At 40.6% G+C, this 144179-nt stretch overlaps 2 protein-coding genes and 1 pseudogene across 5 annotated transcripts; 2 read left to right on the forward strand and 1 right to left on the reverse strand.

Moving 5' to 3' along the window:
- Positions 1 to 8646: 8646 nt before the first annotated feature.
- On the forward strand, positions 8647 to 88067 carry NVL (nuclear VCP like; the record flags this gene model as incomplete). Of its 3 annotated transcripts, none has more annotated exons than XM_079696826.1 (23): positions 8647 to 8703; positions 12520 to 12593; positions 14308 to 14360; positions 14447 to 14546; positions 18103 to 18160; positions 19880 to 20152; positions 23019 to 23151; positions 23345 to 23421; positions 23952 to 24086; positions 25524 to 25625; positions 28703 to 28820; positions 34125 to 34269; positions 38700 to 38949; positions 40663 to 40881; positions 41701 to 41805; positions 45940 to 46002; positions 50863 to 50982; positions 54378 to 54477; positions 65599 to 65705; positions 78960 to 79036; positions 81724 to 81812; positions 84962 to 85032; positions 87786 to 88067. In XM_079696826.1, 23 exons carry the CDS (start codon positions 8647 to 8649, stop codon positions 87828 to 87830), a joined length of 2571 nt encoding a protein of 856 aa, XP_079552952.1. In that variant the 3' UTR covers positions 87831 to 88067. The 3 variants fall into 3 exon arrangements, with proteins under 3 accessions (XP_079552952.1, XP_079552953.1, XP_079552954.1); XM_079696827.1 differs by having other exon boundaries at positions 19880 to 20146; XM_079696828.1 differs by lacking the exon at positions 19880 to 20152.
- LOC307048193 (serine/arginine-rich splicing factor 3-like) lies at positions 61553 to 62641 on the forward strand (annotated as a pseudogene). Its single transcript has 3 exons — positions 61553 to 61766; positions 62005 to 62083; positions 62452 to 62641. The product of its transcript is annotated as a serine/arginine-rich splicing factor 3-like (transcript).
- Positions 88068 to 118030: 29963 nt separating the features above from the next.
- DEGS1 (delta 4-desaturase, sphingolipid 1) lies at positions 118031 to 126666 on the reverse strand (the record flags this gene model as incomplete). The annotated part of the gene is made up of 3 exons (XM_079697592.1): positions 118031 to 118539; positions 121321 to 122063; positions 126585 to 126666. 3 exons carry the CDS (start codon positions 126664 to 126666, stop codon positions 118393 to 118395), a joined length of 972 nt encoding a protein of 323 aa, XP_079553718.1. The 3' UTR covers positions 118031 to 118392.
- Positions 126667 to 144179: the final 17513 nt, after the last annotated feature.

Genomic DNA, 144179 nt, shown 5'->3' on the forward strand with positions numbered 1-144179 from the left:
ATTTGTTCATGAATGAGGGAAGCACTGACAGAAGCAAACTACCAACTGAACAAAATAAAATATAAAGAAAAGACATTCGAATATCTGAGGTAATGTAATATTAAAAAGGTGCACTTTAAAATAGTGGAGAGGGACTTCTCTGGTGGTGCAGTGGTTAAGAATCTGCCTAACAATACAGGGGACACAGGTTCGATCCCTGGTCTGGGAAGATCCCATGTGTTGCGGAGCAACTAAGTCCGTGTGCCACGACTACTGAGCCTGCGCTCTAGAGCCTGCGAGCCACAACTACTGAGCTCATGCACCACAACTACTGAAGCCCACGTGCCCTAGAGCCTGCACGCCACAACTACTGAGCCCACACGCTGCAACTACTGAAGCCTGCGTGCTCTAGGTCCCACATGCTGCAACTACTGAGCCCGGGTGCTGCAACTACTGAAACCATGCACCTAGAGCCCGTGCTCTGCAACAAGAGAAGCCACCACAGCAAGAAGCCTGTGCGACACAACGAAGAGCATCCCCCACTCACTGCAGCTAGAGAAAACCCACATGCAGAAACGAAGACCCAACACAGCCAAAAAAAAATACACATTCAACAAGCACATCAAATACCAAGTAGAAACACTGAAAGAAAACTCAAAAGAGATTCACACCAAGAAACATTGTAATCAAATTATTTAAAGCCAAAGGTGGAATTCCAAAATCAGCCAGAGAGAAGTGACTAGTCTTGTACAAGGGAGCCTCAATAAGATGAACAGCTGATTTCTGGTCAAAAAAATCACAGACACCAGAAGACACTGGGATAACATAATTAAAGTACTGAAAGAAAAGAAACAAAACACAACAAAATTCTAAATGAAGAATTCTAGATCCAACAAAACTATCCTTAAAAAGTAAAACATAAGACCTAAAAATAAAAAATGCCTAGAAGAAAGCATATAGGAAAGCTTCATGACATTGGATTTGGCAAAGATTTCTTGCATATGACACCAAAAGCACAGGGAAAAAAAAGCCAAAAAATAATCAAATGGAACTATATCAAACTTTAAAACTTCTGTGTTTTAAAGGAAACACAGTGCATCAAAGGAAACAACAGAGTGAAAAGGTAACCAATGGAATGGGAGAAAATATTTGAAATCATATATCTGATAAGGGATTAACATCAAGAATATATAAAGAACTGCAAATCAACAACACAAAACCAAATAACCCAATTACAAAATAGGCAAGAACTCAAATAGACATTTCTCCAAAGAAGATATACAAATAGCCAACAAGCATATGAAAGGATGCTCAACATCATTAATAATCAGTATATGGCAAATCAAAACCGTAATGAGATATTTGTTCACACCCACTAGGTTGACCACTGTCAAAAAAAAAGAGAAAAAAACAGAACATACCAAGTATTGGTGAAGATATGGGGAAAATGGAACTCTTGTGTACTGTTGATGAGAATGTAAAATTGTGCAGCACTTATAAAAAATAGAATGGAGGTTTCTCAAAAAATTCAAACTAGAATTACCATATGATCCAGCAATCTCACTTCTGGGTATATATACGAAAGAATTGAAAGCAAAATCTTGAAGGGATATTTGCACACCATTGCAGTATTTTTCACAGTAGCAAAGAGGTGAAAACAACCCAAATGTCCCTTGACAGAAAAATGGTTAAAGAAAATGTGGTATACAATAGAACATTATTCAACCTTTCAAAAGAAGGATATCCTGTCACATGCTATGACATGGATAAACCTTTAGGATATTATGCTAAATTGAAATAAGCCACCACAAAAAGACAAATGCTGAATGATTCCACTTATATGAGAGACTCTAGCAGTCAAACTCATAGAAACAGAGAGTAGAATGGTGGTTTCCAGGGGCTGGGTTGAAGAGGAAATGGGAACTTTTTGTTCAATGCATACAGTTTCAGTTTTGCAAAAGGAAAAAGTTCTAGAGATGTGTTGCCCAACAATGTTAATATGACTAACACTACTAAAATGTACACTTAGAAATGGTTAAGATGGTAAACTCTGTTACACGTTTTTTACTGAAATTTAAAATGTTTTTAAATGAAGCAAGAATAAAGACATTCCCAGATCAACAAAAACTGAGAGATTTCTTTGCCAGTAGACCTGCCCTACAAAAAAGGTAAAGGGTGTCAGTCCTTTAGGCTGAAATAAAGGACATTAACTTGAAACCACATGAGGAAATAAAGAATTCCTCTGAAAGTAACTACATAAGTAAATTAAAAAGTCGGTATTAATTTAATTTTGGTTTGTAATTCTTCTTTCTTTCCTATATGATTTAAAATACAACTACATAAAACTATAATTATAAAGCTATTGATGGGCACACAATGTATAAATATGTAATATGTGACAAGGTAATGAGGGGGACAAAGCTATATATATAGTAGCAGCAAAGTTTATTCAAAGTAGATTGTTACAAATTAACATGTTTAATTGTACTTTCCAGGGCAGCCATTAAGAAATTAACTTTAGGGAAATGCAAATCAAAATCACAATGAGATTATCATTTCATACCCACTAGGATGGCTGTAATTAAAAAAAATAAAAAGACAGAAGAAAGGTTTGGGCAGGATATGGAGAAACTGGAACCTTCATACACTGCTGGTCGGAATGTAAAATAGTGCAGCTCCTGTGGAAAACAGTTTGGTTGTTTTTCAAAAAGATAAACATTGAACGCCCACATGACCTAGCAATCCCAATCTTAGGTATATACCCAAAAAAACTGAAACCAGGTATTCATAGAAAAATTTGTATACAAATGCTCATAGCAGCATTATTCTTACAAGCTAAAAAGATGAAATAATCCTAAATGTCAACCAAATGATTAATTGATAAGTAAAATGTGACATATCTATACAATGAAATCTTATTCAACCACAAAAAGGAATGAAAAAAAAAAAAAAAGGGATGAAGTACCAGTACATGCTACAACCTGGATAAACCTTGGAAAGAAACTCTGCTGAGTGAAAGAAGCCAGACACAAAAAGCCACAAATTGTATGATTCCATGCATATGAAATGTCCATAATAGGCAAATCCATAGAGATAAAAAGTAGCTTAGGGCTTCCCTGGTGGTGTAGTGGTTAAGAATCCGCCTGCCAATGCAGGGGACACAGGTTCGAGCCCTGGTCCGGGAAGATCCCACATGCCACGGAGCAACTAAGCCCGTGTGCCACAACTACTGAGCCTGTGCGCCAAAACTACTGAGCCCACGTGCCACAACTACTGAAGCCCACGCACCTAGAGCCCGTGCTCCGCGAGAAGCCACTGCAATGAGAAGCCCGTGCACTGCAACGAAGAGTAGCCCCCGCTCGCCACAAGTAGAGAAAGCCCGCGCACAGCAATGAAGACCAAACACAGCCAAAATAATAAAATAAAATAAACAAATTTATTAAAAAAAAAAAAAGCAGCTTAGTGTTTTCCAGGGGCTGGGGAAAGGGAGGAACTGGGAGTGATTGGTTAAGGTATATGGGGCTTCTTTTGGGGATGATGAAAATGTTCTCGAACTGTGTATTCATGATACTGGCCCAACACTGTATATATACTAAAAGCCACTAAATTTTATCTGTGATATGGTTTAAATGGTAAATTTTATGTTAATTTTACCTCATTTTTAAAAATATTGAACCATACACTAAAATGGACACATTTTATTATAGATAAAAGATACATCAATAGAGTTTTTTTAAAAAAAGAGTAATGATATTGAATTCTTATTCAAGAATCTTTTGCTCTTCTTGACCATTTGTTCTTTCACATCAATCTTAGACTCAACTTTTGAAATTCCTCCAAATTACCCATATCCACTCAAATTAATGTTGGTTGTGAATGACAGAAACCTCAAATACTGGTGATTTAAAAAAGAAAGAAGTATATTTTCTCTCTTTCTCTTCCTAGAACAGGTCAACTTCTTTCCTGCTTTAGGGACTTTGCACACTCTCTCTATCTGAAATTCTCTTTCAGCAACCAGTTCTGCTATCCTTAAGGTTCTCATGTCACATTCTCAGAAATTCTTCTGCTAACTACTGAGACTGAGGTAGGCTGCTTTTGCTATTCTTTATCACAGTACTCTGATTATTTATGTCACAATTTTCATTCATTTACTTAGCAATCATTCACTGAAAACCTTCTATATAAAAGGTACAGTTCCAAGGGCTATGAGATCCTCATTATTTGTCATTTTTGTAATTATATGTTAATTGTTTTGCCAGCCCACCACTTGACCCTCTCACTAGAACATAAGTTCCCAGACCATATCTGTTTGATCATCACTGTATCCTCTGACTTTAGCATAGTAACTGCTATATAGTAGACACACATTTGTAGATCGAATGCATAAAATGCCAGCTCAGATATTATTTTTATTTTATTCAAGATTAGAGACATGAATGAGGCATTCATCTCAAAGGAGAACAAACTTGATTAGAAATCAGAATTATTGGCCTTTAAAAAATAAATCAAATCAAAGATTTTTTTTTCTTAACCTCAGAAAACATGGATACAGACTCAGTCTCCAGCTCCCAGCAAGCAGGCAACCTCCTTTTTGAACCTTGGTAAGGAACCTTGGTCATGCACACTCTCACCATTTTTCTCCATGTTCCTGTTATACATTGATGACCATATAATTAATTGTCCAAACTGGAACACTTATGAGAGATAAAGATGAGAAACTGAATATACAAATGAACAACGGCCAGACTCTGTAAAAAAAAAAAAAAAAAAAAAAACAATACTCTGACTTATAATCTGCAGCAACCAGTCCAGGAAACCAACCTACTATCTGCAGGTACCAAACCAGGAAGCCAGCCTGCTATCTACAGGTTGGACTTGTAGGAAGGCCGAACAATATCTCTAGCAAACAATCCAGGAAGCCAAACAATAAACCCTGTAGCATTGGCCCCAAATGTCCAGAACTCCATTGACAGCTTCTCTAATTTTCGTCCCTGCTTCAAACTTAGGACTCACCAGAGAAAGCCAAATATACTCCCCTAATTAGTCACATAGGATGCCCTGCATTTAGTTAGCCCTCCTACAGCTTCCCCATACCAACAGTCTTCAATCAGGGCATATCTGAAACCTTCCCTTTTTCAGCTATAAAGCTTTCCCAATCCTTTACCTGCCTTTCAGTCTCTGCCAAAATGCAAGTGATGGTGGCCAACTCCCTTGCTATTATTGCAAGCTCTGAATAGTCTTTGCCTGTCCTCACTTGGGTGACTTTCATTTATTTCCACAAAAGGAATACTGTTAATAATTGTGCTTGATCAAGAGGCAAAAATCGGGACCGTCTTGAGTAAATCAGGACATAGATCACCCTAATTAAGAAGCACAATTAGGGGGCTTCCCTGGTGGCGCAGTGGTTGGGAGTCCGCCTGCCGATGCAGGGGATGCGGGTTCGTGCCCCGGTCCGGGAGGATCCCACATGCCGTGGAGCGGCTGGGCCCGTGAGCCATGGCCGCTGAGCCTGCGCGTCCGGAGCCTGTGCTCCGCAACGGGAGAGGCCACAACAGTGAGAGGCCCACATACAGCCAAAAAAAAAAAAAAGAAGCACAATTAGACAAGAGGCTGTTTGCTAGTGAGATACAAAATTTGGGAGGGCAAAGGTATGATGAACAGAAGGTGAAATGTGCCACTACCACTAGGTGGGGTTGCACCATTAAAGAATGGAGGACAATTCAATTACTGCAGGAAGTTCTTGAGATGTATATGCACTCAAGTTACTATTCGGTAATGTTTTTGGTTTAGGTGTATGGTACTGTAAAATCTAAACACTGGAATTAAGGTAAAATTGTCTTCAGGGCAATGATTACTGGAAATAATTCCAATGGAAAATGTTCTAGCATACAGTTATTGATGCCTAGTATTAACTTACTTTCAGTTATTGCCTACTGCACCTGATGCAGTAAATAGGTGAAAAACACACTCCTTGCCCTTAACAAGTTTGCATTCTAGAGTACTTAAGGTCCAAATGAGTTACATAATTTTCAGGGCCCAGTGCAAAATTAAAATAAGGGGCCACTTGTTCAAACAGTATTAAGAATTTCAAGATAGCAACTGCAGAGCATTAAACCAAGGGTGGAGCCCTTCTGAGCACAAAGCCCTTTGCAGCTGCACAGATCACACACCCATGAAGCTGACCCTAAGTGTAGAATAGTACTCTCCAACAAATTACAGACTAATACACTATGCTGCTTGGTATATGTTGTAATGCTGCCGGGCCCTTTAGCCTGTTTTATTCTATGTGGTACATTTGGTATGCACAGAATAGAATTACATTTAAAAAGTTACTGGAGGGGCTTCCCTGGTGGCGCAGTGGTTGAGAGTCTGCCTGCCGATGCAGGGGACAGGGGTTCGTGCCCCGGTCCGGGAAGACCCCACATGCCGCGGAGCGGCTGGACCCGTGAGCCATGGCCACTGAGCCTGCGCGTCGGGAGCCTGTGCTCCGCAACGGGAGAGGCCACAGCAGTGAGAGGCCCCCGTACCACAAAAAAAAAAAAAAAAAAAAAAGTCACTGGGCAATGAGTATATTTGTGCTATTTGCTGTAAGGAATCTTCACTAAAGTTTAATCAAGCACGTAAATACTTAATCTAATTTAAAATATTATAAAAGTTACAATTATAATTATTTTGCTTTTCCCCAGAAGACTCAAGGGCAGGGCAGGGACTTATACTGGTAGGTATTCAGTAAATACTTGTTGAATGAATGAAAGGAGGCTTCACTGGGTGGAGATTTTAATAAAAGGAAATATCAGGAAAGGCTGTAAGGGAATGGTTAGCTAGGATGCTGAAACTCATAGGCTGGCCAGGAAGGACATTGTAGATAAGAGGAAATGTCAGTGAAAGCAAAGTGCTGTGTATAATTTATTTATCTGTTTATCATTATTACCTTCCAATAGAACTATAAGTCCCATAGAAGCAGAAATCTTTTCTGTTTCTTCATAGCTGTACTCAGTGCCTGTGACATAGTAGGTCTTCAATAAATATTCATTGGCTGAATAAATGCAGGCAATGCTGCTTAGCTAAAAGCAGAGTACCTATATAGTGAAGAAGTAGGAAATGAAGTTGGAGCCACGTTGCCCAATGCTTTGAATATCAGAGTGAGAATCTATACTTCATCCAGTGTACAGATAACAACCATTAAAAAGAACAGTGTTATACTCTAAACTCTGAACAGAAAGTAAGTCAGTGGTACCCTGGCTAGAAGATTATCTGTTGTCGACTGAAAAAACGCATATCCTAAAAGCTGAGGATTATGTTTTATTTGGCAGACTTACTGAGGACTATAACCCTGGGAACCAGCCTCTGTGATAGCTGTGTGATCCAAAGAGGTAAGGGAGGAGCCAGGATGCATAGGAAGTTTCGCTGAAAACAAAAGCAAAAACCTTTAGTTGAACATCAAAATATTACTGCTAATCACAAAAAACAGACATCTCAAGTCAATGATTTTAGTGCTTTTTTTATTTATGGGAAGATGCAAGAGTCTGGCCTTATTGAAATTATACCTTTGATATGCACCTTAACTATCTCGGGTCAGTACCCTGTTTTTCTCCATCCTGAATTCCTCTCAGGGTGCACCACTGGGGACAGCAAGAGTGGCCGATGGCTTTATGGCCACAACATCCTTTGTTTACTAAAATGGCGGGCAACATGCTTTATCCACACTGTCAACATCTCACCATCTTCTCTTAATTCCACCTCCTCTCCACACCTCAACACACTACTTAGGCCACACTTAATATTGTCATAAGCCAAGTAAGACCTCAAATAAGAATACTGAAAACACGATTAAAACAAACAAACAAACAAACTAAAGCCAGTAAATTTTTTTATAATGGTTCCTTTATTTGTGTCTCCTTCGCTGCAAGATGAACTTCTTGCACTTCTTGCGGGCAAACACATACGTTTAATAAAATTCTGGGCTGTTTCTAAGCCAAGATGGAGTCTGCCACTGGATGTGCTCAGTGAATTATCTGTCGAAAATACCATAATAGCAAGTGATTTCCAAATGTAACAGATGGTTTGGTTATCTGGGTAAGCTAATCTTTCCTTCTCTTTTGACACCAAGCCCCTTTGTCGGGTCTCAGTAATGCCCGTCACTGGGTGGGAAAGCAAGCAGCAGGGTGGCGGTGTGTTTTTATCCTGATCTAATCGTCCCAAGTATCTAGTTTTTGTTTTGTTAAGATTCTAAGTCAAGATTAACTTTACATTCGCAAACGGTGAGCCTGGAACGCCTAGAATCTGACAACCGAAACCGGCTACAAACAGATGCGGGGGACCAGGCGTCCGCACGAACCTCCCCGCAGCCGCCTATGCGCCTCACCTCACAGTTGGGAACAATAAAGTTGAGCGTGTTCAAACGGGTCCTTGTCATCCAGGGCCTCTCGGACGAGCCTGTAAAATAAGACTCCTAGAAACTCCCTACTGCTTTCAAGTCTTCTCCGTGTGTTTTCGGTAGTTTTTTTTTTCCTCATTCGCCATACAAAACTCCTGAGGGGAACGGCACGGGCTAGGCCGGCTTGGGGAGCATTTCTGGGGGAAGTTGGCCCGGCAGTCGCCGCGGGCAGCCTCGGGGAGGCCCTCGGTTCACGTGAAGCCCAGGCTGCGGCGACGGAAGCAGAAGCGATGAAGCCCCGGCCCGCGAGGTTTGTGGATAATAAGCTGAAGCAGCGCGTCGTCCAGGTGTGTATCCCGAACGGCCAGGCCTCACAGTGGTCCGCGTTCGGGGCCGAGGGTCACCGCAGGCCCCTTCTCGGGGGGGGCTCCCAGCTCGAACCCGACTAGCCGCCTGCTCTAGTCTGGGTGCGGGCGTGGGGCTGTTGACAACTCCGCTTCTTCGCGAGCGGTTCGAGGCCTTCCCTTCTCACTGTGGCGCGGGGTTTCACGGAGCAGCCCGAGACCGTGGGAGGCTGCGGCTTGATGGGCCCCTGCCCGGATCTGCTTGACCTCAGTGCAGATCAGCAAGGAGAATGCAGATGGCCTTTGAGTTTAAATCTTCCTGTCTTGTGAAGTAGGGACGGAAACATTCTTCGAAAGCCCGTGTGGGCGAAGCGCTTTGGGGGCCATAAAGAATACGTTAATTTCCATTCTCAGGAAACTTGGGGTCAGGTTGGGACACAGTAAAAACAGGTACTCTGGATCTGACTTTATAATGGGCACTTTACCTACGTTTTTTTTTTTCATTTTCATAATCACCAGTGGAATGCATTGTGTGGTAAATGTCTTGGAATGGTATAGTCAGCACGCAATCTTAGTTAGAAAGAGAGACAGATACTTTAAGAGCTATATACTCTCCTTCTGTCTCTTTTACTTTTCCGGCCACTGTACAGTCTCCTTTTTGGATCTGTCTTTTCCTACCATCTGTTGGAAGCGCCTTTGAGCACCTGTGCTCTTACCTTCTCTTTCGTTAGCCTCGTACTTCTCTCTTATTAAATCCCCACTTCTAGGTGATCTCATGCAGTCTAGTACCTTTAAATACTATTTACATATTCATGACTTCTAAATTTATATTATAATCCAATGCAGATTTTATCTTGAATTCCAGATTGATATATCTAGCTGCCTACTCAACATCTCTTGAGTGTCTGATAGATATTTCAACTTAACGTATCCAAAGTAAACTTTTGATATTCTCCTCCAAACCTGTCCTTTCTTAGTGTTCTTTATTTCAGTAAATAACATCCATTTGTTAAGGCCAAAAACCTTAAGACTCATTCTGACTTTTGCTGCCTGTAACCAATTAATCAGCAACCTCTTTGGCTTTACCTTCAAAATATACTTCAAACCTAACCACTTTTTACCATCTCCTCCGACATCCTAGTCCAATACCACACTCCCTGTTAGAGTATTGCAGTAGCCTCCTAATTGATCTCTCTGATTCTGGTTTTACTTAAAGTCTGTTCCCCACAGAGCAGCCAGGGAGATCCTTTTAGAGGGAAAATTGGAGTTTGCCAGGGCCCTGCTCAAAAACCTGCGGTGGACTTTCAGACATTTGGAGTAAAATCCATCCTAAATAGCCCTATGTACTTTGGCCCCATCTACCTTTTTGTCCCTTTTGATCTCTCCCTTGATTACATTGTCTTATATACATAGACCTTCTCAGACATGCCAAGCACAGGACTTTCGCTGTTGTAGTTCACTCAGTCTCAATTACTCTTCCTCTGGATGTTTGCACAACTTGCTCCTTCACTTTATTCAGGTCTCTGAGCAGTGACTCCTAATGGCTAAATCCAGTGATCTCTTCTCAGTCATTGCCACACTTGACTGCTCTTTAGCATTTGACATTAGCGGTTTTCCTCTCTTGCTTTTACTTTGGTTCATTATAAAAGTAATAGGTTCTGGGCTTCCCTGGTGGCACAGTGGTTGAGAGTCCGCCTGCCGATGCAGGGGACACGGGTTCGTGCCCTGGTCTGGGAAGATCCCACATGCCGCGGAGCGGCTGGGCCCGTGAGCCATGGCCGCTGAGCCTGCGCGTCCGGAGCCTGTGCTCCGCAACGGGAGAGGCCACAAAAGTGAGAAGCCCGCATACCGCAAAAAAATAAAAAAATAAAAGTAATAGGTTCTTATGGTTTAAAATAAAAGGAACTGGAGGGTATAAAATGAAAAGAAAGAATTCTTTTTCATCTCCACTCCATTTCTCCACAGGTAATCAGGGAGAGTTTCTGTTGTATCTTTCTTAAAATTTTGTATGCATATATGCACTTATAGATGTATTAATTTTTTTTTAATCACACACATGGGCTCATCTGCATCTATTCTGCTGCTTGCTTGTTTCACTTAGCAGTATGTTTTAGACATCTTCCCACAGTAGTACACTTGCCTCCTTTTAACTAGCATATTAGTTATCTATTGCTGTATAACAAATTACCCTAAGACTTAGCAGATTAAAGTGGTTTTAGTTCTGTTGCGTTTTGATTTGCAGTGGGTATGAGATATACATGTATATGTATAATTCAGGATTAACTGTGGTAAATGACAGCATGTTATAGGAGTTCAGAGAAGGGGAAGATGAACAAGAACGGTCCAGCTTTGGATACCTAGTCTCTTGTCATCGGAGGCATTTATGCAGAGACTGTTCTTACGTGTTAGGGATCCTTGAGAAGAAATTGCTGTATGAAATGGGGAACCTAGACTGGATAACTAACAAGTAGTGAAACTTGGGAGTTGATGGTTAGACATTCCAGGTTTGAAATCTGGCCGTGTAACTTACGTGCTGGTGAGCAAATAACTAACCTTTTAAAGCCTCCTATGAAATGGGGGGAGATTGACATCTACCTTATAGCATTGTGAGTACTAAAAGAGATAATGTGTAAAAGGCCCCTAGAACAGGTTTACCAGGCCCTTAGTTTCTTAGTAATTTTTTCCACGATGCTCCTAGGCCCAAAGTAATACCTAATGGATTTGTTTATTAAGTAGTTAGGTTCAAGCAACTTAATAACTATTTAGTCCAAATAACTTATTAGCTTTTTGAACAAATAATACAAAAAGTGCAAGGAAAGTTCATGCATTTGTATTTCATTCTTAAAATAACCACAGTTATTTACTAGTGGGATTTGTGAGTCCATTGGGCACAGCACAACTTCTTATACCTTCCGATCAGATTGACACTGCTCCTCATTTCATGTTCTACCTTGATTTTTTCTTTTCTTTTTTAAAATTAATTAATTTACTTATTTACTTTTGGCCGCGTTGGGTCTTCGTTGCTTTCTCTAGTTGCGGCGAGCGGGGGCCACTCTTCGTTGTGGTGCGCGGGCTTCTCATTGCAGTGGCTTCTCTTGTTGCGGAGCATAGCCACTTTGATTTTTATTACAGCAAATTCTTAAAAAGCCAGTTTTACAAAGATATGACATCATCAAAAGGTGATTTAATATTGCAGCTGTGAATTGTCTCAGGCTGGTACAGTGGACCCTGGAACAATCCGGGGGTGTGCTGCTGACCACCTCCCCCCGCCACTCAGTTGAAAATCTGTGTATAAGTGTACAGTTGGCCCTCCATGTGTGGTTCTGCGTTGGCATATTCAACCAGCCCTGGGTCACCCAGTACTGTAATACGTATTTATTGAAAAAAATCTGCTGTAAGTGGACTGTTGCAGTTCAAACCCGTGCTGTTCAAGGAGCAACTGTAGTTCCTGCATTGTTGGACAGACACCGAATATTACTGTGTTCCCTCAAATTTAAAATATCCCTCGGTGCTCTCCGAAGTTGAGTGCTTTGTTCTGGTATATTTGGGAACCTAGGGTATAAGAAGCCCTCACCTACTTACTGCCTTATAGCTATCCTGGTTATTGTTGTGTTGTCATAGTGATTAATAATGTTAATTAAATTCTTTGATTCAGATTTGATAATTATTTGGTGATTTTTATTTATATTTCCAGTATACTTTATTAATGGAGAGTTTACATTAACATATGACATGTTTGAGTAGCTCAGTCGCTTACTTGTCGATTAAAATCACTGAGTTTGAACTACTCTCTTGTATTTATCATGTTTTCTGTTTTAGTACCTCACCAGTAACAGATGTGGCAAATATGTGGACACTGGAGTCTTAGCATCCGATTTACAAAGAATGTACAGGTAAAGAAATGTAGTCTCCAGATTCTTGCTTTTCTTTCCTACCATTTTTAAAGTTTACATCCTGCCTAAATTTCCAACCGATATTAATAGCCGCTGGCAGTAGTTCACCAGTCCATACATTTAGAATTCAGTTTATCTATAAAAACATTTATCAAGCACTTGTGATATGTAAGGAGCCGTCCTTGTTGCTAAGGAAAATGGCTGCTTCTTATGTTTTAGCACCCGACTCTCTGGTCAGGAGTATACTGCTTTTGCTGCTTCATTAAAAAATTAAAACTGTTAGGCATGATTTCCCTCAGTCTCCTGACTATCTAAAAATGTGTCGCTCAAGTAGTCTTTCCACTAAGATTAAATCCTCCTTTTGTGCCTCTAATCCCACTTCTTCTGCTGTGTCGCCTCTCTAATTGTCTCTGCTTTGTGTATCTCACTGTTTCTATTTTCTTGACTTCCTTAGTCTGTATATTAGTTTGCTAAGGCTGCTATAAGAAAATATCACAGAGTAGGTGGCTTGAACAACAGAAATTTTATTCCCTAATGTTGTGGAGGCTCCAAGTCCATGATCTAGGCATTGTCAGGGTTGGTTTCTTTTGAGCTCTCTCCCTGGCTTACAGATGGCTGTCTTCTCCCTGTGTCTTTACATGGTCTTTCCTCTGTGTGTGTCTGTATCCTAATCTCTTATTCTTATAAAGACACCGGTCATGTTGGATTAGGGCCCACCCATATGACTTCATTTTACCTTATTTACCTCTTAAAAGGCCATGTCTCCAAATGCAGTCACATCCTGAGGTACTGGGGGTTAGGACTTAAAACATACAAATTTTGGAGGGACACAGTTCAGCCCATAACACTCTGCCCTCTTGCCCCCCAAATTCATGTCTTTATTGTTTGCAAATATACTCCCTCCATCCCAGTGGCCCTGGAAGTCTTAACCAATTCCAACATCAACTCTAAATCCACAGTCTCATCTGAATATCATCTAACTCAGGTATGAGTGTGACTGGAAGTATGATTCCTCCTGAGGCAAAGTTCCTCTCCAGCTGTGAACTTGTGAAGTCAGACAACAAGTTATCTGTTCCCAAAATATGATGATGGGACAGGCATACGATAGACATTCTCATTCCAGAGAAGGGAAATTGGGAAGAAGAAAAGGGTCATGGTCTCAAGGAAGTCCAAAACCCAGCAGGGGAAATTCCACTAGACTTTAAGAATAATCCTCTTTGACTCAGTGCTCTGTCCTGTGGGCTCACTGGGATGACTGCCCTGCCATTGGGAACCGAGTGGGAGACTGTGCCTCTCCCTGGACCTGTGTCCTCTGGGCGCATGGTATCAGTGGCAGCCCTGCCACCTTCGGAGCCTCCTTTGTAGTCATTCTTTCCTTTTTCTTGAAGGATAAATGTGTTCTCAGCTGCATTCCTCTTTTGGCCTGCCCTGTGGAATCCAAGAAGTCCAGTGGCCTTCCTTTATTTCATCCCTTCTCTGTCTTCTTCAGTACAAGCTGGCAGTGTTGCTGCTGCTATAACCCTATTTCTAATCAAGAAAAATTACAATTGTAAAAATATAAACTCAGAAGTTGTTTGAAAATAGGTTTATGGTCAGTGTGAATACAGTGACATAATTATATATTCATGCAAGTTTATGTTCTCAATTTAGATTGAGCTTAATGGGAAAATATTGGTGGAGACCACTGTACTAAACTTCTGGTTATGTTTTTCAGTATAGACTATGGTCGAAGAAAAAGAAATGCTTTTAGGATTCAGGTAGAAAAAGGTGAGTCTTTTACTGTTAGAGCTGCATTATTAATAAAGCCATAGAAAGAATTGTTTTAGCTCATGGCATTTTTCTTTTCGTTTCAGTATTTAGCATAATTAGTAGTGAGAAGGAACTTAAGGATCTACCAGAATTAGAAGATGAACATCTGGCTAAAAGAGCAAGACACGGTGAAGAGGATAATGAGTAAGGATTATAGAATGGAGAGTTTTTTCCTAAAACAGGAACCTGATCACGTTACATTCCTACTTGTAAAACTTCAGTGGCTCTTCATTGCCAGTGAGGCCCGGCATAATACTTACCTGTCCAGACTTTTACCTCAGACTACTGAATGCTCACTGTTCCCCAGAGAGGTCAGCTTCTTTCTTTGTGCCTGTGTGTGGGTGGTTTTCTGTAGCTGGGGTGTTCATTACCCCTTTATGAACTTTCATTCAGCCTTCAAGAGTTAGCTTTCTGTTTTGGGGGGGGTTATAACATCTTTATTGGAGTGTAATTGCTTTACAATGGTGTGTTAGTGTCTGCAAGAGTCAGCTTTCAAAAGGCTATGTTATTGCCTTTTCACGCCTTTTTGGACTCCTCCTTTCTCAGCGTTTCCTTAACTCCTAGTTATAGATATTTAGTGTAGTGCCTCTGTCATATGTTGAGAGTATTTGTTTACGTGTTTGCGTTACTAACAGAACTGTCTCATTAGCTCTCTTTTTCTCTGCCCTAATACAATGCCACATACATAAAAAGGTGCCAATTAATTTTGTGTTTAAGAAGTAATATTGTTGAGTTTTTTATGACTTTATTGCAGTAAAATTGACATACAGTAAGCTGTACTTTTTTTTTAAGTTCCTTTACTCTTTTTTTTTTTAAATTTATTTATTTTTGGCTGCGCTGGGTCTTGGTTGCTGTGCGCGGGCTTTCTCTAGTTGAGGCGAGCAGGGCTACTCTTCGTTGCGGTGCGCGGGCTTCTCTTTGCGGTGGCTTCTCTTGTTGCGGAGCACAGGCTCTAGGCGCGTGGGCTTCAGTAGTTGTGGCTCGTGGGCTCTAGAGCACAGGCTCAGTAGTTGTGGCACACGGGCTTAGTTGCTCCGAGGCATGTGGGATCTTCCCGGACCAGGCCTCGAGCCCATGTCCCCTGCATTGGCAGGCAGATTCTTAACCACTGCACCACCAGGGAAGTCCTAAGCTGTACATTTTTCAAGTGTACCATTTGTAGGGTTTTGACATATGTATATACTCATTAAACCATCAATAAGCAAGTTACTGAACATATCCAACCTCAGGTTTTTTTTGCCCACTTGCAGTTTGTTTCTCCTTGCATCCCTGTTCCGAGGCAGCCGTTGATTTGCTTTCTGTCACTATATGTTTACATTTTCTAGAATTTTATATAAATGGAATCATAGAGTATGTACTTAAAAAATTTGGATTCTTTCAGGATAATGATTTTGAGGTTTATCAGTGTTGTGTGTATCAATATTTCATTGCTTTTTATTGCTCTGTATGTATGTATATGCCACTATTTTTTTACCCATCTACCTGCTGTTGGACAGTTGGGTTGTTTCCACTTTTTGGTTATTACAAATAAAGCTACCGTGATAACTTATGTCCAGGAATTTGTGTGGAAAGTGTTTTCATTTCCCTTGGTAAATACCTGAGAGTGGAATAGCTGAGTCACCTGGTAACTGCATATTTAACTTTATAAGAAACTGCCAGACTGTTTCCAAAGTGTTTGTGCCATTTTACCTTTATATCAGCAGTATGTGAGAGTTCCACTAGTTCCACATATTACCAACATTTGGTATGGTCAGTTTTTAACCTTAGATAGTCTGTAAGTATGATGTTAGCTGTAGGTTTTTTAAATAGGTGCCCTTTATCAGATTGAGAAAATTTCCTAATATTCCTAGTTTGCTCAGAGTTTTTATCATGAATGGGTATAACATTTGTCTAATGCTTTTTATGCAGGTATTGAAAGATTTTATTGTTGGCTTTCTCCCCTTATTAATTTGGTGAATTATATTGATTTTTGAGTGTTAAGCCAGTCTTGCATTCTTGGGATAAACCCTACTTGGTTCTAATATAGTATTCTTTTTATATATTTAAATTTTTTAAAATAAATTTATTTATTTATTATTATTTTTTTTGGCTGCATTGGGTCTTCGTTGCTTTGCGTGGGCTTTCCCTAGTTGGGGCAGGCAGGGCCTACTCTTCGTCGTGGTGCACGTGCTTCTCATTGCGGTGGCTTCTCTTATTGTGGAGCATGGGCTCTAGGCACGTGGGCTTCAGTAGTTGTGGCATGCGGGCTCAGTAGTTGTGGCGCAGGGGCTTAGTTGCTCCACGGCATGTGGGATCTTCCCAGACCAGGGATCAAACCCGGGCCCCCTGCATTGGGAGCACAGTCTTATCCACTGCACCACCAGGGAAGTCCCGATTTTTGCCAGTTTTATAGGCAAAAAAATTGATTGTATTATTTTTATTTGTAATTTTTTGAAAACTAGTGAGGTTAAGGTTTTTGATTGTTTCATGTTTCCTTTGTGAATTTCTTGTTTATGGGTTTTATCTCTCATTTGGGAGCTATTTGAATTTTCCTTATTAGTTGTCAGAGCTCTTTGTATAAAATAGCACCTCTTTTTATATGTATTACAAATGCTTGTCACAGTTTGCCATTTGCCTTTTATTTTTGTTTATGGCATCTTTTAATTAGAGGAGTTTTTCATCTTTACCTAGTCAAGTCTTTCTATGTATTTCTTTATGGTTTATGCTGATGTACTTAGACCTCTATCACAAGAGTGTATAGAATAATGACCTATACATTTTTCTTGTGTCTTTATGGTATTTCATTTAACTCTTTATAATTAATTTTGTTAACTTATAATTAATTTTGTTTGTAGGGCATGAATTGTAGAGCAAAACATTTTTTTCCAAGTATTTGAATAATCCACCTTTTTTAACTTGATTAGAAATGCCCCAGATTATACTAATTGAATTTAATGAATAACAAAATAATTCATGTCTTAATTATAAAGGTGGGCGTAGTATTTATATAAATCTTTTTACTTAGGAAAGGTCCATTTCTTGTTTATTTCCTAAAGAAACTATATTAACTAGTAACAGAGTCCTGTAGTTACTTGAAGCTATTAGATTTCAGCTGTCAATTATAATGAACTGAGATTGCAACTTCAGTTTGTAGTTACTAGGATTTATAGTTGTTTTTGGCCGTATCATATGAAAAACTCTTTGTACATTCATTTCTCATGAATGAACTTGGAGAAGTTGCATTTGGTTACATGGCTTGGTCCTGTTGAATTTGTTACTCAAACTGCTTTATCATGGCTTGCTGGAATATTTCTTCTACTGGCATCTCACATTCCTAAATGAGACCCTTGGATCTGATGGGAATTTGTGTGTCACTTTGCTAGAATAAAGATAACCACAATTTATTAAGCATTTACTATGTGCTAAGGACTTTGCAAGATTTCATTTAATCCTCTGTTAAGCCAGTGAGATAGACATTATTTATTATCTCCATTTTATAGATAAGGAAGCTGAGGCTCAGAGAGGTTAAGTAGAAGCTAGTAACTTCTAGAAGCTAGAAGCTAGTAAAGCTGGATTTTGAATCCAGATTTCTCTAATTCCAAAGCCTGGACTCTCACTACCACTGTATTTTGCCTCAGTATATTTTCTTGTTTTGGGAAGTAATTTTTTTGGTATGTGGGAGAAAAGCCTTTACAATGTTTCTTTTCTTCTTTTTACTGAGGTATACTGAAAGCTATTCTGATGATGGTTCAAATATGGAAGATTACCCAGATCCACAGGTAAGTCAGATATTTAATGGACCAACTTTGATTTTTAAAAAATCATTATGAATCCTTCTTAGAAAAGATCAATAAGGAATAGAATAAGAGACTTTGAACATCTTCATCAGTAAATAATTGAATATACAGCCTTGATGAACCCTTGGATTGGCCATCCTTCCAGTATTTGTGTGTATAGCCTATTATATAGTGGAAAGAAAGGAAGAGAATGGCCAGAAATATGGGCAGACAAGAAAAGAAAGGGCAATTAATAGTAAAAATGGAGAAAAGAATACCTTTTCTGCCAAAGGGCTGGCATTGCCAATAAATAGGCTTGGATTAAAGGGAAGTATGGGAATAATATGTGAAATTATTTATAATTTTCTTTTTTTTTCCATTGATAATTCAGCTTTTGAATTTATTAACTGTCATGATGATACTGTTATATTTGATCCAGTTTTTTTTTTTTTTTTTTTTTATTAGTTTCTGCTTTATAACAAAGTGAATCAGTCATACATATACATCTGTTCCCACATCCCCTCCCTCATGCATCTCCCTCCCTCCCACCCTCCCCATCCCACCCCTCCAGGCGGTCACAAAGCACCGAGCTGATCTCCCTGTGCTCTGCGGCTGCTTCCCACTATCTATCTACCTTACGTTTGGTAGTGTATATATGTCCATGCCTCTCTTTCCCTTTGTCACAGCTTACCCTTCCCCTTCCCCATATCCTCAAGTCCATTCTCAAGTAGGTCTGTGTCTTTATTCCCGTTTTACCCCTAGGTTCTTCATGACATTTTTTTTTTTTAAATTCCATATATATGTGTTAGCATACGGTATTTGTCTTTCTCTTTCTGACTTACTTCACTCTGTATGACAGACTCTAGGTCTATCCACCTCATTACAAATAGCTCAGTTTCGTTTCTTTTTATGGCTGAGTAATATTCCATTGTATATATGTGCCACATCTTCTTTATCCATTCATCCGATGATGGACACTTAGGTTGTTTCCAGCTCCGGGCTATTGTGAATAGAGCTGCAATGAACATTTTGGTACATGTCTCTTTTTGAATTATGGTTTTCTCAGGGTATATGCCTAGTAGTGGGATTGCTGGGTCATATGGTAGTTCTATTTTTAGTTTTTTAAGGAACCTCCATACTGTTCTCCATAGTGGCTGTACCAATTCACATTCCCACCAGCAGTGCAAGAGTGTTCCCTTTTCTCCACACCCTCTCCAGCATTTATTGTTTCTAGATTTCTTGATGATGGCCATTCTGACTGGTGTGAGATGATATCTCATTGTAGTTTTGATTTGCATTTCTCTAATGATTAATGATGTTGAGCATTCTTTCATGTGTTTGTTGGCAGTCTGTATATCTTCTTTGGAGAAATGCCTATTTAAGTCTTCTACCCATTTTTGGATTGGGTTGATCCAGTTTTGAATTGATATTTGATCCAACTCATTTTCATACTTCTATTATATTTTTTAAAAACAACCATTCTTATTTGGTTTTATTTAACTGCTAATTATGAATTTGTACATTAACTTGGAGTGGAGGGGGGTACATCTTTTTGAATAGTAAATGTTTGTGAATTATCCTATTGTAAACAGCTGTATTTTCTGGCTGTAGTTGTTTTGAGAAGAGGTGTTGAGAGGAAAATGTAGAAAGCTTCTTAATATAGGTAATCAAACTTTCATGAGTACCTATTGAGTAATTTATGCTAAAATCATGTTTCTACAGTTAGCAAATCAAATGAACAGTTCCCTGCTCTCCTTATATCGGAAAGGAAATCCTGATTCTGTTTCAAGTACTCCTGAGATGGAGCAAAGAGAAACCACCATTTCAACACCACGGATAACTTCCAAAACAGGCTCCATTCCTTTGAAGACCCCTGCCAGAGGTTCTGAAGGAGGATGGTTTATTGACAAAACCCCGGGTGGGAAGAAAGACAGTTTTTTCTCAGACCTATCCGATGAGAAAAGTAATGATAAGAAGCCGATCTCTCAGATAGAGGTATTTTTATAGTGGAATTTTAGCCCCACGTAGTTGGAGTACATTACACCCTTTTCATTGAACGTAATATCAGGCAGATTCTTGTGTTTTGTAAAAGACTTAGGAACTTTGAGATACATGTAGAATTTGATCACTTCCTACTACCGTCATCATTTTCATCCTAGTCCAAGCCTCTCCTCTTTCTTTCCCTAACTATTGAAATAACCTTCCAACTGGAGTCTGCTTCCATTCTTGTTCCCCTAGTTTATTCTTCACACAGAGATAACGTTTTTACAAGTTAAGTCCGATCATTGTCATTCTTTTATTAAAAACTCTCCAGTGGCTTCATTCATTCTGCAGTCAGAGATCTTGCAGTTGCCAGGAAAGCCCTGTATGATTTGGCAGCCCTGCTGCCCTCCTCCCCCACCTCCCAGCGTTGCTTCAGCCATAGCTGGGCTGTTTCTAGAATATACCAACCAGGGGACTTCCCTGGTGGTGCAGTGGTTAAGAATCCGCCTGCCAATGCAGGGGACATGGGTTCGAGCCCTGCTCCGGGAAGATCCCACATGCCACAGAGCAGCTAAGCCTGTGTGCCACAACTACTGAGCTTGTGCTCTAGAGCCCACAAGCCACAACTACTGTAGCCCGTGTGCCTAGAGCCCGTGCTCTGCAACAAGAGAAGCCACCACAATGAGAAGCCCGCAACAAAGAGTAGCTCCCGCTTGCCACAGCTAGAGAAAGCCTGCGCACGGTGACAAAGATCCTACGCAGCCATAAATAAATAAATATATATATATATAAAAAAAGAATATACCAAATCTTCTCGCACTTGGGGCATTCATACTTGTACTTTCTGTTTAGAACATCTTTCCTGAGATTCCTGTGGCTCACTCCATCATTTCTTCACATCTCTTTTCACATGTAATCTTCACAGAAAGGCCTTCCCTGACATGTAAACTAGCACATCATTGGATACTCTGATTCCTAACCCTGCTTTATTTCTTTTTTTTTTTTTTAAGTACTTAAAAAATTACTTACTAATCCCTTGAGGGATCTGACATAAATGGATACACTATGAAAATGGACAAAATAAGTAGACACTTTTAAAAAATCTTTTTAAATTGAAATATACCATATATAAAGAAAAGTAAAGCTTGATGGATTATCACAAAGCGAGCACAATTGGACATCATTCTTTTTTTTTTTTTTTTTTTTGTGGTATGCGGGCCTCTCATTGTTGTGGCCTCTCCCGTTGCGGAGCACAGGCTCCGGACGCGCAGGCTCAGCGGCCATGGCTCACGGGCCCAGCCGCTCCGCGGCATGTGGGATCTTCCCGGACTGGGGCACGAACCCGTGTCCCCTGCATCGGCAGGCGGACTCTTAACCACTGCACCACCAGGGAAGCCCACATTCTTTTTTTTTTTTTTTTTTTTTAATTTATTTTGGCTGCACTGGGTCTTAGTTACAGTATGTGGGATCTTTAGTTGTGGCATGTGGACTTCTTAGTTGCGGCATGCAGACTCTTAGTTGTGGCATGTGTGTGGGATCTAGTTCCCCAACCAGGGATTGAACCCGGGCTCCCTGCACTGGGAGCGTGGAGTCTTACCCACTGGACCACCAAGGAAGTCACCTGGACATCATTCCTACCTGATTCTTTTAATGCATGGCAGAGAGGGGGTTTAAGGTAATCTGTCTCCCAGTAGAGTGGCTGTCTGTGCTCTGGGGCTTGCTGTCCAGTGTGGGAGATGTTAGCTACATGTGGCTGTTGAGCCTTTGAAATGCGGTTAGTGCAAATGCGGGACTGAGTTTTTAATTTAAATTTAAAAACTAATTGTTCAGTTATTAGAAAACTTCTAAGTATACTTAGAATAACTTCTACTTTTTCAGCTGTAAATTTTATAAAATCTAAATACAAATCTAAATACAAAGTATTTCCCATGAAAATTTAGTGTCTGACTTGAGCTGTGCAGTAAGCATGAAGTATCCATTAGACTTTGACGACTTACTACAAAAACAATGTAAAACATCTCAATAATTTTTATACTGACTATATGTTGAAATAATGTTTTGAATATATTTGGTTAAATAAAATAGATTATTAATTTCCCCCCAAAATTATTTTCCCTTGTTTCTTTTTTCCTTTTTTAAATGTGGCTACTAGAATATTTAAAATTACATATGTGGATGGTATTATATTTCTGTTGGATGATGCTGCTCTAAGCAGTTTTCAAGCACCGAGCCCTTTGATTTGGCAAAACCTCTCCCCTCCCCTTTTGAATTATTAGTGGGCCTTTTCCAAATCTAATTACTTTAATCATGTCTCTAAAGAACATTATTATCATTGGCAAGGTCAAGGGAAAAGCTTGATCCTTATGTTGAATTATACTGTTTTATGGCTGTCAGAGCAGCTCTGTCATCATATTTAATTTAGTGATTGATCAGACATCAAATGAACACCAACTGTGTAAAAGGCTCAGTGAGAAATAAAAGATGAGTGTTAGTGTCTTAACTCCAACTCCAGAAGCACACAATTCAGTGACGGAGACATAGACAGGTGAGCCACTCAAATACAGGGCAGACTGTGGTAGGCTGTACTATGGTTGAAAATTTAGTGTTCTGAGTGTGAAGAAGAGATTAATTCTAATTAGAAGAATCTGCAAAGGAGGTTTTCAAATGTTAGGATATAAACTGAGCATTAAGGCTATGGAAAAGGACACCCCCAGCAGAGATCAGCCTTAAGCAGATAGGTTGGGAATAGCTAACAGGTGAAAGTGCTAGGGCAGGAATGATTTTTTAGAATAATGCCCATCTATTAAAAAAAATATTGGCATTATAATTCCAAGCATGGCACATTTAAATTTCCTTCTCCCCCCCACCCCACCCCCAGAATTCAAAAGATTCTTCTCTTCTGGAGAGTAATAAAAAAAGAAGAGGCAGGCTAAACAGCAAAAGAGGCAAAAGGAAGAAAGAAGATCTTCAGGAAGTAGATGGAGAAATAGAGGCTGTCCTGCAAAAGAAAGGTGAGACGCCAGTCTTGTGGGTGGCGGCAGCTGTGTTTGCTCTGAGAGAGGCATCACGATTCCAAGCTGTTTTGCATGGGGGACCTTCTGTGTGCAGAGACATTTACTAGAATTGTTTACTTAAAGATTATTCAATATAGTTCTGATTTGCTACTGAATCACTAATCCTTTCACCTCCTTTTTTGTTTACCAGCTAAAGCCAGGGGGCTAGAATTGCAGATCTCCAAGGTGAAGTTTGAAGATGTTGGAGGCAATGATACGACATTAAAAGTTAGTTCAAATTCAGAATTTCTACCTTAGATGGATATGGCCAATCAGTTATTCAAACAAAGCCTTTCTCTTTTTATCTAATAGGAACTGAGTATAGAAAAGGAAGCCAGGAAGATGAGAAGGGCAAGCCTGGCTGTACCCTTCAGGGTACTGAGGGATAAAAGAAACATGTCTTCAACTTTTTCACCATTTTAATTATAGTGTACATAAGATACATGCTTTATAAGGAGTATTACTTTAACAGTTGTAAAAGTTACTATTTTTTGGTGTTTGTTTCAGTTACAATCTAGTTACTATTCATTGTATTTGCAAGGTAGATATTATTACAGCTTAGGAAATGGAAGCTCAGAGAGGGTATTGCTAAAGTCACAGGACAGGTACTAGAGCTGGGATTCAATCTCAGGTGTAAGCCTAATGCCTGTTCTCTGTCTACTGTACTTTGCTGTTCCAAAGAATAGGTTCTTTCATTCCACATTGATTCTTTCTCTTTGGGGCTATGAAGGACATCGTTCCTATTTATTCCCTAACAGGAGGTCTGCAAGATGCTCATACACATGCGTCACCCAGAGGTGTACCACCACCTGGGCGTCATACCCCCACGTGGAGTTCTTCTTCATGGACCACCCGGCTGTGGGAAGACGTTGCTTGCACATGCAATTGCTGGGGTGAGGTTTGCTGACACTTGTTTGCTTTTGTTATTTTTGTTGTTACTCGTTTTTATTTTTTGTCTTTGGTCACCTTGAACCAGACTTGGCATATTCTCAGGAGGACTGATCCTTTCTTCATTTTTTTACCTCTTTTCATGCTGCTATTTGTGAGATGCTGTTTTCTTTTAATGTATCCAATTATTTATATGGCAGGGGTTGGGTGGGAAGCAAAATAATACAGCTGTAAACAACTCTTTTTTTAACACATAGTTTACATTTTAGTCACTTCTCTTTCTCTTTAAGCCAGTGGTTCTCAAGAGCAGTAAAATAAGAAAACTGAAGATTGTATTTTCCATAGAACTAAATATTCAGAATTTCCATTCAGAGTCATGTTTTTATCCTTTTTAGTGTTAAAATATCTTTTCTAAAATGGTGATAATAGGTACTCACTTGGCAAAATGAAAAGCAATCTTAATTTTAGTCCCATCAGATTTCTTGGAAACTGTGTTGGATGGTAAAATGCAAAATGTCCAGGTAACGTCAGTTTGAAGAATAGCATACTATGCGAATCATTAACAGATAGTGATCTATGAAAGCAAATTATTTTTATAGGAGAACTTGATTGATTTGCCTCATTTATTCATTTGTTGAATAAATCTTTTGTGTGACTACTGCATGCCAGACATTGAAATACAGTGATAAGTAAAACAAACTCGGTTTTTATCTTTAAGGAGTTTTTCAATCAAATATGAGAGACAGACATTAAACAGTCATTCACACAAATAAATGTTGCTCATGATTACAATTACAGTGAGTGAGTGGGAGACAAGTGCAGAATGCTATGTGGTATGTTGTTGGTATGTTGTCTTAAGCCAAGTTAAGAGTTAGGGTCAAAGAGAATATCATTGAGGAAGTGAAATTTCAAGATAGCCAGAAGAATAGTAGGGTTTAGGCAGGGTTGCTGCCATTTGTATTGGTGGGACAGTGGTAGTTTCTCTTCCTTTACTTTAAGAACCTGCCTCCTCTGACTAGTAACGGGCTATTTCTGTGGGTTCAGAGCGGGAGAAATGCCGGTGGGGTGTGTGGGAGACCACTGTGTCACACCCCCCTGCTATTTCCTTTCCAGCAGATAAATAACAGATGAAGTTGTTTTGGCTCAGCTCTAAGTGGGGGCAAACATATTTCTTAAGATTCAAGACCCTTTATTCAGAAGAGATAATAACAGTTTTATAGTGATATCTACAGAGTAAAAACCAGTAGAAGTTATCCAGTCAAAGTGTTTGGATTAAATTTTAGACTTTTAGGTAATGTTTTTTATTGGACCAACACACGATGAGGTTCCTCAGAAAATTGGTCATTTAAAAAAATGTAATTTTGAGAGAGGGACTGAATGAGGAAAAAGTAGGGAAGTGAAAATTTGACAATTTGGTCATTCTTTTATATATTTGTGCATAGGAACTTGACCTTCCATTATTGAATGTGGCTGCTACAGAAATTGTATCTGGAGTATCTGGAGAATCGGAACAGAAGCTGAGAGAACTGTTTGAACAAGCTGTGGTGAGTCAGCTAATGGCTCTAATTTTAGGTTTTCAAATCTTATAAGGCTACGTGGAAGATGCTGTTTTCTCTAAGCTGGTATTTGGTAACCTGTTCACTGGCCATTCTTTTCTAAACATGGTAGTTTGTTACTCATGGTGGCTAAATGTTTAAAGTAGATTAACTAACATAGACTGTTGGATAAAATAATCTGTTTAATCTGAAAATAACGTAATTGGTGAGAAGTTCTGGGCTGTCATACCCAATAGTGATATGCTGCAAGGAGATTGTCTTTGTGATATTTTTTTTACTTTTACTTTCCTTAACTTAGGTTTGACCGAACAACCTATTAAGCAGTGTGAACGTTTTTAACATTTAAGGATTATCACATTATAAAAGCACCCATGGACATGCCAGGATAAACCCTTCTCTGTTTGTATAATTGAAGCTGTGAAAAGAAAATTCTGTTACCAGAGAAATTACAGATTGGATTTTATTCTGATTATAATTCATGTTATTAAAATTTGGATGCTTAAGAACTTATGAGGAAGATGACATTTGTATCCCATTAAAGTTTTATCTTCAGTATAGTGTTATGGTTAAATGTACTTTCAAGTCAGAAACATGGGTTCAGATCCTTATGCCACCACATATTAATTGTGTAATCTTGGGCAAGAGATTTAACCACTCTAACCCTTAGTTTCCTTACTAGTAAACTGTTAATAATACTACTTAAATCTCATGGGGTTGTTAATTGTATTAAATGAGAGGGTTCATATAAAATCTTTAATGTAGTGTTTAGCACACAGCAAAAGCCAAAAATGTTAGCTATGACATGCTCACTTGAGCAGCCACTAGTCATCACTGGTTGAAAACTAAAAAATAGCAAAAAGTTTAATTTTATGTTGTCATCATTTGCACCCCAATTATATAGGGCCTGGTGAACATGGCCAATGCATCTGAAATGCAAAGCTGATGTGAAATTAGAAGAGAAAGTGTATTTTATCAGTACTTGAAAATGTTTTTTTAAATAGCAAGAATGTAGCAAAATTCATTACCTAGTCCAAGCTAGTATTGTTTGCTGCCGTAGGCCAATAAATGGAGAGACAAGTTGTTGGAGCAAGGAATAGAGACTTTATTTGGAAAGCCAGCCAACGGAGAAGAAGGCTTCTTTTATTCTAAAATGGGGAAGAGGTAAAGTCCTGGTTCTGGTCAGACTCCAGAAGGGATGTGTTGATTTTTTCCTTCCTGCAGTTATTCCCACAGGTGAGCCTGGTCAGGATGTTTCCTGTGACCTAAACATAGACTGGCATTGGAAAAGCTGTGGAGGCACAAGGAAGATGCAGAGGAAGGGTGGGAAGGGTACTGTGCAGAGCAAAGCGAAATTCTTTCAGGTGTTACCTGTTTTCCAAAATGAGCTTGATTTGATTGTTAATTGGCATACAGCTGGAAGACAAGTAATAACTTTCGTGTTTATGGTAAACACAATGATGAATGAGGATAAAAGAGACAAAGGGCAAAATTAGGTTGTTAGTTGTGTGTTTATATCTCTCTCTAACCAGTATTGAGCTGGTACTATGCCTAACAGCAGATGCTCAGTAAATGTGTGGTCTAGCTCCCCTCTTTCCTGGACCCCCTGTTTCCTAATGAAAGTCAGTACAATAAGGTATGTGTGGATCAGAGAACAAAAAGGTAAAATCAGATCAAATGGTTCTTTGTTGAGAACTCTATGCTTGCTTTAGGCTAAATTCTGATGACCATCATTTATTCTGTTTTCCTTTTTTTCTCATTCAGTTTTCCAGAACACTGACAAATACCATTGCCCTTGCTTTCTGAGACCTTTGCTGTCTGTAACTTTACTCTTTTGTAACTGGGTAATGTGTCGAGCCGTCAGAGGTTCTCCTTTGCAAGCATTATCATGAAGAGGATTGGAAAGAGAGCCAGCTAGTGGCAGGCCAAATTTCTTTCCCTTTAAAATGCAGTGGTTCACACACTTTTTAGATATCTTAGCCAGGCTGACAGTCTGACTCTTAGCATAATCAGTGTCGCTCCTAACTAAATAACTAAGGATGAGCTGTGCTTTAGATTATAAATCTACATCTTTTTATTTAAATTTCTCATTTTAACTGATTCTTAATCTGTTTTTTATTGTGGTAAAATATATTTAACATAAAACGTGCCATTTTAAACATTTTTACAGTTTGGTGGCATTAAGCACACTCATATTGTTATGTGACCATCACCCCCATCCATCTCCAGAACTTAACATCTTCCCAAGCTGAAACTCTGTACCCAGTGATCCCTAACTTTTCATTTTCCCCTGCCCCTAGCCCCTGGCAACTGCCGTGCTACTTTCTGCCTCTGTGAATTTGACTATTCCAGGTAGTTGTTGCTTATATTGTATCTTATCTTACTTTCTCTGAACTCTGTCTAGTTTATGTTTAAAAAAAGACTGAAGGTGATCGTTGTCCACACTGAATGTCTTCGAACTTTACCCTCCTTTCTTACTCAATGTAATCTTCAAACTAAGCCTCTGGTAGTTTCAGTTGGGGATGATGAAAACAACGTAAACGTATTTAATGCCACTGAACCATACACTTAAAATGGTTAAGATGATACCACAATAAAAAAAAATAAAAGCAAAGCCTCTGGTGCTTCTTAAATTCCTCTTATAGCAGATTCTAGGGAAAAGCTTGGATATTTTTATGTTGGTAGGAACATTCGTGAAACGTTTGTAGTGAACTTAGTTTTTCTAGTTTAAAATTTACAAACTTACTATTTTTAAATTTCAGAACATAGCAAATGTGCCTAATTTACAAAAGAATTTCAGTAGTTTTATCATCACAGAACATGGATTGATGAGAAGACTATAAATGTGTTATCCTATATGTAGTCTCTTACTGTTCTCTTTTAATCCTTTCACTTCTCCTAAGTCAGATAAAAATCAGAAGTAAATCACTGTGTACTGCCTTCTTTAGGGTTATTCTTTTGGTGAATGATCCTTGAACTTTAAGATTGAAAAAAATGTGTATACTTAACCATGCTGCAGTATAGGGAATACATTTATGATTGTCTTTTTGTGATATTCTTATTTCTAGTCAAATGCACCATGTATCCTTTTTATTGATGAAATTGATGCTATTACCCCCAAAAGAGAAGTTGCTTCAAAAGATATGGAACGAAGAATTGTAGCCCAGCTCCTAACCTGCATGGACGGTCAGTTTGAAACAATGAATTCATTTTAAGAAAATGAATTTTCTTTTTTAGCGTAAGATGTGAAGATATGAAACATTCAAGTAGCATAAAACTCAGAGTAAAAACAGAAATCTTTTTCTTTTCATAAAAGATTGCATCATTAATTTTTGGAGTATATCTTATAGTTATTTTTAATGCATTTACACACATGTATAAATACAGTAACATTGTTTTGCTTTTTACAATACTCTGATTGCACCATACACACTATTCTGTAACCTGCTCTTTGTATCTTAATATTTCTTGGAAATGTTGCCATTTTAATGCATTTATGTCTACCTCTTTTTAATTGCTGCTTGGTATCCTTTAGGATAAATTTATCATATTGTACTTAAGTATTTCCATTTTGATGGATATTCAAGTTGTTTTGGTTTTTGCTTTACAACAAGTTGTAGGGAATATCCTTAAATGGTCCTTTTTGATACACATGTATTTTTCTAAGACGAAGCAATGGTTAAAGAGTGTACATTTAAAATTTTTATAGGAAATGGCAAATTGCCTTCCAAAAAGACTTTGCCATTTACATCTTTACCGGCGCTATACGAGAGTCACTCTTTCTCCAGATCCTTCACAACATTGAATTGTTTTAATTTTTGCCAGTCTGAGGGATGAAAATTGATATCTTTGTTGTAATTTGCATTTCCCTGATTACCATTGATGTAGATCATCTTTCCATACTTTTTTGGCTATTCATATTATCTCCAGAGTCCCTTTTCTCTTCCTTTTCCCATTGTTCTATTGAATTAAAAAAAAATTTGAGTGAATATTATATTTTAATATATTATGGAAACAAATCTTTTGTTAAATATACTGCAATTACTTCCTATCTGTAATTTGTTTTTCAATTTTGTTTAATGGTTTTTGGATACAAATTTGGAGGAAAGAACTCAGCACGAGTAGAACTTTTGGAACTAAATCTTACCTATTGTGAAATAGCATGTTTTATGTACATAAGAAAATTTGAAGTAATAAATATTTTGCATTCCTTGGGATGCTAGGTTGTAGATTGCTTATTCTGCTGTTTAATTTTTATGTAAAATTCTCTTGCCATGTTTTAAGGACTGTATTCTTTTTTTTAAAATATCTGCACCAATTCTTTTTTTTAATTAATTTATTCATTTATTTATTTTTGTCTGCGTTGGGTCTTCATTGCTGCATGTGGGCTTTCTCTAGTTGCGGCGAGTGGGGGCTACTCTTTGTCGCAGTGTGCGGGCTTCTCATTGCAGTGGCTTCTCTTGTTGTGGAGCACGGGTTCTAGGCATGTGGGCTTTGGTAGTTGTGGCACGCGGCCTCAGTAGTTGTGGCTTTCAGGCTCTAGAGCGCAGGCTCAGTAGTTGTGGCGCATGGGCTTACTTGCTCCGCGGCCTGTGGGATCTTCCCAGACCAGGGCTCGAACCCTTGTCCCCTGCACTGGCAGGCGGATTCTTAACCACTGCACCACCAGGGAAGTCCCAGGACTGTGTTCTGAATTATCATTATTTTATTGAGGCTAATTTGTTATCAGTTATAAGGTACACCATTCTTTTATGTACCGCTGAGAAGGAAAATGGCAAAACACCAATCAAAGTATGACATAACGCTTATCACATTGATAGTATAAGCATTCTGATTTCAGAGATATTAAAATGTGGAAAAGTGAACAAGTACAGGAATTAATCAGACTACTTATTACTAGAACATTACTGAAAGTCCTGTTAGTTGGGATTTTTGGTGTGTCTTTGTGTGTGTTTTAAGTTTCCCCTTTACAAACCAAAATAGGGAAAACAGTAAATAATTCAACTTACATAGTCATCCTTTTACTGAACTGAACTTGGATCCAGTTGCCCAATGCCCAGCAAAGCCAATTGACTGACACTGGGTTGTGAAGGAAAGAACAGTGTTCCTTGCAGGGCAGCAGCAAGGAGAGTAGGCAGCTAATGCTTAAAAGACCCAAGTCCTGATGCTTTCAGGCAAGGTTTTTAAAGGCGATATCAGGGGAGGGTCGCAGGGTACATGATCAGCTCCTGGGCATTTTTCTGATTGGTTGGTGGAGAGGTAACAAGGTGATGTTTCGGGAATTTTAATCACCAGCCAGTCTGGGGGCTCTGTGCTTGTGGTCAGCATGTCTGAGTTTCTGTAGAACCACTGAAAGGTATGTGTCAGATTGTTATCTATACATCCCTTCTGGAGGAACTAGGAGTCCTGTGACTCTGTTGTAATTGTTAGCTGCTTGAGTTCACTTTTTAGAACTCTGCGAAGGCCAAACAAGAAGCAGAGGGCACAGAGGGGCTTGTACGCAGGAGGGCTCTGCAGAGTCCTGCTCGGTCTCAGTTCTCCCTTTTCTTTGATACTCCTTAATCCTGAGGGGAACAGGGGTGGGACAAGAAAGGGAATAAAGTTTTGGATAGAGAGGTTAATCATAAACTCAGTGGAGGGACTCGGTTTTACGGGGACTTGTTTCTTTCTCTCTCCCCAAATAGCCTGTACCATGTGGGCATTTTTTTCCCTACAGTTTGAGAATTTTGTAAAACCTTATTATTAAATCAGAGTTTATAAATCTGAAATTGTAAGAAGTTAACACTTTTAGGTAAATTAATATGAACAAGATAATTAAGGAGACCACTTAAAAAAAACTAATTTCACCTAATTTTAAAAACTTAAACTCAGACATAATTCTGAATTATTAAGAGCTGCAAAGGATCTTAAAATATCATCATTTGTTTATGAGGAAACTGATGCACAGAGAGCTAAGGGCCAGATGCATACAGTGAGTCATTAGCAAAGCATAGGCCAGAATCCAGATGTTTATTTATACATATGCAATTAATGAGCTACCACAAATGCTTTATTTATGAGAGCTGTTATCCCAGGAACACGTTAACTAGTTTTTGGGTTTTTTACTGTGTAAAAACAAGTAAAACTTCATTTTTTTAATAATCAGAAATTCATACTTTTGGCTAATGTAACTTCAATTTAAAATGATTGGATCCTCTAAAAGTGAGAAAAAGAATGGGATTTATCTTGTAGTAGGTGGCCAATCCTAGCTAAGGTCTGGTTTTTATCTTTCTAGCTTTTGAAGCAGCACTTGTGTTACTAAGTATTGACTTCCTGTGGAAGGATATTTTCATTACTGAAGATTTAACAGATTTCCATGATTGTTCTTGTTGAATTCTGTTATTAACCCTTGCTATGTTCAGAGCATATCACCAAGACTGTAGTGTCTGAGCAACGTGAACTAGAAAAAGGAAGCAGACTCCTACCCTTGGTCATTGTCTTAGCTGTGAGACTGAAAGCATCCCTGAATCAGCAGTGGAACAGCTTTGCCTCTATACCAGCGTTAGTGCAGGGAGGGTTCAGCATAGGAACATCTTCCTGTGACTGCAAGTTTGTGGCTAGTGGTGCTACGTCAATTCTGAGGTGTCACCTCATTTTCTGTAAAGTAGTTCTGCTTGTTCAGGGATCTCCTGTTGTAGCGTGAGTCTTTTTTAGCTGATTCCTTTTATTCAGTTTTCAAAAAGTATTTAAGAGCTTTCTTGTCTCGCTCAAACGTATGCCTTATGCCTCTTTTCTTTTCAATCCAAATTTATCCAAAGGATAGTCCCTGCCAATTAAATATGTTTCTATTTCAGTTCTATTCTGTAACCCCACCCCTACAGTTGTCTCTCTGCCTCTACCATTCCACTGAAACCGTCATAGAAAACCCGTTGATGATCACCGTTGGCCACATCTTTTGGTTTGCCCTTAGCCCTCACCGCTCTGACCCCACCTCTTACAGTTGTTATCTGGGGGTAGCGGTTGTACCTAGAGTAGTTCCTGGCACAGGGCGAGCACCCAGTGAGTGTTACTGGTGGTGGTTGAGAGCACTTGATACCGTGATCGCCTTGTCCTTGTCGTTGTTATCACACTTGGCTTGAGTAACACTCTCTGTCCTTGTGTTCTCTGACAACTCCCTACTGCTTTCCTTTACTTACTTGCCTCCTTTTCTCCATCCCTTAAAGAAAGATATCCCATAAGGTTTTACACTTGATCTTCTTTTCTTCTTGCCCTCCCCACTCCCCAACTATCTCCTGTTCAGTGCATTGAAAAACTGTCAAATTACATCTCTAATCTTCATTTCTGATAGGCTTGCAACCCATCTTCGCAGCTGCCTGTCAGATACTTGCAGGTGACTGTCCCACGTCCCCTCACACTCAGTGTGTCCAGAGCTCCACTGGCTTCCCCTGTGGCCCTTTCTGCATGTCTGACCTCCCTCCTGTATTCCATATTTAAGTTAACAGCATCCAAACTGAGTTGTCTTTGTCTCTTCCTTCTCTTCCACCTTCACATTGAATCATTTGCTCGGTGCTTTTGATTCTATTTACGACTTGGATCTTAAATTGGGCTTTTTGTTTTCATCTCCTATGTTCCTGCCTTCACTCATCTCTCACCTGATTATTGTATTCAAATCTCAACAAACTCTTTTTGCATTTATTCCTCTTTACTCGATTCAAAATTATTATTAGAGTTATCTTTCTGAAACACAAATCTTACCAGAGGACCCTTTCATGGCTTCCTGTTGGCAAGAGAATGTACTCTAAATTCCTCACGACTTGGCTGATAGAGGACTTAGTTACCTGTGAGGGGTGTAACCTCAGGCTCTCTGCTAGTCACCCCTGGTTCAGTTGAGAGAAATAATACTTGTGGAAAATACACTTTAGGCCCTGCATTCTGTCCATTAATAAAAATCTGTATCTGGATTAGGCCAGAGCAACTGGAGAATATATTGTGTTCCCCCATCTCAGTGCCGTGAGTCTGTTTTGAGATACATACTACTCTGTCCTGCCAAGGCTCCCTGTTGGTGGACCACTCACCTTGTCTTAACATGCCACACCTGTTTGTATCTCTGCTTTTCGCTCATTCCATTTCTTCCATGTAAAATTTCATTAACCTATGTTTCAGCTTATCAATATCCTATTTACCGTTCAAGCCTTTTCTGGAATGTTACCTCCTGCCTAAGTTCTCCCTGATTCCTCAGTCTGAATTCATAATATCTTCCATCGTATCACTGTGGTGCTTCGTTTATGCTTACTGTGCTTCAAATAGATTGAGCTGCTTGAGGACAAAGTTTGTATTTTCCTCACATCTTTCCCATACTAGACATTTAGTGAATGTTAGTTTTATATACATATATATATATTGCTGTCAGTGTGTAATTCTCTCTAACCACGTAAATGACTTGTGTAAGCATTATTTTCCTTAATGTCAAGTGTCTTGTTCACCACTCATCCTGTGTCTGGTTCTTACTAGATCTGAATAACCTGGCCGCTACAGCTCGGATCCTAGTCATCGGAGCTACTAACCGACCAGACTCCTTAGACCCTGCTTTGAGACGTGCAGGAAGGTTCGACCGAGAGATATGCCTAGGTATCCCAGATGAAGCATCCAGGGAAAGGTATACTCTTAGAGAATGAAGTTTATATGCCATTACATCATCTGAACTGAATGCTTTGAAAATGAGGGGTGAGAAATATCATGTAGCCTTTTCTTTCTCTCTCTCTTTATGTGTCAGTGAAATTGATTTGGAAAGGAAAAAGCCCACATTAAATTAATGCTTAAGAAGACAATTTACTCATTAATACGGCAGTTGTTTCAGGCTGCTTTTTTCAGTAGTGATATTGGACTTCTGTACCCATACTCATTTATCTGGTCTTATTAACAGTGTCTTGTGTTTTTTAGGTCGCCGATCAGCCTAGGGAGAGTGTTTAGAGCTATGGAATAGTGCTCACTGGTCCACATGCAGGCTAAATCTGAGTTTAACAAGTATTTTAACTTGTTGCACTAATCTGCCTAAGGTCACAGGTTCCCTGGCAAATAATTAAATGGTAGCCAGAGTTGAAAGCTGTCTGTTTGCTCTAGGACCAACCTTTCCTAGTAATTGGGGTTGAATGTCCATAGAGCAAAGAAACATCCACCAATATTCTCAGTAACAGAAATATCTCGGGAGGCACTGTTCAGGCAGTGGAGTAAAGAAAATCTAGTAATGTGCTGAAGTACTGTAATTTTTTTTTTTTTTTTTTAGCTGAGTTGTGTCTTCGTTGCTGCGTGCAGACTTTTTCTAGTTGTGGTGAGCAGGGGCTACTCTCCATTACAGTGCGCGGGCTTCTAATTGTGGTGGCTTCTTGGATTCTTAATCACTGCGCCACCAGGGAAGCCCTGAAATACCGTATTTATAATGACTTTCGGCTTAAGTTAATGACACTAAATTGCTGTACACGATCGCCAGTGGCTTTTAGAGAAAGTGGTATGTAGTGAAAGGATAGTTATGGGGACAGTGGAGAAGGGAAGAGATGAAGGACAGGAGACTTCACGAATGCAGGACATAAAAGTGATCAGAAGACACTTTTGACAGGAGAAAGCATTTTGAAGGAACAGGTCATCCTTACCTTCTTCCCAGTGATTAATGTGACTTCAGCTTCCCAGTGATTAATGTGACTTCAGCTTTTGATTCATTGGCATTTTCTTCTTCAGCTATTGTATTCAGTGTCATCTATAGGTATGCTCATTGCATTCTCACATATGTAATCTTTAGTTACTCAACCATTCAGGTTTCTTTACTAACATGTTTATACCCATAGCAAAATAATATTATTTAGTATTTAAGTTGTTTGTATTTATTGAGCAAACATGTATTGAGCATATAGTATATGTATATACCACTGCAAAAGAGTTTCAAATAATTTATGTGGTTGCATTGCCCTTAAGGAGGTGTAGTATAGCTTCCTATTTCTTAAATGTGAGCCAGGCATAAGTGTCTTACTTCCAGAGAGTGTAGTATGGAAAGGGAGGGAAGAGTAACTTCAAAGTGAAAACCCTTTCAAACACTGTCTCAAACCTGGTAGTCAAGGTTCACATCTACAACAATAAGTCGTGTTGACAGTATGTATCCTTGATAACGATATGATGAGAATGACACTTTACCTCTGTGGTCTTCTTCCCAAAAATGCTTTACCCTAGTCTAACCATGACAAAAATATCAGACCAATCCCAGTTGAAGGACATTCTACAAAATACTGGGCCAGTAATCCTGAAAATTTTCCTTAACGACAGGAGAGGTGTATGAGGTGTACAGAGTTCTCTGAACTATCTTTGCACTAATTCTATAAATCTAAAACTTTATAAAACAAAAGGTTTATTTTTTAAAAATTAGTTAAAACTCATCCCATTTACAGTCAAATATATTATTAAACCTGAGTTTTTATTCTGGGAATTCCTAATACTTGAATCTTCATAGGGATTTGTAGTTCTTAGGGCACCAGCTAGAGCTGACACGGAGAGACCCATGTTGGGTGGCCCTTCTCTTCTTTGGTAGTAAAATATGCATATATCAGCACCACCCCCTCCACAAATATCTGTTTCCTTCAATATCTCATATCAGTGTAGATACCTGTCTTTATTATAGAGCCATACTGAAGCCTATAGCCTAAGACAAGTGTTGATAGCTTTTTAAAGACCTCACGGAGATAAAGACTGATCCTCTTGTTGCAAATTCTTTGCCGTACTTCCAGGGTAGGGTGGGGGGGTCTGGGGGGAGGGAGTAGAGTACAGATAAGTTCCTGGGTTCTGTGACCTTGGAGTGTGTGTTCCTGTTCGTTGTTCTTGTTTTGTTTGTTTGTTTTTGTTTTGGAGGTGGGGTGGGGAGGAAATATTACTGAAACACTTTTACTCAACCATGTTGAAACTGGAAATCTCTTAATGGTTATTTTCTCCTCCTGGGAGTTTCCATAGTATGATGACCAAAATTACATTTTTTCAGGAGTAGACTGTAACTGAAAAAAGGATGATATTTATTTTGTCTTAGCTAGTTTTCTTAACATTCTAAATTTCTTAGTATTCTTATGCATAGCAGCAAATCAGATCTGGCTTCTCACTGTTGTGGCCTCTCCTGTTGCGGAGCACAGGCTCCGGACGCGCAGGCTCAGTGGCCATGGCTCACGGGCCCAGCCGCTCCGCGGCATGTGGGATCTTCCCGGACCAAGGCAGGAACCCATGTCCTCTGCATCGGCAGGCGGACTCTCAACCACTGCGGCACCAGGGGAGCCCCAGATCTGTATCTTTAGGAAGTAGTTCTATAATGGGACTTCTTCTCGGCTCCTATTGTTTTTTTGTTTTTTTTTTTTAAAGAAGATGTTGGGGGTAGGAGTTTATTAATTAATTAATTAATTTTGCTGTGTTGGGTCTTCGTTTCTGTGCGAGGGCTTTCTCTAGTTGGGGCAAGCGGGGGCCACTCTTCATCGCGGTACGCGGGCCTCTCACTGTCGTGGCCTCTCTTGTTGTGGAGCACAGGCTCCAGACGCGCAGGCTCCGTAGTTGTGGCTCACGGGCCTAGTTGCTCCACGGCATGTGGGATCTTCCCAGACCAGAGCTCGAACCCGTGTCCTCTGCATTAGCAGGCAGATTCTCAACCACTGCGCCACCAGGGAAGCCCCCCTATTGTTTACAGTATCAAAGTGAATTATTTTTCATTTGTCAGAAATGTTTATCTGCTTCTATTCTATTCACTTACATGATCCCAAGTGACATTTGTATAGTAACTTATTCTCCAGTAACTTGACACTTGAAAATATTAGTCTCCTACAAATTTGGAAATTTCAAAATATATTTTCTTGTCCAAGTTAATTTATAATAGCACAATATGTAAGTAATAACGAACATTTATTGGGCACTTCTTGTGGCTCAGTCACTGTTCTAGGAGCTTTGCATGTATTCACTTAACATCCCTACTATTAAGTGCTACTGTAATATATATTTAACAAATGGAAAAACGAGCACAAAAATGAAATAACAGAGAGTGGCAGAGCTGGCATTCAGACTCAAGTGGTCTGGCGTCAGACCTGTTTTTTTTTTTTTTTTTTTTTTTGGCTGCCTTGGGTCTTAATTGTGGCATGTGGGATCTTTCATTGCAGCGTGCGGGCTTCTCTTTAGCTGTGGCGCATAGGCTTCTCTCTGGTTGTGGTGCGTGGGCTATGTAGTTGCGGCATGTGGGCTCTCTAGTTGTGGTGCATGGGCTCAGTAGTTGTGGCTCACGGGCTTAGTTGCCCCACGGCATGTGGGATCTTAGTTCCCTGACCAGGGATCGAACTGGCGTCCCCTGCATTGCAAGATGGATTCTTAACCACTGGACCACCAGGGAAGTCCCTGGCATCAGACCTTTTGTCCTGAATATCTTTACTGCTTTTAAGTTTTATTCAGTAAATCTTACCAGAAATTGTTTAAGATATTCCTTTAATAATAATAATTATCCAGAGTCCATATTTCATTGACACATACCATGTTGCCAGTTCAGTTGAGCAAAATTTTTCACACATACAGTACAAAGGATGAGCAGTAAATAAAGATGAAGTTGGAGAAATAACTGTCCTAATATAAAATTGGATATTAAAGTTTGTATCAGCATAACTTTTAATGATGAATAAAATTAATGGTTGATTTTGAGTTTAGAGACTTTTTTATTGCTGGCAGATGTCCATTTAAACTATTCTAAAAGTAGAATTTACCTTATATCCTCATAAATCATTTGTCTTATTTCCTCTGTAATATTGTAAAATTCTTAAAGGCAGAATATTTTTTAAAAACCAATTTTTTATTCTTCACAGAATTTAACACAGTTTCCAAAAAAGCAGATATGTGTATACATTAACCCTATTGGAATAAGGTGGGATATATTATAGCAGTTTAGCATTTGCTGAATGAGTGAGCTATTTGATCTTATTACCTGTCATGATACCATTGACAGAGAGGAAAGGCTTCAAATAAATATATTCCGTGACTTGGTTTTACTAGTAGGTTAGGAATCTGAATTTCTTTTCCTTGTCTTTTCTACAGAATACTTCAAACTTTGTGCAGAAAACTACGACTTCCCGAAACTTTTCATTTTCGTCACTTAGCACACCTAACGCCGGGCTTCGTTGGTGCTGACCTGATGGCACTCTGCCGAGAGGCAGCCATGTGTGCAGTCAACAGGGTCTTAATGAAGCTGCAGGAGCAGCAGAAGAAGAATCCTGAGCCTGAAGGTTTGCCCTCTGAAGGAGGCCAGGAAGAAAGGATCGGAACTGAACCCACTTCTGAAACACAGGTGCTTTCTCTACGGGTACCTTAAACTGTCATTTAAACATCTTTACTATGTGTTATCTTACAAGCAGGCAAGTGTCAATATAGTTGAGGTTTATGAGTTTCTGTTTCATTGGCATTGTATCTTTAGAGTAATTATCAGTTATACCCAGAGTGTCTATAATTTCAAAAGTACAAGTTGTTTTACTTTTTTCAGTTGATTCTGAATAAATTCCTTTTACAATAATGATTATGAAATCTACAGCAGGTGTTGGCAAACTATGGCCCACCTGCTCACTGCCTGTTTTTGTAAATTAAAGTTATATTGGAGCACAGCCATGCTCCTTTATTTTTTATTTTATTTTTTAATACTTTTTTTTTTCTTTTTGGTTGCGCCAGGTCTTAGTTGCGGCTCGCGGGCTCCTCAGTTGTGGCATGCGAACTCTTAATTGTGGCAGGCATGTGGGATCTAGTTCCCTGACCAGGATCCAACCTGGGCCCCCTGCATTGAAGTGTGGAGTCTTAACCACTGTGCCACCAGGGAGGTCCCCATGCTCCTTTATTGACACGGAGTCTTTTTCTAGTTTCACACTTCACAGCAGAATTCGCATAGACGTCCATACAGCAGAGACCGCATGGCCCATAAAGCCTTTGGTGTTTACTCTAATTCTTTACAGAAAATGTTTTCCAACTCTTATGAGAACATTGGCATTTTGTTATATTTCCAGGTTACCTTTTGGTTTGATATACTAAAAGATAGTCCGCTGATGCAACCATATCCTTGTCCCTAGCTGCAAATGGTGCTGGAGGACAGTGCTGAGAACGTGAGAGGGACATTTATTATCCAAGATCTGTTAAAATTTTGAGTTTTGTGAGTCATGAAAACTCAGTATAACATTTATATAGCATTTTATAGCTGGCACAGGGCGCTTTTACATGTTATATAACTTGCTTCATATAACTTTGTTAAGTAAATATCATTACTTTTCCCATTTCATAATCAAAGAAACTAAGCTTAAGAGATTGTGACTTGCCCGAGGCCACACGGCCTCTACTTTCCAGAGCAGGAACTTAGATCCAGGTCTTTTGTTTTCAAATCGTTTGTTTGTTCCGTACTCATTTGGAACCACAATGATATCTGTTAAAAATAATAGTAAACTCATTCCTTTTATAATATTGCATATAAATTAGGCTTTTATAAGTTGAATTATTCAGAGTTACTTTCTACACCTGTTCTTTCATATTCCTCGCAAAGCAAGAAATCTGCCTTTGAAGTTCAAGATTCACCCGTACTAGGAAAATTGCCTGCTTTCTGTTTAGTTGATAAACTATCAAGGAGCCATATTATGAAATTAAACTGCCACCAGAGTAACTTTGTTTTAATTTCATCAAAATTCAGCTGTTTCATGAATATTTGTAAATGAAGAATGGAAATAACATGATCGTTGAAATGAATATTTGCCAACTGCTTATGTTTGCTATAGCTAGCCCTAGTAGAGTAAATAAAAATCATTCTTCTATATTTGATGATAGTCGATGTATCTTTGCTTGACTAAATCAAATGATCCATTTGGAGCAAAATAAATGACCTATGTCAATGGAGAAAATTATTATAATGCATAGAAGTTCGTGTAGTTTACAGAAATATTGCAGTAATAATTTTTTAAAGTACAAACAATAACGTTTTCAACAAACTTTGTGGTTTTTCATTTTTTCCCCCTCATTTGTTCCCTTTCAGGATGAATTGCAAAGGCTCTTGGGGTTGCTGAGGAACCGAGATCCCCTCTCAGAGGAGCAGCTGCAAGGGCTGTGCCTTGAGTTGAATGATTTCATTGTTGCTCTATCCTCTGTCCAACCCTCTGCTAAAAGGGAAGGTTTTGTCACTGTCCCTAATGTGACATGGGCAGATATTGGTGCCCTGGAAGACATTAGAGAGGAGCTCACCATGGCAATATTGGTAGGTATATCTGCCGCTAACTGTTGTTGGCGTGTGTGATGGGTAAACGACCATGTGTGTGTACTAGGTTGTATGTCTAAATTGGCTTACCTATATGTTTTCTTTTATCTGTTGTATTATTATTAAGCCCCCAATGATGGTTTTTCATTCTTCTGAGATCTGCTTTAGATTTTTTCTTTTGGTTGTGCTTGAATTCTATGGCAGTGAGTTTAAAGAAGAAAAGAAAAGAAAGTATTTTAGGTTTTAACCGAGAATAAATTATTTGAGAAATACTTTCTGAACTTGATCATGCTCATAAGGGTCAAAACCGTCTTAATGCCCATGAAACTTTGGATTTTCATTTACTCTTACTCTTCCACTTCCCTGATCATTTCGTGGTTCATTAATGATGTATGATCCGTTTAGAGGTGTGTAACTATTGAAAGAGAAAATACGTGGAGATGATAGTGAACAGGTGTCTCTTGCTTTTGGTTACATAGAGTACTGCTGCTTCTGATTTCTTAAAGGGGGCCATTGCTTAAAATCTTTATAACCTAGAAATCTAGATACGTTTTCTAAAAATTGAGTTTAAAATGTTGAAATACTGTATCTAAAATGTTTTCAGAACTTACATTTAAGTATGAATTTTTCAAGAGCATGGATTTTAAATTTATCACCACTTACCTCATGCTTGAAACAGAGGTAAGCACTCTGTGCCAGGCACTGTTCTTATCTTCAGGCCTCCCAATCAGTGTTGAAAATAGGCATCTAGAGATTATTTGAATATGCAGTAGAAAGTGGACATTTGTAACAGATTGACGTTGGGATTGTTTTTTCCAGGCACCAGTACGTAACCCAGATCAGTTCAAAGCTCTTGGGTTGGTGACTCCAGCTGGAGTCCTCCTTGCTGGTCCCCCTGGCTGTGGGAAAACTCTGCTGGCAAAGGTATGGAATAATTCATCTGCATGTATTTTATTTCTTACTATCAGTTAGGATAACATGAATTTAACTTTAAATGTTACAGTGAGATATTTTTGCATATTTTCTATTAGAATTTCATTTTGGAAAGACTGACAATTTTCTTCAGGAAAGGTTCCCACTTTTATTTTAATTACACAAGGTATATCACTGAAAATTTGGAAAAGAAAATTTTCAATCTACCATAACCCCATCGATTTTAACACAGAAGTTTTCATGTTTTCTGTGTATTATATTCTAAGTTTTTAATGCACATTATTGCATAGTTGTAGTTTGTAGCTGACCTTGTTTCCTGCTTTGATATAGTTATTATTTATAAGTTAAGTATTTTCCTCTACGTTCCTTATTACAAATGTTACTTTGAAAAATTAGTTTTTTACAATGGAAAATATAGATAAGCAAAAGGGAAAAGCATTACTTATAATCCTCTCACTATTGCCTACTAGTAACCACTGTTTCATTTTGTTGTTAGTCCTTCCAGATGTTCTTTTGTACATATATATCAAGATAATATGAATAACTTTTATACGTAAATTTACAACTATAAGGTTTTTAAACATGCGTTTCTCACTTATCAATATTTCTTGAACATCTTCCCATGTCAGTATATACAGATACACATCGGTATTTTTAATGCCTGCCATAAAGATGCTCTGTAATTGGGCTTCCCTGGTAGTGCAGTGGTTGAGAGTCCGCCTGCCAATGCAGGGACATGGGTTTGTGCCCTGGTCCGGGAGGATCCCACGTGCCGCGGAGCAGCTGGGCCCGTGAGCCATGGCCTCTGAGCCTGCGCATCCGGAGCCTGTGCTCCGCAACGGGAGAGGCCACAACAGTGAGAGGCCCACGTACCGCAAAAAAAAAAAAAAAAATTTGGATTACTTGTAAATAAGAAACCAAAATTAATGGCATTTTTAATAAGTTTCACAGCAGCCGAATAATCTGTGGCTCCTCAGTAAATACCAAATATCCACAGTGCCATTTGCCCATGTATATATATACATATATAATATACATGTAAATTTTTTAAAACTTATTTTTACTTATATTACTAAATTTCCTTGCTTAATGCTTTCAGTACTCTTACAAGGCATTGCTGTAAAGGAGTTTGGGAACAAAGGAGGGAAAGGAGAACACCACGGTTGCTGGTCTATGTTTTTTCACAACAGTTTTAGAAAACCGTAGCCAGAAAGAAGGTCCTGCAAGCTAATATGTGAATTCACTGGGTGGATGCAGTTCCCTTGCCTGAGTGCCTTGTAATGTTTGTTTGTTTTTTAGGTATATCTGCCTTTGACTAGTTCTGCTCACAGCAGAAGGAGGTAGCTTAGATCATTTGAAATCCCTAAATAATGTTAAGGCGTCATAGATCAAATTTTTCCTCTTCTTCCCACCCCCCACCTCCCCAAATTGCCAACATTTTGGTCCCTCTCTGTTCAGTCAGATTTCTGGTATCTGACCATTTAGAGCAGGGAATCTTACCTAGGACTCCATGGATGGACTTCAACAGCTCACTGGATCCATGAGCCCAGGCAGTATATTATGAGTATATGTATTTTTTCTAGGGAGAGAGTTCACACTTTTATTAGATTTTTCAAGAGATTCATGACTACATGCCCTAGAACCTAGAAGTAATAGAAAATGTCCTGGAATGGCAGAAGCAAAGTGTTACTGGAGTAAAGTTATGGAACCACTTATCAGTCAGAACCCGGCAACCTAGAATTGGTTATAAAGTTAAGATTTTGGATGACCTTGGTTGTTTTGTTTACTCATGATAACAGTAACATAGTGAAAAATTTCTAAGCACTAGCACATACTATATAAATAGCATCAAATAAAGTCATGTGATTGCTGGGGGCCAACACACTGAAAATTGGTGACTAATAAGAAGGAAACTGGAAAGAGAACAGTAAAAATCATTTAGTCATCTGCAACTACATTGTATGGAAGCAAACAGCTCCTAACACTGAGTACAAGATTCATGATGATATCCATGAAAAAATTAAATTATATTCACTGTATTTCATTTATCAATAGAAGACAAAAGATTTCTGATAATTTCAGGAACTCTGTTGGGTGTTTTAATGGGTGAAATCTTAGTTATCTCGCATATGGATGTTGAAAACCTAATGTAGATGAGTCATGCTTTATTAGATGTGTATCCTGACTCTACTTAGAGCGTGAGAGGTAGGAAAGCTAAGAAATTGGCAGCCGGAAAGACAGAGATTTCGAGATGTGGATAAGCTACATGTTGAGCAGTTTTTGCCTGGCAGCGCCTGCCTGCATTCATTTGTTCAACCAGTATTTGTTGAGCTACATACACTTTGCCAGAACTTGTGCAAGGTGCTAGGGATAAACTAGTGAACATGACACCTACTCTAATGGAATTTATTGTCTGTTTTAAAGAGGCAGGCAGTAAACAAAACAAAAAAGTTGCAGATTCAGCTAAGTTATGATGGAAATAAACAAACTGTTGTGGCTATTTTAGGTTTGGTATTCAGGAGATGGTGATATTTAACAGAGTCCTGAAGGACTAGATAGCCACGTGAAGAGGCAGGGAAAGAAGGGGAAGAGTCTTCCAGATAGAGGGAACAGCAGTTGCAAAACCCCTGAAGTGGGAAAGGGCTTGGTGAATTAGAGAACCAGAGAAAGATCTAGTGGCTGGACTAAGAAGAAACTGTCATGTTGCAAAATATAGGCTTGCAAGCCATGGTGAATATTTCAATTTGTACTTGAAAATAAATGAGAAACATAGTAAAACTATATGATCTCACTTACATTTTGAAAAAATCTTATTGGATTATAGTTGATTTACAGTGTTGTGTTTCAGGTGTACAGCAAAGTGAATCAGTTATACATATATATATATCCACTCTTTTTTTTTTTAGATTCTTTTTCCCATATAGGCCATTACAGAGTATTGAGTAGAGTTCCCTGTGCTATACAGCAGGTTCTTATTAGTTATCTATTTTATATATAGTAGTGTGTATACGTCAGCCCCAATCTCCCAATTTATCCCTCCCTCCCTCATTTACATTTTTGAGTTAAGTGGAGAATGGATTGGAGGAAAGCAAGAGAGAGAGGAAGCCAGTTAGGGGTTTTTTGGTTTGGTTTGGTTTGGGTTTTTTTGCATGTCCAGACAATAGGTGATGCTGGTCTGGATGAGGGTTGTGGTATAGTGGAGAAATAGGAAGTATCAGACTCACCTACATTTTAGCATTAGAGCTAATAGAACTTACAGATGGATTGGCTGACCTGACAAGACAAGAGATCAAGGGGAGACGCTGTGGTTTTCGCTTAGAAAATATATTTACTGGGTTAGGGAGAAAAAGAGTTTGGGGTGTGGGATTTGGGGAGAGTTGGGAGAAATTCAGGAGTCCTGCTTTGGAAACGATAGATTTGAAAATCCTATGAGCTCCAAATGGGAAATGAAAAAAAGAAAAAAAAAATCCAAGGGGAGATGCTGAGGAATGTGTTGAACATAAATCTTGAGCTCAGATATCAGGTTCTAAGAATAGGAAAGAACTTTATTCCCTGATCATTTTGAAGTTGTGAGTGATTTTATTCGGATTTCATCTCTACATTCTCAGTGTAATTTTTGTATTCTTCTACACATATAACCATATATTTCTCCTTTGTTATTCTCTTTGGCTTTCAGCCATGCAGTTTAATCTTTATTTATTAAACAAAATAACCTGTAAATACTGTAAAGACTGATACCGATGCTTTTGACTTCTGGTTTATGAATGAATGAATGAATGATTGCTTTCATTGGGCACGGCATTTGTTTATACAGAGATTATGATTTCACTAGGATTCTAAGCTAGGGCTACAAATATACTTACATATACCGTGTTTATGTAAACAAAACATTTACATAAATGTTTCAGGTCATTTCCATCTGATTTCTAGTCTGTGGAAAGTTTTAGGTTCACATTTACTTCCTTTGATTTTCTTTTTATTCCCATTTGTCTCCTCTCCTTCTAATGAGAAAGAGGCAGCTATAAAAAGGGGGAACTAGAGTATAAACCACAAAAAGTCCTTGCATTATCACAAATTATTGTTATTTTATTATATGTTTGTCTTGTGTCTTTTTTCTCTTACTAGGCTGTTGCAAATGAGTCTGGGTTAAATTTTATATCTGTCAAGGGGCCTGAGTTACTAAATATGGTAAGTTGTTGTGGCATTAGCCATTATTTTTGATTAGGAAAAGTAATGGTCATTCAAATTACAGGGTCCTCAGATCATTGAAACAGTCGGGTTTTTTGGTAAAATCACTGCAATAGGAGTGAAGAGATTGAGCTTTGCTCTGCTGTACTACTTACTGTGTATAAATGCTTTCTTAATTAAGTCTGTTAACCTCTGAGCCTAAGTTTTCTCACCAGCAAAATGGAAATAATCAAAATAGTCAACATTTAAAGTGTTAACTCTGAATTTGTCAAGCCCTTTATATATATTATTCTTCAACACCCTGTGAGATACAAATTGTTGTTTTCTCTGATTCACAGATGAGGAAACTTAAGTTTGGAGGGGTCATATAACTTGGCCAATGTTCAACAGCTTGGGGATAGTGGAGCTGACATTTGATCTGCTTTCCTTGTCCTGTTGTTGTATAGCTCAAATGAGTTAAGGATTAATAAATAAAAATACTTAGGGGGGAAGAAATCACTAAACTACTATATAATAACTTCTTTCTGCATTTAAGCAGCTTATATCTTAAATTTAAGAGACTTTGAATTTCTTATTTCTTGTTTATGCCTATGAAGAGTAAAATGCCATTCAATAATATTCAAACAAAGAAGAAATGAAAGTGGTATCATTTGTTTTAAAAGGCTTTTTCAATTTATCCCCCCTCTAATTTTTTTTGTTTCCTATTAAATATGTTACTTTGCTCCTAAAATAAGGATTTGTACTTTTATTTTTACTCTTCTTACACTTCATTTTGGCTTTCTAGTGGAGGAGGTATTCAAAATAAGCGCTGAGGGGAAGGGATTGATGGGAGGTGAAGGGTGAGGCTGGAAAAGAAATAATAGCCAGGCAGTGCAGGGCCTTCATACCAAGCTGGAGTCAAAATGTTACCTTTAGAATATTAGAGAGCTAACAGAGTGTAACTTTTTTTTTAAGAGTGTAATATTTTTAAAATTTTACTATGAAATATTTCAAGCATATAAGAAGTTATAAAGAGTAATATAATGACCCCTCCATGTAGCTAACATCCAGCCTTAAAAAAAAAACCCAATATATACTCGAAGCCCCCTGCAAACCTTTCCTAATCATGTCCTCCATTCTCTTTCCCATAGAATTTACTATAATCCTGAATTTGGTGTTTATTAATTCTGTACACTTCTTTCTACATTTACTGTATATGTTATATATTTATCCCTAAATAACATGTATTATTTTACACGTTTCAAAAAATAAGTTTATGAGAATTGGAAATGTGAGCATCTACTGGACATTTTATATTAAGAAAATAACTTTTAAGTGTGATAATGATGTAGTTATGTTAAAACCATTATCTTTGGACTTCCCTGGTGGCTCAGTGGTTAAGAATCCGCCTGCCAATGCAGGGGACACAGATGCGAGCCCTGATCAGGGAAGATCCCATGTGCCACAGAGCAACTAAGCCCCGTGTGCCACAACTACTGAGCCTGCACTCTAGAGCCTGTGAGCCACAACTACTGAGCCCACGTGCCACAACTACTGCAGCCCACGCGCCTAGACCTGTGCTCTGCAACAAGAGAAGCCGCTGCAATGAGAAGCCCACGCACCACAACGAAGAGTAGCCCCCGCTCGCCGCAACTAGAGAAAGCCTGCACATAGCAACGAAGACCCAACACAGCCATAAATAAATAAATTTATAAACGATGGGATTTTTTAAATATATTTTTTTTAAAAAACATTATCTTTGGGCTTCCCTGGTGGCGCAGTGGTTGAGTGTCCGCCTACCAATGCAGGGGACACGGGTTCGTGCCCCGGTCTGGGAGGATCTCACATGCCGCGGAGCGGCTGGGCCTGTGAGCCATGGCCGCTGAGCCTGCGCATCCGGAGCCTGTGCTCTGCAACGGGAGAGGCCACAACAGTGAGACACCCGTGTACTGCAAAAAACAAAACAAAACAAAACAAAAAATTATCTTTTAGAGACAGTGAAATATTTACAAATAAAGTTATGTCTGGGCTTTCCATCAAAATATCAAGTAGAAAGAAAAGTGGACAGAATATAGATGAAGCAAGGTTGATCATGAATTGAGCTGATAATAATGAAGCAGGGTGATGGATATGTCTGGGGTTTATTAAACTATTATATCTACTTTATTGTATGTTTGGAGCTCCTTTTATAAATGGTAAAGCAAAAACAAAGCCACTTTATATAAATGGTATGTGTTCTTTTGTAACTTGATTTTATTGTTATTTTTGTTGAACATTATATTTATAATATTTATCTGTGGTGATATATTTACCTCTAGTTATTAATTCTCTGTGCAGTAGTCCATTGAATGAGTATAACCACACTTTTTAAAAAATCAGTTTTTTTCTTTTTTTAAAAAAAAATATTTACTTATTTATTTGGTTGCACCAGATGTTAGTGTGGCAGGTGGGCTCCTTAGTTGCTGCTCGCCGGCTCCTTAGTTGTGGCATGCGAACTCTTAGTTGCAGCATACATGTGGGATCTAGTTCCCTGACCAGGGATCGAACCCAGGCCCCCTGCACTGGGAGCGTGGAGTCTTAACCACTGTGCCACCAGGGAAGTCCCTTAAAAACATCAGTTTTTTTCTTGATTCACGCTTAGGTTGAACATTATATACATATATCCTTACACATATTTGTGAGGTATTTTCACCCTAGGGTATGTACTCAACAGTAGAATTGCTGTATCTTATACAGTACATACTTTCAAAAATATTAAGTATTGCCCACTTTTTTCCTAAAGTGGTTGTTATTGAGTTTTACTTTCACCAGCAGTGAATGAAAGTTACTTAAGTTTTTGCCAGTCTGATGAGTATGAAATTTTATCTCATTGTCATCTGGTTTGTTTTTTAGAGGTAAATGTGGGAAGAGTTCTGTGGAAGAGTCCAGAATGACTCTGAGAGATTAAGTGATCTAATGAGGAAGATAGACATCTTGGGGTTAGAAAATGAGTTTGCTCTAGGACGTTTTAGATTTAAAGAGCCATTTGGAGGGATTCAGCAAACGATAGGAAATGTGAGTCTGGAGCTCTGAAGAGATTTGGGAGTAAGTATCCATCTAAATGGCACCTAAAACCTAGGGAATGGGAAAGGTCGAGTAGTGTTGTAAGGTGGTCTCTGACAGAACCTTGGAAGACACCAACATTTATGGGCCAGGGAAGGAAAAGCTGGCAAAGGAGACCGTTCCGAAGGCGGAGGACGCCCAAGACTTTCTAAGCCTGAAAACCTAGGGAAGATCATTTTTTCCACCTGTCAATGTAACCAAACAATAGAAAAGAAATTGAAAGTAGGACTCTGGGTTTAGCAATTAGAATGTCACTAGTGACTTTAGGGAAAATATTTTCAATAATTATGTTTGCAAAAGCCAGATTATAATGGTTGAAAACTGATGGCAAATAAGGAATTAGAAACAATAAGTATAGGATCCTTACTTGAAATAGTTCTTAAAGGCCAAGGTAGTGGGAATTTTAATCATTGTTACCTTTCTTAAGATGAATTGATTTTAATCTGTCCTTTTGAAACTTTAGGTTTACCTTCCCCTAAATTAAATTTCCTTTTACTTAGTCAATTTGGTTAGCTATATCCAAAGTCCCTTTGCCAGCTGTATTGATTCTTCTCTTTCATCCCTGTTTGAAACTCTGTCCCAACCCACTGATATCTTTGAAAATATCTCCTGAATGTCTTTTCAGCATTCCAAATATAATTTTTGCTGATTTAGATTTTTCAGGAAACTAAATAGGTCTGTATTTGTACACTGAGCAGGATGTTATGATCAGAGAAAAATTTGAAACTGTTATGACTTCTGCTTTCCAAGGACTTTATGATGTAATATAGTGAAGGTAGAATAGCTCAGAAGTTATAATAGTAGGAAGTGCTGTAAGACCAAAGCAGAGAGGGTGGTGGGAAGAAAGATTAGTGATCTTGATCTAGAATGCAAGAGCTGTTTTAGAGGTAGGCTGGAGAAGCAGTTCAAGTGAGAGAAGCAGAATAAGCAAAAGTACAAAGAAAAGTTACAGGACAGATCTGAGGAAAAGTTGTTCTACTCAAATAGAAAATAAAAATACTTTAATCATTGTCATCTGTGATGTATTCTGTGCCTTAATTACTTTATTATGACCATATAGTCATAAAAGAACATAAAAGATAACCTTATGATATAATTGGCACCGTAAAGACATTTTCAGATTGTCTTATTTAGCAGTATTATGAGAAACAAAGCTTTTCTTAGTTAACTAATTTGAAATTTTACAACAACAATTTCTTGTGCTTAGCTGAAAGTAAAGCTGTATTTTTACATATAACTGTTTATATTAATTAGTCCTAATGTTATAGCTGCTTGTGAATTGCTTTGTATTTTGATTTTACCATACATTATGCATTATGAAACCTGGTAGATGTCTAACTGGCTCAGTTTGCCTCCTCTGATGTTGTATGACCGTTAGCTCTTCCTTTAGCAAGATGACTTGTGTAGAAATGGCAGTAGAACAGTAAATTGTCTTGTTCACATTTAAAATACTGTTGAATTAATGAAAATTACTGCTGGGTATTTTATATGCATAAAGCTTTGATCCGTTCTAAAATACCATAAAATTGTGGAATTTTTTTGAGCTAGAGGAGACCTTTCATTCTATTTAGTCTTCATTTTATAAATGAGGAAATTTATAATAAGCTTAAGTAATAGCTAATCTTATTAAGTTGAACCACATATAACTGGCTATTTTTGACCTAATACTTTTTGGACTCTGACATATAAATGTCATTTAAAACTAGCACTACTATAATTTGACCCAAACTCCAAAGTTGAAACATCTCTACATTTTATTTCCTTTCTGTATATGGCTAGTATGTTGGTGAAAGCGAGCGCGCTGTGCGACAGGTTTTTCAGCGAGCCAAGAATTCAGCACCCTGCGTGATATTCTTTGATGAAGTGGATGCCTTATGTCCTCGAAGATCAGCCCGAGAGGTAGGTATCATAGTTTAGTGATTACAGATTTTTTTTAAAGCACCATAAACCTTTTGTAAGTTCTTACAAAGTTACATAAAGTTCAAATAGTTCTTACAAAGTCATTCATTGAGAACACTGAGACTCTTTAAGTAAAGAAACCTAGTAATTTGAAAACAGGGCCTAGGGATAACAATTGTATTTTTATTAGCCTCTGTATCCATTTTTCTTTCTGTGTATTATTTTGGTTGCACATATCTGATTCACACAAATGAGTTTTGGGGAATGGAAATGATTATTAGTTTTGGATAGCCTGCCTTGTAATCGTATGATTCTCTTCAGAGTTCTTGGAGAAAATATAATTTAAGACATCATGCACTCAAAGTAGGGTCAGATGATATGCTTTAAGACACAGCACCATTTCTATCTGGGGAAAATATAAATTGGTGTGCATTAAAGACCACTTGCATTACTACACTGAGTCACCATTCTTAGAAATTTTGGTACAGTGATTGCCTGGAAAACAGTTATCAGGAATACTGTTTGAATCATAGTGAAGCATAATATAAAGAATATATTTAAAATATATATATATAACCTTTTGAAGAGGATAGCAAAGACTGTGTAGTAAGTACATTTATTACAAGATGATTGAGGAAATGATTATATTTCTTATGTGATTCGTTTTCACATAGTTACTCTGTGTGTGTTCTTGGGTTGTGAAACATTTATTAGGTGCCTTGTTTTGCTTAAAATTCCCAGCATTCAGAAGTTGAAAAACAAAACTTGACTAGGATAAGTGTGCTTCATATCATAGCAATTTTGTTTCCTCCCCCAGCAGTCAGCAATATCACAGAAAATCCTTATTACAGTCTTATCTCTGATAGTGATGTCAGTGGCCAGGGCAGAGATCCTTCCCGGGTTCTCCTGCTGGCCGTCACGTTCCAAAATCTAATGTGGGATCCAGAGCAAAATCCTACACACTATATCCAGCTGGTGGGGGCATGGTATGCTCTGGATTTTACTCCTTTTTATTCCCTTTTGCTGTGAATTAAACCCTTTGTTCATTGATAGCCCATTTCATTGGTTTGCATCTCTCTGTTATCAAGTGGTAATTTAAATTAGGAGGTATATCCAGTCAACTTGCCCTCAGAGAAGTCTGCATTCTTATGAACTACATTTCTAACTTCTAGGTTATCTCTCTCGGCTGTCAGCTACCACACATCTCTCTAATCAGATACGTGTTTTGCTTTAACATTTTCACCTGAAGGGGATTCTGAAAATATTTTAAAATTAAACGTATTCTTTTTTTAATGATGCAAGTTATTCATGAATACATGCTTGTGAAAAATGCAAGTAAATACAAGAATAAAGAGTCAAGTCTTTCTTCCAATTCTCTCCCCTGTTACTCTTCTTGGAGGTTACTTCTGCTGACAGTTTAGTGTTTTGCATTTGTGGCCTAGAACTTTTTCTATAAGCTTAAAAACATGTATGATTTAAACTTATTTTTTTATATAAATGTCGTCATTCTATCTGACACTTTACCCATGTACTTAATAACTTATTTTGTAACTATTGAATAAATATTCCACAGTCTGGATAGGGAAGAATTAATTCAACAATTCCCCTGTTTTGGACATTTACATTGTTTCTAGTTGTTTCCCTTATAAACACAACTGTATTAAACATTCTTATCACATATTTTTGTGCACATGTGGGAATATGTGAGAGTTTTGGAAGTAGAATTTCTGGGTAGAAGATGTATACAAATATTTTGAAAGCTAACACAGTCATTTCTTCGCAAAAACTACCAGTTACATACATCTACCAACTAAAAATAACCATTTTCTACACCTTTTTCAACAATGGGTAATACCCATCTTTTTATTTTTCTCAATCTTATTGGCAAAACATGATGTTAAATTTTAGTATTCATGTCTCTGACCCTTTTGCTGTTGAAATGTTTTTCTGTGTTCACTTTGGCAGCACATACACTGAAAATGAAATGTTCCCCCCCCTTTTTTTAAGATTTTTTTTTTTTTGATGACCATTTTTAACGTCTCAGTTTATTGAATTTGTTACAGTATTGCTTCTGTTTCATGTTTTGGTTTTTGGCCCCAAGGCATGTGGGATCTTAGCTCCCGCACCAGGGATTGAACCCACACCCCCTGCATTGGAAGGCAAAGTCTTAACCACTGGACCACCAGGGAAGTCCCGTCTTCCCCTTTTTTTGTTGTTAATTTATAAGCGCTTTTTATATGTGATGGAAATTAGTCTATTGTCCGATTATGTGTGTTGATACTATTTTTCCCAGTTTTATCACTTACCTTTTTTTATTATATAAAATTTTATATATAGTAAAGTCTATCAGCCTTTTCCTGAATTGATTGTGAGGTTTTTGTCTTGCCTAGGTAGGACAGTGTTTTGGGGTTTTTTTGTTTTTTTGTTTTTTTAAAACCAGTATTTCTTTATATTTTGAGTCCTGATTATAATTCTTTTAATCTCCTAACAGTTAATACTGTGTCTCCAAGGGGTGATAATAAGGTGCACCAAATTTTTTTTCTGGGGAAATCAGTATGTTAAACTCATTACCACCTCTGTACATAAAATGTATGTTGAAGAAAGGCAATTAATGACAAAAACACAGCACCACTTTTCTCATTTCCTATATTGTACATTTTAAAAATTTCTGCATTTAAAGGATAAACATCCCTCTATTCACCAACTCCCTGAACGTCTTAGATATTGCCCTGAGGTAGTTCAACCTTGTACTGCATGCTTCAAGGAAAAGCGAAAAGGCCTCAGTGTCCCAGCTGAAAGCTCTGCAATATCCAGTATCCTGGGGAGTCTGATCTGGCATTCAAAAGCTGAGTCTAGATTTGCCCAAAGGGAAATTCATTGTGGCTATTAGATCTTTTTTAAAATTTATTTTATTGAAGCATAATTGATTTACAATGTGTTAATTTCTACCGTACAGCGAATTGATTCAGTTAGACACATATATATTCTTTTTCATATTCATTTCCATTATGGTTTATCACAGGATATTGAATATAATTCTCAGCTCTTAGATCTTTGAATAGCTCAGAGGCTTAAGACTGTGGGGTCAGCTAAACCTGAGATTGAATTTCATTTCTACCCTTATGTAGCTTTGAGACCTTGGACAAATAGCCTCTCTAAGCCTCAGTTTCCTCACCTGAATTGTGGATGATAGCAGGATTGCTGGGGAAGCACACTGATGAGAACATGTTTTGCACAGTGCTTAGATATAGTGACTTCTCAGGAAATAATTGTTATATCTTTTGACAAAAGCTTTCATTCAAGTTAGCAAATGTATTATTTTGCATGGAAAAAAGAAACGGTGATGTATTTTTCTTTTATTGGGAGCTGATGTAGCTGTATTTATTTGTTTTTAGACAGGGGCAAGTGTCCGGGTGGTAAATCAGCTACTTACAGAGATGGATGGTCTGGAAACACGTCAGCAGGTTTTTATTATGGCAGCCACTAACAGACCAGGTAAGAAAGAAGAATATAAAACAGATGAGTCTAAAAACTTACAGCATTTACAAACAATATAATTTATATACATCCTAGTAAAGGAAGAGTAAGTTTGGGAAATCCCTTTTTGGTTCAGAAGTTGGAATAAAACCTTAGAAAGCTTTTATGTAAGCTATAGTAAAAAAAAAAAAAAACAAAAAAAACCAGTATAACATTATTGCTTGGATTCTGTAAGATTTTTTTCTGTGTTGGTGCATAGAAAATTGTCTTGTTAGCAGAGAACCCTTGTAACATACACTTTTGACCACAAAGTGTTATCAGAATTTATGTCCTATGGATTCTCTCAAGCTTATAGGAGACAAGAACCAGTCTCTTTTTCACTGTATCTGAAGGTTAAAGATAGGTTTTTAAGGTTTTATACTGGAAGCATGTCCATATACCTACACTTAACTATTTTTTAAAATTGTTAAAAAGCCTAAGTACTAGTGAGGGATTTAGAAACAATCTCAAACTTCAAAAGTACCGAAGGTGGCTTTTACTTTGGGTCCTCAGTTCTCTTCATATTAATACTTTGCCATCCATGTGCGATGCTGTATCATAGCTGCTCCTGTGTTGATATTTGTGTTAACTGTGTCTACCGGCAATGACTTGGGACTTTAATTGCGTAAATGGATTTTTCAGTTTTCAAGCTGATGTAATTTTTCTTGTAAGTTAGTACAGATACTGAAACCTTCATGAATTATATACCATTTCATTTTAAAATGAAAAATCGAAAGGTTTGAATTAGACTCTTATCTTTGAATTAGAAATACTCTGAGTCAGGCAGACCTGGGTTTGAGTCCTGGCTCTAGCACTTCATATCTCACTAGCTGTTCTCTTTCAGCCCTAACTCGTGTATACCAACTGAGTAGATTATAATCCAGGTCTGACACTAACCATCTGGAGTTAATGTCAGAACCTGCAGGTTAAGGGGTCAGTTGTCTACAAGACTGCCCTACTTCAGATGCCAGATGCAAGTGGTGTCTCCAGGACACACGCACTTCTGACCAGCCTGCTACAAACTTGGGGATTCCCATCACCCCTTTCAGGTTCAGTAATTTGCTAAAAAGACTTAACAAAATGAAGAAAAGCACTATACTTACAATTACAGTTTATTATAAGGGGTACACTTAGGGCTAGGTCTCAGAGGGAGTGCAGAGCTTCCATGCCCTCTCTCCATGGAGTCAGGGCACATCACCCTCCTGGCACATCACTGTGTTCATCGGTGAGGAATCTCCCTCAAGTTTGATGTCCAGAGTTTTTATTGGGATTTTGTTATGTATCCATGATTGACTGACTCATTGGCCATGTGATTGAACTCAGTCTCCAGCCCCGCCCTACCTCCCCAGATGTCTGGCTCCAAGTTCCAACCCTCTAATCAGATGGTAAATTGTTCTGGTAACCAGCCCTATCCTGAAGTTATATGCACGGCCAACCTTGAGTCATCTCATTAGCACAACAAAGACACTCCTGTTACTCAGAAAGCTCTAGCCAGGAACCAGGGGCAAAGACCAAATGTATTTATTCCTTATTATGCCGCATTAATCCTGGGCATGTATTACTTCATCTTGCTAACCAGTACTTCTTCATCTATAAAATGAGGATAATAATACCTAATAGGCAGTATTGTCCCAAAGCTTAAGTGATATTGGTAATGTATCTATCATAGTGTGTGGCAAATAGCTGTTTAGTAGTATTATCAGTATTATGAGCACTTTTGGTATTAGCAGTAGGAGCAGTCATTAGGTCATAAAGTCAGAGAGTCATCCTCGAAGAAACCTTGAAGTTCTGTCAAATTTGGACAGAATCACATCCTGCCTTTCCTGAGCAGCTACAGATTTTTCTAGCAGATTTCAAGAAGACAGTCTTTGGTGTGCTCTAATAACCTGTTCTGTCTTTAACTGTATTCACCATTTTTCATATTTGTTTATTGTAAACACTCTTATCTTTTAGTTTAATCTCTCTAGATTAGAAAATAACAGGTCCTTCAGTGTTATTCAAATAATAGGTCCTTCAATGTTACTACTAGGTTTTACTTAAATCCCTTCCTTCAGAAGGGTGCAGGTACATTACCTTTCCTCATGGGTTTTTTTTTTCCTCCGATCTCTTTATTCATCTTTGAATTCCTTAGGATTCTCCAGATTCTCCTTAGTTGTAAAACCCAGAACTGAGCACAGTAGTCTCTTGAGTTTAGCCAGTGAATGACAGGATGAATGTGGTGCCTCTGTTTTGTTCTTTCCAGTGTTCTTGAGTATTGTCTTCCTCTCCACTGTACCTCACCCATCCCTTTCTCCCCATAACAAGTCCCATTACGTTGAGGATCCACATAAATTTAAAAATAGATGTTTTAGATCTTTTCACTTGTATTGATGCCTATTTGGCAGTTCTGTTCCATGGTATTCTATCCTGTGACATTTTGTTTGATTGTTTATAACTTGGATTCTGCTCAGCTTCAAGAAACCCCTTCTTGCCCCATGTCCTGGTCAGCTCTTGCCGCCTGGTGAACTACTGCGATACTTAGTGGCTTAAAATCACCATTTTTGCATTGTTCATAATTTTGTAGGTCAGGAATTCAGGGAGGACTTGTCCAGGTGGTTCATCTCTGATCCACCTGCCACCAGCAGGCATGGCTGGGCCAGAGGATCCCCTTTCAAGGTCACTTCTTTACTCACATGTCTGGTGCTTCGGTGCACCTCGGCATTCTGCACACCCCCTCCCCCCAGCCCCTCCCCACCACCAGTTGTCATCTTCCAAGGCCTCTCCATGTGGCTTGGCTTCCATTAGAATGGTTCTCTGAGTACTCACATTTCTCACTTGACAGCTGGATTCCAAGAGATAAAGGTGGAAGCTGCCATTCCTTTGAAGGCAAGGCCCAGAATAGACAAATTTTCTTGGTCAGAGCAGTGACAGGAAGGACCAGATTCAAAAGGAGAGAAGTAGAGATGTAAAAAAAGGGGGAGTTATCTTTAATCCTTCTTATGTATATTTTTCTTTCATCACATTCTTTGTTTTATGGTGCAAGTTATACATTCTGCCTTACAGCTTGGTGTTGTAGGTTAGTCATTTCAGTATAATTTTCTTTAGTCTCTCAGATTTACTCCTTCACTCATCAGATATTTATTGAATTTTTATTATATGCCTGATCCTACTGAGCTTTGGGAATTCAAAAGTTAATAATTCAGAAAAATTCTTTGCCTGCATGTATTCTGATTTGGGGCTGGGGAACAGGGGGTAAATAATAGACAATCAAATAAATAAAATAAAACAGGGTAAGAGGATGGAGAATGACTGTTGTTTGGGGAGAGGAATGCTAATTTAGATATCATAGTCCGGGAAAGCTTCTTCAGAAGTAATGTCAGCACGCACCCAAATAATGTGAAGTATCACGCCATGCAAAAATCTGGGAGAAGGCATTCCAGGTAGAGAACAAACAATGAGTATAAAGGCCCTGAAGTGAGAACAAGTTTGGAGAACCAGCAAGAAGGCCAGTGCGTCTAGAGTGAAAAGAGTTGGGGGGCAATGATGGAGAAGTGCAAGGGGCCTTTTAGGCCACAGTAAGGGGCGTGGATTTTATTCTGCCATGAAGGGTTTCTTAAATACATTTATCTATCTATCTATCTATCTATTTATTTATTTATTTATTGGCTGCATTGGGTCTTCGTTGCTGTGCACAGGCTTTCTCTAGTTGCGGCAGGCAGGAGCTACTCTTTGTTGTGGTGCGCAGGCTTCTCATTGTGGTGGCTTCTCTTTGTTGCGGAGCACAGGCTCTAGGCATAACACGGGCTGCAGTAGCTGTGGCTCGCGGGCTCAGTAGTTGTGGCTCGCAGGCTCTAGAGCTCAGGCTCAGTAGTTGTGGTGCACGGGCTTAGTTGCTCCACGGCATGTGGGATCTTCCTGGACCACCTGTGTCCCCTGCATTGGCAGGCGGATTCTTAACCACTGCACCACCAGGGAAGTCCCATGAACGTTTTCTGAGTGGGGGAGTGAAGTGATCTAATTTTCTTTTTTTTTATAAAATATGTGACTTTTTTTTTACTTTGTATTTTGAAACAATTATAAATTCACAAGAAATTAGAAAAATAGTGCACAGAAGTTCCATGTACCCAGTTTAACTCATTTGTTACATTTTACATAACTATGGCACAAAATCAAAGCCAGGAAATAGACATTTGTGTAATTTGTCTATTTTTTTGCCATTTTAGCACAAGTGTAGATTCATGTGATCACCACTGCAGTCAACACCAGAACTATTCCATCACCACAAAGATCTCCCTCATGCTATCCCTTTATAGTAACAACCACCTCTCTCCCACCATGTCTAACTCAAGGCAACTGCTAATCCGTTCTCCATCTCTATAATTGTGTCACTTTAAGAATTTTATATAAAAGTAATCATACAAAATGTGACCTTTTAGGTTGGCTTTATTCACCTATTCTAACGCCCTTGAAATCTATTCAAATTCTTGTGTGTATCAATAGATTGTTCCTTTTCAGTACTGGGTAGTATTCTGTGGTGTGGAGGTTCTAGTTAGTTTAACCATTTTCTTCTGGGGGCATTATGATCATTTCCAGTTTTTGACTGTTTCATATAAAGCTACTCTGAACATCTACATATAGGTTCTTATGTGGACATAAGGTTTCAGTTCTTTGGGATAGATGCCCAGGAGCATGATTGCTGCGTCGTATGTTAAGTATATGTTCAGTTTTTTGTTTTGTTTTGTTTTGTTTTTTTTGCAGTACGTGGGCCTCTCACTGCTGTGGCCTCTCCCGTTGCAGAGCACAGGCTCCAGACACGCAGGCCCAGCGGCCATGGCCCACAGGCCCAGCCGCTCCGCGGCATGTGGGATCTTCCCGGACCGGGGCACGAACCTGTGTCCCCTGCATCGGCAGGTGGACTCCCAACCACTGCGCCACCAGGGAAGCCCTATGTTCAGTTTTTTAAAGAGGTTGTGAAAGTCTTCCTGAGTGGCTATAATTTCTATCAGTAATGCTAAGGGAGATTCAGTTTCTTTGCATCTTTGCTGGTATTTTGTATTGTCACTGTTTTTATTTTATCTTTTCCAGGAGATGTATAGTGATATCTCATCATGGTTTTATTTGTATTTCTCTGATGGCTGGTAAGAACTTCTTTTCATGTGTTTCTTTGCCATCCTTATATCTTCTTCAGTGAATTGTCTCTTTGTGTCCTTTGCCCATTTTCTAAAATTGGAATGTGTATTTTTTTTTATTGTTGAGTTTTGAGAGTTCTGTATATATTCTAGATGTGAGTCCTTTGTCAGATACGTAATTTGCAACTTTTTGTCCCAGTCTGCATCTTGTCTTTTCATCTTCCTAATCACAGAGATCCAAATTATTAATATTTCCTTTTATATATTACATTCTGCGGACCATGTCTAAAATCTGGTTTTCAAAACTATGTCCCAAAGATTTTCTCCACTGTTTTCTTCTAAAAGTTTTATGGTTTTATGTTTTACATTTAAACCTATGATCTATTTTTAGGTAACATTTATGTGAGGTGCAAAGTATAGGTCGAGGGTTTTTTTCCTGTGGGTATCCAGTTGGCTCCACCATCATTCACTGAAAAGACTATCCTTCCTCCACTGAATCACTTTTGTACCTTTTTCAAAAATCAGTTGGTAGATACTAGCAATGAACAATTGGAGTTTGAAATTAAAAACACAGTACCGGGCTTCCCTGGTGGCGCAGTGGTTGAGAGTCCGCCTGCCGACGCAGGGGACACGGGTTTGTGCCCCGGTCCGGGAAGATCCCACATGCCACGGAGCGGCTGGGCCCGTGCGCCATGGCTGCTGAGCCTGCAGGTCTGGAGCCTGTGCTCCACAACGGGAGAGGCCACAACAGTGAGAGGCCCGCGTACCCCAAAAAAAAAAAAAAAAAAAGATGCCTGTTAGTGAAACAGAATTGTCGAGTATGAGCCAGCTTTTCTTTGAGAAAAGATGTAATACGTAGAATTTTGTAGGAGCTTTTGGTGGAGCATAGTTTAAATCATCTAACACATATATACACACACACACTTTATGGTATATAGATTACTCAGGATGCTTTTTACTGTAAATAAAATAAGTAAATAATTTCTTAAAATAATAAACAACAAAATACTAAATGTGATGTTGTCAGAGAATTTAAATGATTATAAAAGTCCTAAACTAAGAATGCTTTCTAAATACAATTGGGATTCTTTATATCAAGCTTTATTTTGGGGCATGCAGATCTGGCTTTAAGATCTCTGTTTGTATATTTAAGATAAAAGATGTTTTCACAGCATGGTATTGGCATAGACATAGACATATAGATCATTGGATAGTAGAATTAAAAAATGTTCCCACAAATATCTGGACAATTGATTTTTTTTTATAGAGCACAAAGGCAATACAGTGGAAAAAGGATAGCCTTTTCAATAGTTGCTGGAACAGTTGGATATCCATATGCAAGAAAAATGAACTTTAATCCCTATCTTTTACCATATGCAAAAATTAAGCCAAATGAATCAAAGACCAATGAAAACCCAAAGCTATAAAACTGCTGGAAGAAAACACAGGAGAAAATTTTTTCTATCTTGGATTAAGCAAAGATTTCTTAGATGGATAAATTGAACTGCTCTTCGAAAGATGCCAGTAAGATAATACAGAGACAGACCACAGACTGAGAGAAAATACTTGCAAAGTATCTTATTTGTTAAAGAATATATAATGAACTCAACGACACAACTCAAAACTCAACAACAACAAAAAAGACACTAAAAATAGGCAAAAGATTTGTACAGACACCTCACCATAGAAAGTATACAGGTGGCAAATAAACACATGAAAAGGTGCTCAACATCGTTAGTCATCAAGGAAATGCAAATTAAAGCCTCAGTGAGATATCACTGCAAACCTTAGAATGACTGACTAAAATGAAAAAGACTAACTATAGGTCATTTCATGGGCGCTGGGTTTGCGAGAGCATCTGTGGGTGTCCGGCGGGAGGGGACCGGAAAGACCCAGCTGAGGGTGTGTGGATTTGAGCCTCTGCATTTCTAGCCCAGGATCTCGAAATGCATTGTGATTCCTGTCTGTTAGACTGTCAACTTTATGTAGGTAATCTTAGAAACAATGGTAGTGACCGAATTAGAACAAGCTTTTGGCTATTGTGGACCCATCCAAAGTGTGTGGGTTGCTAGAAACCCTCCTGGCTTTGCTTTTGTTGAATTTGAAGATCCCAGAGAGGCGGAGCTAGATGGGAGAACACTCTGTGGCTGCTGAGTAAGAGTGGAACTGGTTTTTTTGTTTGTTTTTTGTTTTGTTTTGTTTTGCGGTACGCGGGCCTCTCACTGCTGTGGCCTCTCCCGTTGCGGAGCACAGGCTCCGGACGCGCAGGCTCAGCGGCCATGGCTCACGGGCCAGCCGCTCCGCGGCATGTGGGATCTTCCCGGACCGGGGCACGTACCCGTGTCCCCTGCATCGGCAGGCGGACTCTCAACCACTGCGCCACCAGGGAAGCCCAAGAGTGGAACTGTTGAATGGTGAAAAGAGAAGTCGAAATCTTGGCCCACCTCCTTCTTGGGGTGGTCACCCTCAAGATGATTGTTATTTTTTATTTATTTATTTATTTATTTTTGGCTGCATTGGGTCTTCGTTGCTGCGGGCAGGCTTTCTCTAGTTGGGGTGAGTGGGGGCTACTCTTTGTTGCGGTGTGCAGGCTTCTCATTGCAGCGGCTTCTCTTGCTGTGGAGCACAGGCTCTAGGCGCGTGGGCTTCAGTAGTTGTGGCACGTGGGCTCAGTAGTTGTGGCTCGAGGGCTCTAGAGTGCAGGCTTAGTAGTTGTGCTGCATGGGCTTAGTTGCTCTGCAGCATGTGGGATCCTCCTGGACCAGGGCTCACATCTGTGTCCCCTGCATTGGCAGGTGGATTCTTAACCACCGTGCCACCAGGGAAGTCCCTCAAGATGATTATTGAAGGAGGAGGCCTCCCTCGCCGCAGATCCACAGATCTCCAAGACAGAGAACCTTCTCCTACAGCTGGAGCAGGTCCCTTTCTAGAGATAGGAGAAGAGAGAGAAATCACCGTCCTGGGAGAGAAATCACAAGCCGTCCCGAACTTTCTCTAGGTCTCCTAGCTGATCTAGGTCAAATGAAAGGAAATAGAAGACCAGTTTGCAAGAGGAGGAGTGTTGTACAGGAAATAACTTCATTTGACAGGAGTATGTACAGAAAATTCAAGTTTTGTTTGAGAATTCATAAGCTTGGTGCATTTCTTTTTTAATAAATTTATTTATTTATTTACTTTTGGCTGCATTGGGTCTTCGTTGCTGCTCACGGGCTTTCTCCAGCTGCAGCAAGAGGGGGCTACTCTTCGTTGTGGTGCGCGGACTTATTTCGGTGGCTTCTGTTTTGCAGAGCACGGGCTCTAGGCGCGCGGACTTCAGTAGTTGTGGCTCACAGGCTTAGTTGCTCCATGGCATGTGGGATCTTCCCAGACCAGGGCTTGAACTCGTGTCCCCTGTGTTGGCAGGCAGATTCATAACACTGCGCCACCAGGGAAGTTCAAGCTTGGTGCTTTTTTTGTGTGTGTGTGTGGTACGCGGGCCTCTCACTGTTGTGGCCTCTCCCGTTGCGGAGCACAGGCTCCGGATGTGCAGGCTCAGCGGCCATGGCTCACAGGCCTAGCCACTCTGCGGCATGTGGAATCTTCCCGCACCGGGGCACGAACCCGTGTCCCCTGCATCAGCAGGCGGACTCTCAACCACTGAGCCACCAGGGAAGCCCTTCGTGCATTTTTAAGATGTTTTAGCTGTTCACATTTGTCTGTCTGTTGGCACAGTGACGCATAAAGGTGTAATTCTCTATGGTTTGAAATGGACTATATGAGGCATGTAATATCAAGAATTGTTACTTTACAATGTTTCCTTAAGCAAAATTGCATTTGCTTTGAATTTTAGTCTTGCGTAGACTGATAATAAATCTCCAACTCCTGCCCAGCTAAAGTATGATGTTTAATATTATGGAAACAAAACTGGCAAAAATTGAAAAGACTTTTTCCATAGCTGGGAGATGGTATGCAGCTGTAGTTAAGCAAGCAGTCTTTAAACCCTGCTGTGAACACAAGCCAGCAGGTAAAAATTAAAGCTGCACCCTTAAACTAGATTAGAGGTTTAAAAATTCCACTGGTGTTCACACTGGACAAGAGGTTGTCCAGTTGGTGTAGAATCGAAGAAGTTTCAAGAAATTAGTTTACCTTTGCTTTAGGTCAGAAGTTCCTTCTGTGATTGCTGTATATGAATACATGGCTCTTTGTAACATTATTTATTTGGAAATTTGAGACTATTTAAGATACCAGTGTCCTGCCAGTTTAAGGGCACATTGTAGAGCTGAACTTTGAGTTGCTGTGCAAGATTTTTTTTCATGCTGTCATTTGTTATATGTTTTGTGAGAATCCTTGGGAGTAAAGTTTTGGTTACAAATTGTTGTTTAACCTGAAAGCCTGGTTTTCCTTGCAAAACTAAAATTTGAGCTTGGTACCAAGTCCAGGTATAACATTCCTATTGGAAGCCATACTTATATTTTCTTGTAAAGTACTTCTGAAAATAAAATATTAGCATAACTGTGTAATAGTTAAACCCACCATTACCATAGTTCTTGTCCCATAGAAGGCAGTTGGTTACACAAATCTTATTTTGTAAGAAACACAATTGTGGCTTTTGAAGTGAAGGGAGTTTTTGGTTGTCCACCTAAGTGATGATACAATTTTAGGAGTAGAAGCCAGTGCAAAGTCCATGATATTCAGTGATCAACATTTTAAGGTAGAGCCACCTGATACATTATACTCCAAAGTTACCCATTTAAAAAAAAGGCTTTTATCCTTAGCATGAAAGCTTTACACAAAGCTTTAAAAATTACTTCCATTTTATATAATTTGAGGTGTTTCATGGGAATTCGAAGTTGATCCATCATGGTGTAAAATTCACTATATGGTTCAAATGTAACAGTGCAGAATTGAATATGGAGGCACGCATAACCTTGCTCTTAGAAATCTAGAGGAGGTGTAATTTCAAATTTTTGTGCCATTAGATTAAATCATAACTCAGCAACAACAACAAAAGACTGTACTAAGTATTGACAAGGATGTGGAGGATCTTGAACTCTCATATACTACTGCTGTTGGGAACATAAAATGGTACAACTCATTTGGAAAACAGCTTGTTGATTTTTAAAAGTTAAATGTACATCTACAGGGTGTTATAGCCATACTGCTTTGCATCCCATACTTAGGTATTTACTAAAGAGAGATGAAAGCATATACAAAGGCTTGTACTTGAGCGTTCATAGCAGCTCTATTTGTAGTAGTTCAAAACTAGAAACAAACCAAATGTTTGTCACCAGAAGAACTAAAAAACAAATGTGGCATACCCATACAATGGAATGCTGCTCAGCAATAAAAAAGAATTAAGTACTAATATAAATAACAACCTAGGTGAATCTCAAAATAAGTACGTTGAGTAAAAGAAAGCCGATAGTATATGCTGTGTGATAAAGTGCAAAGGTTTCCTGAGACCAGAATTTTGAGAACCTTTGCCGTGTAGAGTCAGGTGACCCTTAGCCTTGTCAGACACATGAGGGTGCAAGTGTTAGCCTTCAATCTGCAGTGGGAAGCGGGAGTTGAGAGAATTGAATATGTATTTTAGGAAGATAACCTTGGCAGCATTCTAAGGGCTCCCAGAGAGGGGAAGTTTAGAAATAGGACCAGTTAGGGGGGCATTACATTTGGCCTTGACTTAGGGTCTAGGTAATGGGAGGCGGACTCGATAGAATTGATAGAATGTATCTCCAGTTAGAGGGAAGGGAGAAACCTGCCTGGTATTTGGGGGGGCAGGTGGGGGTCATCATCTGAGATTGAGAATCCTGAAGGAAAAGCAGGTTTGGGGCAGGAAGGAGGCGGGTGGACTTCACTTTCTTAAGGATGACCAGAATCTTTTAACTGTAAGGAAGTCTAAATTATCAACTTTTTCTCTTAAAAATGTATTCTTCCTATCTCTCATGTTAATTATATTTTGTAAAAGATTCTGTTTCATTTATTTAAGCCTTTCTCCTCCCTTCGTCTCTAGATATCATTGACCCTGCAATCCTGCGCCCAGGCCGCCTGGACAAAACACTCTTTGTGGGTTTGCCACCTCCAGCAGATCGTCTCGCCATCTTAAAAACTATCACAAAAGTGAGTAAAGGAAATGATACATTTTTGTGTATGTTTCTTGCATTTTAAATACAGATAACTAATCGTTTAGGGTGCCTAATCACTGTCTTTTCTGTAGCTTTAAATATTTGCCCAGCCTATAAGATCTTTGTTACTTTAAAGGAATTGTTCTCAGAGCATATTTGAAATGGAATAGAAGCTTTTGGAGATGAAAAGTAAATAGATATAGACCCATTTTAAATACCCAGAGAAAAATTGAGTTTTGAAGCCACAACGTTGAATTCTGTCCTCCATGTTGGTATATGCCAACTTTTAAGATGTCTGTACAGTGTTGACTTTGCTCTTTTTATAAAAATCATAAGCAGTGCATACAAAATACAGAGAAGAAAGCAGATCACCCTAAATTGAACTACTGCAAAATAATCTGCATTAACATTTAGTGCAGACATCATTCCAAACATCTTTATGCAGAATGGGTTGTTGGATGCGTGGATGGTTGAGTGAACGAGAAGGAGGAAGGGGAATAAATTTAACACATTATTTAAATAAAGTTAAATTTATTTGAAATTTAACAGAAAACAAAACTAAAGGAATTATTAAACTTCCAAGTACACGTTTCATTTTACATGGCATCAGTTTAATTTCTGCTCTGAAAGTTAGATGATTAGCATTCTTGTATTTCCCTTTTTCCACTTACCAGCTTTTGTTCCCTGTATATTTTTTATTTGCCCAGTGTCATCAAGTTTACGTTCTGTTCTAGAGTCATATTCTTAGTTTCACATTTAAATAGATACAGTACTCAACAACCAGCACTTTTGCCACAGCTTTTATGTTTTCTAGTTTATTTCATTTTGTCATTTGGTTGACTGTATTTTGTCATCCGGTTTATTCCATTTATTAATAGTTTATTCAACTGTATTCCTCAAGTTCTTTTCATGATTAAGAATGTCTGCCTGTTGTCTTTATAATTAAATGATATATTAGCTTTATACTTAAATGATATATTAAATGATATAATTTTTCCTTGATCACACAGTCTTTCTGGTCTTTGTAGAAATTGCAGCATGATTTTGGGCATTGAATGTGTTTGTAAAATGTCTGAGGTCAGTCTGATCTTTGTTTTCTCTTTGGTAGGTGACTTGCTTTTTCTGCTTGGATCCCTGAAAAAGTCTTTATCTCTGAAGTTTAATAACTGAAATAAGATATGTCCATGTCAGTTTTTGTTGTTGCTGTTGCTGGTGGTGGTGATAGTGGGGTTTTATTTTGAGTAGTGAAGAACTGAAGTCTGGTGTGCCTATGTCCCTGTCAATTTTTTGTTGTTGCTGGTGGTGGTGATGGTGGGGTTTTATTTTGGGTAGTGAAGAACTGAAGTCTGGTGTGCCTTTTTATCTTGTAGGTGCAATTCTTCCTTCATTCCAGGGAAATGTTTCTGTGTTGTATGTATGAATACTTTTTCTGTATCATTTGTTGGATTTATTTCTTCAAGGTCACTGATTATTCTTATGTTAGATATGCTTTGTCTTCTGTATCTTTTGTCTACTTGTTTTATTTTTTATTTATTTACTTTTTAAATTTATTTATTTAATTTTATTTTTGACTGCATTGGGTCTTCGCCGCTGCACACAGGCTTTCTCCAGTTGTGGCGAGCTGGGGCTACTCTTCTTTGTGGTGCGCAGGCTTCTCATTGCGGTGGCCTCTCCCGCCTTGGAGCACGGGCTCCAGGTGCGTGGGCTTCAGTAGCTGTGGCACGTGGGCTCAGTAGTTGTGGCTCATGGGCTCTAGAGTGCAGGCTCAGTAGTTGTGGCGCAAGGGCTCAGCTGCTCCGCAGCATGTGGGATCTTCCCGGACCAGGGCTCGAACCCATGTCCCCCGCATTGACAGGCAGACTCTTAACCACTGTGCCACCAGGGAAGCCCCTGTCCACTTGCTTTAATTTGTCTTTTTTCTACTGCACTCACTGTGATTAAACTTGAAGTCTTCTCTTTTTTTCCTTTCTTCCTTCCTTTCATTGGAACCCCCAAGTTCATGAAATGAACTTGATGGTTACTTCATCCATACCTTCTCTTTGTCCCAATGTAGAGTGAATGAGTTCTCTCATCACCCTCTCACTCTACCTGGAACTAGTTTTCCTACACTTCACACATTACAATTTGAGGTCTGGTTAATTGCTTTCTGTCCACATTTTTATAGCCTGGGGGTGGGAAAGAGAGCTAAGCTGGTACTGATTTGACCATTATAAGGAAGCCTGAACTTATTCTCTTCTGAAAGAGACCCTGTGAAATGCCTGATGCCTGGACCTGCTCTCTTCATGCAGAGCGTGTCTCATTCCCATGTGCTTGTGCCCCCAGTGCTGTGCAGCTCCTGGGGAATGGCATACCTTGGCGGTTCTTCCTGATTCTGCTGAAATCCCCTGATAGTATATCTGAAGGTTTGTGTTTAGCTTTTCCCAGGGATATCTGCTCCAAAGACTGCTTCTCTCCAGATTGGAATCTTAACGGACATTCGTAAGATTTTGTTAGCTTCTTTCCTCCATGCTGCTTGCCAGGAATGGAGGCCTAATTACTAGCCACTCCAGAATGATCTCTTTCCTTGGAACCCACTTTTCAACATTTACAACATAAGGTTTACCCCCTTTCTTTATTTGGTTGCCACTGGTAAATTTTTAAACTTAACTTTTTTTTTAGTATTTTCTCTCTGTGTTGGCAAAGGAAGATTCTGTGTTCCTCCTTCACTGGGCCACCCTTACTTAAAAGTGCATAGAGCAGTGTTCGTAACTGTCTCCTGCAGGAGGGGGAACAGGAGGATAATCAGCTCTGTGGGTTAACAAGACCCCACTGACAGCAGTATGGAAGCCAACTTGGAGGAAGGTGAAAATAAAGGTTGTAAAATGAGGCATGCCGGAACTAAGGCAGTATCAGGGGAATAACAAAGAGGACATAGGTGTGGGGACTATTTAAAGGTTTTAATTAATAGGACATTGGATTAACTATAGAGTTAGGGGGGTAAAGAAAAAGGAAGATGATTTCTCAGCTTGAGCAGCTGAATCGATGGTGGTATCTATCAACATAAGAGATTTAGGAATGAGGAGGTGATGTTATTTGAGTTTCAGGTGCTTGGGCACTATCCAAGGGGAGACGTGTAGCAGGATGTTAGTCCTGTGGTTGGGAGTTCAGAGGAGTCCTCTGGCTGGGTTATGGTTTCGCCTGTCATCAGCACATAGCTGGTGGTCAAAGCCATGAAAACACATTGCTTTAGTTCAGTGGCTCTCAACCTAGGGCAGTTTCACCATCACCAACAACCCATCTCACCCCAAGGGCAATGTCTTGGGATATTTGTTTATCACCAAGGCAGGGGAGTGATGGTGCTACTGGACATCCTACAACATACAAAACAGCCCCACAACAAAAAACTTTCCAACTCAAAATATCAATAATGCCAAAGTTAAGAATCTCTTCTTTAGTTAAATATGTACTTGTTTCTTTGTATCAATCAAGTTTGATAATGAATGCATCAAGGCATTTCTCTCCTTTTCCTTGGCTCTGTCATTAGAGACTATGATAGTGAGATTTTGTTTGCTTTGGTTAATGTCTATTTAGATCTTCCGCCCATTTTTTGTTTGGGTTGTTTGTTTTTTTGATATTGAGCTTCCTGAGCTGTCTGTGTATTTTGGAGATTAATCCCTTGTCGGTTGCTTCATTTGCAAATATTTTCTCCCATTCTTAGGGTTGTCTTTTTGTTTTGCTTACAGTTTCCTTTGCTGTGCAAAAGCTTTTATGTTTAGTTAGATTTATTTTTGTTTTTATTCCTATTACTCTAGGAGGTGGATCAAAAAAGATCTTGCTGCAATTTATGTCAAAGTGTGTTCTGCCTATGTTTTCCTCTAAGAGTTTTATAGTGTCCAGCCTTCCATTTAGGTCTCTAATCCATTTTGAGTTTACTTTTGTGTATGGTGTTAGGGAGTGTTCTGAATTCATTCTTTTATACGTAGCTGTACAGTTTTCCCAGGACCACTTATTGAAGAGACTGCCTTCTCCATTGTATATCTTGCCTCCTTTGTCATAGATTAGGTGACCATAGGTACATGGGTTTGTCTCTGGGCTTTCTGTCCTGTTCCATGGATCTGTATTTCTGTTTTTGTGCCAGTACCATATTGTTTTGATTGCTTTGGTTAATGTATGTGTGTATGTATACACACACAAGCACATTTATACAATCCTAATTTGTATCTGTAAATTTCTTATAGTTATAAGGATATAATGACGATACTGTCACACTTGCCTGTGGGAGATCACTAATTAAAGGCAAAGATTGGAGTAATGATTCATGAGGTATTTGGTGTTGAGGGCCTTACCGATTTGGACCCAGAAGAATGACTGGCTCATTCTTCCAGACGTATGTCATCCACTGTATGGTACTCAGCACTGTGGAACAACTTTACACTTCCTTCATCTAGAATTTCAGTGCTATTTGCTAAAATTGTTAGCTCTTGGACTCAGGGGTAAAGGCCCCACTTCAAAGATAAAATTATTAGGAAAATAAGATACTAGAATATTAACCTAAATGAATGATCTTCTAGTCAGTCAACAAGTATTTATTGTAAACTAAATATATCCCTGGTTGTGTGTATACCATGGGGAGACTAAGACACATAAGACATAGTCCTTACATATAAGGAGCTTTTCTTCTAGATGAAAAGATAATATGAATGTTTATAAAACAACAACAGGCATATTAATTCATTCCTGAGAAAGGGAGAAAAATGAAGGCAACTGAGTAACCTAGAGATTTCGACTATATAAAGAAATATAAAGAAAAAAGTCAAGAAGAAAACATAGCAAAATATGAACGGTGCTTGCCTCTTGGGGATGGGCTTACAGGTTACTACTTCTGCCTTCTCAGTGCCCACCAGTCAGAGACCAGAGACACACTTGGAGTTGAACAAGCAGGGCTTGTTTCTCTTTCAAGTGAGGGAGGACCTGCACCACAGAGAACTGTGGGACGTCTCAGTAAGAGGATGTTAGAAAGGACTTCAGTGATTTGTGTTTGTGTTAGGTTTGGGAAGAGTTTAAGGGGCTTTGCTCTGAATTGCTTTCAAAACCCAGGCATTATTCTGTGATTGAGGGTCTTAATAAATCTTACCAAGGAGGAAGACTAGACCAAGGCTAAGGCTGTGATTGGGAAAGAAGCAGCTGTCACTTACATTAGCCGGGACAGGCAGTGTTTGACCATTCTGTGGTTTGGGCAGTGTTCACGTTTTATCTGTGTTCAGACATGATTATGCAGGAATCTTGTTTTTCTCTTGATCCATCCTGGTCACGGAGTGGCCTTCTCTGATGTTGATGTTCTGTGAAATTGTTTATGTTCAACAGGGCACCAATGCCTAGCTGTGAGGGCCCAGCCAACTCATAGCAACACCAAGGCCCACTTGCTGGATGTCAGGGCCTGCTTGTCTCTGTCTCAGTGGCTTTGTATTTCCAAATTTTCTATCATGAGCATATATGCATATAGCGGGGGGAGGGATACGGAGAATGTTTTGTGGTTGTTTTTTTTTAAACAAAAACATAAATGTTGAGGTTAAGGAGGAAGGGCCTAGAATTAGATAGAAAGGCCCTTTGGGCAGCCTCCATGCACAAAGTTGTGACTATAGAAAGAAAAGAAACCAGAAGAAGACATTTTGATTAAAATTTGACTTTAAAAGCAACTTTTGTGAGATTGTGGTTTAGACTGTTATATAGTCAGTTCTCAGCATCTGTCTATGCTAAAGGCAAAGGAGGGCTTTTGGCTGTTTATTCTTAGACTGTATTTTTGCAGCGGTTATGGGCGTGTCGTGTTCTCAGACCCGCTCCAGAGGAAGGGACCCACACTGGCCTGAGTGACGGTGCACTTTCTGTTGCCCTCTGAGGAGAGCTGCTTGCCCTGCGTTTCACATCCTTATCTTACTTTTTCCCTCCAGAGGCCTTGAATGTTTTTGCTTAAAGATCTTTGTTGATGGCTAAAGCTAAAGCAGGGTAGAGGGAGAGGAAGCAGAATCTCTAATTTCAGGGCAGAGTCCACAAGGCAGACCTCCTGCCCATGGCAGTCTTTATAAAGACTCAGCCAAAAGTGAGAAAAATTGGCCTTTTTAATGTTTAATAAACCTTTCTATTTCAAAGTTTGCTGGTTTTTTACTTAAATCCCCCAGATTATTTTATATATACTATTTCCTCTTTTTCCAATTAATACTTGAAATATTTGGGGGAGATTAGAATAAAATTCTTTAGTCTTGGTCCTAAAAATCTAAAGATCTGTGGGTCAGAGCAACTTCTCAGTGTCTTTTGGAGTCTAAGTTTCTTAAGAGAAAAACGAGCAATGACATACTACTTTTTAATATATTCTATTTGGTGTTTCTGGTAATGATGTGGTAATAAGAGGTTTATCACTAAAAACCCCTTGGACAAGTAGAACTTTTTTTTCTTAATTTCTGTTTTTTCCTATAAATGTCATTAAAACTTACCCTTATCTCAGAAAGCCAGAAAGGTTTTTGATGTCTGCCAAGTGCTTTGAGGTAATATGCGGTCTTTAAAATAGTGATAAAAATTCCACTAAGAGACCCAAAATTCTCAATATGTTTTTTAAAACGTGCCCCATAAGACTAAAACATATAACATCTCACCAAGAAACATATCTGTTAAATTTTCATGAGCTAAGATAAGAATATCTGATATAATAAAAAGTGATATTTATTAAGCACTTACTGTGTTCTAGGTACTTTACAAATATGAATATGCTTAATCCTTGCAACTGCCTTTTGAACTGTTTGAATTGAATATTTAAATATTCAAATTAATATTATTTCCATTTTACTGATGAGCAAACTTTTCTCACAAAAACAGGATACAAAGATGTGTGTTTTTTTCTTTTATTGAAGAAATATAGTTGATTTACAATGTTGTGTTAATTTCTGCTATACAGCAAAGTGATTCAGTTTTTTATATATATAAAAGAATAGATATATATATATTTTTTCATATTCTTTTCCATTATGGTTTATCACAGGATATTGAATATAATTCCTTGTGCTATACAGTAGGACCTTGTCGTTTATCCATTCTATACATAATAGTTTGCATCTGCTAATCCCAGACTCCCATTCCATCACTCCCCCACCCGCCTTGGCAACCACAAGTCTATTCTCTATGTCTGTGAGTCTGTTTCTGTTTCCTAGATAAGTTCATTTGTGTCATATTTTAGATTGCACATACAAGTGATATCATATGGTATTTATCTTTCTTTTTCTGACTTCACGTTGTATGATAATCTCTGGGTCCATCCATGTTGCTGCAGATGGCATTATTTCATTCTTTTTTATGGCTGAGTAGTATTCTGTTGTATATATGTACCACATCTTCTTTATCCATTCATTTGTCAACAGACATGTAGGTTGTTTCCATGTCTTGGCTGTTGTGAATAGTGCTGCTATGAACATAGGGGCACATGTATCTTTTTCAGTTTTTTTTTTGTTTTTGTTTTCGTTTTGCGGTACGTGGGCCTCTCACTGTTGTGACCTCTCCCGTTGCGGAGCACAGGCTCCGGACACGCAGGCTCAGCAGCCATGGCTCGCAGGCCCAGCCGCTCCGTGGCATGTGGGATCTTCCCAGACCAGGGCACGAACCCGTGTCCCCTGCACCGGCAGGTGGACTCTCAACCACTGTGCCACCAGGGAAGCCCACACATGTATCTTTTTGAATTAGAGTTTTATCTGGATATATGCCCAGGAGTGGGATTGCTGGATCATATGGCAACACCATTTTTAATTTTTTGAGGAACCTCCATACTGTTTTCCATAGTGGCTGCACCAATTTAACATTCCCACCAACAATGTAAGAGGGTTCCCTTTTCTCCACACCCTCTCCAGTATTTGTTATTTGTAGCCTTTTTAGTAATAGCCATTCTGACTGTTGTGAGGTGGTACCTCATTGTAGTTTTGATTTGCATTTAGAGATGTGTGTTTTCCATGTATATGTTCAAAGACTGGCAAGAAATTGCAAAGTAACAGTTACCATGTTACGGTGGTATGATTATGTTAATTTTCCTCTTTATTTGTTTTCCACTCAGCTATATGAATAAAAATCATTGCTGATTCCAGACTCTATTATGTGCTATAAGAATAGATTTCTGTGACTCAATATAGATGTAATTATTGAAATAATATAAAAGTTGTAGCACACCTTGAATTACTTTTTGAACCTGAGTTTTCCATAAGGTATAATGCTTAATCAGAATTATAGGATTAAACATCAGAATAATAGTGTAAATGGGACATAACTTCCCTTTTTTTTAAATTATGGTAAGAGGACTTCCCTGGTGGCACAGTGGTTAAGAATCCACCTGCCAATGCAGGGGACACAGGTTTGAGCCCTGGTCCAGAAAGATCCCACATGCCATGGAGCAACTCAGCCACAACTGCTGAGCCTGCACTCTAGAGCCCACAAGCCACAACTACTGAGCCCGCGCATCACAGCTACTGAAGCCTGCACGCCTAGAGCCCATGTTTCACAACCAGAGAAGCCACCACAATGATAAGCCCACACACTGCAACAAAGAGTAGCCCCCGCTCGCCACAACTAGAGAAAGCCTGTGCACAGCAACGAAGACCCAATGCAGCCAGAAAGAAAGAAAGAGAGAGAGAGAGAGAAAGAAGGAAGGAAAGAAAGAAAGAAAAGAAAGAAAGAAAGAAAAGAAAATTTTTTAAAATAAATTTAAAAGATAAATAAATAAATCATGGTAGGATATGTCTAACTTAAATTTACCATTTTAACCATTTTTAAGTGGACAGTTCTTTGACATTAGTGCATTCACATTGTTGTGTGCAGTCATCACCACTGTCCATCTCCAGAACTCTTCATTTTGCAGCCTGAAAATCTGTACCCATTAAACAGTAACTCCCCATTCCACCCTCCCTCCAGCCCTGGCAACCGCCATTCTACTTTGTCTCTATGAATTCAACTACTCTAGGTACCTCATATGAGTAGAATCATATTATATTTGTAGGCTGTAACTTCTTAAGAGACTATTTTTCTTTTTCTAATAATTCTTCTGGCTTAGCTTTCTCTAGTTATGAAATTATTTGAGATATCCATTAGAGCTTTATTAAGAGATAATAAAACCAGTAGTGAAGAAAACAAAGTTAGTATAAAAAGTTCTAAATATTTCATATATATAAATATCATTTTAATAAATGATTCTCTAAACTATATATTTGGTTTTATAAGCTCTGTAATATGCCACTTAAAATTTTCTAATTGCTCCCACTTGACAATACATAGAATTCACCTGCCATTTTACTTCTTACTGCAGGTCACATTCTTACTGCCACATTTCAGTTAAAAATAATTAGATTTTAATGATACAGAGATTCCTCAGCCCTTATTTCTACTAATTGGAAAGTAATGTTGCTATTGAAACTTTTGGAAGTATCCTATGTAGACCACACCCCCCAAAAAAAGGCAGTTTGTTACTTTCTTTCAATTGATAGTATTTTGGGGGTTTATTTTTCTAAAAAATTAATCTCCTAAGAATTAGAAAATTTCTGAGAATCTAAATTTCTAAGAATTATTTTTCTAAAATATTACTTTTAGATAAGCATTTGTTTATTGTGTTCCTTTATATATTGAGCTTTCTCAAAAGATTTAACTTAAAGAGTGCCCTAAATATGGTAAGTTGGCAATTGCTCCCCATATGCAGTTGTGAGAAAAATTTCTCCTCTGGGTTCTCATAAAGAAGACACTCAGTTGTGATAGACGTTTTTACCAATATCCCTATCATAAACACTATAATAAGCCTTTCAGGACTGAAGCTGGTGGTCCTCCTAATGTAAGCTGCAGACATAACTAAAAGCCAGTTCATTAAAAACACCTTCATGAAAGGTCAAAGAAATGCACTTCGAGGATGTGTGAGCCTTTATGAAAGTCCGGCTTGACCCAAGAATAGAATTTAGATATTGAGAAGTATAAAAGAATTATCCTCAGGCAGTCCTCCATGAATAAATTTCTTATGATTGAGCTTTTGATTAAAACAGGACAGTAGGGACTTCCCTGGTAGCACAGTGGTTAAGAATCCACCTGCCGGGCTTCCCTGGTGACGCAGTGGTTGAGTCCGCCTGCTGATGCAGGGGACATGGGTTCGTGCCCCAGTCTGGGAAGATCCCACATGCCACGGAGCGGCTGGGCCCGTGAGCCATGGCTGCTGAGCCTGTGCATCCAGAGCCTGTGCTCCGCAACGGGAGAGGCCACAACAGTGAGAGGCCCACACACCACAAAAAAAAAAAAAAAAAGAATCCACCTGCCAATGCAGGGGCATGGGTTCAATCCCTGGTCCAGGAAGATCCCACATGCCGCAGAGCAACTAAGCCCGTGCGCCACAACTACTGAGCCTGCATTCTAGAGCCCACGAGCCACACCACTGAGCCCACGTGCCACAACTACTGAAACCCACACACTCTAGGGCCCGAGAGTCGCAACTACTGAGCCCGAGTGCCTCAACTACTGAAGCCTGCATGCCTAGAGCCTGCGCTCCACAACAAGAGAAGCCCCCTCTTGCCACAACTAGAGAAAGCCCGCACGCAGCAACGAAGACCCAACACAGCCAAAAATAAATTAAAAACAAACAAAAAAAAACAGGACAGTAGATAGTTTAAGGTCAAATTCTCTAGCAGCACAGGGAACATCCATGTGCTGGGTGACCATCAAGGTAGGGTTGATAGTTTCTTCCTTCCTTCCTTCCTTCCTTCCTTCCTTTCTCATTGCGGAGGCTTCTCTTGTTGCGGAGCACAGGCTCTAGGCACATGAGCTTCAGGAGTTGTGGCGCGTGGGCTCGGTAGTTGCGGCTCATGGGCTCTAGAGCGCAGGCTCAGTAGTTGTTACACACAGGCTTAGTTGCCCCGTGCGTGTGAGATCTTCCCAAGCCAGGGCTCGAACCCGTGTCCCCTGCATTTGCAGGCAGATTCTTAACCACTGTGCCACCAGGGAAGCCCTAATAGTTTCTTAAGAACATTAAAGAATCCCAAAAGGGTTCATGCCTAACGAGGTAGCCTCTTGCCCCACCCCCTCCTTCCTCCTACTGGTAGATTGAGGGACTCAATAGGGAGGGCAGTGTCCTCAGGCTTTCCCACTTCCGACATAGCTTGGAAAGTCCAAACGTTTCTATTCTCCATCATGATAAATCCTTATTACCTGTTCATCATCACTATTTAAACAAGACTTCCTCTCCCCCTCCCCCTCCCAAATATAGCATCAAATTATCTCTACTTATCTGGAGATAAGATACTGGGTTTTGGGGGGAATTTCCTGGTGGTCCAGTGGTTAGGACTCAGTGCTGTGAACCCGGGTTCAATCCCTGGTCAGGGAACTAAGATCCCACAAGATGCGTGGCCAAAAATAAAAATTTTTTTAAATTAAACAAAAAGATGCTGGGTTTTTTTAATTACGAAAATATGCAATAAAGATTTGGGGCCTTACCAAATGTCCACTCAGTTGCAGATTTGAACTTCAGAACTCAAGTTTTTAGATTCCTGGTTCAGTGTTATTTCCACTTTTCAGACCTTTTTATTAAAGTATAGTGCACGTACAGAAAAGTAGACATATCATTAAATGTCCAACTTCATGCGTTTTTATAAACAAAACCTTCCAGAAAGAATATTAGCAGTTAATTTCATGGAGACAGAAAGTAGAATGGTGGCTTCCAGGGCCTGGCGGTGGAGGGGGGTGGTGTGGAATAGGGGAGGGGAGGGTTGTCCCTTAACACGAAGTTCCGTTTTGGGAAGGTGGCTGGTTATGTTTTAGAGGTTGATGGTTGCACAGTAACGTGAATGTAATTAATGCCACTAAACTATACATTTTTAAATGGTTAAAATGATAACTTTTGTTACATAAATTTTACCACAGTAAAAGAGAGAACATTACCGGAGCCACAGAAGCTGGCCTCCTGCTTCCTTCAGGCACTGCCCACCTCTGCCCGCACAAGGTTAACTGACGAGATTGAAGGAAACTTAGAGATCACGCAGTCTGACCGTCTAGTTTTACACACAGCCAGAGGGAGAAAAGAAAAAAGCACAAAGATTGTTTCCTAAGGTCGCACAGAAGGTTTATTTTCCCATGTTTGTTTCGCAGGTCGAAGTGGATTGAACAGGGAACATAACTGTTTCTCGAACCTGTGTTAGATGAACATTTGCATTTTATCAAATAATAGCAGCTAGCAGATGTACAGTTGATTAAATTCTTAAACATGCCCAGCTGGGAGGACAGGAGAGGACACCCTTTGAGCATGGACCAGACAGAAGCAGGTGATAGCTCAAGGTGCTGGGTCGTCTGACCCTCTGCTTGGAGCACCTGCCGAGCTAATATTTACACTTGAGGCTTAATGACATATGTTTATTTACTTTTTTCCTGTGTGTTTCTTCTTAAACTTTATTTCCATGTAATATTTGCTACCAAGGAAAGACAATATGCAATGTAGATTCAAGTTATGATTCAGAATAAATCAGAATAATAAAGCAAATACTCACAAACCTACCATCTTAACAATGTCCTGTACTTTAAGTCACTAAGAACTGTTTTGTTTGCCTCTGCAGTTTAAGTCACTAAAAATGTTATTATGTATGTACTGTATGCATGCAAGGTACCGTGTTAAGTGTTGTTGGAATTCTAAGGCTGTTCTGATACTTGTCCTTTCTAGCATCTCGGTATGAGCTGAAGGGGAATTGGCACCAAAGTCAGGGTTGAGTTTTGGATAAAGGGTTAGGAAAGAACACATTGAGCACAGAGGGCTTTTGGCTTTTTTTTGTAGAGCAGTTTGCTGATTGTTCTCTCCTGGCCACGTTCAATGTTATTTCTCCCTTCCTAGCCAGCCTCACACCAAAACTAAGCACATATGCACATCAAAACTAATCACTGCTTATGTACTTGCCATATTTAATCAGGCAAAGGAAATGTGATTCTTCACCTTTGGAAAGATTGAGGGTGGTGGGTTTTGTTCTTGGTGTTTTGTTTTTGCTATAGTACTTACAGATTCTTCAGACTTCACCAGCATAAATTGTTTGCCTTCAGCTTTCCCAAGTTTGGGATCTACTTCTTAACCTCATTTCTCAAAATTGAAATTCGTAAAAATCTGTTACAGTAGTCTGGGAGTCAATTATATTCATTTAGTCAAGCAGCCATTGCTATTTATTTAGAACCTATTATGTGGGAAAATATAGATGTTTAAAGCCTCAGTGAAAGTGGATTTTTCTCTCTTACTCAGAATGGCACCAAACCCCCACTGGATGCAGATGTAAATTTGGAAGCAGTTGCTGGTGACCTTCGCTGTGATTGCTATACGTGAGTATCTCCATCTCCAGTCAGTTAACTCTCTGAGGCTCAGTTTTCTCATGTGCAAAATGAGGGAGAATGATGTTGGGAGGATTAAATTAGGAATCCTGGAAAGCACCCAGCGTCTGGCTTTTCCTCTTTCTTCCTTCTTAGAGAAGGGACTGCCCGTTCTGAGGCTCTGAGGGGTTCCCAGGAGTATGGGCAATCCTCTCATATGTTCACTCTTGGTACTCAGCTACCCTGACCACCATCACTGCCTTTCACAAATTGTCTCTGTCGTTCCACAATATTAAAGCAGACATTTCATTACCAGCTGCCAAATTATCGAGGTGCTTCAGCATTTAAAAGAAAATAATCTACAGGTTTTTCAAGCCTCAGAATGCATTTTTCACAGCACACCTGTTAATATTCACACAGCCTGTAGTAAAAGCAGGAGGTCAAATATTTCTGCCTTCAGCTTTCATATGTGTGTGGTGGTGGTGGTTTTTGTTGTTTCCTTCATATGTTTTTAAGTAAATTTGTTAACTTTCCTAATTTTGGTTCACAGGGAAGAAAATGAAATTCACGTTGGACTAACGGGACATCTCTCCCTCTGGCTTATTTTAAAAACCCTGTTGATTGTCCACAATATACTAGGATGTTCATGATATTCCTCTAGGTCAAGGTCAAATAATGTGCTTTCTGAAGCTAAGTCAGTCAAGGGAAGCAGTATTTTAATCTTTGAGGTCTTTAGGAGTCTATTATTCAGCAGTGTAAATTTATATCCAAGGAACATAACCACCGGTACTGATAATAGGCACTCAGTTCTTTCCAGTTCTGGTTGAAGAATTTCACATAACTGTCTCTCTCTCTTTTTTTTTTTTAATAAATTTATTTATTTATTTATTCATTTTTGGCTGCGTTGGGTCTTCGTTGCTGTGCACGGGCTTTTTCTAGTTGTGGCGAGCAGGGGCTACTCTTCATTGCGGTGTGCGGGCTTCTCATTGTGTTGGCTTCTCTTGTTGTGGAGCACGGGCTGTAGGCACGCAGGCTGCAGTAGTTGTGGCATGTGGGTTCAGTAGTTGTGGCTCGCGGGCTCTAGAGCACAGGCTCAGTAGTTGTGGCACACGGGCTTCGTTGCTCCGCGGCATGTGGGATCTTCCCGGACCAGGGCTCGAACCCGTGTCCGCTGCATTGGCAGGCGGATTCTTAACCACTGCACCACCAGGGAAGCCCACATAACCGTCTCTTATTAAGATGATTCCACTTGAAACCATGCTGGTCATTTTTAGGGCGTGTGGCCAGGATCCAAAGTTTGATGTCCAGTTTTTTCATATATGAACAACTAGGGATCTGAGTCTTGATCTTTGTTCTGCCACCTCAACCCCAATGCGCCTGAGAGATTTGCTGCACTCTGGTCAGGACTCTTGGCTCACTTAAGAAAGCAGTGACTGTCTCAGTGAAAGGGAAATGGTCCTCCAGGCCGTGGTGGTGAGGGGCATATGTAAAAGCCCTACCTTACCTTTAAGGAGAATGTCTCTCTTCCCCTCATTGGGAATCAAATGCACACCAGTATATAATTAATGAACTTATGCTAAAGAAAATAAGACTTAAGTGAGTAGTTTACATGTTTGAGTGCTAAAATCTGAAAAGATTTTCAGTTGGTAGCAGAGGCAGTTTTGATGGCAGAACTTACCCTGGGCCACATCTTCTGGATTATACCACGTAAGGAGTCAGTTAATAAATAGGTTAGGGTTAAAGTTGAATGTTGTATGTTTTGAGTTTCAATGCCACTCTCTTCACAGTTTGAAAGGCAGTATACTACTACAGTCTTCAGCTACTTGTTACATTATTGGTTAATGTGTGTGATTATTAAATAATGTTACAAACCTAACACGTAACCAACAGAAAGATTGGATTCAGTTAATAATTTAAACTCTGTGGGTCTTTAATTTTATTAGTTATGTGGATTGTCACATTATATGTTAAATGTTTGTCTAGAAATGAGGTTCTTATCCCCCAATTCAAAATCTTTCTCAAAGCATGTGTAAGAATCCTGTTAAAGATGTAATGTATTGAAACACCAGTGAGCCCCAATGTCTTTCATTGAACTCAAGAACCATGCTGACTCAGCATATTACACAGACCCATTAAATGAAGGCTTGTTAGTTCTTGTCATATTTTAAGTAATTTATGATGTATCCATTCAGCTTGAGCTTGAATCAAGTGCATCAAAGACTTTAGCCTTTGTATTTTCCTTTTTTGAACTAAGGGTCATAAATGATTTTTTTATATAAGCTTAGTTTAGACATTAGGTAATATACTATTGGTATATACTGGTAATGGGCCAGTTAGCACTTTAGCATGGGCCTTGTGAATGAAATTTTTACAATAAATAGTGTATAAGTTGCTTTCTACTGACTGGTTGTTTTAGACTTTTTATATTATCATTAGTATCTATAGTGATTAGCATGGGAATATTTATGATTCATTGCATTGTTGCCTTCATAATTTCCTTTCTTCTGAAAGTTAGAAATATGTTATGAGAAAGCTAAAAGCTCTTTCCTACTGACCATGATCAGTTTATCCCACCGTTATTGGTTAGTGTCCTTCCTGATTGTTTAATATGTGACTTAAAAAGAAATTGCTGCCAGACTTTTTTCTGGGCTTTTGCAGTGTCTAAGAATAAATGAATAAGAACGTTTTTTTTATTACAGGGGTGCAGATCTCTCTGCTTTGGTACGGGAGGCTTCTATCTGTGCCTTGAAGCAGGAAATGGCGAGACAGAAGAGTGGAAGTGAAAAAGGTACAGTTCTCTACAGAATCTCTCAGTCCTAGTTAGTTATGACTCTGGATACCTAAAATCACTGTTAACCTGGAAAATGTCCATTTTCTAGCATCTATCATCTGTGATATTAAAACTGACATTTTTCTGATGAGACCTTTAGCAGCTGTTCTGGAATATTACATAACCTCTATGGCTGACAACTACAATAATAACAAAGTTATTTGGTGCCTAATAAAATGTTTTCTATCTTTCCTTATCATCATATACAAATGTTTAGAGTTAGGCAAGTAGGTCCATTTACTGTCTCCATCATGAGTTTGGTCTATTTATCAATACTGGAAAACTTTCTCATTCTTTTTCTAAGGTGATACCTACTTTCCTGTTAAACTGTAGCCTAAATTGAAGAGCTTAGAAAACACACAAACAAGAAGTAAAAATTGAAATAACTTTCCATATACTTACATTTTTCTTTGGGGCCATGTCAACAGCTTTGCATTGTTCTTCACATGTGACAATGTCTTTGATTTTATTATTTGGATTAAAAAACGATTCATTTGTGACCTGCGGCTGACCATGCCAAGTACAGAAATAGCCTCTACTTTGCTTGGTTCCTGGGACAGCTGTTTGATCAGTTGCAGTGTGTGGCCGTCTTCCTTACAGTACTGTCGAATACCTTCTTCAAAAGACCTGCCTTGTCCTCAAAACCTGTACTTTGATCTGAAGTTCAAGTCTAGGTTGATCTCCTTTTATTCAGTAGACTTCCCAGAAGATGTCTTTCTTTATTCATATATATTTTTTTTTATTCTTTTCCCTTTTTTCTTTGGCTACCAGGAATCTTGGAGCTAACTTTTCTTTACAGTTGCAGCAGCATATGCTTAGCTTAGATTTGTCAACACACGTATCTTGATTGTGAAGTCCCTCATTTTTTTGGTTGTTTAAGATTCAGTTATCTGAACTTCTTTTATTGTAAGCTATTTTAAGTTCGTTTTGGAAGTGGGTGGGATATAATTAGCAAAATTAGTATGTCTTATAAGAAATCATTATGTGGTAGTATGCTACCTGAGAGCTGAATCTGATGACTATCTTTGGATTTGTCACTAAAACTTAGCAGGCCTCTGTATATGTATTGGCTGCTACTAATAATTCTGATTGGGGACTTCCCTGGTAGTCCAGTGGTTAAGACTCCATGCTCCCAATGCATGGGGCCCAGGTTTGATCCCTGGTCAGGGAACTGGATTCCACATGCTGCAACTAAAGATCCCACACATGGCAACGAAGATCCTGCGTGCCGCAACTGAGACCCGGCACAGCCAAATAAATAAATAAATGTTTTTAAAAAATAATAATAATTCTGATTGGATGTTACTTTATAAACATGTGTAACAAATTTTGACATCCCTGCTTTGCTACAGTTTGCATTTGCAGCTGCCTGTCCTTCAGGGACTTTTTTTTTTTTTTGCAGCATGCAGGCCTCTCACTGTTGTGGCCTCTCCCGTTGCGGAGCACAGGCTCCGGACGCGCAGGCTCAGTGGCCATGGCTCACGGGGCTAGCCGCTCCGCGGCATGTGGGATCTTCCCGGACCGGGGCACGAACCCGTATCCCCTGCATCGGCAGGCGGACTCTCAACCACTGCGCCACCAGGGAAGCCCCTTCAGGGACTTTTCATTGATATCTTACAGAACCTGAAATCAGTAATGCCATTCAACTTCCATTTGACCTGTTCAGCAACACATTGTATTTTACTTTTAGGTAAATACATTATCGTAATATCTGTATAAAAGTTTACTATTTTAAGTATAAATTGTCATCACTTAAGTTGTCATACTAAAATTGTAAACCAAGCCTTATTTAACATTTAGTTATTAAATTTCTCTTACTGTGGGATGGCATAACCTTATAAGGAATTAAAACACCCTTCTATTCCAGTGTTGTGATATGACCTATATATATTATGTATTATGATATAATTCCATAACATCTAATTACGTGTATGCACTCTTGAATACTATGGAATTCTACTTTCCATTCTTAGTTAAATTTATTTGAATTATCCTGAAAGAGAACAGTTCTAGTTCTTCTTCATGAACATTGCCATTAAGTTAAAGTAAACAGTACAAAGATAACAAAGGGTTATCTGTTTATGACTGATAGTTTTCTTTGGGTGGTACTGCATTAAAATCTGAGGAGCAGAAGGTGGGGAAAATGAGGAGATACTGGTCAAAGGTTACAAACTTCCTGCTACAAGATGAATAAGTTCTGAGGATCCAGTGTACTAATTAGCAGTACTATGTTATATACAGTTAACCCTTGAACAACATGGGTTTGAACTGTGCAGATCCACTTACACGTGGATTCTTTTTAGTAAATACGTAGTATAGCACTACACAATCCACACTCAGTTGAATCCGCAGGTAATAGAACCGCAGATTCGGAGGGCCAACTTTAACATTATATGCAGATTTTTGACTGAGGGTCACCACTCCTAACCCTGGCATTGTTCAAGGGTCAGCTGTACTTGAAAGTTGTTTGGAAAGTAGATCTTAAAAATTATCACCACAAAATAAAAAAGCTATCATGAGGGGATAGAGGTGTTAACTAACTCTACTGTGATAACTATTTTGCAATATATTCACCCATCATATCATCATGTTGTACTCCTTAAACTTAAATGTGTTATATGCCAACAATATCTCAATAAAGCTGGGGAGAAAAACAAAGTAACAAAACACATGAACTGTTTTCTTTAAAGGTTAAGAATCTTTCTCTAATTAAGTCTGGACAAAGTACTTTTTGGTATAATTTGTTCCACAATAAACTGTTTTATTGCTGGGGGAAAAAAGATTACAAATAAAAAGATTACACTTTTTAACACTTTTTAATATAGGATATTATAGGACTTAATATAATATAAACATTCCACAGTTATGTAAAATTACATGTGGTCAGGTATATGTAAATTAAATTAAAATTAAAAAGTGTCTAAAAACTCTTGAGCAGAATATATATCTGGCTTGAATATTGTTCTGAAAAAGAGTAGAACCAGTGTCATCATTAATTTCCTCTCTGTTCCCCTTGAATGCTTAGAAGTCTCTCAAGAGAAATTAAGTTGTAAATCACAATTAGCATACTGTACCCAGATATGTATATTTATGCATTTGCTCCACAGGTGAACTCAAGGTTAGTCAGAAGCACTTTGAAGAAGCTTTCAAGAAAGTAAAGTCATCTGTATCCAAAGAGGTAAGCAGTGCTCTTAAAGGTATAAGAGAAAAGCGACTAGAATTGAGAGTGGTAGGTATGTGAACTCATGAAAACGAGCAAAACAGTTGCCGCTGTGAGAGTGTTCTTGAGAGACTGTAACGTTGAATGTTTTTAGAGACTAAACACAAAGAGAAAATGACCTCTTGTGTCTGTTTCCACAAGCTCAGAATTTTTAATCAGTCTCATTCAAGTATTACTGGACCTGCTTCACCCTTTTAAACAAATAATTTCTTATCTTCTTCAACCTAAGCTGCCCAGACTAAGCACTATGGACTTACCCGTAGTTTCAGGAGACTAAAAATACTTTCACCATAAGGTCAGAGAAGGGTTAAAAATCACTGTGACTTGTGCTTACAAAAAATACCAGATTTTCCCATATTTATTTCTTACTGTGTTGAGGTATTCTGTTTGTATAAGTTAAATGCTTGCTATTAAGTGAAGTCAGGTTACTATGCCACAAAGAGAGCAACAAAATATCCAATCCTAAGAAATGCATAAACTGAAAACTGTTGTGATAAGTTTTGTTCACTTGGGTATCTTGTGTTTCTGAACTCCTAGAATGTGCCTTAGCCACGAGATCCTGTTTATTGACTATACTAAAAATTCCTTTAAATCGTTTGCCATTTATTACCCCAGGCTCAGTGTTTATGATTACTCATTGAAAACACTTAAGTCCAAGTTCAAACACTTACTGGGTTGGCCAAAAAAGTTCGTTCGGGTTTTTCCATAACATCCTTTTTTTTTTTTTTTACAACTTTATTGGAGTATAATTGCTTCACAATGGTGTGTTAGCTTCTGCTTTATAACCAAGTGAATCAGTTATACATATACATCTGTTCCCATATCCCTTCCCTCTTGCGTCTCCCTCCCTCCCACCCTCCCTATCCCACCCCTCCAAGCGGTCACAAAGCACCGAGCTGATCTCCCTGTGCTATGCGGCTGCTTCCCACTATCTATCTACCTTACGTTTGGTAGTATATGTATGTCCATGCCTCTCTCTCGCTTTGTCACAGCTTACCCTTCCCCCTCCCCATATCCTCAAGTCCATTCTCAAGTAGGTCTGTGTCTTTATTCCTGTTTTACCCCTAGGTTCTTCATGACATTTTTTTTTTCTTAAATTCCATATATATGTGTTAGCATATGGTATTTGTTTTTCTCTTTCTGACTTACTTCACTCTATGACAGACTCTAGGTCCATCCACCTCACTACAGATAACTCAATTTCGTTTCTTTTTATGGCTAAGTAATATTCCATTGTATATATGTGCCACATCTTCTTTATCCATTCATCCGATGATGGACACTTAGGTTGTTTCCATCTCCGGGCTATTGTAAATAGAGCTGCAATGAACATTTTGGTACATGACTCTTTTAGAATTATGGTTTTCTCAGGGTATATGCCCAGTAGTGGGATTACTGGATCATATGGTAGTTCTATTTGTAGTTTTTTAAGGAACCTCCATACTGTTCTCCATAGTGGCTGTACCAATTCACATTCCCACCAGCAGTGCAAGAGTGTTCCCTTTTCTCCACACCCTCTCCAGCATTTATTGTTTCTAGATTTTTTGATGATGGCCATTCTGACTGGTGTGTGATGATATCTCATTGTAGTTTTGATTTGCATTTCTCTAATGATTAATGATGTTGAGCATTCTTTCATGTGTTTGTTAGCAATCTGTGTATCTTCTTTGGAGAAATGTCTGTTTAGGTCTTCTGCCCATTTTTGGATTGGGTTGTTTGTTTTTTTGTTATTGAGCTGTATGAGCTGCTTATAAATTTTGGAGATTAATCCTTTGTCAGTTGCTTCATTTGCAAATATTTTCTCCCATTCTGAGGGTTGTCTTTATAGAAAAACCTGAACGAACTTTTTTGGCCAACCCAATATATGCGATGGGTTGCTTTGTTCCAGTGCCTCCGGTCTTGGTGTAAATGCTCTAAGTTAGTTGACCATCTTATCACTTAACTAAAATAATCAGTTAAGGGGTTTGGGCTGGTGGTGTTATCTTTTAGGCCCATGGCTTACTTCTTTTTCTGCTAGAGTCAATTCTGCTGAACTTGGACTGGGTCTTCTACCATATTTGGAGAAACGAAAGTCTGCTCTGACCTCTCAGGCATTTTTGTATACTAGAGGAAATGTTTTTATTTTACTGAATATTTTTGAATAAGATAATCTTATTAATTAAAATCAGAAACAGTTTTACAGTTAATCTTACTGGAAGTTTTCATTCTGATCAACAAGAGAGTACTGATATGCGTCTTCCCATAGTGCGTGACTTCTCATTGCTGTGGCTTCCCTTGTCGTGGAGCCTGGGCTCTAGGCGCGCAGCCTTCAGTAGTTGTGGCACGCAGGCTCATAGTTGTGGCTCTTGGGCTCTAGAGCACAGGCTCAGTAGTTGTGGTGCACGGGCTTAGTTGCTTCGCGTCATGTGGGATCTTCTTGGACCAGGGCTCAAACCCATGTCCCCTGCATTGGCAGGAGGATTCTTAACCACTGCACCACCAGGGAAGTCCTTAATCATCTCTTCTTATAAGGACACCAAGTTGTATTGGATGTTTTAGAGCCCATCCTAATGATTTCATTTTAACTTAATCACCACTTTTAAGACCCTGTCTCCAAATCCAGTCACACTCCGAGGTACTGGGGGTGAGGACTTCAACATCTGAATTTTGGGGAACACAGGTAAACCCCTGTCAAACAGTGACCAGCTCTATATTCTGTCCTCTCCTCTCAGGATCAAGCGATGTATGAAGCTCTGCAGTGTTCCCTCAGCCGGTGACTTCTCCAGCAGCAGGCCTTCAAGGAGTCCAGTGCATCGAGCTGCCAGAGATACCCACGTGCTCTGAGCTGTCCACTTTCAACTTGACACAGATGTGGTCTCACGTAAGCATTTTATGCTCAAATTAATGAGGCCAAGTCAGAGCTAAAGATTCTTCCCATCTGGCCAACCTTGTACGGAAACACCCTATACCTCCTGTTTAAGAAAAAGAAAAAGATTTTTAACTGTCAAAATAAAATAACAGATACCTTTTTTAAATAGAATGTTTATTTTGAAACAACCTTGACTGTACTACAGGCAAGTTGCAGTCACAATAGAAAGAACTCCCCCGCCCCCTGAACCATCTGAGAGTATTTGCCAACCTGATGCCCCATCACCCCCAAATACTTTAATGTACACTTCCTACACACCAGGATATTACCCTACATAACCAGCTATCAACATCAGGACATCAGCTGTGATACTTTGCTACCATGTAATCCTCAGGCTCCATTCAGGTTTCTCCAGTTGTCCCAATAATGTCCTTTATAACAAAGGGATCTAGTTTAGAATTAGCTATTGCAACCGGTTGCTGTTTCTCTTTAGTTTCCTTAAAGTCTGGAACAGCTCCTGTCTTGACTTTTGACACTCTTGAAGGTTATAGGCCAGTTACTTTGTAAAATGCCCTCAATCTGGATTTGTCTGATGTTTCCTCGTGATTAGACACAGGTTGTGCATCTTTGGCAGGAGTATTATGAGGTGATGCTCTTCTCACTGCATCGTGTCAGGTGATGTGCAGTTTTGATTTGCCCCAATACTGGTGATGTTCACTTCGGTCACTTAATTAAGGTGGTTCTGCCAAGCTTCTTACACTGTGAAGTTACTCTTTTCCTTTGTAATTCATGCATGTGTTGTGTGGAGGTACTTGGAAACTATGTAAATATCCCATTCCTCATCAAGCTCAGGTATTACTATTTCTGCAGTGTGTTATCCACTGCTCTCATTATATGATGTTGAGATTGTCCCAGATTCAGCCAGTTGGGAGCCCCTTCACACTGTCCTCTGTGCGCCTTTCACAAGTCTCTAGCTGATACTTTTGGGAAGGTTTAATTTGTGTCATGTTTCATCTCATTCCTCGTTTACAGTGCTGCTCACAGTGTATTCTTAGGTTGTATAGATGGCTTTGGTTACCTACTTTTTTCCTTCCAAAATTTCTACTCCACCTCAGTCTATAAAAATATTTATGCTACTTTTAAGAATGTAATTGATAAGATGGAGAAAATATTAATAGATCAAAGCAAATCAGGTAAGTAAGACACAGTCCTTTTTTTCACGGAGTTCACAGATGGATACAGACATCTAAACAGAATATCACAATGCCCAAGGAAGGGACATAGAAAGGAGGGTGCTGTAGGACCCCAGAGCAAGGAAGACCGAAAGAAAAAGCAAATCAGGATCATGTCCTCGGCATAGATGATTAGGAATGAAAGTTAAATTAGAAGTGTGGGCCAGAAGGTCTTAAACAGTTATTAAATTTGAGTAGTAGATTTGATTGTGCTTGATGTCAGCCAAATCAAAAGAGAAACATGGGGAGTTCCCTGGTGGCCTCGTGGTTAGGATTCCGGGCTTTCACTGCCATGGCTCGGGTTCAATCCCTGGTTAGGGAACTGAGATCCCGCAAGCCACATGGTCAAAAAAGAGAGACACAGTCTGATATATCATATATGTAGGTTATGAGGGAAAGCAAAGATTTTCTTGATGATTGAATTTTCTTGACAATTTCTAGACAATTGGGTCTACCTACTGAACTTTCTGCTAGTTTAGCTTAGCCTAAACATAAAATGTCGACTGCATCAGAGATCAGATAGGCTGCGTGTCCATCAGCTTTGAAAATCAGCTGCTATGTAGGTTGGACAGCGGCACTTATTGGGCAGAAAGCTAACCAACTAATGTCACAGTTGATATTGCCAGCCCTTCTCCATAAGGAAGGAAAGATAACATGTTCTAAGTACCATCTGTGTGCTGGACACTGTCATATGTTCTCTTTAATCCTCCCAACTCTTACTCCCCATACAATGGGGATCGGATGGCATCCCCATTAAAAAGAATAAGGTTCAGAGCTTGTTCAAAGTCACCTGTGTATATACATGCATAAGAAGAGTCTGAATTCTGGTCTACAGCTGTCCAGCTTTTCTTTCTTTTGTGAACAATGTGCAGTCCTGTGTTGAGAAACATCTGGAGTTGTATCCTCTGTTCTAGCATCGTGAAAGATTAGGCAATTTCATTAAATGCTTTGTGCTGAGCACTGATAACATGATGGTGAACAAACTCAGAACTTATTGCCTAATTTGGCCTAGTTTGTTGCCTAGTTTCTGCCTAATTTGTTAGCAGAAATAGCTGATTGTCCCATAATATCCATTCATCCCTTCTTCCTTTTAGTAGGAGAGTGATTAAGTTCTGGCTAGTGTAATATGAACTCAGGTGATGAGTGCAGCTTCTGGTCACATCCTTACAAAGAAGCAGCAGCTTGGAGACTTGAGAGTCCGGTGGTTAGGACTCCGCACTTCCATTGCAGGGGGCGTGGGTTCAATCCCTGGTCGCAGAACTAAGATACTGTGTGCCGCCCAGCGAGCGCCACGACCCCCGCCCCCCCCCCCCGCAAAAAAAAGAAGCGGCTTGGACTGCGACCCCATTATTAACTGGGGGCAGCCTGCCTTGAACTCATGCATCTTAACCCATAGGCAGACTCTGGGAATGTCCTCAGAAACCACAACTGGTTTAAAAAAGAGGAAAACTCTGCTTGCTCTCTTAATTCCACTTTTCCTTTTCCAGGGCTAGAACGTGATGAATTGATGATGAACCAGCTTTGACCATGTAAATGGAGACATTCTAGGGGGTGACAGAGCAATAAGATATAAAAAACCAAGGCCCCTGGACACTTGTGGAGCAGTTTTCTCACTGCTCAGACACAGTTGGCCTAGACTTTTATATGTGACCTTTATCGTGCTTAGGCAATTATATTTTGATCTCTGTTAAAGCAGCCAAATTAATGTCCTAATTAATACAGTGAAACAAGTAAAGAGGCCGTTGGAAAACAGCCTGAGAATGACTGTGAAGGGATAAGAATAGATGCCATTCATTAGGAGGAGCACAGAGGAAGGGCAGTGGGTCCAGGGAAAGTTCTCCGGAGAAAATGATGCCTCAGCTGAGTCCTGAAGGCTGAGAGGGACATGCAGGAAGGGAATACATGATCTAACTGACAATAGAGACCTGCAGCTGGGAGAGGGGCTGCTGTCTGAGAAACTAAGGACAGGTGTGCTCTCACATTCATCCACAGGATATTGCTGAAAACACATCAAAGTTGTGTTTACAGGAGCATCTTATTTCCAAAAGCTAAAATAGTTAAAAAGCACCTAGTTACATGTTAGGCACAATCTTTAGTCATTGTTAATATCTCTCACTGTTGAAGTTCTCACTACCTGAACTCAGGAACTGAATGGATTTGGATACATTTTTGCACTGCTCACATTCCAAAGCTGAGAGGCCAGATAGATTTGGGATAAAATGGAATCCCACATCATTCAGAGGCTACCCTTAACTCCATTGCTTTAGGTTCATGAGACCTATGCTTATCACTGGCATCAGCATTTTTAATTTTCAACTTATTTTTACAAAATAAGGACAAACAAAAATATTTAGTTAAATGTGCATGCATTATAGTTGTCTGACTTGGGGTGTCCTGCTAAGTTTCATGAGGAAGGGATCCTGTCAGTCTTGTCTCCTTAGCATCCAGCCCAGTGCCTGGATTACAGGAGACATTTAATAAATGTTAAATGAATTACCTTTCTTAGACAACAGGACTGTCAAAATTAGACTGCTGGCTGTGCCCAGCCCCTCCCTCCACATGAGAACTAAAAATGTTGATTCATTGGGTAATAGAAATCTCACTTTGTCATATGAGAAAAGATAAAGGGACATGTGAATAGCCTATAACCCAGCAGTTCCACTCTGACATATGTATCCAACAGAAGTGCATACACCAAAATAGCAAAATTCATAATTGACCAAAAATGGAAACAACCTAAATATCCATCAACAGTAGAATGGATAAACATGGTGTTTTTATGCACTAGAATACTACACAGCAATGATGAACTATATGCAACAGCACGGGTGATTCTCACAGATATTGAGAGGAAGAAGCCAGTCCTTTTTTTTTTTTTTTTTTTTTTGCTGTACACGGGCCTCTCACTGTTGTGGCCTCTCCCGTTGCGGAGCACAGGCTCCGGATGCGCAGGCTCAGCGGCCATGGCTCACGGGCCCAGCCACTCTGCTGCATGTGGGATCTTCCCGGACCGGGGCACGAACCCGTGACCCCTGCATCGGCAGGCGGACTCTCAACCACTGCGCCACCAGGGAAGCCCAGAAGCCAGTCTTGAAATCATCTTGTGCGATTCTACTTATTAATGTATAAAATTCAAAAAGGCAACTGATCGATACCATTAGAAGTCAGGTTTATGGTTACTATTGGAGGGCAGTGCCTGGAAGGAGCACCAAGTGGGGCGGCCTCTGGGATGCTGGCCACGCCCTCCTTGATCCGGTGATGGCTTCATGCATGTGTTTTCTTACCGATGATTCATTGCACCGTGTGCTTATCATAGCTCTTTTCTATAAGTATTTCCACTTCAGTTAAAAAGATATTTTAGGGCTTCCTTGGTGGCACAGTGGTTAAGAACCTGCCTGCCAACACAGGGGACACAGGTTCGAGTCCTGGTCCGGGAAGATTCCACATGCTGCGGAGCAACTAAGCCCGTGAGCCACAACTACTGAGCCCATGTGCCGTAACTACTGAAGTCCACGTGCCTAGAGCCCGTGCTGTGCAACAAGAGAAGCCACTGCAACAAGAAGCCTGCGCACCGCAACCAAGAGTAGCCCCTGTTCTCTGCAACTAGAGAAAGCCCAGGTGCAGCAACAAAGACCCAACGCAGCCAAAAATAAATAAGTAAAAATAAATAAAATAAATAAATTTATTTTAAAAAAAGGTTTTGGGCTTCCCTGGTGGCGCAGTGGTTGAGAGTCCGCCTGCCGATGCAGGGGACACGGGTTCGTGCCCCGGTCCGGGAAGATCCCACATGCCGCGGAGCAGCTGGGCCCGTGAGCCATGGCCGCTGAGCCTGACGTCCGGAGCCTGTGCTCTGCAATGGGAGAGGCCACAGCAGTGAGAGACCCGTGTACCACAAAAAAAAATAAAAATTAAAATTAAAAAAAGGTTTTTTAAAAACTTATGAAAATTTTTTCTGTAATTCATGATTCTTCATCTGATTTTATTTATCATAAACATTTCAAAAATTTAAAACAATAGGAGTATCAATATTGAAAACGTGGGTCACTTAAAAGTAAAGAGGTGCATAGAGCCCAGTATACTTGAGGATAAGCCAGCCACTCTTTTCTCTTTCTTTTTCCCCTAAAACACCAGGCGTTTTGCTCATACTGTCCTCCCATCCGGTCAGTGGTGAGAAAATAAAGTTGAAGAGGTGAGTGGGAGTGGAATTTTGTTATTTAAATTACCCCAACACTGATATCATTCTCTCTTCCTGGGAGAATGTGAGATTCAAAGATGCCTGCATCCCACATGCCGCGGAGCTGCTGGGCCCGTGAGCCATGGCCGCTGAGCCTGCACGTCCGGAGCCTGTGCTCCGCAACGGGAGAGACCACAACAGTGAGAGGCCCGCGTACCGCAAAAAAAAAAAAAAAAAAAAAAAAAAAAAAGATGCCTGCAGCCATCGAGGTTGTCTGGACCAATGCTGCCTTCTGGAGTGTTTCCTTAGATGGCATGTTGGCCTTGTAGTCTGGTTCCACTGCCAGGTAGGCCTTGCCCCTGAGAGGGGGAGAGAGGGAGGAACTCACCAAAGTGTGTTCCAAAGAACTCTGTCTTAGGTGTGGAGGTAAGCAGCCCACGTTACATCACAGCCAAGGACGTTCTGTTGTCCAAGACCACAGTAAGTCTCAAGAGGGAGGAACTCGACAGCTCCTTAGCTTCCCTCCCCTCTGTCTGAACGCCTGCTCTGTCTCCCACAGTCCTCATCACCCAAGCTAGGAAGGTGGAAGGCATCTTCAGTTCTTCTGATCAGTGATCAGGCATTTATTATTTAGATGTATTTATTCTCACAGACACTGACCTAGCTCAAGCTGTCATCGCCTTTCATACGTTTACTTTGGCCTCCTATTTAATCTCCTATTCCAATCTCTTATACACTGAAACCAGGGTTGCCTTCAAAAGATACTAATTAATCATGTCACTTCTCAGCTTAGCATCCTCCTGTGGCCTAAACACATTGGTCTAATTATGCATGGGCCTTTGTACTCTGACATCGGTCCACCTTTGGCACCTGTCCTGCCCGCTCTCCCCTGACTGGATATATTGCCATTCCAGTGGAACACCATGTTCTTTCACATCTCAGCCCTGGCTCACAGTGTTCCCATTACCCACCTCCTCCCTCCACCCAAACACAAGACCACTTCTGGGCTTGAAATAGCCATCGTGAGAAGCCCTGCCCAATCCCTCACTCCACTTCCTGCTCAGACTGTGCTGACCTGGACTGTGGCCGTTAAACACCCTCTGCTTAAGTACTAGATTCTCAGTGGCAGAGTCCTTAATTCATTTTTGCATTATAGCACTTGACACATAATAAGAACAAAGTAACTTTTTTTTTTCTTTTTTTTTTGTGTGGTACGCGGGCCTCTCACTGTTGTGGCCTCTCCCGTTGCAGAGCACAGGCTCCGGACGCGCAGGCTCAGCGGCCATGGCTCACGGGCCCAGCCGCTCCATGGCATGGGGGATCCTCCCGGACCGGGGCACGAACCCGTGTCCCCCTGCATCGGCAGGCGGACTCTCAACCACTGCGCCACCAGGGAAGCCCCAAAGTAACTTTTTAATAGCACAATTGAATCACTTTGCTCTATGGCACAAAGCACAGCTAACATAGGGGAGATTTGCTGGAGATTTTATGTTGTTTCCACCCCAGGAATCTGCCAAACTGGAACTTCACGGCTCATGGCTCTCTGAAGAGAAATCAGCAAAGCTTTGGAGGTGGGGCTTCCTCAGGCATTTAGTTATTGCTGATAAGAAGTCCTTTTAGGGCTTCCCTGGTGGCGCAGTGGTTGAGAGTCCGCCTGCCGGTGCAGGGGACACGGGTTCATACCGCAGTCTGGGAGGATCCCACATGCCGCGGAGTGGCTGGGCCCGTGAGCCATGGCCGCTGAGCCTGCGCGTCCGGAGCCTGTGCTCCACAATGGGAGAGGCCACAACAGTGAGAGGCCCGCGTACCGCAAAAAAAAAAAAAAAAAAAGAAGTCCTTTTAGCAATACTTCTCCGTGGCTAAGGAGCCCCTGCGTGTGCTCAAGGCGTTCAAAAGAAACTGGTTCTAAGAGCTTGGCTCACACAAGCATTCTCTCTCTAAAGCAGAAAGTTTTAAGGAGGAGATAATAGATATTCATTACAACCGAAATTCTAATTACCATCTTTGCACAGACAGGAAAACCTCTGCTACTCTGGCTAACTGTGAGTGAGCCTGGTAAATGGACAATGGGTCTTCCTTACAGAGTCCACGAAGTTTTGCTAGCTTGAACTTTCTCGAAACTAATGCAGAAAGCTAAATGAGTTTCACAATAACCGAGGCCTTTAGGAGTGGAGATACCGGGTGACGGAAATAGATTAATTTAGGGAACTGTAGAAGCCCTGTTTTGCAGCGTATGTGTAAGGAAGTTTGTTTTTCAAATTAAAAAGCCCTATCTGAAAAGGAGTCAAAAGCAAATTAATTAATTCAACAAATACTTTTTGAGCACCTACTTCATATCTGCTTTTTTCCAACTGCCTCCTTTATTACTCTCAGCTCACTTAGAATTTGGATGTTGAAGCAGCATTCAGATTCTCTGACCCTTTATTGCCAAACTCAGTTTGTAGTCCAGCTTAGATTCATTTATTAAAAATGACATTATTTGTGCCACTTTAATTTTGCACCTTCACAGAACAGGTTTGGAGCATCTGTGCCTTGACACACAAAATGTCACAGGCTTTGTTATTATTGCTGGTGGCATGGGATGGGGGAAGAATAGGAAGGTGGACTTATAAACTGTTATCTTTACTAATACATTAGAACTGAGACATATAGTATCTTCACTTTATATTTGAGAAAACTGAGGCTCAGAGAGGTTGAACAACTTGTCTTGGTCACACAGCTAATAAGTGGCATCTGGAAATTCAAACCTGAGACTATCTTAACTCTAAAGACTGTCCTTCTCCTACATCCTACTGGCTTTGGGGGCAGGAGATGGACTTCTCTGTCATGTCCCCTGGGGAACTACCAAAATGCCTTCTAAATCATGAACTAGTGTGAGTTGTAATAATAATAATCTTTATTAAATAGTGAATAACATTTTTTTCTTTGAACTCAAGCAACTAGTATCAGAAACCTCTCTCTACACAGTTGCCACTCAGTAAACTCTGATGTTCTGACAGACAAGATTTTATTTATTTGTTTGTTTGTTTGTTTATTATCGCACCACATGGCATGCGGAACTTCCCTGACCAGGGAATGAACCCGCGCCCCCTGCAGTGGAAGCGCAGAGTCTTAACCAGTGAACCACCAGGGAAAGTCCTGTCCATGTATATTTTAAACCGTGATTTTTAAATGGATAGGGTGGAGGCAAAGAAATAGCTATCGTATTGCCCAGCCTCGGAAGTAAAAGATTTAAGAAAATGGGCAAGTGTTTAACTCTAGGAACTTTAGAGTATGCTCACATCCCTCCTTAGTCATAATCAGAAGCCAGTGTTTGCATTGTGCTTTTCAAATGCCTTTGAATCCTAGAGAACAATGGGTATTTCTCCACATCGCAGGGGATCTCGGGTTATCCAGAAGCATTAGCATGTGTTTTATCTTGCAAAATATTACCTACAGTTTACTTATAGTCTCCTTCTCAAGACTGTTGAATCATAATGCTACAAAAGGCCTTTGAATTCTCTGTCAGGATTTCTCAACTCTGGATGACACAAGAATCAACTGAGGCTCTTAAAAACAGGCTACCTGGCAGTCTCCCAAGTCAATAGAAATGAAAGCAAAAATAAACAAATGGGACCTAATCAAACTTACAAGCTTTTGCACAGCAAAGGAAACCATAAACAAAGTGAAAGACAACCTATGGACTGAGAGAAAATATTTGCAAATGTTGCAACTGACAAAGGCTTAATTTCCAAAATATATGAACAGCTCATACAATTCAGTAACAAAAAAACTCAAATGACCCGATCAAAAAATGTGCAGAAGACCTAAATAGACATTTCTCCAAAGAAGACATACAGATGGCCAATAGGCACATGAAAAGATGCTCATCGCTAAATTATTACAGAAATGCAAATGAAAACAATACTGAGGTACCACCTCACACTGCATAGAATGCCCGTCATTAAAAAGTCTACAAATAATAAATGCTGGAGAGGGGTGTGGAGAAAAGGGACCCCTCTTACACTGTTGGTGGGAATGTAAATTGGTACAGCCACTATGGAATACAGTATGGCAGTTCCTCAAAAAACTAAAAATGGGAGTTGCCATATGATCCAGCAATCCCAGTCCTGGGCATATATCCAGACAAAACTATAATTCAAAATGATACATGCACCCCTATGTTTGTAGCAGCAGTATTTACAATAGCCAAAAGATGGAAACAACCTAAATGTCCATTGACAGATGAATGGATAAAGAAGATGTGGTACATATATACAATGGAATATTACTCAGCCATAAAAAAGAATGAAATAATGCCATTTGCAGCAACATGGATGGACCTAGAGATTGTCATACTAAGCAAAGAAGGTCAGAAGAGAAAGACAAAATACCATATGATATCACTTATATGTGGAATCTAAAATACAACACAAATGAGCATATCTACAAAAATGAAACAGACTCACAGATGTAGAGAACAGACTTGTGGTTGCCAAGGGTGGGGAGAGTGGGGAAGGGAAGGATTGGAAGATTGGGATTAACAGATGCAAACTATCATATATAGATGGATAAACAACAAGGTCCTACTGTGCAGCACAGGGAACTATATTCAATATCCTGTGACAAACCATAATGGAAAAGAATATGAAAAAGAATATATATATAACTAAATCACTTTACTGTACAGAGAAATTGACACAACATTGTAATTCAACTTTACTTCAATAAAATTTTTTTTTTAAATGCTACCTGGCCCTCACTGCAGACCTGTTGAATCAGAGTTCGTGGATGGGGCTTGGGTGATTTTTTTCTTTTATTGAAGTATAGTTGACGTACAATATTATGTCAGTTTTTAGGTATACAACATAGTGCTTTGACATTTATATGCATCATGAATTGACCACCACAATGTCTAGTAAGCATCTGTCACCATACAAATTATTATAATATTATTGACTATGTTCCGTGCTGTACTGAGGTAAATTACATGACCAGCTAAAGCCTCAGTCACGTTGGAAAAGAGAGGAAGCAAAAGCGAAATCTGCCAACGCTGGCTTCCTGATCTTGACTGAGCAAACGAGGCCGCCCTGGAGATCACGTGCAGTCCAGATGTGCCTGCCACCCTCTTTCTCAAGGTGAAGTCTTTGGAGAGTCATTAGCCCAGTGACAGCTTTGGTGCCACACTTTCCCCCCTCCTTCCTTTCCTTCCCCTGCAGCCAAGTCCAAGCAGCTGGCTGTGGGATGAGCTGACACACAACAATTAAAATTTGCCCCAGTGGAACTTCACAGGCTCCTTTTATCCCTGCAGGAGAGCAGTAGAGGCATTTGAGGTCAAGAGGCTGAGCCGGGTAGGGAGCACAGCATGATTAGCAGCAAAGGGGATGAGGGACAAATGCCAGGAACCCTCCTTCCCGCTGCTTAGTGTGTGACAAAGCTGGAAGAAAGGGAAGACTTTGGGATTTACGTGAGGTCTCAAATCTTGAAGGATGCTAAATTTGTTCTCACTTGGGACCTGTAACAGGTTCAGATGCCAGATGAAAATCAAGTCAAGTTCATTTCAGGTGAGTCTAAAGATTGATTTTTTTTTTTAATTGTAATCAGGGCACAATAGATATAATAGTTTGCAGTCCATAGTCCACTCGTAACTTGAAATTAGAAACTGAAAAGCAGTAATGTAAGTGGGAGGACAGATTTCATTAATTCATTCAACAGATATTTCTTGACTGGCAACTGAGCAGGTTCAGTGCTAGTTGCGGACAGTACAGCTCAGAGCACAACTCAAGTCCCTCCCCCAAGGGCGTCTCCCCCTCCCATGGTGGGGGAGGGCATGGGGAGAAGAAAAGGGCAGAGTCAGTAAGTCCAGGTATGTCTGTGTTATGCCCACACACACCAAATAGAACAAGTGGTAAGTGCTCTGAAGAAAAAGGAGGGAAAGGGCTGCCGAGAGCCGTGCGTGGGTCTGTGGGTCGGTGGTTAGTTTACGTGGTAGGGGAGACAGGGAGCGAAAGGCAGGTAGCCTTTGGGGGAGAGGGTGCTGTGCCCCACGAGACCACAGAACCTAAATGTCTGTCAGTCAAAGGCATCTACACCTAGCTGTGCCACCGTCCCTTCATGTTCTACCAACCCCTTCCTCAGATCCATGACACCTGGTCAACCTCTTCCAGGTTGACCGGCAGACCCTCAGGTACTTTCACGCCCCGTAACAGGCCAGGTTGGGGGTCTGGTCTTGCCTCTGTCCTCCTCACTCTCCAGGGCAGGGCGTCGCAGCATTGCTCCTGTCCCAAGCTCCATCTGTGACCTTGATGACCCCTAACCTCTGCAGAGGAGGGGCCATGCAGAGCCGTCATACCTGCACTCCTGGTGGCCTCACGGGTCATTCCCTCGAGGCTGAGGGACAGTGGCTGTGAGCTGCCAGCCTTCCCACATTTTAACTCATTGACTTCTCACTGTAGCCCTGGGAGGGATGTATCACTTTATCCTCAGTTTGCCAGTAAAGAAACTTGCCCATGGCTAGAGAGAGGCAGAGTTGGGCAAGTCTTATCCACTGAAAACCCCGTTCTTTAAGGAAACAAAGCACAGTTATGGAGAGTTTAAACGTCTAGGGTTTAAATAACACCCCAAGCATAGTCACAAGGCAAAAAACAGTGACTCAGGAAAGGACAGAGGACTTAAGTACTCTTAAGTGCTGGCTATGGGTTGGCACAAAAAAGGATTAAGTGCGGAGCCGGGATAGAATGACCAGCTTCGCTATGGGAGAGCCATTTAATACACGTGTGGAGAACTTCGTTCATTTATTTTTCTGTTGCTAAAGGCATTTGTAGAAATTTACAGGAAGGCAGCAAAAAGGTATATGAGTCATCCATAATCTTGCTTTTCAGAGACTACCACTATTAACAGCTGTCAAATATCTGCCTCTGAGATTTTCTCTCATCAGATGGATTGGGGTGATTTTTGTCCCTGGTCAGATGTTAACATTACTTCCCCATGAAGCAGGCCTTTTTGAGGTCCTGTCCCAGTGACCCACCTTCATTCCTACAACGAATGACTCCCCAAGGTGAAAGTGAGGCAGGAGATAGATGGGCTCCAGGCTAGACACTTACAACTGGCCTCCTGTTCACACTTCCTGGGGTGAGAAGAAGATGGGCTCCAGGCTGGACATTCATTACCAGCCCCCTGTTTACATTTCCTGAAGCAAGAGACAAACGGGCTCCGGGACTGCATATTTATGACCAGACTCCTGTCTATATTTCCAGATCTGCACCTCAATATAAAAACCAGCAACAGAAATAGGGTAAATAACCAGACATTGGACATGTTTATGACAGGGATAGAGTGGGACTAAACCCTGTTAAAAGATCAAGAGGTCATACATTTCCCATCCATGGGGCAAGGGAAACATTGCACATGCGCAGAAAGGCTCCTTGGGGGCAAAAAGGAGAGGGCGCCACTCCATAATATGTGATGCTAAGGCCGTCCCATAGGCCTCTGGGCTGTAATCCATCTTGGAAAAAAGTTGCGCATGCATGTTGGAGAGGGTCCTGAGGCAGATCAGGTGTGGAAAAAGAAACCAGATAATTGGCCAAAGGTAAACAAAGAGCCGGAAGAACTGCCTTATATAGATGACTTCAGCACCTCTTTACTGAGCTCCCCCTCATTAGGGGGACGCCCACACCCTTGCTCTCCCGGTGTGCATCTCTGCCTTGCTTCTGTCTTAAGTAAACAAACTGTTTCTCTGTGTGCTCTCCCACTTGTTGTTGTGCTGTGTCTCTAATAATAAAACTTTGTATCTGTTTTTACAGTTTTTGCCTCGTGAGAAATGCATTTTTCACTGGGAGCAGGAGCCAGGGGTTATGGTGGCTAGGATTCCTGATTTTCATCCAGGCTACCCAGGTTCAGTTCCTGGGCAGGGAACTAAGATCTCACTTCACGCCACCACTCACTGCTGCCTCTCGGAGATCACAAGGGCCCCCTGGCAACACCTGACGCCAGGGCCCTGGGACCAGAATCCTTTTGCTCTGTCTCTTACTGGGAGGCACCATCTCTTAAGAAGCCCCTGCAGAGAAGGGCACCTCACTGCTTTGCAGGCCGGCCCAGGCCTTTCTGAGGCCATTCTGATTGTTGGAAAGCTTTTCTCTCCAGGTGAGGTCTGATCGTTAACACAGCATGCTGGATAGGTAACCCAAGTTGCACTAAGTTTCTTTTTTTTTGTCTTTTTTTTTTTTTAATCACCTTCCTTGCAGTCAGTTTTAAAAAATCCAAAATGTTTCTTACATGAACTACTTGATATCTTCTTTCTCAGTCATCTGTGGCTGCCTTAACAAAATAGCACCAACTGGGGGGCTTAAACAATAGACACTTATTTCTCACAGTGCTGGAGGCTGGGAAGTCCAAGACCAAGGTGCCGGCAAGGTAGGTTTCATTCTGACACCTCCTCTCTCGGCTTGTAGCGGTCACCACCTCACCATGTGCTCACATGACCTCTTTTGTGTGAGTGGAGAGAGGAAGCTCTGGTGTCTCCCCTCATAAGGGCACTAATCCCATCATGAAGGCTCCCCACACCCACTTCACAACCTCATCTAAACTTTATACCTCTCGGACTTCCCTGGTGACACTGGTTAGGAATCTGCCTGCCAATGCAGGGGACACAGGTTCGAGCCGTGGCCTGAGAAGGTCCCACGTGCCGTGGAGCAACTAAGCCCGTGCACCACAACTACTGAAGCCTGCGTGCCATAACTACTGAAGCCTACACACCTAGAGCCCGTGCTCCACAACAAGAGAAGCCACCGCAATGAGAAGAAGCCCATGCACCGCAAGGAAGAGTAGCCCCCGCTCACTGCAATTAGAGAAAGCCTGCGTGCAGCAACGAAGACCCAACACAGCCATACATACATACATACATACATACATACATACATACATACATACATAAATAAAAATATATATATATATATATATATATATATATCAAATAAAATAAACTTAATACCTCTCAAGGCCCCACCACCTAGTGCCATCACATTGGGGCTTAGGGCTTCAACATATCAATCTCAAGGGGACACAAGCATTCAGTCCATAGCACCATGCCAGGTCCGCCAACCCTGAATGATTTTGTGAACCAACCCTCATCAAGAAAGAATGACTTTTGAAAGGTCTGTAAAGTGAGGGCTGCCAACCAGCTTCTCAGGACTCCATTCTAGGATTGTCTGCCTTATGCTGGCCTTTCTGGGACAGACCCCTCCCACCCATGTCCTCTGCCTGGCTCTTGTTTATAGAAAAACTTTATCCTCCTAGGCCTTCCCTGAGTTCTAAAGAACAAATTTAATCAGAGAAGTGAGAAAATGCAGAAGCAAAGGAAAACAGTCAAGCAAGGCAAAATAATAATAGTTTAGCCACTAAACAAGGTCAGGGAATTTTAGTTTCTCCTCAAGGGCTATAGATAATATTCTGTGCCATGTCCTTTGAGCTGTTTTGCAGATACTGAAATCCCCACCAGGTGGAAGAAGTTAACTATGTTGCCCACAAGCATGGAGACCCCAGAACCAGAAGGTGGATGATGTTGACTCCTGATGACCTCACCACCAACCCATCAGAAGAATGTCCACGAGCTGATCATGCACCCCACCCCCACCCTCCCTTATCCTGTGTAAAAACCTTTCTTGATAGCCTTCAGGTAGTGTGGGCCTTTGAAGCACTAGCCACCTGGACTCCTTGCTTGGAGCCCAGCAGTAAATGCACACTTCCCTTCACCACAACCCAGTATCAGCATATTGGCTTTATTGGGTGAGCAGACCCAAGTTTGGTTCGGTAACAATGCCGTGCTCCATGTCTCCAAACCCCCTTGGAAGCCAGTGAAATACTTATTACTCAGCAAAAGTTTAGTGAGCACTTCCAGGCTCTGTCGGAGAGCTGGGGACATGGTGGCAAACAGACAAATACGGCTCCCGCGCTCACAAAGCCCATGTGATGGTTCATGACTGAATTGAACAAATATCTGGATAGGATGATTTCTGGTAGAGAGATGTGCTAGGAAGAAAGTAAGGGAAATGGGCAAGGGTAGATCCCAGTTTTGTGGAGCCTGAAGCTTGTTTGGGGGCCCTCTTCAAGAAAAAGAATACATGGGCTATGAGCTTCCCAGGGCTGCCATAACAAAGTGTCACAAACTGGGAGCCTCAACAATTCTCTCACAGTTCTGGAGGCTAGAAATCCAAGGTGTTGGTTCCTTCAGAGGGCTCTGAGGGCACATGCGTTCCAGGCCTCTCTCCAGTCATTCCTTGGCTGGTAGATGCACCACCACCCCCCACCCCATCCTCACCTTCACGTGGCATTGTCCCTGTGTGTTGTGTTTTGTTTTTTTTTTTAGAGACGGGTTACGTTAAGCAAATACGTTAAATGATTGAGCAAATAAGTAAATACATTGAGGATAGTGGGAAGGTGGTTTCTTACTGTCAGAGAATGGACTTAGAAAGAACCCTTGGGTATTGGACTAGAATTAGAACTATCATTTTAAACTAATTTTAATATGCATATTTATGTATTTTATTCATGTATATATAATATAAACATACAGGTATGTATATTATATGTACACATACTGATATGGAAATTCTTATAGATGTATATGTACCCTTACACATTCATATATTTACTAACTCTTTCCCCTGAGATAGTGACACCCTAATAACAATGAACCCACTGAGCAGCCAGATCCTGGTTTGTAAATACTCCTACACCAAAAAGGAACAAAAGCTCTGTGGAATGATTCAGGGCTGGGACAGAGGAAGTCCCAGCCTGGAATACCTTATTGTGCCACAGAGTAATGAAATGTTCAAAAAAATGATGAAGACCAAAGTCAACTTGAACCAGCTCCCACTGGCCAAAGCTAGGACAACTGAGGGTCAAAATAAATAATGAGGATATCAGATTACTATCCATTGAATAAAATACATTAACTGGTATGAATAAATGAGTAAACAAATGAAGAGAAAGATTTTTCTTTACAATAGATGCCAACTAACAAATGTAGAAGGAACAAATCATATATCTGGCAAGGGACTTATATCTAGAATATACAAAGAACTATTGCAACTTATTAATAAAAAGATAAATAACAATTAAAAAATACGTAGGGCTTCTCTGGTGGCGCAGTGGTTGAGAGCCTGCCTGCCGATGCAGGGGACACGGGTTCGTGCCCTGGTCCAGGAAGATCCCACATGCCGCAGAGCGGCTGGGCCCGTGAGCCATGGCTGCTGAACCTGCACATCCGGAGCCTGTGCTCCACAATGGCAGAGGCCACAACAGCGAGAGGCCTGCGTACCGAAAAAAAAATAATAATAAAATAGGTAAAGGACCCGAACAAACATTTGTTATGGGTTGAATTGTATCCCTCCAAAAATATATTTTGAAATTCTACCCCCGAGTACCTCAAAATGTGACCTTATTTGGTAATAGGGTCATTACAGATGCAATTAGTTAAGATGAGGTCAAACAAGAGTAGGGTGGGCCTTAATCCAATATGATTGATGTCCTTATAAGAAGACAGCCATGTGAAGACATAAACACAGGGAGAAGACCATGTGAAGATGGAGGCAAAGATGGGAGTGACAAGCCAAGGAATGCCAAGAATTGCCAGCCATCACCAGAGCTCAGAGAAAGACAATGGACACATTCTCCTTCAGAGTCCTCAGAAGGAACCAACCTTGCTGACTCCTTGATTCAAGCACACTGTCACTCTTAACTCTCACAAGCACTCTATGGGATGGATATGTTACTATCCTTGCTTCACAGATACATAGAATGAGGCTCAGAGAAGCCAAGAAACTTGGTCAAGGTCCCACAACTAATGAGTGATGGAACCGAGATTCTAAGCCAAGTCAGCTTGGTCCAGAACCCAAGTTCATTACCACCACCACAAAACTCTTGATGCAGCAGTTCAAGAAATTACTTTCATCTGTAGAAGAGTCTGCTGATAATTAACTATGTACTGAGAGCCACGCTAGGATCAAAGAGTATTATCATGGTCCCAGCCCAAACTAGAGATCTAACTTTCTAGTGGGAGAGACCAGTCAAGGGTCAAAAGGACTTCAGGGCTCACTTCCCACCACTCCCTGCAACTACGTCACTGAGGTACTCTGTCTGGGCAGCTCTTCCCAGTTACATCTGTAGCCTCACCCCTTCCTCCAGCCCCTGTTGGAAGGTCTTTAGAGTTCTCAGGCTGGAAGGGCAGAGGGTGGTAACTCCATGATTTTCACAAAGTGGTCGATTCTGTGGCAATGACAAGCCATAAGCTTGGTTTTAAACCATCTCTTCCAGAGTAGTATGATGGCTGGAACCTTCCTGGAGCAGCTGGCTTCTTGGAAAAAGCCTTCTGGGGCTGTGGGTGTGGTTTGGGAAGAATAATACAAGAGACTTCAAGAGGAACAATACAGCCAAAGTGTGGGAAAAGAAAGATGGCATCGGAAGCCTTATTAGGGAAATGAGCGAGGGAAGAGGTGAGAATGTAAAGAAGGGGTGGGGCAAAGAGTTCAGATTTCAGGCAAGGGGACCCTGGGTTTCCAAATGAGCACCTAGACGAAATCCTCAGATTCCCTACTTCAAAGACAAGGTCCTCTTGACATGTGCTTTTGGTGCCTCATACCTGCCTCTGTTTCATCACACACGCTTGGGTTTTTGCTCTTTTATTCATTTCTCACCATCTAGTCTTCCCCCCTATTTTAAAATAATATGTTATATTCCAAACACAGAAAAAAAAAAAACCTCATAAGATAAAATAACAAACACCTGTGGACTTGACATTGAAATTTAAAAAATAGTGACATTTTGTCTCATTGCTTGGGATCTTTTTTTTTTTTTTACATCTTTATTGGAGTATAATTGCTTAACAATGGTGTGTTAGTTTCTGCTTTATAACAAAGTGACGTCTTCTTATAAGTCTTGTTGGATCAGGGGCCCACTCCTCCAGCATGGCCTTGTCTTTTTTATTTTTTTAATTTTTATTTTATGTTGAAGTATAGTTGATTAACAATGTTGTGTTAGTTTCAGTGTACAGCAAAGCGATTCCGTTTTACATACACATGTATCTATTCTTTTTCAAATTCTTTTCCCATTTAGGATATTACAGAATACTGAGCAGCGTTCCCTGTGCTATACAGTCGGTCCTTGTTGGTCATCTATTTTATATATAGCAGTGTATATATGTCAGTCCCAAAGCCCCAATTTATTCCCACCCCCCGCCAGCATGACCTCATCTTGGCTAATCACATCCACGATGACCCTATGTCCAATAAGGTCCAATTCTGAGGTATGGGCACTAGGACTTCAATGTGTCTTTTTGGGGGGACACGATTCAACCCCCAACACAAGGCTAGGGCTCCTCCAGGGCTTGCAGGGGCCCTGTGCCAGCGGGGGGCTCTGAGGTATAAGCTTCTTCAGCGTGGCAGCAGCTCTACCCCTGGGATGTGGGTGGTGAACTGTGTGGTGAGGGGCCCAGCAGGCCCATCAGTGCCCCTCCTGTCCTCTCCACCCACTCCGGAGGTCCCAGTCCCCCTTTTGCAGAAGCCCTCCTGGGTCTCTCAAGGGCTTCCTCTGCCCACAGCCCCAGCAGACTAGAAGTGGTCTCAGGAGAATCCACCAGCCAGAGAGGAACAGGGGTTGGTGAATGTACACCTCAGCCTCTTCCTCCCTCAGAGGGACCTTTTAAAAGATCTTTTATCGTAAGTGCAGATGCAGAAAAACACAGCGAAGACATCGAGGGCTTCTTGAACTACTCTAAGGCAGACACCCCGTAACCACTGGTGGGACGTTCTGCGGTGTGGTCCGTCCAGTCTCAGGAGCTGCAGCACCAAGGTGACCTTTATCTGACTTATCTCCCCATCTCTGTCTTGCTCCTGGGACCACCTTCTAAATAAAGGGCTTGCACCAAATTCTTGTTTCTGGGTCCATTTTGGGGGAAACTCAAAAGCAGGCAGTTGGTAAGGAAAGGTCTCTTTAAAGAGATGGCATCTGAGGTGAGACCTGGGTGTTGAGAAGGCGTTGGCCACGCAGGGACGCGGCCTAGTGTTGGGGGGCGGCAGGGTGCGGGGAGGCGGGGACACGATGACCGCAGAGGCCCCAGGACAGTGGGCCCGGGGGTGCACGGGGAACAGGAGGAAGCCCGCTGTGGCTGCAGCATAGGCACGGGAGAGGCAGCGGAAGCCTGGAAATCCTGCGTGTGTGTGTGTCTGTCTGTGTGTGTCTGTGCTGTGTGTCCGCAGGTATGTGAGTCACGTGGGAGGTGGGATGAGGGCCCCTGTGGGGAGAGGCCTCCTCCTTCTTCCCTTTTCACCCCTGCGGCCTGACACGTCCCCACACACACACTCACAGGAAGCTGTTTTGAAAACCCCATTTCACGTGCCCATGCGAGTCCCGCGACAAGTATCTATTCAGATCAGGTTGTTAGGAACCAAATCGTCTCAACACCAGCTGCGCTAAGTGCGGCGATCCCTGAATAACCAGGACCCAGCTTCAGCTCCCCTGTGTTGGCTAATGATGGAAACACAATTGCGGTTGCCCAATAGGGGCTCCGAAGCTGGGGCACCCCTTCCAGGAGGACAATTGGCAGCTACTTAAATAAGCCCTAGCTGCAAAGGGGGAGTGAGTCAGGGTGTTGAAAGCTGCCCTCACCTGAAGCTGGGGTGGGTGCGGCTCCCTCTCTGACTAATGATTACCTGCCTTTGTTACTCTAGTGTGAGACAGGCCTGCCGTGGAATGCTGGTGGTGTGGGTTGACATACCCAGTGACGAGTTTTGCTGAAAAGAGGAAACCACTCAAGTCAGACTCATAGAGACAGAAAGTAGAATGACAGGTGCCAGGGCCTGGGGGTTCAATGGGTACAGACTTTCAACTCTGTAAGATGAAACGGCTCTGGAGGTTGGGTGTACAACAATGTGAATGTACTTAATACTACTTAAGAATGGTTAAGGTAAATTTTGTTATGTGGATTTTACTACAATTAAAAAGAAAAAATTCTTGGGCTTCCCTGGTGGCGAAGTGGTTGCAAGTCTGCCTGCCGATGCAGGGGACATGGGTTCGTGCCCCGGTCCGGGAAGATCCCACATGTCGCGGAGTGGCTGGGCCCGTGAGCCATGGCCGCTGACCCTGCGCATCCGGAGCCTGTGCTCCACAACGGGAGAGGCCACAACGGTGAGAGGCCCGCGTACAGCCAAAAAAAAAAAAAGGAAAAAATTCTTTACAAAACCCAAGTGACAGACCACATTTTGAGGTAGCAAACGTTAACTGCTATGGTTGGAACAATTGTGACGTCGCCTTTGGTTTCTGGCACTGTTCCAAATGACTCATCCAGCACCTTGATGTTCCCAGGGGCAGTAGATGTCATCACAACCCAAACCCTCCCAGTGGCAGTGCCTTAAGTATTTCATCTCCACGATCCATCCCTGGGACCCTGGCGACTAGGTTTTACAGCTGAGGCTTATTAAGTAGCTGCCAGTTGTCCTGTTAGGAGGAGGAGTCGGCATTTTGAGGAGCTCACAGCATCCTGCTGTCACCTTCTTTTCTTGTTGGCAAACTGGGCCCAGGTTTTGCCTGCTTTTGCTAAGATGGCAACTGGAGTATCTAAACTGGGCTTTGCAGGGTTGCATTATTTGGAAAACCATAGCTTCTGAGATAGTTCTTAAAACTGTGCGGTTAGGGCTTCCCTGGTGACGCAGTGGTTGGGGGTCCGCCTGCTGATGCGGGGGACACGGGTTCGTGCCCCGGTCCAGGAAGATCCCACATGCCGCGGAGCGGCTGGGCCCATGAGCCATGGCCGCTGAGCCTGCGCGTCCGGAGCCCGTGAGAGGCTGCAACGTGAGAGGCCACAGCAGTGAGAGGCCCGCGTACCGCAAAAAAAAAAAAAAAAAAGTGAACTCCAGGCCACAGGCTCCTGTTCTGACTTCTGCTTAAGCACCCTGTGGCCCCATCAAATGTGGAAATAACTTGAGGGGGTTACAGGCTATGCCACCCATCCCCACTCCCACCCTTTTGGGTGCCACCCTGTCGCTGGGCCTGCTACCCAAATTCCTGGGAGTGTTGGAATTGATATTATCTTTAAAAAAAACTTCACACGTTACACTAATTAGGAGAGGGCTCTGAATTCAAGAAAAATGTTCATTTTAAGTCCAAATGCAAAAGTCATGGACTTTGAATTTAGACACTGGACTTGAGTTGACTGTGGCTTTAGACAAGTTACTTACTCTTTCCTATTCATTTGTTTTCTTGGCTGCGAAATGAGGCTGATACCAATGGGAAGATTAACAGGGCATGAAGAGACCAGCCCAGGCAACAGCTCAGTGCCTGGCACATGGCAGGACCGCCATTAATATTGTCAGTTAGGGTTCTCTGGGAACAAGTAGGTTTATCGCCCTTTTGTTCTCAGAAATAGTTTGGCTTCTTACCATATCATTCTGTGAAGTAGATTAAATTCTTCCTACACCTGTGCTTACATTATGAGTTTACTCAGTAAACGTTTACAGAGCCAGGGTAACCCTCAGGGCAGACAGGTCCAAATGTGTCTGGAGCAATGTCACTTTTCCCTAGAAGTTCAACCATGGGCCTGAGCTAGTTGCAGAGACAGCTTGTGGCATCGTTAGGTGTTTCTCCCTGGAATATGGGGAGGGGACTGGGGAGCGGGTGGGTTTCAGCCTTTGTGGTAGAGCATTCAGAGACCCCAGGATTCCAAACTGCATGGCACTGAAGCCCAACACCCTTGCTTCACACACGAACAAACAGAGGTTCTTCAGAGATAAGTAAGTAACTTCAGTCATGAAGCCTCACACTGTGTGGACTAGGGCTTGGGCTTGGGAACAAGCTACTTAAGGTCTGGGTTCTGGGAGATAAAAAGCTGGCTAGCCTGAAGCAAGTTACCTAACTTCTTGGATTCTCTGTTTCCTCTTCCTGTAAATGTAAGTAAGATTACCGACTTTACATTGTGAGATTTAAAAGGAAATAATGATGCTAAATTGAAATAAGACACTGGGACTTCCCTGGTGGCACAGTGGTTAAGTAAGACTCCTAATTCCCAATGCAGGGGACCTGGGTTCTATCCCTGGTCAGGGAACTAAGATCCCACATGCACGCTGCAACCAAGAGTTCTCATGCCACAACTAAGGAGCCCGCGAGCCGCAATTAAGGTGCCCACGTGCCGCAACTAAGACCTGGAGCAACCAAATAAACAAATATTAAAAAAAACAAACAAACACTTAACCATTCTTGTCAGGATGTAGGATTTTTATTTTAAAAAAGAAAGAAAGAAAAGACAGTGACTTTCCTAATACATGATCACTCTTTTTTTTAAAATTAATTAATTTATTTTTGGCTGTTTTGGGTCTTCGTTGCTGCGCGTGGGCTTTCTCTACTTGCAGAGAGCAGGGGCTACTCTTCGTTGCGGTGCGCGGGCTTCTCATTGCGGTGGCTTCTGTTGTTGCAGAGCACAGGCTCTAGGTGCACGGGCTTCAGTAGTTGTGGCTCGCAGGCTCAGTAGTTGTGGCACATGGGCTTAGTTGCTACGCGGCATGTGGGATCTTCCAGGACCAGGGCTGGAACCCATGTCCCCTGCATTGGCAGATGGATTCTTAACCACTGCGCTAGGGAAGCCCCTATGATCACTCTTATCTCTGATCCTTTGAGAAAGGAGACAACAAAGGGATCAAAGGGATGAGTGAGTCCACCCAGGCACCTCCCAGGGAGCCTGACCCGAGCGCTCAGGGGCGGAGGAATCTCACACATAGTTGGAGAAATCTCCTGACTCTACAAAGGAAGAGAATCAGGGACTCTAGATCAGTTAGCTAAATGCCAACTCAGTTCCCAAAGGACTAAGGAAGTTTTTGGAATTTGACTTTTGCCCTTTTCTCTGGCCCAGCTCCTCCCTCTGGTGGAAACAAACAGCTCTGGTCAAACTGCTTTAGACCCAGCTTGTCTGGTGGCCCTGGGCTGGGACCCCAGAGGGAATCAGGTACTCTGAAGGGAAAGAATGAAATCTTCAGGAATTTGATGAATCTGTCATTCAGAGTTGATTTCTGGTGAATCCTCTTGCTTTTATTTATCTGTTTTTGAGAAGGTAGCTGGAGATGAAAAACTTGCTTTTACGAAATCGAGGGATGACAGAGTTTGAATTAGAATCTGCAGTTGTTTTCAACTCTAAAAGTTCTTAAAGTCAAGTGCAGTGGGTGAGCTACCAGATTTATTTATGAACCTGTGAAGAGAAAGCAGCGACCCCGGCGGGGGCACTTGGTCAGGTGTGCACGGAACCAAAGGGACATGCAGGGTTTAGAAGCCTAGCTGGTTAGACCAGCGCTTTCATTGTCAGCGCTGAAGCAGACGTGACAAAGCATGGAAAGGTGATATGAAAGTGCTTTCACTCAAGACAACAGCAGAAAAGAAGCACTTTCTGGCACACTTAAGGCCCAGCCTGGAGGGGAAACCAGTTGTCAAGACGTGTGGTTATTAAATCAACTATACTCCAATAAAAATTTTAAAAATAAATAAAATTTGCTTGCAAAATTGTAAAAAAAAAAAAAGATGTGTGGTTATGGCTAAGATCGGAGACTGCTCTTAGGGGGCCGGAAACCTCAACCTTAACCTCCATGTGCCAAAAAAATCTCAGCTAATAAGTGGGAAGGAAATTGGAGGCTTTAACCACTGCGAAACGAAGGACTATCCCCTTCCGTTTTTGACCAATGAAGGGTTACTCTGGGTCTGAGGGCCTGTTTCAGCAGCCTTGCATAATAAACTCACAGGGGAGGAATATTAGTGGCCCTCCTTGGATTAGCGAATTGCTGACCTACAAGGATTTAGAACCCAACATTGAGGGCAACTCAATTCCTCCAGGCCATTTCACGATGCAACGATTCTGTGCCTTTGCTGAGGATTACAAATACAGGGATGTGTGCCTGATAACACGTAATCCACTCTTCTTTTCTTTCTTTTTTTTTTTTTTTTTGCTGTGTTTGGGTCTTCATTGCTGCACGTGGGCTTTCTCTAGTTGTGGCGAGCGGGGGCTACTCTTCGTTTGCAGCGCACGGGCTTCTCATTGCGGTGGTTTCTATTGTTGTGGAGCACAGGCTCCAGGCGCGCTGGCTCAGTAGTTGTGGCTTGCGGGCTTAGTTGCTCCACAGCATATGGGATCTTCCCAGACCAGGCATCGAATCCGTGTCTTCTGCATTGGCAGGTGGATTCTTAACCACTGTGCCAGCAGGGAAGTCCACGTAATCCACTCTGAACTCTAGAAATGCTGCCTGGGTTTCTTTGGGTTCTGTCTTTTGAAGAAAATTCTAAGTGTGTGCCCCAGACCCCCTCGGACCCCTTCCTTTTGATCTTCGTGTGCCAGTTCACACACGCCTGTTATAGCAGCTACCTTCTGAGCAGCAGTGATGCATTCACTTGTCAGCATCTGAAAGCTTCCCCTCTGCTAGGTCCAGTTATTTGCTTTATGAACCATCTGCCAATTTGGATTAAATTCGGCAAAAACAAACTCCATTTTCAGATGACGCTCCCCATTCTTCTTCTTCCTCTACCATGTCATCAATTTTCTAACCAAAAAGTACCGGCATGCTCTGACCTGCATATCCTTCTGTTGTCAAATCCTGCTCCTTTTTCCAACGGGGACCCTCCCTGGGTTGTTACCACACTCTGTTTTGCTAATCCCCATCGCAGACCTCACCCTCAGCCCGGTGGGGATCTCTGGCTTTGATGTCTTCAGGCCTCTGCTGCCACCTCTCCTCCACTCTGAGCCCCCGTTGCAGGTGCCCCCCTCATCCTTGTCCTATCTCAGAATCAGATACATCGAGCCGGTCTCAGGGGTTTAGTGCTGTTGGGTTTCTGAGGGTAAAGGTTTTTCAGGGCCTTCCCAGCCCTAGGGTTAGACTATCCTTGCTTCATTTCAAATGACTAAGGCTCCTGGAGAGTTTTCCTAAGACAAGAAATAACACATTTCCCTCCTTATCCAGGCAAAGAAACTTCTGAGTCAGCTGGGTCAGCGGAACATCAAGAGCACGGGTGTGGACGGCCCTGCCGCTCGCAGCACACACCCCTCACGCTGATTTCTCGGAACCTCCGTGTCTTCATGGGAGCATGTGGGATATGGTATCTCTCTCCCCCAGGCCAACGTGGATTAAAATGCGAGCCTGTGGGGCTTCCCTGGTGGCGCAGTGGTTGAGAGTCCGCCTGCCGATGCAGGGGACACGGGTTCGTGCCCCGGTCTGGGAAGATCCCACATGCCGCAGAGCGGCTGGGCCTGTGAGCCATGGCCGCTGAGCCTGCGCGTCCGGAGCCTGTGCTCCGCAACGGGCGAGGCCACAACAGTGAGAGGTCCGTGTACCGCAAGAAAAAAAAAAAAAAAAAAAAAAAACGAGCCTATGGGGACAGTCTGGCAGAGTTCAGACACTGATCAACGGTACTGTTGTGTGCCCTCCACTCAGTTCCAGCCATGTCGTGACTCTCCTGTGTAAGGCACTGAGTCCTTTGTTACTGAATTCTTTCATTTTTTAAAATTTTTATTGGAGTCCAGTTGACTTACAATGTTGTGTACGTTTCAGGTGTACAGGAAAGTGATTCTTTTCCCATATAGGTCATTACAGAGTATTGAGTAGAGTTCCCTGTGCTACACAGTAGCTCCTTGTTAGTCATCTATTTTATATATAATAGTGTGTGTATGTTAATCCCAGTCTCCTAATTTATTGCTTCCCCTCATGTTTCCCCTTTGGTAACGATAAATTTTATTTCGAGTTCTGTGAGTCTTTCTGTTTTGTAGAAAAGTTCACTTGTATTATTTTTTTTAATATCATGTAAGTTTCAGGTATACAACAAAGTGATTCACAATTTTTATTTATTTTAAAATATTTATTTATTTATTTTTGGCTGTGTCGGGTCTTAATTGCGGCACACAGGATCTTTCATTGTAGCACACGGGCTTCTCTCTAGTTGTGGTGCATGGGCTTAGTTGCTCTGCGGCATGTGGGATCTTAGTTCCCTGACTAGGGATCGAACCCACATCCCCTGCATTGGAAGGCGGATTCTTAGCCACTGGACCACCAGGGAAGTCCCATTTGTATCATTTTTTATTAGATCCCACATATAAGTGATGTGATGTTTGTCTTTCTCTGACTTACTTCACTTAGTATGATAATCTCTGGGTCCATCCATGTTGCTGCAGATGGCTTTTTTTTTTTTTTTTTTTACTTATTTATTGTATTTATTTTTGGCTGTGTTGGGTCTTCGTTGCTGCATGCACGTGGGCTTTCTCAAGTTGCGTCGAGTGGGGGCTACTCTTCATTGTGGTGCACAGGCTTTTCATTGCAGTGGCTTCTCTTGTTGTGGAGCACGGGCTCTAGGCGCACGGGCTTCAGTAGTTGTGGCACGCAGGCTCAGTAGTCGTGGCTCGCAGGCTCTAGAGCACAGGCTCAGTAGTTGTGGCACACGGGCTTAGTTGGTCCGCGGCATGTGGGATCTTCCCGGACCAGGGCTCGAACCCGTGTCCCCTGCATTGGCAGGTGGATTCTTAACCACTGCGCCACCAGGGAAGCCCAAATGGCTTTATTGCTGAATTCTGATTCCATTTGCATATCCCAGCACTACAGCATCAGCTCCTTAACTGGGGACCATGATTTGTCTTTGCATCCTCTCTGCCTAACGCAGTGCCTGGCCAAGTACCTGTAGAATGAATAAGTAAGTGCATTTTTACTTTGGATTTAAACCTTAGTGTTTCATATTAGAATTTAGATGGGCCCTTTCCTCAGCTTCTGCTGAAATGCTTGATCTTTCCAAGGAAGCTAAGGCAGTGTTGAAGTGAGGCCCTCATTTCTGGTGCTCACTGCACCTGGCAGCCGCCCGCTCGGCACACACCCCTCCACAGCCTCCGTCTCCGAGCTCACCTGCATCTACCCAACCCTTATCCTGCACGAGGATGAGGTGCCACTAACGTAGGGTATGATCAACGCCCTCATTAAAGCAGCCAGTGTGAATGTCGAACCTTTCTGGCCAGGTTTGTTTGCAAAGGCCCTGGCCAATGTCAACATCAAGACCTTATCTGCAACACAGGGCTAGTGGCTCTGCCCAGCAGGAGGTCCTGCCCCGATGGAGGACAAAATGGGAGCAAAACAAGAAGGCTCTGAGGAGTCTGACGATGGCATAGGCTTTGGTCTTTTTGATTATATCTCCTTTGTATTATGTTCAATAAAAAGCTGACCTCTTAAAAAAAATAAAAAAGAATTTTAGATCGTTAAGTCAAAAACCCCCAGAGATCTAGCCAGAACTGCTGGCACACAGGAAGGGATGGACAAGACAGTGGAACGAAAGCACATGTGGTAACACATGGGAACTATGTTTTCCTTCCCACTCCCGTTGCAGGACTAGGCTCATTAGACAAGCCCTGTGAAGCATGGTCAAGAGTCTGGGTTCTGGAGTCACTGTCTCAATCTCAGATCCTGTCTCTGCAACTCACTAAGTGTGACCTTGAGCCAGCTACTCTCTGAGCCTGTCTTCTCGTCTATAAAATGAAGATATTAATAGTACTACCTACATCACAGACATACTGAGAATGAAATAAGATAATGCATAAACTTAGGGCTCAGTGAATAATAAGAATTCTCAATAAATGGCCAGTGTTCAGTGGACTGACTACACACTCAAAGGTTATTCAAATGCCCTCCATCTTTTGTTTTTTAAATTAATTAATTAATTAATTAATTTTTGGCTGCGTTGGGTCTTCATTGCTGCACACAGGCTTTCTCTAGTTGCGGCAAGCGGGGGCTACTCTTCGTTGCAGTGCGCGGGCTTCTCATTGCAGTGGCTTCCCTTGTTGCGGAGCACGGGCTCTAGGTGCGCAGGCTCAGTAGTTGTGGCTCGCGGGCTCTAGAGCGCAGGCTCAGTAGTTGTGGTGCACGGGCTTAGTTGCTCTGCGGCATGTGGGATCTTCCTGGACCAGGGCTCGAACCCATGTCCCCTGCATTGGCAGGTGGATTCTTAACCACTGCTCCACCAGGGAAGCCCTTGTTTCTGTTTTCAATGAAAAGCTTCTCAAGTTTAAGGATAGCCTCTATTGGTCTCTCTCCATTCATTAAGCACTTACTTTGAGCCAAGCACTGTTCTTGTTAGGGTTGGGGAACAGAGAAATAAAAGATCATCCCTGCCCTTAAGAAATTACAGCCTCAGGGGAAAGCAAACTGTGTGTATTTACAAAACAGTATGTGGACCACAAATGAGATAAACACTGGTTGGAGAGTCCAAAACGTGGCACCTGACCTGCTGGCGAGAGGGATGGGCTACCAAATACTGGTGTGAGCCCGAAGGACCCAGACGAGGAATGGGGAAAGGGAATCTAAGCAGAAGGGAGAACTCGTGCAAAGCTACTGAACCATGTCTCAAGACCTATCCTTGTGCCTTCAAGGCTCTGCTGCCCAGCCTTCCTACCGCCCTGATTCGTAGGTCTCTCTTTGGAAAAGTCGCCGCCAGTGACAGAAAGAATGGCCCAAGCTGGCAGATGGAAGCTAGACTGGCCTGGAGACCGCTAGGAGGCTGAAACCTCTGTCAGGCAAGAGGTCATGTAAGCAGAACTGGCAAGTTTTGGGAAGGACAATGAGGCACCCCCCTCTACGGACCAGGAAGGAAATGGAACTGAGAGGAGGCTGAGCTGGCAGATCTGGGGGTTTTCAGCACTTGCCTGGCAGCTGAGCCACTGAAGTTCTACAGCAAAGGGGAGTGAGTGGAGGAGGGCTGTTAGTGTCAAACCCAAGGGGAGGTTTCACAGATACTTTTACTGACTGAGCCCGTACATCTGAATTGTAAAGTTGGTTCTATTATCACTCTAAACGTTAAAGCAAAGGGTCATTAAGCAACAGTTCGAAGACAGTAGGAATTTTCCCAGGCAAGAGGATGAGGAAGGGAAAGCAAAGAACTCTGTCTCCCCAAATTAGGTCTGTGAAAACCCAGTCCTTCTGAGGGTGAGTGCTGTACTCTTCACCACCTGCATGTGAAACTGCAATACAGCTGGGAATCATAAAGGTAAGAATTTTATAATATCTCGTATTCAGGATGACAGAGGGTTGGTGTTGTGTACAAATTGTAGACTATTTGATGTTTTGATACCACGGATTACTTTAAAATAGTTCACCAGGGACATCCCTGGTGGTCCAGTGGTTAAGACTCCTCTGAGCTCGCACTGCAGGGGGCACAGGGTTCGATCCCTGGTCAGGGGAAGATGCCGCATGCTGCACAGCCCGGCCAAAAAAAAAAAAAAGAAGATAAAAAAATAGTTCACCATATTACACTAAATTTACCCAAATGACACGTTTCAGGTAACCAGGACTGCCAGCCTAACAGCCCTCGATACTGGCTACTTGACACCAACCATCTACCATCAGACCCAACCAGCTTCCGCTGAAACGAAATGACAAGAAACTCTTTATCAGTTAGTTGAGTTGCTTCTAATTTGAGAGTCCATGCATCTGAAAAGGAAGTTGAATGTTCTATGTGATTAAATTCAATAATGCCTTGACTTATGAATAGGCTGTGCAGGACTCAGCACTGTCTAATTTAGGTTCCATGTATTGATACAACAGAAAAAATTAAAAATGAGTCATTCGGCTTGCAGTGAAAGATATTTCCAGGCCTTTTTAAATTTTAAAGTAAGCTCACCCCCAGTACTCTGGTTATAGTGTAAAGACAGTAAAATTTTAAAAAATGTGATAAACACTATTTATTGTGATCAACAGCTCAGTTTATTAGGTGTTTTAATAAAGTAAATCCTTATAGTGAAAACAACATACTAGAAATAGCTTTTGAAAAGCTATTTTTTAATGATATGCTTACAAAGTGTCAGACCTAAGTGAAAACATCCACCACGGTGGTAATACAATGAACAAGTTTCCTGTCAGTAAAGCTGCACAGATAGGCTGACTGTTTACAGCCAGATTAGCTTCTTGATACCATGAAGATCAGACTTCGAATTTGTAGGAGGGCAGCTTCTAAACATCGCTGGTCTTTTTAGTAATGCAAAAATTCCACTTTCTCAGCTGTTCTGGAGTTTCAGAGAGGAATTCCGTTGGCCTTAATGACATTTACTCCAGAACCATGCTGCCTTTTTGATGCCTCTTCACCCTCGAATAGGGACTTATTGTATCATCCATCACAAAATCATACAGTACTTTTATCCAGGAATTGTAGTGGGGGAGGCTGTCATAGTACTCAGCTGCTATCTTCCTCACCTGGAAGGGAAAATACAGCAAGATGAGTGAGTGCTGAGTCCTATTACAGATGACAGATGAACGTCTGACACACACACTCAGGAGAAACCATGAGACTTTCTCCCGCCTCCCTCTCAAATAAATAAATAAATAAAAGCGGCAGCTTTGGGAATTCTAAGCAAAAAGCAGCTTACATTTCAGCAGTAACATATACTTGATCCTCTAGAATTACTGACGTTCCAACAAGCTCTGAGGGACTAAATATACTGGTTTACTTGTAAAAGTTGGCAGCTGGAATCTTTAACAACAAATACTTGCAATCCAATCAGCTTGCTGCTTTTAAGTGTTGTACTGCATGGCCGCCACTGTAGGGTTTAAAGGCACCACTTGATCCCCTGCCATTAAGGAACCTACAAATACTGATCAATTATTGTGGCATGCCAGTTAGAAATTAATCACTTATCAAGAGTGCAATTCAGCCATCTCAAGTTGAGAACGTCTTTTAAAAAAAGGACTACTGCCAGTGTGATGAGCAAGCAAAAGTAGTTACTGCTGAGTAAGAAAAAATTCTGTGGCTTCAACAAAATGTACAAAAACTACCCTAATAAATCCCAAAGGAAAACAAAAACACAGAATCCAAGATGTTGAAGAGAGACAGCACGAAAAACATAGAAAAAGTTAAAGAACCTTGTTATTGTGATAACAATATTCTAAAATTGATTACAGCAATGGTTGTACAACTCTGAACAATCTAAAAACCATTAAATTTTAAATGGATGAATTGTATCTATGACTTACATCTCAATAAAGCTGTTAAAAGAAACCTTGCTATACATACCTGTTAACTAACTACGTGACAGTTATATGCAACATAAGTACTGCAGCACAACAACTGTAGAACAAGATACTCCTTGGTATACACCATAGAAAAAGCAGGAAGGGGCTTCCCTGGTGGCGCAGTGGTTGAGAGTCCGCCTGCCGATGCAGGGGACACGGGTTCGTGCCCCGGTCCGGGAAGATCCCACATGCCGCAGAGCGGCTGGGCCCGTGAGCCATGGCCGCTGAGCCTGCGTGTCTGGAGCCTGTGCTCCACAACGGGAGAGGCCACAGCAGTGAGAGGCCCGCGTATCGCAGAAAAAAAAAAAGAAAAAGAAAAAGCAGGAAAAGGAAGACTTAAGAGAACTCTGAGAACATTTGTTAGTTTAGCTAAGCAACAGGAAAACAGCGTGGAATGGAGTGGGAACTCAATACTCACTGATGAACCATGGGCCTTAGGTCAAGTAATGTTTGAGCTGAACAGTTCAGGGACTGTTCAAGAAAATTACAAGTCAAAGTATGTGGCTTATATTGGAAAAAATTAATTATTTTGCTCTGAAGGTGACTGGCTTTCTCCTTAAACCATAACCTCTTAAAATATAAAAATGTACTGTCCTAGTCAGGGAAGAGGCAAGCAAAGGTGGGCGCACTCTTCAGGCCAAAATGACACAAAGTAGCTGCACTAGCACCACATTACACCGGTTTCAAAGCTGTCTTCGGCCAGTTGTGTGGTGTTTTCCCCCATTTTATTTTGAGAAATGTAAAACCGACAGAAAAGTTGAAAGAACAGAAAAACCAACACCCATATGCCCTTCACCTAGGTCCACCAATTGACACTATGTCACGGCCACCTTCTTTCTCTCCATATATAGTACACACCACATACTTTGCTCTTTCTTTGACGAAAGAAAGCTGCAGACATTATACGAAAATTAACCCCGAATACTTCACCCCTAAATATTCTATACATATCTCCTAAGAACGAGGACATTCCCCGACAAAACCATAATACCATTACCACACCCAAGAAATTTAACACTGACACAGTATTATGTATTACATGGTCCAGATTCAAAATTTCCCCACTAACTCAATGTCCTTTCTAGATTTTTCTTAATTGGCAATCCAATCAATAATCAAACGTTATATTTCACTGTCATGTTGTATACGAGTCTGCAGACAGTCAACATTTAAAAACTGAAGAGGAAATCTATAAAATTTGGTTGGGTGGATATGATAGCATAAAATACCTGGCTATGGTTCCCTTATATCACAGCTAAAAAAAAAAAATCAAAAAAAAAACGGATATTACACATCATACCACTTCCCCTTTTTAGAATTACGGAAACATTTTTTTGGTAATGGAATTGTAAAAGCTATCCATTCTGAGGACGGCAAGTCTAATAAGAGAACTCATCAGAAATACAACTGAAGTTTGGAGAGGACCATCCTTTTTTGGGAAGGGTGAAAGGATGAGTGTCAATGTGCTGTCTTTCATTTACTCCACAAAAGACACACTGAAAGTCCATGTGACAGGAAACAGATGGTCCCCACCTGTGGGAAGTCTGTGGTACTGGAAACTGAAGTTCACTTATTTTGCAGAGCAATTATGTAGGACCTCTGTATTTCACAACAAACCAACACAAACCTTAGCTAGGTTTAACAGTGATAAAGGTTATGTGAACTTTTGCTCCCTTTACAGAGGGAATTCATTCTCTATTTCTGAATTACTTTACATGTTAGCCAATTTTGCAGATCCCCCAACATTCTAAACCAGACGTGTTACCGCTAGGCTTAGGGATCCAGGACAGTGAACTCTTTGTAAAGTTAGGCTGGCCAACTCAGGACTTGGACTCTTGATGTTTTCTTTGATGAACAGCCCAGATGGACGAAATATACTAGATCCCATTTTAAATGAGCAAGTCAAGAGTAATTTTGATCATATAACCATCAGAAATTAGAACATGTATCAAATCCTTTACTTACCAGGGGAAGGCTTTTTCCGGGAATGTTGGGGAAGTCATGGTGTTCATTATGGTAACCCACATTGAAGGTGAGTAAATTCAGAGGCCCATAGTATGAGTAAGTTTCATGTCCTTTTAAGAACATGTAATGTTCAGCTATAAAATGTCCAGAGATTGGGTGCAAACCTAGGCCAAGTAAGGATGCTGCCAACATGTAGACTAAAGATTTAATTCCCAAAACGTAGTAAATCGCAACGTCAAAAGTGATCTGGATCACAGTATTGATGATTTCCAGATAAGAAATTGGTTTGGGGTTGATGAACAGAGGTCGAAAAGCATAAAAGAGAGGTTGAAGAATAACCCATATAAACTTTCTGAAAGTGGTACAGAAGAACCAGCCTTCAAAATCAGTTGGAATATCCACATCGATGCCATCACCTCCGAGGTATCGATGATGATCCATGTGATACCTCTTAAAGGAAACTGAATATGGAACACCAATAGGGAGATTAGCAAATATTCCAAACCAACGATTCCGCATAGGTTTGCATTGGCCAAAGGCACTATTGTGGGAAACTTCATGAATAGCCAGAGTCATTGAATGATTAATGCAGCTGCCAAAGGCATATGCCCAAAATAGGACCCATTTCCAGTCCAAGTCCTTTACTAAGTAAAATGCAACAAACTGAGTGAGAACCATCAAAATTACAATCCATATCAAGTTGGAATCAGGTTTCATTAAGGATTTTATCTCTGGATACTTTGCTGTAAGGGAAAAACAAGCAAAAAATCAGAGACTGAGAAAAGTGCACAATAGTTCTGCAATTATAATTAAACTAACATCAATTAACACATCGATTAATTTTTTTTCTTTCTTCAAGTCATATGCCCTCTATTAGAGACTTTATCAAATATTTGTCTACTACAGGGAAGGAGTGTATTCAACAGTAAAGTTACTAAATACTATGTCACAACAAATTGAGAATTTATACGGAAAAAAATAAGCCTCAAAATCTAGACTCTCCACAATAACAGAAAGATAGTCACAAATGAGTAAAGATTTCATGTTATCTAGTTGCCTTTTCACTCCTAACAATTTTTTGTATATTAAATTTGTAAGTTTTACAAAGTGATAATCATAATCTGGTAAACCTATGTGTCTGACAGATTACAGACTATTACAATATACTTTTATGTAATATATATACAATATACTATATATGCAATATACTTATATACAATATATACATATTATATACAATATATTATATACTTAGATTTCATAATTTCCTTTTTAATGACTAAATCACTTCTAGTTGCCAGTTGTAACTTCTAACCATTTTCCTATTTTTAGACATTTAGATATGTAAATTTTTGCCAATGTAGACTTTTTCTAGTTACCTGGAAACTAGGGTAATTTCCAAAGAACTCTATGGATTCACACCACCACCCCCCTTCTTTCTTTCTTTCTGCGTTAAAACTGAACAATACTAATCTGTGTTAGATTATTTGTTGAATTCACATGCAAATATCCAAGTATTATGGAAAGGGCCAGTAATAAAAATCTCTGCATTTCAGGCAAGTGTCGCCTACAGGCAAATGCAGATTCTTCTCAGTATCCTGGCACTCCAGAGATGGAAGCCCAGATATAATGAACATCTTTTGTTTTGTGTGTTGTCAAGTATGTTTGACCCAGGACAGCAAAAGGAAGAAGGACCTTTTTCTTGGGACAGGTCATTCAGAGTGTTCTGGAAAAGATTCAGAAAAAAGAAGAGGAGCTTCACCCTCTTTTCTCTAAATGTGAAATGAAGAATTCAATAAAAGCTTAAAATGCAAGACAGGAAGTTATTTAAGTCTAGTTTTATATATAAGAAATAAGGGTAGTGTTAATTCGAGGTAATTATTCTTGTTTCTTTCCTTTCCCCTCTTCTGTGTCCACTCCCTAACCTCTCATCTTTGTTGGTATTAGTTCATTTCATCAATGTTAACAATTTTGTAGGCAATAGGCCAAAAAAAATAATCCTTTTGAGGGTTACTTTTTGACTATTGATTACTCAATAGGTTTGAGTCTAAAACTAATTACCCTGGGATAAATGAAAAACTCAAATAAGTCATTCATTAGAATACAGGCATTTTGAGCAGTCCTCCAAACATAGAATAACAAGTGTTTAATTCATTGGTGGATAAGTAATAAATCTTTTGTATTAAAATGTGTTATTTCTGTTTAGAGCTCCAGCATTTTTACCTTACATAAAACTAGATTAAATTGACACGTCTGACAAAGGATAGAAGATAACACACACTTCGTAGTTACTCTAAAATCATGAAACAAAGATGGCACATTTTTCTCAGACAAATCAACTTCCTCCAAGTAATTCTGTACCAAATTTTTGCAAAGCTGTAATAGTATATAAAAATCAATACTAGCATGCCAATATAATTAAATGGGGGGAAAGAATAGTCTTTTCAACAAATGGTGCTGGAACAACTGGTCATCCATGTGCAGAAGAATAAAACTGGACCTCTTACACCAAACACAAAAATTACAAAAAGGAGCTGAGTACTGATACATGCTATAACATGGGTGAACCTTGAAAACATTATGCAAAGTGAAAGAAGTCAGTCACAAAAGCCCAAATATTTTATGATTTCATTCATAAGAAACGTCCAGAATAAGCAAATCTATAAAAACAGAAAGATTAGTGGTTGCCCAGGACTGGAAGATATGGAGACTGCTTATGAGTACAGGGTTTCTTTTTAGGGTGACAATTTCTAAAAATTAGATTGTAGTGATAGTTTAAAACTGTGAATACACTATAAAAAGTCACTGAATTGTACACTTTAAATGGGTGAACTTTCAGGACTTCCCTGGAGGTCCAGTGGTTAAGACTCTGCGCTTCCAATGCAGGGGGAACGGGTTTGATCCCTAGTTGGGGAATTACGATCCCACATGCTCTGTGGCATGGACAAAAAAAAAAAGGATGAACTTTATAGTTTGTGAATTATATCTTAATAAGGCTGTTAAAAAAATGCTGTTTCACTGTGGAAGTACAGCAGTAAAAGGAGCATTTCTTGTGATTATCTGACCCACTAATAATGGTATAGTCCCTAGCCTTCATTAATTTCGTACATAAATTTTGTAAATTTAGCATACAGATGGTGGTTGTTAAACAACATATCCATGTTCTCTGGTGCCTTTCTCCCCCCGCAAAACCTGATACATTTGAGAAATATCTCATCATTTAAGTATAATTTAAACAAGTCTCCAGATTTTTATCTTTCCTGAGGGTATTCCATCTCCACCCCTGAAATGGAACACTGAGCAGTATTTATTTACACCTGCAGGGAAAATGACGTTTTCATTGAGAAATATGTAGTCCTTTTACTTTTCAAGTGAAATGGTCCAGTGATGATAAGTTTGTGGAAAAAAGGTTCAGTGTTGAAATAAGCATGAACAAGCACCTTTTTACTTCCTTGATTTTCTGAATTTTAAATAGATAGCTAAGTTCCAGTATTCAGGAGTTGGTTTTTATAGCATGGATACCAGATTATTCTTATGTAATGTATTGATCAGGCATAGATAAAATGTACCATATGCTATCTCCTATGTGTGATTTGCAAAACACACATTTTGTTTAAAAATAAAAGGAAAGCATCCAAGAACCAAACTCTCTTAAAAGGATACCCTTAATGGCAACTATAAACGTTCAAGCTCCCAACTTACTGATTCAATTTTAACAAATCCATTTCAAAGGGATCTACTTTTTTTTTAAACAATTTATAAAGTTCTTTAACAGAGTAAAATAGTCCCTAGTGTCAGAAGGATATGGGTTTAAATCTAGATTCCTCCATTTACTAGATCTGTGACCACATGCTACCAAACTCTGGTTCCGCTGTTTGCGGGACTCAAGAGACAAATATTGGCTGGAAAGGAAAGGTTGCTTTATTCAGGAGGCAGGCAACCTGGAGAAGGTGAACTCCAGTCCAAGAGCCAACTCTGAAGAGTCTGCTCGAACATGAAGTTTTTAAAGGGTTAACTCCTTTCTTTTTGTGAAAACATGAAATTTCTAACTTAACCAACAAAAATCAGGGGCTTGTTTTTCTTTTCACTGCGCAAATGGATGCAGAGAAAAAAAACTAGGGGAATACTGTGTATGAGAAAAAATTCCTCCTATTCAATTTACCACCCACTAGTTTCCAGATCTTTGAAAAAATAGCAAAGAGGTTAAAAGCAATGCTTTGGAGGTAATCTAACCCAGATCAGAATCCTCCTCTAACATTTACTTATTCACTCTTACTTCATCTTTAAAACAGGGATAACACCTACCTAATTACTGGGAGGATTAAATTGTGTAATGTTTGTAAAGCACTCAACACAATGCCTAGCTTACCATTAAGAGTACCCTGGGAGAGATGAGAAAATTTTCTATATAATATAGAAGCTGCAAATAGCTGAGCTCCTTACACCTCTAGAGAGTTGAATAAGGCCTAGTTAACCTGGTGTAAAGGCCCTAAACTAGCAGTCAGGGGACCAGAAGGCTAATCTTGGCAAGTCTTCCATACTTCAGCCTTTTCGTCCACAAAACTGGGGTGGATGAAAAATATATATGAATCTGCCCTTCTTGCATGAGCCTCGTTGCGAGGATCAATGAGAATACCGTGAGCGCAGCAGGATCCGGACCCTGGAACGCTTACCCTTCGGGCCCGAGAAGCCTCTGGGGTCAAACGGGTCGGGTACCACGAGCCCCCTCCCCGGCCCAAGGCGGCAGCCGCCGGCGGCAGGATGGCCTGCTGGCGCCGACCAACGTCAGCGCGCCCCGCGCGTGGGCCGCCAGATGCTGCAGGACCACGCCCTGCCGCGCACACACTCGCAGCCTGGCTCTGCCGGGGCCGGCTACCGGGAGAGGGAGGAGGAGGGAGAGGAGGAGGAGGGGGGAGGATGGAGACGGGGACGGGGAGGAAACGGTGCCGACCGGCGGCACGAGAATGTCTAAGCGAGAGGATCTACCCAAGGGTGGCCTAGTCGCGGGGACCCGGCTCTGAGCAAACCCTGGCCCCGACCGCATGCCCGCGCTTGGGGGCGCGCCTGCGCGCGGTGGGACGGGGGAGCGCGGGGATCCCTCCCTCCCTCCCGCTCCGGCCCAGCACCTCCCCCGGCTTTTCCCGCGCGGCCAGGCGGCCAGGGCGTCGGGACGCGGCAGGGAGTCGACTCTTAACCGGCCTCAGGCGCGTCCCGGTGGCGGGAGGCCGCGCACGCACATAACGGGGCGCGGGCCCGGACCTCACCCAGGATCTCCTGGCGCCGACTGGCGTGAGGCTGGTCGGTGTAGACCCACTCGAAGTCTTCCCGTGAAACGCGGTTCCCCATGGCGGCGGCGGCTCGCGGGCCAGCTGCCGGCTCTCGCTCCGGGCCGGATCCTCCGAGGCGGAGGCGGAGATGAAAGCGAAGGCGGCGGCTCCGCGACTGGTGTCAGCTGGCTGCTGCGGAGCTGTAGAGCAGTCGCCGACCGGGGCGGAGCCTCGAGGCCCCGCCCCTCCGGCGCCAACCACCACCACCCCCGCCCCGGAGCGTGGCAGGCCGGGCGGAGGCCCTCGCGGTGGGTGGTAATCCGCGGCTCACTGGCTGGGGGTTCTGAGATGCTGTGACTCGGCGACCGGCTGAGAGACCGAGTTACTGCAAGTCCCGGCTCCTTGCGGCCTGTCCTGCGCGGTGCCGGTGCCCAAGGCCGGAAAAAGGTGAAAAAGGAAAGAAAGGTCTCGAGTTAAATAAGGCTGCTCTTTAGCGCCTCGGGGGAAGGTCGGAGCTCGATCACGAGGATCCTTGGTCATAAATAAATGGCGACTCGCCCAAATTTTGTTTGATTTTGAAAAGCAGCTTATTCACTGAGCCGTTTTTGGCTGCCTCCTGGAAATAATACCTCAGGAAAAAATGCGGAGCTTGTGGTGATTAAGAGCTAATTAAGAAAAAGGAAATCACTATTGTTGAGGGTGAAAAATGATGAGGAATTTGTTGTTTTGCCTGAATTATTCTTGTGTGACTATTTCTCTTACAAGGTGATTGCTCAGCCTTACATCTGTCACAGAAGTCGTTTGAACCACCACCTCTTTCTGAAAGAGAGGACATTTTGTTTGAAAATTAATTACCACTTTTCCATTAAAAAAGAAACTTTGACTAGGATTACAAAAAGGAAGATAACCAACAGGGTGTTCTTATAATAAAACACCACACACACACACACAAAACCACAACGAAATCTGATCAAACCCCTAGATCCAACTACTAATGTATAGAAAATAGAAAGAACAGAGAAGCATGTTAAACTACACCATAGAGATAGAATCAGCAAGATCTTGACTGTGGGAAACTCTATAGGACAACATCCTGGGTGCTTTAATAAATAAAACTCAAGGGAAACAAAAGAAGGAAAACCTACAGATTAAAAGGGGCTTTAAAAACATCAATCGACTGCAACGTATTGATCTTATTTAGATTGTAATTCAAATTGTCAAAAGCTTTTAAAATTGACATGAGATCATTTAACTCATATCGATTAGATGTGTGATGATATTGAGAAATTATTGTTAATTTAAGTGTGATAATAGTGTTATATTATGGTTACAGTTGTTTTTGTTTTTGTTTTTTGAAGTCCATATCTATTAGCGTTTCATACCAGGGGGAAAAAAAACCTCAGACAAACTAAAACAAACACATAATGGCACATGCGATTAATCTTACAGTGTCATGCTATGCCACACTAAAAAAAAAAAAGAATAAGGTCTTTATGTCTTAATAGATCTCCAAAACGTACTGTTAAATGCAAAACACTGGGTATGGGCTGGGGCATGGAGTATATTTCATACACAATGCATATGTAATATGTGTTTCCTTGGATATGGTTTAGAAAAACAATATAGGTTTAGAAAGACAACCAAGAAATGATTATTATTTTAAGAGAGTAAGTGGGAATCTAGGGGAAAGGGTTGGGAGGGAATGTTTTCACTTAATCCTTTTCACCTTTTACATTTGAATTGAATGTGGATTTTGACATTCTAAAGAAAAGGAAAAGAATTGGCTACAGGATTTTTGCGAGGATTAACAAGTATTTTCATTACGCATAGGCATGTTTCTTTAGTGTGGACTTTTTTTTTTTTTTTTTAGTGTGGACTTTTAAAAGTTTTTAATGTGTTATCTTTCATATCTTTTCCTTACTCCTGCCAGGTAGTTTATCCTGAAGCAATCATACCAGTTATTCTAGAAAGGCACTATCCGGTTTGCTGTTAAAAGCTGTGGGTGAGGACTTCCCTGGTGGCGCAGCGGTTAAGAATTCGCCTGCCAGTGTAGGGGACACGGGTTCGAGCCCTGGTCCAGAAGATCCCACATGCCAAGGAGCAGCTAAGCCCGTGTGCCACAACTACTGAGCCTGCGCTCTAGAGCCCGCATGCCACAACTACTGAAGCCCACACGCCTAGAGCCCGTGCTCCGCAACAAGAGAAGCCACCGCAATGAGAAGCCCGCGCACCGCAACGAAGAGTAGCCCCCGCTCACCGCAACTAGAGAAAGCCCGCGCGCAGCAACGAAGACCCAACACAGCCAAAAGTAAGTAAATTAAAAAAAAAAAAAAAAAAAAAAAGCCATGGGAGAATCCCAGTAGTTCCTGATGATATTGGGAAATATCAGACAATGTAGTTTTCAGAAGAGGGCAGTCATACTTTTGAAATCAAGGTGAAATCAAGGTGTTCTTCCATGTGGATTTTTCATTTTCCATTTTTTAAAATTTTCGAATGGGCAATTCATTTTTTAAAAATTGAGGTATAATTGATTTGCAATATTGTTAGTTTCAGGTATACAGCAAAATAATTCAGTTATATATATAAATATATTTTCAGATTATTTTCCATTATAGATTACTACAAGATATTGAATATAGTTCCCTGTGTAAATTCTTGTTCCTTATCTATTTTATATATAGTCGTATCTGTTAATCCCATAATCCTAATTTATCCTCCCCTCTCCTTCCCCTTTGGTAACCATAAGTTTATTTTCTATGTCTATGAGTCTGTTTCTGTTTTATTAACAGGTTCATTTGTATTATGTTTTAGATTCCACATATAAGTGATATCATATCATATTTGTCTTTCTCTTTCTGACTTCAGTTACTATGATAATCTCTAGGTCCATCGATGTTGCAGCAAATGGCAATATTTCATTCTTTTTATGGCTGAGTAATATTCCATTGCATATATATATATATACTACATCTTGTTTATCTCTGTTGATGGATACTTAGGTTGCTTCCATGTCTTGGCTATTATAAACAGTGCTGCTGTGAACATTGGGGTTCATGAATCTTTTTTTTTCCCCTCAACTTCAAACATATCAGTTATTTTTTGTTTGTTTATTTGAGTTCTAATGAACAAGAAACTTTGGGAAGGAAAAGCAAATAACATTCTTACCTGAGTAATCAGATCATAGTATTAATGGTTAATTAAATTATACTTAATACTTTTGGAGGTTACAAACCCTTAGAGAATATTATGAAAACTATCTTTTTTCCAGAGAAACACACATACACAAAATGTAGTATATAATTTTGGGGAGCAGGTAGTATTTACATACTTTTTGAAGCCCATCACAACTTAGTTTTCTCTTTTTTATTAGTTTCTGCTTTATAACAAAGTGAATCAGTCATACATATACATCTGTTCCCACATCCCTTCCCTCTTGCGTCTCCCTCCCTCCCACCCTCCCTATCCCACCCCTCCAGGCGGTCACAAAGCACCGAGCTGATCTCCCTGTGCTCTGCGGCTGCTTCCCACTAGCTATCTACCTTACGTTTGGTAGTGTATATATGTCCATGCCTCTCTCTCACTTTGTCACAGCTTACCCTTCCCCCTCCCCATATCCTCAAGTCCATTCTCAAGTAGGTCTGTGTCTTTATTCCCGTTTTACCCCTAGGTTCTTCATGACATTTTTTTTTCTTAAATTCCATATATATGCGTCAGCATACGGTATTTGTCTTTCTCTTTCTGACTTACTTCACTCTGTATGACAGACTCTAGGTCCATCCACCTCATTACAAATAGCTCAATTTCATTTCTTTTTATGGCTGAGTAATATTCCATTGTATATATGTGCCACGTCTTCTTTACCCATTCATCCGATGATGGACACTTAGGTTGTTTCCATCTCTGGGCTATTGTAAATAGGGCTGCTATGAACATTTTGGTACATGTCTCTTTTTGAATTATGGTTTTCTCAGGGTATATGCCCAGTAGTGGGATTGCTGGGTCATATGGTAGTTCTATTTGTAGTTTTTTAAGGAACCTCCATACCGTTCTCCATAGTGGCTGTACCAATTCACATTCCCACCAGCAGTGCAAGAGTGTTCCCTTTTCTCCACACCCTCTCCAGCATTTATTGTTTCTAGATTTTTTGATGATGGCCATTCTGACTGGTGTGAGATGATATCTCATTGTAGTTTTGATTTGCATTTAACTAATGATTAATGATGTTGAGCATTCTTTCATGTGTTTGTTGGCAGTCTGTATATCTTCTTTGCAGAAATGCCTATTTAAGTCTTCTGCCCATTTTTGGATTGGGTTGTTTGTTTTTTTGCTATTGAGCTGCATGAGCTGCTTATAAATTTTGGAGATTAATCCTTTGTCAGTTGCTTCATTTGCAAATATTTTCTCCCATTCTGAGGGTTGTCTTTTGGGCTTGTTTATGGTTTCCTTTGCTATGCAAAAGCTTTGAAATTTCATTAGGTCCCATTTGTTTATCTTTGTTTTTATTTTCATTTCTCTAAGAGGTGGGTCCAAAAGGATCTTGCTGTGATTTATGTCATAGAGTGTTCTGCCTATGTTCTCCTCTAAGAGTTTGATAGTTTCTGGCCTTACATTTAGGTCTTTAATCCATTTTGAGCTTATTTTTGTGTATGGTGTTAGGGAATGATCTAATCTCATACTTTTACATGTCCCTGTCCAGTTTTCCCAGCACCACTTATTGAAGAGGCTGTCCTTTCTCCACTGTACATTCCTGCCTCCTTTATCAAAGATAAGTTGACCATATGTGCGTGGGTTTATCTCTGGGCTTTCTATCCTGTTCCATTGATCTATCTTTCTGTTTTTGTGCCAGTACCACACTGTCTTGATTACTGTAGCTTTGTAGTATAGTCTGAAGTCAGGGAGCCTGATTCCTCCAGCTCCATTTTTCCTTCTCAAGATTGCTTTGGCTATTCGGGGTCTTTTGTTTTTCCAAACAAATTTTGAAATTTTTTGTTCTAGTTCTGTGAAAAATGCCAGTGGTAGTTTGATAGTGATTGCATTGAATCTGTAGATTGCTTTGGGTAGTAGAGTCATTTTCACCATATGGTTTCTTCCAATCCAGGAGCATGGTATATCTCTCCATCTATCTGTATCATCTTTAATTTCTTTCATCAGTGTCTTATAATTTTCTGCATACAGGTCTTTTGTCTCCTTAGGTAGGTTTATTCCTAGATATTTTATTCTTTTTGTTGCAATGGTAAATGGGAGTGTTTTCTTGATTTCACTTTCAGATTTTTCATCATTAGTGTACAGGAATGCCAGAGATTTCTGTGCATTAATTTTGTATCCTGCTACTTTACCAAATTCATTGATTAGCTCTAGTAGTTTTCTGGTAGCATCTTTAGGATTCTCTATGTATAGTATCATATCATCTGCAAACAGTGACAGCTTTACTTCTTCTTTTCCAATTTGGATTCCTTTTATTTCCTTTTCTTCTCTGATTGCTGCGGCTAAAACTTCCAAAACTAAGTTGAATAAGAGTGGTGAGAGTGGACATCCTTGTCTTGTTCCTGATCTTAGAGGAAATGGTTTCAGTTTTTCACCATTGAGGACGATGTTGGCTGTGGGTTTGTCATATATGGCCTTTATTATGTTGAGGAAAGTTCCCTCTATGCCTACTTTCTGCAGGGTTTTTATTATAAATGGGTGTTGAATTTTGTCAAAAGCTTTCTCTGCATCTATTGAGATGATCATATGGTTTTTCTCCTTCAACTTGTTAATATGGTGTATCACATTGATTGATTTGCGTATATTGAAGAATCCTTGCATTCCTGGAATAAACCCCACTTGATCATGGTGTATGATCCTTTTAATGTGCTGTTGGATTCTGTTTGCTAGTATTTTGTTGAGGATTTTTGCATCTGTGTTCATCAGTGATATTGGCCTGTAGTTTTCTTTCTTTGTGACATCCTTGCCTGGTTTTGGTATCAAGGTGATGGTGGCCTCATAGAATGAGTTTGGGAGTGTTCCTCCCTCTGCTGTATTTTGGAAGAGTTTGAGAAGGATAGGTGTTAGCTCTTCTGTAAATATTTGATAGAATTTGCCTGTGAAGCCATCTGGTCCTGGGCTTTTGTTTGTTGGAAGATTTTTAATCACAGTTTCAATTTCAGTGCTTGTGATTGGTCTGTTCATATTTTCTATTTCTTCCTGATTCAGTCTTGGCAGGTTGTGCATTTCTAAGAATTTGTCCATTTCTTCCAGGTTGTCCATTTTATTGGCATAGCATTGCTTGTAGTAATCTCTCATGATCTTTTGTATTTCTGCAGTATCAGTTGTTACTTCTCCTTTTTCATTTCTAATTCTATTGATTTGAGTCTTCTCCCTTTTTTTCTTGATGAGTCTGGCTAGTGGTTTATCAATTTTGTTTATCTTCTCAAAGAACCAGCTTTTAGTTTTATTGGTCTTTGCTATCGTTTCCTTCATTTCTTTTTCATTTATTTCTGATCTGGTCTTTATGATTTCTTTCCTTCTGCTAACTTTGGGGGTTTTTTGTTCTTCTTTCTCTAATTGCTTTAGGTGCAGGGTCAGGTTGTTTACTCGAGATGTTTCCTGTTTCTTAAGGTGGGATTGTATTGCTATAAACTTCCCCCTTAGAACTGCTTTTGCTGCGTCCCATAGGTTTTGGGTCGTCGTGTCTCCATTGTCATTTGTTTCTAGGTATTTTTTGATTTCCTCTTTGATTTCTTCAGTGATCACTTCGTTATTGAGTAGTGTATTGTTTAGCCTCCATGTGTTTGTATTTTTTACAGCTCTTTTCCTGTAATTGATGTCTAGTCTCATAGCATTGTGGTCGGAAAAGATACTTGATACAATTTCAATTTTCTTAAATTTACCAAGGCTTGATTTGTGACCCAAGATATGATCTATCCTGGAGAATGTTCCATGAGCACTTGAGAAAAATGTGTATTCTGTTGTTTTTGGATGGAATGTCCTATAAATATCAATTAAGTCCATCTTGTTTAATGTATCATTTAAAGCTTGTGTTTCCTTATTTATTTTCATTTTGGATGATCTGTCCATTGGTGAAAGTGGGGTGCTAAAGTCCCCTACTATGAGTGTGTTACTGTCGATTTCCCCTTTTATGGCTGTTAGTATTTGCCTTATGTATTGAGGTGCTCCTTTGTTGGGTGCATAAATATTTACAATTGTTATATCTTCTTCTTGGATCGATCCCTTTATCATTGTGTAGTGTCCTTCTTTGTCTCTTCTAATAGTCTTTATTTTAAAGTCTATTTTGTCTGATATAAGAATTGCTACTCCAGCTTTCTTTTGATTTCCATTTGCATGGAGTATCTTTTTCCATCCCCTTACTTTCAATCTGTATGTGTCTCTAGGTCTGAAGTGGGTCTCTTGTAGACAGCATATATATGGGTCTTGTTTTTGTATCCATTCAGCCAATCTGTGTCTTTTGGTGGGAGCATTTAGTCCATTTACATTTAAGGTAATTATCGATATGTATGTTCCTATTCCCATTTTCTTAATTGTTTTGGGTTTGTTATTGTAGGTCTTTTCCTTCTGTTGTGTTTCTTGCCTAGAGAAGTTCCTTTAGCATTTGTTGTAAAGCTGGTTTGGTGGTGCTGAACTCTCTCAGCTTTTGCTTGTGTGTAAAGGTTTTAATTTCTCCATCAAATCTGAATGAGATCCTTGCTGGGTAGAGTAATCTTGGTTGCAGGTTTTTCTCCTTCATCACTTTAATTATGTCCTGCCACTCCCTTCTGGCTTGTAGGGTTTCTGCTGAGAGATCAGCTGTTATCCTGATGGGGATTCCCTTGTGTGTTATTTGTTGTTTTTCCCTTGCTGCTTTTAATATGATTTCTTTGTGTTTAATTTTTGACAGTTTGATTAATATGTGTCTTGGCGTATTTCTCCTTGGATTTATTCTGTATGGGACTCTCTGTGCCTCCTGGACTTGATTAACTATTTCCTTTCCTATATTAGGGAAGTTTTCAACTATAATCTCTTCAAATATTTTCTCAGTCCCTTTCTTTTTGTCTTCTTCTTCTGGAACCCCTATAATTCGAATGTTGGTACGTTTAATGTTGTCCCAGAGGTCTCTGAGACTGTCCTCTGTTCTTTTCATTCTTTTTTATTTTGCTCTGCAGCAGTTATTTCCACTATTTTATCTTCCACCTCACTTATCCGTTCTTCTGCCTCAGTTATTCTGCTATTGATCCCATCTAGAGTATTTTTCATTTCATTTATTGTGTTTTTAATTGATGCTTGATTCATCTTTAGTTCTTCTAGGTCCTTGTTAAGTGTTTCTTGCATTTTGTCTATTCTATTTCCAAGATTTTGGATCTGGGAAATAGAATCTTGGATCATCTTTACTATCATTATTCTGAATTCTTTTTCAGGTAGACTGCCTATTTCCTCTTCATTTGTTAGGTCTGGTGGTTTTTTTTTTTGCTGTACGCGGGCCTCTCACTGTTGTGGCCTCTCCCGTTGTGGAGCACAGGCTCCGGACGCGCAGGCTCAGCGGCCATGGCTCACGGGCCCAGCCGCTCCGCAGCATGTGGGATCTTCCCGGACCGGGGCACGAACCCGTGTCCCCTGCATCGGCAGGCGGACTCTCAACCACTGCGCCACCAGGGAAGCCCTCTGGTGGGTTTTTATCTTGCTCCTTCACCTGCTGTGTGTTTTTCTGTCTTCTCACTTTGCTTATCTTACTGTGTTTGGGGTCTCCTTTTTGCAGGCTGCAGGTTCGTAGTTCCCATTGTTTTTGGTGTCTGTCCCCAGTGGCTAAGGTTGGTTCAGTGGGTTGTGTAGGCTTCCTGGTGGAGGGGACTAGTGCCTGTGTTCTGGTGGATGAGGTTGGATCTTGTCTTTCTGGTGGACAGGTCCACGTCTGGTGGTGTATTTTAGGGTGTCTGTGGACTTTTTATGATTTTAGGCAGCCTCTCTGCTAATAGGTAGCGTTGTGTTCCTGTCTTGCTAGTTGTTTGGCATAGGGTGTCCAGCACTGTAGCTTGCTGGTCATTGAGTGAAGCTGAGTGCTGGTGTTGAGATGGAGATCTCTGGAAGATTTTCGCCGTTTGATATTATGTGGAGCTGGGAGGTCTCTTGTGGACCAGTGTCCTGAAGTTGGCTCTCCCACCTCAGAGGCACAGCACTGACTCCTGGCTCCTCAATTTGGGATGATTCATTGTCTATTCATGTATTCCACAGGTGCAGGGTACATCAAGTTGATTGTGGAGCTTTAATCCACTGCTTCTGAGGCTGCTGGGAGAGATTTCCCTTTCTCTTCTTTGTTCTCACAGCTCCCGGGTCTCAGCTTTGGATTTGGCCCCACCTCTCCGTGTAGGTCGCCGGAGGGTGTCTGTTCTTCGCTCAGACAGGACAGGGTTAAAGGAGCAGCCGCTTCGGGGACTCTGGCTCACTCAGGCCGGGGGGCAGGGAGGGGCACGGAGTGCAGGTGGAGCCTGCAGCGGCAGAGGCCGGCGTGACGTTGCACCAGCCCGAGGCACGCCGTGCGTTCTCCCAGGCAAGCCGTCCCTGGATCCCGGGACCCCGGCAGTGACGGGCTGCACAGGTTCCCCGGAAGGGGGGCGTGGACAGTGACCTGCGCTCGCACACAGGCCTCGCGGCGGCGGCAGCAGCCCCAGCGTCCCACGCCCGTCTCTGGGCTCCGCGCTTTCAGCCGCGACTCGCGCCCGTCTGTGGAGCCCCTTTAAGCAGCGCTCTTAATCCCCTCTCCTCGCGCACCAGGAAACAAAGAGGGAAGAAAAAGTCTCTTGCCTCTTCGGCAGCTCCAGAGTTTTCCCGGACTCCCTCCCGGCTAGCTGTGGCGCATTAGCCCCTTCAGGCTGTGTTCACGCCGCCAACCCCAGTCCTCTCGCTGCGCTCCGACTGAAGCCCGAGCCTCAGCTCCCAGCGCCGCCCGCCCCGGCGGGCGAGCAGACAAGCCTCTCGGGCTGGTGAGTGCCGGTTGGCACCGATCCTCTGTGCGGGAATCTCTCCGCTTTGCCCTACCCAGGTACGTGGGGAGTTTCTTGCCTTTTGGGAGGTCTGAGGTCTTCTGCCAGCGTTCAGTAGGTGTTCTGTAGGAGTTGTTCCACGTGTAGCTGTATTTCTGGTGTATCTGTGGGGAGGAAGGTGATCTCCGCGTCTTCCTCTTCCGCCATCTTCCCTGGAAATCTCCACAACTTAGTTTTCTGAGTTCAGGTTAGGAACTCCTGGTTAAATAATCTTTAAGATCCTTTCCGGTTGTGTTCTCCTAAGATAAGACAAGTGCCAGTCTTGTATCCTTACCTGTATATGGCACCAATCACTTCTTCTTTGTCTTCCCAACAAATCCTGTACAGAAAGAAAAAAAATTGAATGGCAAGTCTTCTTGTCTATTTCACACTTGGGAAACTTGGATCTGCAGCTCTACCTTGGTGAGGTCCAGCTATTTGGATCAACTTTTGTTTATTTTATTTTTAATTAATTTTTATTGGAGTATAGTTGCTTTACAAGGTTGTATTAGTTTCTACTGCACAGCAAAATGAGTCAGCCGTACACATACATATATCCCTTCCCTTTTGGACTTGCTTCCCATTCAGATCACCATAGTGCATTAAGTTCCCTGTGCTATATGGTATGTTCTCATTAGCTATTTATTTTATACATAGTATCAATAGTGTATATGTGTCAATCCCAATCTCCCAATTCCTCCCACCCCCCTTCCCCCTTGGTATCCATAGATTTGTTCTCTATGTCTGTGTCTCTATTTCTGCTTTGCAAATAGGATCATCCATACCATTTTTCTAGATTCCACATAAATGTGTTAATATACAATATTTTTTTTTCTCTCTGTGACTTACTTCACTCTGTATGACAGTCTCTAGGTCTATCCACATCTCTACAAATGACCCAATTTCATTCATTTTTATGGCTGAGTAATATTCCATTGTATATATATACCACATTTTGTTTATTCATTTATCTGTTGTTGGATACTTAAGTTGCTTCCATTTCTTGGCTATTATAAATAGTGCTGCTGTGAACATTGTGGTATATATATATCTTTTTGAATTAGAGTTTTCATCTTTTCTGGATATGTGCCCAGGAGTGGGATTGCTGGATCATATGGTAGCTCTATTTTTAGTTTTTAAAGGAGCCTCCATACTGTTTTCCATAGTGGCTGCATCAATTTACATTCCCACCAACAGTGTAGGAGGGTTCCCTTTTCTCTACACTGCCTCCAGCCTTTATTATTTGTAGACTTTTTGATGATAGCCATTCTGACTGGTGTGAAGTGATTCCTCATTATAGTTTTGATTTGCACTTCTCTAATAATTAGCAACATTGAGCATTTTTTCATGTGCCTGTTGGTCATCTGTATGTCTTCTCTGGAGAAATGTCTATTTAGGTCTTCTGCCTATTTTTTGATTGGATTGTTTGCTTTTTTTGATATTGAGTTGTATGAGCTGTATGTGTATTTTGGAAATTAACCCCTTGTCGGTCGTATCATTTGCAAATATTTTCTCCCATTCCATAGGTTGTCTTTTTGTTTTATTGATGGTTTCCTTTGCTGTACAAAAGCTTTTAAGTTTGATTAGGCCCCATTTGTTTATTTTTGCTTTTTTAAAAAATTTGCTTTGGGAGACTGAGCTAAGAAAATATTGCTATGATCTATGTCAGAGAATGTTTTGCCTATGTTCTCTTCTGGGAGTTTTATGGTCTTATATTTAGGTCTTGTCTTATATTTAGATCTTTAAACTATTTTGAGTTTATTTTTGTATATGGTGTGAGGGAGTGTTCTAATTTCAGCAATTCATTTTTTAAGACCACAGCTGACCCTTGAACCACATGGGCTTGAACTGCACTGGTCCACTTATGCATGGATTTTTTTCAATAAATATGTACTAAAGTACTACACAATCCACAACTGGCTGAATCCGAGGATGAGGAAGCAGGGATACAGAGGGCCAACTATAACGTTATACATGAGTTTTCGATTGCACAGAAGGTTAGCACCTCTAACCTCCATGTTGTTCAAGGGTCAACTGTATTTTGACAATGACACAGCTGAGATCTAATAATGGTATTAAGAGGTATTAGCCTGTGGGTAGATTTTCCAACTTTAATTTGTAGAAGAGTAATTACAGAAGGCATTCTTTATTCACTTCAAATGAACCTTAGTCATAATAATAACTTTAGGTCATCCGTTCTTTGACAGTAAATAACAAAGATAACTCTTCAAGTCAGTAGTTAATTGCCAATAAATATCATTTCTTACTTATTTTATAATCTGTTACTTAATTGGTAAGCTAGCACATATAAATTGACGGTTACAGCAGTTCACACATTCGTCTATAACTAAAGCTGACTTCGAATGCTGGGGGCAAAACTACACCCTGCCTGTTCCATTCTTTGCTCTGCTGGCCTCACTCAGTGTGTCTGGACCTGCCCAATATGAGAGCATCATGTTCTGTTTACTGCTGGTATCTTTAGTCCCACAGTCCTCTCCAGTCTGAGTCTAAACATCAGACCCATCTTCCCAGACTCCAAGTTTCTTCCAGCCATAGCCTTCACAAGGCTTTTGGACCTCACTTCTTTCTTTTTTTTCTTTTTTATTTTTTTGCCATACGCAGGCCTCTCACTGTTGTGGCCTCTCCCGTTGCGGAGCACAGGCTCTGGACACGCAGGCTCAGCGGCCATGGCTCACAGGCCCAGCCGCTCCGCGGCATGTGGGATCTTCCCGGATCGGGGCACGAACCCGTGTCCCCTGCATCGGCAGGCGGACTCTCAACCACTGTGCCACCAGGGAAACCCTCCTTTTTTTAAAACTATTTCTTGTTAATAGCAGATGAATAATCTCTTCAACTATGAACCAGGCAATTGTGAACTGTTTGCCACATACTATCATTCTGTAGCAAATTTATGAATATACTGTTTTTATAATATTCTAGAAGCATGTCTTTTTCATAGTACAACTTCTCATGTTTATTAACAGACCCAAATATATGTAGCTTCTCTATATTGGATACAAAGACAGTGCCACAAGTAGATAAACTATGTTCAACAATTGTTTCAGTATTGTATCTTATTTGAAAATGATATAGATATTCAGTTAATATCCATCATTTAACTTAACTGAGTAAACTTTAAGGCTTTAAGATATCAAGAAGGTTTTTGAAACTATTTTAAGTAGATATATTATAGAACATAATTATTATTGAAAAGTTCATTTGTAAACTTTAATCTCACATCTTTTTAACCCACTTGTTCTTTTTTTTATTTTTTATTTTTTGTTTAAATATTTATTTATTTATTTGGCCACACTGTGTCTTAGTTGCAGCACGTGGGATCTTTAGTTGTGGCATGCAGGTTCTAGTTCCCTGACCAGGGATCAAACCTGGGCCCCCTGCATTGGGAGCACGGAGTCTTAACCACTGGACCACCAGGGAAGTCTCTGTTCTTTTTTTTTTAAATTGAAGTACAGTTGATTTACAATATTGTGTTAGTTTCAGGTGTACAGCAAAGTGATTCAGTTCTATATATGTATATATATATATACACACATATATGTATTCTTTTTTAGATTCTTTTCCATTATAGGCTATTACAAGATACTGAGTATAGTTCCCTGTGCTATACAGTAGATCCTTTTTGGTTATCTCTTTTATATATGTTAGTGTGTATATGTTAATCCCAAACTCCTAATTTATCCCTACCCCTACCCCCTTTCCCCTTTGGTAACCATAAGTTTGTTTTCTATGTCTGTGAGTCTCTTTCTACTCTGTAAATAAGTTCATTTGTATCATTTTGTAAGATTCCATGTATAAACAATACCATATGATATTTGTCTTTCTCTGTCTGGCTTTCTTCACTTAGTATGATAATCTCTAGGTCCATCCATATTGCTACAAATGGCATTATTTCATTCTTTTTTTATGACTAATATTCCATTGTGTGTGTGTGTGTGTGTGTGTGTGTGTGTGTGTGTATATATATATATATATATATATATATATATATATACCACATCTTCTTTATCTATTCATCTGTCGATGGACATTTAGGTTGCTTCCATGTCTTGGCTATTGTAGATAGTGTTGTAATGAACATTGGGGTTGCATGTATCTTTCTGAATTATGCTTTTCTCTGGATATATGCCTAGGAGTGGGATTGTAGGATCATATGGTAGCTATATTTTTAGTTTTTTTAAAATTCACTTCTTCTTAACAATTATTTTTAGATTAGTAAGGAAAATTTCATGAGACATTAAACAAAGCTAGTCATCAACTTATTTGTCGAGCAGGGGACGCATGTTCGATCCCTGGTTGGGGAGCTAGGATCCAACATGCCCCATGGCAGCCAAGAAAATTTAAAAAAACAAAAAAAGCACAAAACCAAAGAGTGCAAGAAGCTAAAAACATGGTTCTTATCTCTCTTTTTCACTACGGTACTTGACATGCATTAAGCAATTCATTTCTAATTGTACATTTTGTTTATAGGTTGGATTTATAATTTTATAATCTTTTTTTTTTTGGCCACACCATGGGGCATGCAGGATCTTATTTCCCCAACCAGGGGTGGAACCTGCACTCCCTGTACTGGAAGCGTGGAGTCTTAACCACTGGACCACCAGGGAAGTCCCCTACAGTTTTATAATCTTAAACATCTAGTAGAGATAATATAAGTTTGTTTGACTAGTAAACCTAGGTAGAAAAAAATTGTATGTCTGCATTATATTTAATGCTGACAACTCTGAAGACATGCCTATTTTTTATTTTACCAACAATTAGAAAACTATATTTATCAAAATTACACCAGATCACATGAATTAAAAATATTTGGGTTATTGTGTATATTGCTGAGAGTTTTAGGAATACTTAATTTATATGAGCACTAACTTATCTCTAAGCCAATTTGAATAGAACTCCTTTAAGGGATTTTATAAACTAATTTGGTAATACCATCTGGAGGTAGAAAAATATCACTTATACATAATACACACACACACATACACACATAAACATACAGGCAGACAAATACAGAGATCTTACAGCTTTTGCTTTAAAATTTTAACCATGTGTCAGGTATATTAATATACAACTCACTAGTTCATAAAAGAACACTTGGATCCAAATTGTGCTTCTGGCAGATGGAATAAGTTAAGGTTACCCACTCAGATGGCTAAAACACTTTACTAATATCTGTGGAGAAGATCTTTTAAGTTTCTTTTTTTTTTTTTTTTTTTGGCTGCTTTGGGTCTCTGTTGCTGCGCACAAGCTTTCTCTAGTTGCGGCGAGCAGGGGCTACTCTTCGTTGCAGTGTGCAGGTTTCTCATTGTGATGGCTTCTCTTGTTGTGGAGCATGGGCTCTTAGGCTCATGAGCTTCAGTAGTTGCAGCACGTGGGCTCAGTAGTTGTGGCGTGTGGTCTCAGTAGTTGTGGCGCACAGGCTTAGTTGCTCTGTGGCATGTGGGATCTTCCTGGACCAGGGATCGTACCTGTGTCCCCTGCATTGGCTGGCGGATTCTTAACCACTGTGCCACCAGGGAAGTCCTTTAAGATTTTTCATTTGCCCAGTTTCCAAGTAGCTCCTTAAAAAAAAAAAAAAAAAGTGACTATCAAGTGACTTGAAACCAAAACCAATAAGCCTTTTATGACTAAAACATGGATGCAAGGTGCATCCTCAAAGCGAGTGCAAAAGATGCAGCCCTCCCAATATCTAGAGCCACTCCCAAAGATGGCCAAAAGATAGAAATACTTAGACAACCCTCCACCCCAGAGCAGGCAACAGCCTCTAGGATGCTAGCCACAAAATGGGTGAAACCTACATTTCTGCCCCTCTATACTTTGGGGGCCCCTAATCTGACAGTTGGCCCCTGCACCTGCAGAGCCTGCATACCCTAATGGGGAAAACCAAGTCAAGTTCTCAAGGCACAGAAAGAGAAACAAACAGGAAAGCAATCCTTTCCTAGGAGGGAAAGGATCGACAACCAGTGGGTACCCTCAAACCAAATTTTAACCAGAGTCATAATCCGGAGAGCTAATTTTTTCAAATGTTTCTCTCCTGCGAATCTGAATTTGGAAAGGGAAAGACTCTTACCACCTTCACTTGACAGGTCACCACAGGTAGAGATCTGAGAGATTAAGGAGGTAAGAATTCTTACCTCTGTTGGTTTTTGTCAGAGGTCCAAGATCTTTTTATTACAGCTTCCAGACTCAGCAAGGTGTTCCCAGCTGAAGGAGTTCCTGTGTGGGCGCCAGAAACTGGAGGGGAAGAAAAAGTTTTTCTTGATCCTCCTAGAGTCTGAAAATTAAACCAACAGAAAAAAGATTAACAAAAGACAGGCATACAAATTTATTTCATGTAAGTTTTACATAACGTGGGAGTCTTCATAAGGAAATGAAGACCCGAAGAAATAGTTAAACCTGAGTATTTTTATGCTAGGCTTGATGAAGGGTGGACAGGTGTGGAAGAGCATGATAGGTTAAGGAACATGGTACGTGCGGTAAAACTGGAGGAAACCTAGCAAGCCCTATCTGTTAGCATCTCAGCATCCCTTTATCTTCAGAGATAAAGACGCTCCTTTCCTCTGAGTATGGGGGGGTGCATCTCTCACATGAGGGGTTCATGACTGTGTCAGGGGAGAAGTGGGGTGGTTAGGGGGACCTTCCTGCTTCAGCCATTTTCTTAAACTCCTTCAGCTTAAAATATTCAATATACTGAGCTTCCATATTTGAGGTAGCTTATTAAAAATATCACCCCCCCCCGAATTGATCTGTAGATTCAATGTAACCCCAATCCAAATCCCATCAGCTGTCAAATTAATTCTAAAATTCGTAAAAAAAATTACAAAGAATCTAGAATAATCAGAACAATTTTGAAAGAGGGTAAAGTTGGAAGACTTACATTACTGAATTTTAAGACTATACCAAAAAGCTACTATAATCAAGACAGTGTTGCGTGCGTATAAATATAGACAGATCAACTGAACAGAGTAGAGACCATATATAGCCCATTGGTTTTTTTTAAAAAACATTTTTGCTTTTCTTTTATTTATTTATTTATTTATTTGGTTATACCGGGTCTTAGTTGCGGCAGGCGGGCTCCTTAGTCGTGGCATGCATGTGGAATCTAGTTCCCTGACCAGGGATCTAACCCAGGCCCCCTGCATTGGGAGCATGGATTCTTATCCACTGGACCACAAGGGAAGTCACCTAGCCCATTGGCTTTTGACAAAGGGGCCAAAGTAATTCGACAGGGGGAAAAGATAGTTTTTTTTCAACAATTGTTGCTGGGACAATTCGATATTTATATGTAAAAACCATAAAACTCCACTCTTATATCATCCACAGCAAATTAAATCAAAATAGGGTGTAGGCCTTAACAATGTAATTTAAAATCCTAAAATTATCAGTAGAGAACATCTTGGTGACATTAGGGTAGGTAAAGATTTCTTAGATAGGATGCAAAAAATACAAACTATAAAAGAAAAAGTTGATAAAATGAACTTCCTCAAAATTAAATATTTCTGCTCTTTAAAAATACTGTCAAGAAAATAAAGAAAGCCATAGACGGAGAGAAAATAATCATAATGCATATATCCAACAAAAGATC

Source organism: Hyperoodon ampullatus (genome assembly GCF_949752795.1).
Source record: "Hyperoodon ampullatus genome assembly, chromosome: 2".
NCBI lineage: Eukaryota > Metazoa > Chordata > Mammalia > Artiodactyla > Ziphiidae > Hyperoodon > Hyperoodon ampullatus.